We start from the raw sequence: 120,317 nt of genomic DNA, 5'->3' as shown, positions 1-120,317 counted from the left end.
TTGTGCTATGCTATGGGCTTATTTTCCACAGTTTTCACCTTCTTCTCTCCCCCATCTTCAAGTTTTTTGAGTTCGGAATTAAAAATATCACTTTTTACCTCTAAAATATATAAAGAGCTGCTCAATTTTTGTTTTAATCAAAAGGGACAATTTATTAGTGAGATAGCGAGACATAACAACATGTTTAGTGAATCCGTAAAATAGACTCAAAATATAAAATTTGTTGATGAATTCGCATTTCACTATATACATAAATATTTATAACATACTTGGTAAATTAGTAAATTTAATGAGACTAGTAAGTAGTAAAATAATGAATTTAAATCTTATATTAGTATACTAGCATGATTCACATGCCAAAAAGTTGAATAAACTCAAATTCGAATATTTCTGTTTTTTCATTTACTTCTAAGTCATATAATTCTGTTTTGTCTCTTTGATGAATATGGGATCATATTATGATCCTTATGTCTGGATGGTTGTCACTTGCCAAATAACACACGGCCCACACCTTTAATCAAATCCAACTTTTTATCCTAAAGTATGCTATAATTAAATGGATCACCTAATTAAAGCAATTTATATTAGCCAATACTTTAACAAGTTAGTGAGGACTGAGGACCCTCTTTCATTTATAATTTCTTTTTTAAAAATTTAAAAAGAGATTCAATAATTAGTTTGAATCCTACCTGGCTACATATTGCCTTGTATTGATCCAAGTGAATGGGAGGAAAGTACATATTAAAATAATTGAATAATAAAAGAAAGAAAGAAATTGTTTTTTTAATTTTATATATCTTTTTATATACCATGGTGCACGATTCCATAAAGAGGTTTCATTCGAAATTGTGATGGAGGACATACCTTAATGTCATCGACTTTAAATTTTAATCATGCCACTGGACATTTAATTAGGACATTGCACTATGATCCCAACAATTATGAGTTATTTTTGTTCTAATATCTTTTGATTCGGGTTAATCTCGTCTTCTTGAAGAAATTTTTATTTCTGAACATAAGAGATTTGAAAAGATTATTTTCTTTTGTTTAAATGGTAAGAAAACAAAATATCTCATTTCTTCAAAAATCAAAAGGATAATAAAAATAATCCATGTGTTACACATTTGTATGAAGACCAATCTTCTGCCACAATATCTTCTGCCAACGTTACATTTACCAATCTTTTTTCATGTTGTATCCCCTCCCCTCCCCCCCCCCCCCCCCCCCCAATCTCGAATAAATATTTTGCTCTTTAAATAATCAACGCATTACATTAGTTTTTTTTTTTGTATATTTTGTGTGTGTATTTTTCTTTTTTTCATAATTTTCTTTTATTGTTTAGACCCAGTCCAATAACAATAGGTCCAACTGATCAAGCCCAACCATTATATTGAGAGTTCTTCCTAATGTCTTGGGTTAGTTCTGTTACAGTTTATACAATTTTCATATGGATTCAGCATATTGAAAATAATATTATTTTTCCTGACGACTTAAATTTTTAGATGAGATAGTCGTTACATATTTTGTTATCAAATTAATTAGAATGTGGGCGAGGGAGGAGTATCTCATTATGATTCAAGCCATGTTGAAGGTAATAGATAAGTAAATAAAATGTGTTATTTGTAACTTAAATTTTAATATGAGATAGTCACTTACTTCAACACAACATCGTCTCCTGCTCAACTCTACAAGACAAATTAAGAAGCCAATTTATCTCCTACTATTTCAACATTAGGCATCCACACTTTGTTACTAATTCTATTTTTGGCTTGTGTCTAATTATTATCCATGTGAAATAGACAAATATATAATTGATTTAAATCATAAAGCATCGAGAAAATTAAAAGGAATCTATCATAATCACTAATCAGAAATCAACTTTATATTAGTCTGATTTGCTTTATTACAGATTTAATAAACCGACAGACGTAGAATTGATGTGATTTTTTAAAAAGCAAAAGTCGTCTGAAACCTAGCAATACGAGGACAGACAATTGTTGGATCTTTCATTTTCAATAGGCCGGTGGACTGGATTAATTGCAAAGTGGAAATTAAAGTTCCAAAATTTGGCTAATTCAACTAATCAAAAGTTGTATAATTTGAAAAAAAGATTGATTATTTAGTCCACTGACTCCTTAACCTAATCATACTCCAACGCTAAGCTTTTCTCTAAATTACTACTCCCTCCGTTTAAAAAAGAATAACCTAGTTTGACTTGAAACGAAGTTTAAGAAAAGAAAGAAGATTTTTTAATTTTGTGGTTCTAAATTAAAGTTATGTCAAATGTACCAAAATATCCTTTAATTTTGTGGTCTTAAACATGTCACGTGGAAAGTTGAAGTTAAAGTGTTGCCAAAAAAAGAAAGAGATCATTCTTTTTGAAACAAACTAAAAAGGAAACTAGGTTTATTCTTTTTGAAACGGAGGGTAATAAGTATCAAGTACTCCCTCTGTCCCTAAATACTTGTCCACTTTTCTTTTTATAGTTGTCCCTAATTACTTGTCCATTTTGACAAATCAAGAAATGACATTTTTTTTTATCCATTATACCAAGAATTAAATGACTAATTACTTTTAAAAATGTAGAACTTTTCATCCACTTCATAATTAATAAGGGTAAAAGGGTAAACTCACTATGTCATTAATTGTTTTCTTAATAGGTATGTCAATTCAAAAGTGAACAAGTAATTAGAGACAGAGGGAATATTTGTTACTTTAGTAAAATGTCACCTAATTAATAGAGTGTTCCTTTTTTATTTAGGCGATAACATTTTCTTCTCTCTTAAATTTCGTGTTCAAACAAATACCTCCACACTAATTGGGAATGTTGACTGCTGAGCGTCTGTAACACGCCTAGAGCAGGGGCAGATTTAAGAAGGCCACTTCGTTGAAAAAAATAATATACTAAATAGGTATAAGTATATACAAATAATTAAGAAGTAGAAGCAAATGTAGAGTGTATATTCTTTAAGTGAAACTTGTAACCAAAGTTGTACGTAGCTTGGTTGGGTAAGGATTGGAAGTAATACATTTCGAAAAAAGAAAATTCATCGAGAAAAAATTATAATATTTTTTTATGTTTTAGAAAAGGTATAGTAATATACTGCTTTTTTATTTTAAAAGGTAACGCTGCTTATAAAAAATGTTGTGTACGTCACTGACCTCAACCCTCAATCTACTTTTTTGTCCTCTATAATTTTTCTAAACAATATTATACCCATATGAAAGTTTTAAGCTTTTACACAATTGATTCTATTGCCGGGTCAAATACTTTATTGATGAAATGAATATGTATACGAAATTCTGAAACGGAGAAAAATAATGTTACGTTGTTGCTTGAACTATTGGTCAATGAACCAAAAATTTCAAATAAAGTTTCTTTCGAAATATGGCAACTCCATTCACTTTGCTATGTAATATTTTCAAACATATGACTATGCAGTGTGAAACTGCACACTATGATCAAGACTAACGGCTTTTGTATTGTCTGTTCTAGAAATGGTCCTTTTCCAAATCTAGAAATTGCATCAATTTTAGGTTCCAGCGTGTGATAATATAAATATATTTACATCATCAATTACTACTATTTAAAATATACTCACTACATTCCATGATAGCTTTTGAGTTTTTCGAGATTTAAACCAGTTAAGTTTTTTTTACCGTAACTTTTTCATATATCTTTTAAATATTTTCAATTGTCAATTACTATAATACTACCTCTAGTCCATTTTAATTGTCTTGCATACTAAAAATAGTTGGTTAAATCATTTTTGAAAATTATAGTAATATTAAACATTTGTTGTCATTTTCATCATTGCTCAATAAATGTGGAGGGAGATTAATTCATATGGTGGAAAAAAAAGTAATTTTGAATTGATGAGATAAAAAAGTAAAAAAGATAATTTAGACAATTTAGTTTTCTCTTTAATATATTTTCAAAAGACGTACAAAGAAAAATATAACAGATAAAAATGGATCGAAAGGAGAACATGATTTATTAAAATTGTTGGCGTCAAAGTACTCTACGTACAAAATGCCGTGCATGTACGTAATTTACGACAATATATAGTCAATGAGCCATTATTGTGGATTTTAAAGTTTTCTAAAGTAAAAGACATTTAATAGCATTTCGTATTTTGAAACGCAATACGTATACAAATGCGACCACTAAATCCAAGTATAGAGTAAAAAAAGGGACAACAATGAATGGACCATACTGAGACATGTACCCAGGAAATTAAATTGTTAGAATATTTCACTTTTGTTTTATAAAAAAATAATAAAAATAAATAGTTCTCATGTGTTGAGATCGAGATTGTATTGTCATTTTCTTATTTAGTCATCAAAATCTTTTAACCTCATGGCCTACTTTTATTATTTGAAGTCAAAAAAGTATTCTTCTTAACATGATATCAATGACGGTAGACACAAAGCTTTTGTTGTGTTTCTAATGTGGACTTCACATATTAAGTTATTCACATTACATATGTCCAAATATTTATTATGTCATAGAGTTGTTAGAGTGCTCCTCGTTAATTGAGGGAATGAATTGTTATCGCCTTAAATAAGTTATAACTTTTGCGACTAATTAAGTCTATTAGTATCAGTTCTTTTACATATGGGAATATACATGTAATTTTTTTAAATATACTATCATGTTAAAGTTAGAAATGTCTTTTGTGTTAGAAAGTTAAAATATATAATGCTTGTCTGGAATATATTGTAAAGTTTTTCTCATCAAACATATACAAATTAAAATGCAAATTGAGATGGTGGGAGTAGTTAAGCGTATATATGTATCACAACGAGGTTCGTATAAAATATGAAATTTCATTAGACTATAAATCAAATTGTTGGTTTTCAAAGAAACGAGTCAATTAAATTGAACAAATTAAATCGGGAGGTAGGCTAGCTAATTGCAATTTTCAACCCTCAATCAACGTTACATTTATAATTTTGTTGACCTTAATTTGAGAATAGTTATGTTACGCACGTAGTTACGTTGCAAAAGTTTTTGCAAAGGGTTTTACTCAATTAGCAATTAGGATTCAATCATGTCACTTTAGTCAGGGATGACGTTTGGGCCATTAGATGTGTTAGAATTCTGAGCTTGAAGCTCTTCTAGACAGAGATGAACAGAGAATTAGAAAGAGAGAAGAAGAGAGAGTTTTCTATTGATCTGTATAATGGTCTATTTTCAATGTGAAGCATTCTCAATGCTTTTATACACACAGATTACAAAATTGTAGAAGCATCTAGAAGGTTCTTAACTAACACACCTAATGCATGTGTCAGCCTAACAACCTAACAACTTGTAACAAACTTTTCTGTTAACTATCTGTTTCTGTTAACTAACTTTGTGACACCACATTCTGTCCACATTTTGTATCATCTGATCATTTTAACACACCCCCTCAAGCTGAAGGGTGCAAAACATTAAGCACACCAAGCTTGCCCAAGAGATAAGAATGCTGAGCTTGACTGAGCCCCTTTGTCAATAAGTCTGCAAGTTGTTGTCGAGTAGGAACATATATAGTGTCCACCACCCCTGCTTTGATTTTATCCCGGATGAAGTGACAGTCTATCTCGATGTGTTTGGTCCTCTCATGGAAGACCGGATTTGCTGCTAATTGGATGGCTGATTTGCTGTCACTGAGAATGTTGATAGGACTTTGTATTGGAACTCCCAATTCAGTGAACAATCCAAGCAACCAAGTGACTTCAGATACAGCTGAAGCCATGCTTCTGTATTCAGCCTCAGCTGAGCTTCTGGAAACAGTGTGTTGTTTCTTAGACTTCCAAGACACTAATGACTCATCAAACTTGACCACATAGCCTGTAATGGACCTTCTAGTGTTAGGGCATGCAGCCCAATCAGAATCACACCAACAGGTAGGAGTAGTGGTAGGTTTGGCTTGCAACCATACACCTTGACCTATTGTGCCTTTTAAGTATCTAACCACCCTAAGTGCTGACTCCCAATGTGACTTTTTTGGGGACTGCATAAACTGACTGAGGGTTTGAATTGCATAGCAAATGTCTGGTCTTGTAATAGTTGCATAGAGAAGCTTACCAACCAGTCTTTGGTAAGAAGTAATATCTAGTAGAAGAGCTTCTCCAGTAAGACCATTTACCACATCATGATCAACTGAGGTAAGTTTCAAATTGGTCTCAAGAGGAGTGGAAGCAGGCTTGGCACCAGTGAGGCCTACATCAGCAATGAGTTCCAAAACATACTTTCTCTGATTGAGAATAACACATTTAGGAGATCTGAGGACTTCAATGCCCAAGAAAATCCTGAGCTCACCTAAATCCTTGAGTTTGAACTTATGATGTAGACTGTCTTTAACTTTAATGATCATTTTCTCACTAGTGCCTGTGATGAGTAAATCATCAACATAGACAAGAATAACCACTATATCTGCTCCTCTGGTCAAAGTGAATAATGAGTAGTCATGAACACTTTGAGTGAAACTAGAGTCCAATAAAGCAGTAGTAAGTTTCGAATTCCACTGTCTAGATGCCTGTTTAAGGCCATACAAAGACTTGAGTAACCTGCATACTTTGTTCTCCCCTGGCTTCTTAAAACCTTCTGGCATGTCCATGTAGACTTCTTCATCCAAGTCACCTTGAAGAAATGCATTATAAACATCCATTTGGTATAAACTCCAGCCTCTAGAGACAGCTAAAGCAATCACACATCTGACTGTCACCATCTTGGCCACAGGTGAGAATGTATCATGATAGTCTAATCCTTCTTGTTGGCTGTACCCTTTAGCAACTAGTCTGGCCTTAAATATCTCCACTTCACCAGTTGCCTTGTATTTAACCTTGTACACCCATTTAGAACCAACAATATGCATGCCTTCAGGTAAGTCAACTACCTGCCAAGTCTTATTGTCTTCAAGGGCCTAAATCTCCTGTTGCATGGCAAGAATCCACCTGTCATCCTTGGCTGCCTGTTTGAAGTTCTTAGGCTCCACATAGTCAGACATTTTACACAAATAACTCCTATAACAGGAGGTTAACTTCTCATAGCTAAGAAAGTTGGCCAATGGATGTCTAGTACTGGTTTGCTTCCTGCCAGTAGTGACGTAGTCTTGCAACCAGGTTGGTGCTTTAGTGGGCCTGGAGGTCTTTCTGATAGAAGGTTCCATAGGTGTATGCATGACAGGAGGGGAAGAAGATATATCAGGTCTGATGTCTGTAGAACTATTAGTTGAAAGCTGGGAATCATCATTACATATAATCTTAGTAGCCTCAGCATTGTCAGTAACATCACCACTAGCCTCAACATCAATATTTTCAGTTGCATCATCATGGTCAGGGTGAGTAACAACTTGAAATAAAGGGGAACCAACAGAGCTAGTAAACAACTTAGTCTGTGGTAATGTTGTAGTAAAAGGAAACACATCCTCTTCAAAATGCACATCTCTACTCACAGATAACTTGTTTGATCTTAGATCCAACATTATATACCCTTTCTGCAGTTCAGAATAACCTATGAGAATAGCAGGAACAGCTCTTTCTCCAAACTTGTCACTTTTAGGCAATACAATGACATAACCAAGGCATCCTATTACCCTTAGTTGAGATAGAGATGGGGATTTTGAATAAAACATCTCATAAGGACTCACATTATCCAGGGCAGAAGAAAGTAATCTATTCAGCAAATACACTGCAGCTTTGATACAGAATCCCTAAAACCTAATGGGCAAATGTGACTGAAATCTGATAGCTCTAGCAATATTCAGAATGTGTGTATGCTTTCTTTCTACTACACCATTTTGTTGTGGTCTGTGGGGGCAACTACTTTGATGCAAGATGCCTAAATCATGAAATAAAGTTGTACATTGAGAGTTAAAAAACTCAGTACCATTATCTGACCTGACCACTTTCACATGAGAATCAAATTGTGTGTTAACCATTTTGAGGAAAATTTTGATAGCAACAACAGTCTCAGATTTCAATTGTAACAGATAAACCCATACAAATCTGCTATAGTCATCTACAATGGTTAAGAAGTAATGTTTCTTATCTATAATAGGAGTCTTATAAGGACCCCAGAGGTCCATGTGTACAATATCAAATCTCATACAGGCTCTAGAAGTACTGACAGGAAAGTAAGTCTAGTTTGCTTAGCCAATGGACAAACTGAACACTGAGTGTCACTATGATTTTTTTGGAACTAAATTCAAAAAACTTAAAATTTGAGAAGAAGGATGTCCAAGCCTTTTATGCCATAGGTGAACATCCTGTATTATTGCTCCTGCAGTCACTAGTGGAGGACCAGAGATGGATTTCTGTCTGTGTACTATTGTAGTGTCTCCCTTGAAAACATATAACCCTCCTTCTTCTTTACCAATCCCCTTGACCTTGCCACTGTAGAGGTCCTGGAAGACACAAAAGTTAGGGTAAAAAGATACAAAACAAGATAGCTCCCTTGTGATCTGTGAAACTGACAGGAGGTTGAACTTGAAGTTTGGTACACAGAGGACATTTTTAACACTGTTGTTGTCAAAAAACAATGCCTCACCAACATGACTAATATCTACTTTGTCCCATGTTGGTAGATGAACCTGATTCTGTTGTGTCTTATCTATGCTATAACTCTTAGTTAATAAGTGTCTGTTTGCTGTAATATGATGAGAGGCACCTGAATCCACTATCCAATTTTGTGTAAAGCCAGTTGACATTAGACAAGTAGTAGCAATACCTGCCGTGTTGACTTGCTTAGGTTCCTTCACATATTTGTTTAGCATCTCCATGATTTGTTTATACTCCTGGTCGGTGAATGCATGTCCCTAGTGTAAAGTTTTATCCTCATCAAAGCTGGTTGAAGCCTCCTGTGAATGGAAAATACCAGCAGCATGGTTTGCTGAATGTTGTCCTGCATAGTGTGAGGATCCTGCAGAATTTTTTACATTGTTAGCTGGAAACTGCTTACCACCATCACCACAGTAAGAGGCCCCTGATGCATTCCTCAGATTATTAGACTTCCTTCTATTCTTCTAGTCATCAGGATAACCTATCAGCTTGTAACAATTCTCCTTGGTATGACCAGTAAAGTGACAAAACTCACACTTTCTTCCTTTGTAATATTCCTTTCCTTGATTCTTATGCACATTCATAGCCATTGGATCAGGTTTTTGAATGACATTTGCTACATAGTTTGAATGTTGAATCTCATCTTCTATGATCATAACATAAGCTTGATTTATGGTAGGTGTGGCTCCTTTGAGCAGGATCTGCTTACGAGCTTGGTCATAAGACTCATTCAAACCACTCAAAAATTGTATCAATCACAACTGTTGTATATGATCAACATAATCCTTTGACTGAGGACATGTACAACCAGGACTGGGAACTACATCATCATATTCATTCCAAAGAGTCTTCAGTTTTGTAAAGTAAAGAGATACTGAATCTGTACCTTGAGTCAGAGTAGTGATTTCTCTATGTAGCTGGTATATTCTCATGCAATTCACCTTATCAAACCTTTCGTTCAGATCAACCCAAACTTAGAAAGCATTTGTGGCATATACAATTCCACTTAAGAGATCTTCATTAACTGTATTCATTATCCAAGATAACACGATTGCATTACAAGTTTCCCACTGCTCATGTAATTCATCTTTGTACAGAGCTCTGGTGCAAGCTCCTGTAACAAAACCATACTTCCTCTTCCCTAACAAAGCAATCCTCATTGACCTACTCCAGATCCCATAGTTTTCTGATCCTGTCAACTTGATGGGAATCAAAACAACTCCTGAAGCATCTGACTGGCCAATGTACAGAGGATCATTTTGATCTATCTTTGGAATCGGCATTGCTACAATCTTCAACTACTTCAACTACCTTGCTGAAGTATCTCTAATCTGAGTAATAATACTGCTCCTAATTAGCTAGGATCGAGTGCTTTGATACCATGTTAGAATTCTGAGCTTGAAGCTCTTCTAGACAGAGATGAACAGAGAATTAGAAAGAGAGAAGAAGAGAGAGTTTTCTATTGATCTGTATAATGGTCTATTTTCAATGTGAAGCATTCTCAATGCTTTTATACACACAGATTACAAAATTGTAGAAGCATCTAGAAGGTTCTTAACTAACACACCTAATGCATGTGTCAGCCTAACAACCTAACAACTTGTAACAAACTTTTCTGTTAACTATCTGTTTCTGTTAACTAACTTTGTGACACCACATTCTGTCCACATTTTGTATCATCTGATCATTTTAACAAGATGTATGATAGCAAAGAAACTACTACCTTTATTTAACCTTTAACTCGGAAAATATCCCAAATACAATCATCAATTAAAACAAAACTGAATCCGATACAATGTAGTATGGTTACATCGTAGTACATCTATAAACTATATGAATCTCAAAACATACTTAAATGGTCCAATTTAATGAAAAATGGCAAAGGCAATTGCGGATAGACTGAGCACAAAGCTGGCCAATACGGTCGTTAAGGACGAAGGCGGAGGAGGAGGAGGAACGACACCACCGAGAACGGAACCTGTAGGTCCATCAACAGATGGTGTAGGTGGGTTGGTACCTGGAGTACTAGTGCTGTCGTCGAAAACTGAAATTTCTAATTTCTGTCCACCTTGGCAGTGTGTGCCAATAGTACAAATGAAATAGTGATCATCAGTAGAATTAAGAGTTATATTTGTTGGTCCTGTCATTATGGCAGCGCCTATTGCATTCTGCGAATTGCATCCATCGAACGAAGTTTCTTCTACTTGTTGCATGTCATGTCGATCAGTCGCAAAATTGAACACTGTCAAAATTAAAATAAGAAACATGAATTTGTTTAATTTGAAGGATATAATCTAATGAAAATTAATAAATTAATTAAATGTATATACCTAGAATATCGCCAACTCTGAATGTTTTTCCAGCAGCCCAATTTGTGTAAGCAACTGCGCCATTGCTTGGTACGGTCCAACCCATGTTGTCCCCTACCACATGCACCGTTTGTGCGAATTTTTGACCAAAATAAGCCATTATTAAAATCAATTCACCAAAATAGTATATTTTTTTAAATTTTTACGAAACTAGTATAAACGTGGTTCACAGTAACGTTTTAGGCTTTATTTTATTAAATAAAATTAATGGGAAAAAGGACGGACGAATAACGCCGTTTAATAATAACACGTTATTGGAGATAACGTTTTAAACATAAAATGTTATCCTGAATAACGATTATAGCCCGTGTGTACTACAGCCCATTCATTCTTATCAATTGAACAAAACCCATCAACTAAACAAAACCTCATTCACTCCAGCGACTATTGTGAAAAAACCCTCACCTCTCACCACTTAATTCCTAACCCACCTGCAAAAAATCCAGCCGCTTACAAAATTGACGCACTAACTACACTGGATTTGAAATCCTTTTGTTCAACTGTTGAAGATTTGACACACTACAAGAGATTTATATAGGGGTGAAACTTTCAAAATTTTGAAGGAGGTTGGCAATTTTACTGGCAAAAATCGGTCAAATAGCTTTGAAAGAGAAGTATCTTTTTGTGATTGAGGTAATTTTGTCACACACTAATACATTTGATCTAAAATTTGATGTATATTTTTTTTCTTTTTTGTGAATGAAGCTAACGTTTTATGTATATGTTGCTGGTGAAGTATTTGTGCAAGGTTTTGGTCATTATTTTAAAAACATTCTTTTGTGTGTAGGTATTTCTTTTATGGCTAGTAATAATACATACCAACTGGATCCCGGTCCACTTGATCCGTCTGTATTAACCGAACAGCTCACTCATAGGTCACGAGATATATGGATAGGAAATGATAATATGATTTTGAACACAAGGAAGTGTGATGGAAAGTTTTGGGACCTCGTAAATGAACATCCCATCCATCCACGAGTCTTAGATGTAATTAGATTATCCGGATTGTACGGTGTTTATAGATCTCACCGGTCTGTTGTAGATCGTAGTTTAATCACTTCACTAGTTGAGAGATGGCGTCCTGAGACTCATACTTTCCACTTTAAAACAGGTGAGGCCACAATCACCTTACAGGACGTGGAGATATTGTATGGCTTACCCGTGAAAGGTAATCCAGTACTTGGATATGAACCACAGAGGACCATAGCGGATTGGCAAAATATTTGTCAAAGACTATTAGGTTTTACTCCACATACTCACGACTTTAAACATAGTAGTCTTAAGGTCTCCGCGCTTAATGCACACTTGCGACTTCAACCACAACTGTCTGATTTGGCAACACAAGATATGGTCAACGAGAAGGCTAGGTGTTATATGTTTTGGATGATTGCTGGTTTAATGTTGGCAGACACATCTGGCGGTCTTTTAAAGCTTATGTACTTGCCTATGCTCGAAGACATCACTGCAGTAGGGTCTTACAGTTAGGGTAGCGCAACCTTAGCATTCTTATATCGCTTTCTTTGTAAAGCCTCCCAAAGTACCTAGAATGAGATTGCTGGATTTCTACCACTACTTCAGGTATACCTAATAATGATACTAATTATTTATTGAAATTTCTTCTAGTTTATAAATATTTCTCGATATATATTATGTTAGATTTGGGCATGGGAGAGAGTTACTGTCCTCAGGCCTCAGATAGTAGCACAAAGGGACACGAGAAATATTTTTCCTGTTGGTTCACCTAGGGGTCCACATGCTGCTAGATGGTTTGCACATTTTAGTTGGACCAACACTACCAAGCATGTGCTAAGAGTTTTTAGGGATGCGCTTGATTCAATGACCGAAGATCAGGTAGGATGTTGTATTAGTTTTCCCTTAACTTTCATGTATATTATAATTGTGAACTCTTTTTGTCTCATGTAGTTTATTTGGGAACCATATTCTGTTGACTTGATTGAGAGTCTTCCCGACTATTGCCGCGTTGGAAGAGATATATGGCGTGCTAGAGTTCCAATTTTTTGTTGGGATGTCGTGGAGGTTCATTTGCCTGATCGAGTTATGAGGCAATTTGGATTGGTTCAGGAGATACCATCTCCATTTCCATTTGATGCTACTCATTTTCACCACGATTGTCGAGGAAGGCCAAACACTAATTGGGAGTTGGAGCATGCACAATGGTTACCTTTTTGGAACCATATTGACCAATATGTTTGTAATGCACCAATCATTCATGGATCACTTAGGTATGATGATCCCTACCTTATTTGGTTCAGACGTATTACTCGTTTTGTCATTGGTAATCCTGCTTCGCGTCCTCAACAACTACAAGGTTATGTTCCTAATGCGACTGCATATGAAACAATGGTAAGTTCAATACTTGGTTTTTCTTTTAAAGCTCATTAATGAGTTCTGGAAATCCCAGATGCGTCATCGCCCTTCTCTAATCATTGTTATGTAATGTGATTGGTTCATGGAGCTGATAGATTAATGTGAGTTTGTTTAGTTTAATTGAACTATATTATTTTAGTTCGAATTATGTAATGTGATTGGTTAAGGCAAAATTCTATTATACAAGAACACCTCTAAGTGACTGAAAATATTGAGGAGAAGAGGAAGTGATAAGAATTGACTTTTATTTCCATTCTATGTCACAAATGATTCATTTTTTCTTAATTATCTAGTGACTCTAAGTGACTATAGAAAATTAGGATGTCTGACTGCAATAATTTTATAGTGAAAGATTTTGACTGCAACAATTTTATTTCATTTTCATTCCCCTGCTATGCTGAATCTAAGTTGAAAATGATACAGTTTGGTTGCATTTAAGTGCTGGCATGTCATTCTTTAAACAATGTGCTTAATCAAAGTTAGATCTTGTTTATTCATTGGACATGGAATGTCATTCTGTTCATAATGGATTAATAAGAATTATTCTTCTCATATAATTAATTTATTTTGCACAGGCGCGTCATATTCATTTGATGGTTAATAAAGCAATATCACTCGGTGATAACCCATCAATGGAGGAATTTTACATATTTCGTGCAATGGTGCGGGATGAAGGATCTAACTGCTTAACGTATGTTCAAGAGGCAGATAGGATTAATGTACAAGCCAATTATAGAAGAGACGAGGTACAGTCTGATCATTTGCATCCCCCTATTCGTAAGCGAGGAAAAGGTGGTGTTGCGGGGAGAAGGGTACGTGCTGTTGAGAGAGGTCGAGCGCTTATTGAAATGGGTGATGAGGATCAAGCCACACAAGATGTCCAAGCAGCACCGGAATATGAACCAACAAATACTGAGATTGTTCCATACATGACACCACAAACTCCACAAATATCAAGAGATCCAAGTATTTCATCACATGAGAATGTCTTTGGTAGTTATCGACCTCAACATTTTGAGAATGCTCCAAACTTTACTTCATCGCCTGTAGAAGGTAATGAGTTGAATAATTCCAACAATGAACTGAATGATGATGAGACGGAGGATGCAAGCCAAGGTGGTGAACCTTCGGTGAAGAAGAAGCGTATAATTTTTCCTAAGATTTGTGGGACAGGTACTTTTAAATCTTTACGTTATATCTTTGACATAAATGCTCATTTTTTAATTGAATAATTGAATTTTCTTTTACTTGCCAGGGAGTCACCATCTTAACGAGCACGGCCAAAAGAAAAAAACAAAAGGTAATAAAGCCTCTGTAGTAACAAAGAAGAAAAACAAAGGATAAATCATGAGGCGAAGACTTTCGAGTAAGGTTTTACCATCATCTCGCAAATTTGTTTTCCTACCATTAGCTTCAATTGTTAACAATTCAAAATTTCTATTGTAGAGTTTTTGTGAGGAAGAAAAGAAGACAGCTTGGAGCATGACCATAGAGAGAACTTCCCTTCTGTATAGCTTCAGTTCATTAGCTATAAAATGATAAATTTGCTTCAATTCATAAACTATTTGTCTTCTTTCATGAAATTTGTTTATAAGTTTGTTTATAACTTCCCTTATGTATAAAATTTTGTTTATAAGTTTAATAGAAGACTCATTGGTATTGTATAGAATTTTGATTGTGCCAATATTATTTTTTTTGGTGTTGTTCAATTCAACATGATCACCGAGTGTTGTTCAATTTAGGTGCCAATATACTTTCTTTTAAAGCACTGTGTGCTGTTAATACACTTTGTAAAATTTATTACACTAGTAGTTATCATTGCTTGATGTTCACTGATGTATAAAGTTAACCTCTTTGGCAGCAATATAACAAAAATGACTACCTGCTTAATTGATATAAAAGATTGAATATTATTTAGGGAATTACATCACAGTAGCTTGGGAATTAACACAACTAGACATCCATCCACAACTAAAAATTAATACAATTGCACTAATAAAAGACTACTCACTTAAATTAATTACGATCTGGACATCGACGCCTATCATGTCCGGTTTGCCTACATAATCCACAAGCTCGCTCATAAATGGCAGGACCACAATCCATCTCATTAGGAATTCTAGTTGTCCTTGATCGATTGGGACGAAGATAGAATTCATTACTTCTCATTCTAAAACTAGGAGATGGCCAATACGCCTCGTGGCCAATTGGTGAGAATGACCCAGAATATGTTGCAACATAATTATCTATTGTGAAATGCCCGCTAACAAAATTTCTAGCTAGCTCTCCCATTCTATCAATGACCTTCATGACATGTGAACACGGGAAATGCAAATTAGCCCATTTTCCACAATCACATTTTCTTTCATTTAATGAAACACAATGAGGATTACCACCGGTACCATCAACCTCTATAGATCTAACCTCATATACCCCTGTGGGTATATTCCAATCAAAAACAAAGTGCCTCTTTGAACTTTCATAGTTCTTCTCCCACTTTATCTTAAACCTCCCGGTCCATAGCTCATTTTGTTATTGAAGTTGTTGCGCTATTTGAGACCTACGAGTATATCGTTCAATAGTTTGCTCCAATGAAAGTTTAACCATAGCAGTGACAGGCAAGCCTCGTGCCTTTTTCAACACTCCATTAAACGACTCTGAAAGATTTGTTGTCAACACTCCCCATCTTTTTCCGTCATCATAGCTAACAGTCCATTTTTCCAAGGGAATCTCCATGAGATATTCATATGCCTCTACATTTTCTTCTTTAATTTGCCACATCAAGGATTCAAACTTCCTTACTTGATGGGCTGAAGCAGCCCTCCACATTAACCTACTAAGGTCCCTGTTTGGAAATCGAGATTGAAAATTACTCTTAAGATGCCTTATGCAAAATCGATGGAAGACTTGAGGCTCCTGAAATCGCCGCAACTCCTGCAAACTAGTCAAGATTCCTTTTGCTCTATCAGAGATAACACAAATACCCTCTCTATTCTTTATCACATGTGCACTCAAATTTCTAAAAAACCACTTTCATGCCTCTTTCGATTCTTTGTCTACAATAGCAAACGCTAGAGAAATTTAAACAGGGCGACATGTTTGGAATCCATCAATGCATGGCTTGAAAGCCCAAAATACAAATTTAAAAGTTTTTACCTCCAATGAACTCATAGACTCTTCATGTTTCCATTCCACAATTGTTCCATGATTAAAGTGTTGAAAAGCTGCAAAAAATTTGGGTAAGTCACTAAATGATTTCTCAAAGTTACCATACACCAATTCAAATGCACGTTGACGTCCAAGCCACGCCTTTCTGTATGTAACTTGATGGCCAAATTTTTCGTGAACCTTCGAAATGACATCTACCACCAAAACTTTAGGATTATGTTTAATTTGATTTAGAATCAAGGATGCAATCAAATTGGTATTTAGGTTGGCGTGACCTCTAGAAAGCCCTTCAGTTTCACATCTATGATTTTCAATATATTTTCCCATTTTCCAAAGATTATCTCCAACCTTTCGTCCTCGAAGAAACCACAAGCAGCCCAATAAAGTATAAAACTTGCATCTCACAACCCATAGACTCTTGTTTGATGTTACCACCTTGAACTTTTTATTTTTTTTCAAACTCCAAATCGCCACAGCCCGTTTTAGTTTTTCTTTACTACTAAAACACATACCTTTTTTCAACTCTTTTTTGGCATCCTCAGACCAAACTGAACAATGTTCCATCTCAGATTCACATGTAGACATGAAAATGTCTTCCTCATTCTCCAAGGTCCTGAAATAGGGTACATCATGATTTTGCATTTCAGGCACATCCTGTTCACATCGATTAGAATGATTTATACCAATATCATTTTGAGAAAAATCTCTAATATCAACTATATCTTCATCAGGTTCACTTTCATCATCATCTTTTGAAGGTTCATCTTCCTCCGAACTTTCATCACTAATTTCAGCATTTACATCATTATGTAAATCAATGTCGGTCTCATTTTCTCTGTGAAAAAAATATTAGTTAAATTCTAACAAAGTTGTGAAACTAATTAAATAATAAACTACTCAACAAGTTATGTTCACAAATTGTTACACTAAAATTAAGTAAAATATAAACTTGTTACTTTACCTGGCCTCATATTCCATGTGATTACTATCAAAATGTCTTTGGCTACTTGAGCCTTCACCAAATGGTCGATGGTCATGCATAGACAATTGTTGGAATGATGGTGGAATAATCGGTTCTGTAAAATGAGGTTGACTGATCGTGGCAAATCCATAATTTTGAGCCAATAGATTCATGTGAAAACCATGTTGACCACTAATTTGAAATACATCATTTTGATTTCTTGATTTGGTCATTACATACATCTCCAAAACATTTATATCAATTTTATCCGCAAATTTTTGAGGTATGAGAAAAAATTGTTGCAAGGATTGATCATTCTCAATTTTAAACTCAATAAACCTTGCATTGCTACCTTGAATTGAACATGGATATTTTCCAGTAATATTCATTTCAATATTTTCACTATTTGTTTCCATCTTCTCATGCAATAATCCAACCAATTCAACATAATTTGTTGAAGTAGACATACTAATAATCATTCTAGCACATTCATTATACCTAAATCCATTCATTTCAGTAATTATTTCGCCACCCCAATATAAAGCAACCATCACATTATGCTCAAAATTTGCCATTTTGATTCCTACACATAAAAATAAGACATTTTATAATCAATAAACCAGAAAAATATTTATAAAACTGTGATAAAATAATAACATAATATGATATACTAACTTGACTTATTTTATTCATACCTATGAACTTTTGTGAAAATTGTTTCAATAATGGGCTACACAAGAAAAAACTTGGCTGAATGTTGAAATGTGTTGAACATTTATTTGTTTAAACAAGGTTTATATAAAAAATCACGTGGTCAGTTTGAAAAATGAAAAAGTATAACTTTAGCTGAGTGTCGTACTTGCTAGTCACGTTTTAAAGTTAAAACGTGACTAGCAGTAACGTTTTGTAATCTGCAAGATTCTGCATTGCCAGGATTGATTCTTAATTTGCAGGCCCGTGATTGAATTCTAAAGAAATGTTACGTAGAGTACCGTTTTACACCTAAAACGTGGTTGAGAGTAACGAAACATAAAACGTACTTTTGAGTAACATTTTAAGTGTGAAACGTTACTTCCAGTTACGTCTTACACTTTGCAAGATTTTCGCAGGATTCGATTCCTAATTTGCAGTGCCCGTGATTAGATTCTCAATAAATGTTACTGTGAGTGACGTTTTAGCCATAAAACGTGACTCAGAGTAACGAAATATGAAATGTCACTCATGTATAGCTGTAAAACGTGTATAGCTGTAAAACGTGTTTGTCAGTAACGAAGTCTAAAACGTTATTGACAGTCACGTTTTATTGCCGTCAGCTTTTTGCCGTTTTGTACCGTTTTGTCCTTGAATAAAATAAAGCCTAAAACGTTATTGTGAACCACGTTTATACTAGTTTCGTAAAAAAAATTAAAAATGTACTATTTTTGTGAATTGATTTTAATAATGGCTTATTTTGGTCAAAGATTCCCGTTTGTGCTGCCGTGTCTTGCACCATATTTGCGATTACTAAAGCACTAAAGACGATCATGTACAACATTTTGTCCATGTCTTAATTTTTTGGTAACGTTATTTTTTGCACTTTATTGGTAATTGCTAGTTTGATAGGGAATTAAGGATGAGATGTCTATATATAGCTAGCACAATATGATTCTCTATATATAAGAGAAGGGATTTTGAATTGGTCTAAACTTTCAACTTGCGTGGTGCTTGGTTATGACTTATGACTTTCTATTATAGCAAGAGTGGTGGGAAATCAAAGTAGGAATTTAATGTTGGTTGGACCATCAAGAAAAAAATGAGCAGGAAATTAGATCTCGAAGGAGAAAAGTAGAAGGCGGGCTAATTCAACTCCCTAAGTAATAAAAAATAGTATATAATTAATGAAAGTCAATACACACTTGACTTGAACCTTTCATATTACGGTACATGAGACTTATAGCTATTTTTCTTTACAACAATTACGAAATTGATTTACAGCTGATAGTTATGCTAAGTTTCTCTACTAAATTAAGAATTACCAATTAATTAAGGGCTAATATTTTAGTTTAGATTAGTTAATGGCAAGGGAACTTACCAGATAATATGATAATGATAAATATAAAGATATGAATGCATCCAAAGAACATTTATAGAATTAAACTATTTCGGATTGTTTTTAAAGGCAAATTTAGATAAATAGCGGGATAACTTATCCGAAATGGTAGATAAAAACATATCCTGAGAAGTAAATGTTTTAATGAGGTGATCAAAACCAACACTAATGGAAGTTTCTTAAAGGACATAGGAAGAGCAGGTAAACTGCCGTATTAGTGGTGTGGTAAGGAATGGGATTTTTTTTACCAAAGTAACTTTTTTTAAATTTTTTTTACAAAATTAATATAAACATTTTTAATAACATTTTAGGTTATATTTTATTAAAAAAATTTAATGACAAAAAGAAAAAAAGATTGAGTAGTAACGTTAAGATTCACTCCAAGTAACGTTACTTCATCATATCTTTGTCTCTTTGTCATTGAATATTTTTAAAAAAATTTAACCTAAAACTTTACTGAGAAATATGTTCATAGTTGTTTTGTAAAATTCTAAGGAATGATAATGGCGATGTAAGTTATGCATTCTCTGTTGCAGTAGCAACACTGAGGCCGAGGCAAAAACAACAATGTATGGAGCCAATTGGCAAACATTTGGATGGAATTAGACTCTCTGATCATTGTCGACATGATAAAGAATAGATTCACCAACAATTTGAAACTCTATATGATCATAGAGAGCACTATACAGAGTCTAAATCAAGCAACGATACCATCTCGCTTTGGTGAATATTGACTTCTGAAAAATAAAGTGAATACAAGTTAAACGGTTAGTTCATCGAAACAGGGGAACAATTGGAATCGTTTTAATATCGTACTAGCTAGAAATGTATCGCAGTGTTAAGGAGAGTAAAATATATTTATTTTTTTGTTCATATATGATCACTTTGAGATTTAAAATAATTTCTTTCGTTTTCTAAGAAAATGGATTAACTAATATGCGACATATTAAACCTAAGTACCCCTGATGATCGTTATGTTAATAATCTTCTTGGACTTTGTTTAAAGCTGTTTTCCTTGATATGTTCTTTCTCCTTGAGATGAGGGAGATAAAAATACTTGAATTTATCAACTTTCGTCAAAAAAATATGAGTATGAAGCAGTATGCTTTGAAGTTCACTCAATTGGCTAAGTATGCTCAAATGGTTGCAGGGACTCTAGAACAAGAATAATTAGTAAGTTTGTTTTAGAGACAATGTGGGGATTATCTTTCGACAACCTAGACCTTTTCCATTGAATGGACTTGAATGTTACATCATGAATTTACTGTCAGTGTGATTTGTGAAACACCAACTTTAGAGGCTTTAAAGCATGGAAATTTAAATTGGGTCTGTGGGACTTATACGTATATCACCCAGGTTTCAACTTAATCAAAGATAAATTTATTTATTTATTTATTTTGTATCACTGGAGATGGTAAAACTATCATCTTTACATGCTTGGTATGAATTACTGCAGAATTATTCACCATCATTATTTATATTGGATCAACAAATATTGGTATGATAAAATACACCATAACTGTTACTTATAGATTGTTTATTCGATACTACAAGGGGACATGCCTACTGTACCAAAATAATTTGCACTGATGATGATCGTAAAAACAATACAACAATTTTACTGCCACTCACAAAACAAAACTCAATCCAATAATTAAAAAAAAATCCATCACATTATTATTACGTATAAACTAGGAAGCTCAACACCTCCTTAATTTGCCCAATTTAAAGTAAAGTGGCCAAGGCAATGGTGGACAGACTGAGTACAAAACTGGCCAACACGGTCGTTGAGGACGAAGGCGTAGGAGGAGGAGGAGGAGGAGGACGACCACCTGGAACAGAATTTGAAGGTCCTGCAGCAGAGGGTGTAGGTGCACAAGCTTCTGGTTGTCGCACAACAGGAGTTGTTGGATTGCTTGGGTTAGGCGGGTTGGCTTCTGGAGTACCGGTGCCGCTGGAAACTGTAATAGCTAATTTCTGGCCATTTAGGCAGTGCATACCAAAAGTGCAAATATAGTAGTGTTCTCCAGTAGAGTCTAGAGTCATATTTGCTGGTCCTGTCATTATGGCATTCCCTATGGCATTCTGTGAATTGCAACCATCGAACGATGTTTTTTCTACTTGCAGCACGTCATGTCGGTCGGTCATGAAATTGAATACTGTATAAAATACGAAAAGTAACATAATCAGACACCGGAGGTGTGCTAATACAAAATAAGCTGAAAGATATCAGAAAATGGAAATTGATTAATTACACATACCTAGTGTGTCACCAACGCTGAAGGTTTTCCCAGCAGCCCAAGTTGTATAAGCTGCCGCGCCATTGCTTGGTATGATCCAACCCATATCGTCCCCAACCACATGCACCGTTTGGGCTGTTGCGTCTTGCATCATACTTGCAACGGCTAAAACACCAAAGACCATCATGCACAACATTTTGTCCATATCTTAAGTTTTTGGTAACTAATTTCTTAATTCTTTTCAAAAGACGTTTTTTGGAAGTCACTAGTGAGGAAATTGATGATTACTACGTACTCTTGTCTTGTTAGGGTAGGATGAGATGACTAGATAGACAAAATGGTTCTGTATATATAAGGGAAGGGATTTTTGAATTGGTCTAAACTCTTAAATTGCGTGGTGCTGGGTCTTGAGTTTCTATTATAGCAAGAGCGGTGAGGAATTTAATGTTGATTGAAACATTAACAGGGAAATGAGGTAGAAAGAAGAACCCGAAAGAGATGTTGGAAAATGGGGCTAATTCAACTCCCAAAATAATCAAATGGAGCAATTAGTAAATGAACACTTGACTTGGAAGTTGAACCTTTCTTTTTACGATACCTGGACTTGCACAGTTTTGCAATACGATAGACGAAAATGATTTGCAACTGTAAAGTAAGGTTCCTCCTTTGATTATCAGAAAAATTATTGCTTCTTACATACCTCCTCACCCTTTAAAAAACTACTGTACATATTTTTGATAGCTTTAATCCTTCCTGTGAGAATTTTTGTTTAAACTACTACACTTTGTTACTATAAAAACAAGGCATAATACATATATTGACCCCTAAACTTGGCTTCAAATTTTAACTTTGACCTCCAATTTTCATAATGCACAAATAGGCACTTTAACTATCCTACCTTTAAATAAATAAACACGCGATTTTTGGAGCCAAAAGCGTGAAATGCACACGCTGCCACGTGTATTAGTGACCCACTCAATGGCTGCCAACTATTCAATGCATATGGGCCCGTTTTCCTGTCTATTTGACACCTTTTCAAATAATTTCTCTTTATTTTTGCCTCACAACTTCTTCCTTCACTTTCATTTTGTGATAAATTAATATTTGAAAATGTCAATTATTCAATTTATAATTTATTTGTCTTATTTCTTTTTTTAATTTATGTGTATTCATAGATTACATTTAAGATACTATAAATTATTAGACTTAATATTTAAAAAAATTTATTACAAATTTAAAAATTACGTAATATACACTATTAATTACAATAATTACTAATTTAAAATATTTTTTCAATCTAATAAGAGCCTACAAACACACTATACGTTATATTTAAAAGTACTATAAATCATAATTAAAATATATTTTTTTTAGAAAATTTCATGTTGACTCTTGAAATTCTATTGGTGACACATGAATTTGAATAGATGGAACAATATATATTATTGAAAGTTAACAATACTATAAGTTATTCGAAAATGACGTTAATGATTTTTATAAATTATAACAAATTAGCAACTAAAATATTTTTGAAAAAACATACAAAAAATTAGTTGATGAATCAGCCACCACACCGTGGACATGTATGCTTTTTGTGATTAAAATTGAGTTTAAGGGTTATTTTGGTCATTTAAGGATTTTTCTTTAAACTTCAAGCTTTATTAATAGTGATGTATTCATTTTAGAGTTAACATGAACATTTACTACCATATAAATATATATAATTTATTCAAATTTAAAATTTAAAACTATTTATTTAACGTCAATTAAAAATTAACTTTTAAATTAATTATTAGCACGGGCTCTTCATCACTAGTATATAATATAATAAGCGGGAATAGAGAGGACATTGGGGTCGACACGTGTTCCTTTTTCCTTCTGGACAAAAAAAGACTATACAGACAGGAGGTCAACCTGTAAAAAAAAAAGGGGGACGCATATTTTACTATTGAAGGATGCGTGTTTCTTTTAAATTTCTTTTACCATACTAAATAATTGTATAAAATATTATAAATCACGATAATTAATTACTTAAATATTTAAAAGATATAAAAATATATAAAAGATCTGATTGACTCTTCAAATTTTACCGGTGAGGCATAAATTCGGACAAATGAAATAATATATATTATTTGAAAATTTCTTAGAAAGTACTATAAATTACAGTAATTAACAGCTAGAAATATTTCAAAGACAAAAAAAATTGATTGAATCTCAAAAAAAAAATTTAGTACTACACGTGTTCCTTTTTCCTTCTTGCCAAAAAAAAACTTCATTATAATTTTTTTTCGTAATAACAAAAAAATTTATTAAATGTCACTTGCATTTTGCAGTAAACAACAAATAATGCAAAAAAGAGGGGAAAATTGTTGAAAAAAATATAAAAAGGGTTTAATTGTCCTTTCAATTCTTTTTTTACTGTTGACCCCCTGAATTTTTACATCTGACGCGCCTAATTTGAGTGTATTTCACGCATTTTGCCAGGTAGGATTCGAGTGTTTTTTTGTTTAAGTTTTGGATAGTTAAAGTGCCTATTTGTGCACTTACAAAGTTAAAGGTCAAAGTTAAAATTTGAAGCCAAGTTTAGGAGTCAATATATGTATTATGCCTAAAAACAATCATGAATCCATGATACAAAATTGCAATCGACTTTCTCTTAATTAGCTAGAATTTCAATCTCCAAGTTTACACCGTCTTACTCTTACTTAGCTGTGAGTTCTAACCATCTGAACTCGAGACACCGTTATTTCTTAAGACATTTTTTAAGTTATATATTGAATTTCAGGCGTACCAATAAACAAGAAAGATCACAATGAACAAGTTGACATTTATTTATGTTAGTAAGATACTAGAAGACCACAATATATCACAAAGTACAGATCACAGAAAGATCAGGAAAGTTGATCTCTAAAACGCTAATTCCTAAACTACTAAGCAAACTATTATAATCGTCCTAGTACGGATTAAACATGCACTGGGCGAAGGCCTAATTTATTTTAGATGCTACACTCAACAACTAATGGTAGCAGCAGATTGATGTTGTGGGGTATGTGCTCGCTCTGGCTGGTTAATCTGGCCATTATCCATAACCAGGCCAGCCCTGTTCTTATTTTTCTCCTCCTCCACCGAACTAGGCTCTTCACGGAAACCACTAGCTTCTCCATAACACGTCTCTCCTCCTGCGACATTTCTTTCTGGTGTACCCTTATCTGGAATGTCGTGATTCATGTTATCTGCTCCACTAATGTCTATATCAATCTGGGACTCAATATTTTCCCCGTATCCTGGTTTCTCCCCGACTTCTATTCCTGCTTCAGCACCATTTGTTTCTCCAAATGCAGCATTTGCAAACACTCCCTTCAAATAGTCCTTGTCCATGGAATCATTCCAGAAGTCGGCATCAATTGCTATAGTCTCCTCTGTAACATTTTCAGCCATTTTATCTCCATCCTCAAACTGAATGTCATTGCTGGCCTCAGTTTTCCTATCTGAAACCTCTGTACCAGCCATTTCCTCTTCTTTTTTATGCTCTGTGTTTTCCTTATTAGCGCCCATCTCATCCCCCTTGTCCTCCATTTCAACTTCTACTATAGTCTCCTCTATGCCATTTTGAGCCAGTTTGCCTCCATCCTTGGCTGGAACGTCATTACTGGCTTCATATTTCTGCCTCTGCAAGACATCTCCACCAGACAATTCCTCTTCTTTCTTGTGCTCTGTGTCCACCATTTCATCTTCTACTACATTCTCCTCCTTCTCCAAGCCTTCCTTTTCTTCTATGGCAGATTCCATGTTTTCCTTCTCTATATCTGCGATATCCATTTCCTCTTCTTTTTTTGTAGCATAAGACGTACGCTGTCGCTTCTTTGCCGGCTCAAGCACTGCTGGAAGTGGCATTGCCTTAACCTTCTGACTGATCCGTGCTGATCTCCTCGGAGCCTCACCAGTAGTCCAATCAAATTCTGACATACCAGGATTTCCATTGTGTGTTTTCAGGTACTTCTCCAACTGCCTCTTATTCCTTATCTCCTCTCCTGTTGGAGCAACAAATACAACCTCATTCTTCTTTGCTCTAACACCCTTTTTCGGCATGAGCTGCAAATAAACAGATAAGAGGAAAATATATAAGGTGTCCAACTATGCCTCACAAGAAATACTTAACTATCCCTTGTTGAAGGATACAATCCAGGGAACTTTCAAATACTGATTTCTCAAACAAGCTAAGTAGGACACCATACAGAATTCTTCACTCATCAATAACGATATCACGAACATGGATACGGATATCTAGCTCGTGAAGAGAATAATTAAAGACAGAAGAAAACAGACACCGAAAAGAAAGAGAACTATTAATTACTTCCCATTTGGTACCTCACAATTCCCTCCGAACTTTTGAGATGGCGCAAGTCATGGTGGTTGTCAAGTGTTGAACCATATAAGCTTATTTAGATTTCAAGCATAATGAACAGAAACAGTAGTATTATTCATATTGTAATTTTTGTATGGTTGGTTTACTAGTTATTTCTAAATGAAATTTACACTCACATTCCACTATATTGTCATCCACAGTTCATGTTTAACTTGTAGTGACTAGAAAATAGAAATTTCTTCAAGAAGCTCAGAAGAAACTCCAGCCTTTGCAACAACAAAAATCAGCTTCTGTTACATAACCAAAAACTAAACTTTGTTACCTTAATCTAGCTTGTTAAACAGATCACCAACTCTTTCTCTCTCTCCCAAAGTCAACTCTTCAATCAACAACAGGAACAAACAAGAGAAAATCACTTAAATCTGGTATTCCATATCTGATCAGACTGAAGTAAGAAATAAATCGAGGCTACAAAGTGAAGAATATACTCAACTACTAACTGAAATAAGGGAAAATAAATAGAATTAATAACTGAAAGCCATATGAAACAATTTGAGTGGAACTATAGCATACTCAAAACAACCAAAAGAGTAGTAACATACATAGCCTTGTAGAGCAGAAGAACAAACAACACTAGAAATATTGGTAAAAAATTACCAGTTTCTTCCAAGACAGAGGCGCCGCAGGAAGCTCCACAGGCGAAAGATCCATATTGTTACTTGCCATTATTGTCTTCTCCAAATATCAAAACTCAAAAACTTGCATCAGTAAAACCATTTATGAAGCTTGCTTGACATATACTTAAAAGACGTACGAAACCGCCTCAAACACGCAACAAATTTATCACACGTCGCACAAGTGGACGGATAGGATTTGTTGAATAAAAGCTATTATGGTATAGGGTGACTATTCTCTTTTTCTGTGATTTATGAGGTTAGACACGTGGTGTCTGCTGGCTCAATCAAACGACGTGCTCCATTTTTGGATTAGTTCATGCCTTACTTTTTTTTGTTTTCCAGTGGATAACGTTCCCCAAAACTCTATTAACTGAATTTAAATATTGGATTTTGGATCCGGTAGCGCAAGTCATGTTTCTTACGCAATCTCCTTTTATTACTACTACTACTACTAAACCAGAGGCGAAAACAAAAGGACTGTTAAATCAACCTTGGGAGTTTACTGTTACAAACATTTAGCATATTTTTGGATAGGTTTGAAATTAAGTAGATTGCTCGCAAATAGTTTAAGTAAACAAATTGTTGTTACGATATCAAACTTTGAAAATGACCTTTTATTTCTGCATTATTTAATAGTGTATTTTAAAGATATATATGTGTTCACGTGAACATAAAAAATAATGCATAATTATAAATAGTAATGTGTCCACATGTAAATCTTTAAAATATATTATTAAATAGTTCAGGGGGTAAAAAATACATTATTAAATAGTTCAGGGGTAAAAGTCCTCCATAAAATTTGGTATCGTAACAGCAATTTCGACCAAAGTTAAAGTATTTTTCAGACCTTTTTCCCTTCAAATTATTTTGTTTGAAAATAAATAAAAAATCTCTCTCTCCCCCTTTTTTCTTGGACTATATCTTTTGTTGTTTTGATATTTTATTACTAGTATTATCTTTTGATGTTTTGATAGATCTTTATTATTATTTTATAACAGAAACATATATATCAGTAAATATTTTTTAATCCTCTCAATTATTTACCTGACAAGAAAATAGAATAAGGAAATAATTCTGATAATTAACAGTTTATTCAAATATCACTTCATCATTATTCAGTTGAATTGAACACTTCTGAGAATCTTCCAACACACTCCGCAATATGGTGGTAGCCCAAGTCTATATTGGACTAGTTCAAGCATGGATTAACATGAAATACAAGCCCAAGAAAATGGCCCAATCTAAAAGAGCAAACAAATCGATGAACTTTGATACATGCTAATGAGAGGTAGCAAGTATTCAATCAAATATTTAAAGGTACCGGGTAAGATGCCCCAACACTACCTTTATAAAAATAATAATCTGGAGTTGCATACTACAGCAAGAACACCTGGAACTTGTGTTTTATGGAAAATGGTGAGTTTTAAGCAAACTACAAAACAACTCACTTTATGCATTATTATTTGAGAAACAACGCGAAGTATACAAATTATAATACTCGGTTATCACTTATCAGACATCACAAAATAAAAATTAGTTAGAGCTTGTAAAAGAGACGGAAGGAAAACTCTTCATAGTCGAGAGCAATCTATTTCATAGCTACTTATATACTAGCAGTACTTATTAGTTATCTAAACCATGTGCTCAAGAGTCTGATAAACATGGGAAGAGAGGCTGTGAAACTAAGAAGCAGCAGTCAAGGGAGGTCGATGAGACGGTGCACCAAAGAAGTTCTGGGCTGGTGCTGAATTCTCATGTTGTATACCAAATTGCCTACTCAGTTCATCGTCCTCACCCTCATTCTCATATTCTTCACCAGCATCCCACATGAATCGAGCATAAGAGCCCAGTACGTAGCTGCAATAATACCCGTTCGTCACGTTAGGAGTCAAAATAAAACATGTCATCCTAAGGTTAGCAGGGTCAATCTGTTGAAATATGTGACCTTCGCTATTAGACAGATGTTATTTTTATTTATTTAGTTATGTCTTTCAACACACCCCTCACAAGTGGCATGTTCTTTTCATGAACCAAACATGTGAAAATTCTTTTTGATAATGGATGAGACTCGATTTCCAGAGCTCTTGCTTGCTTTGATATCATGCTGATTAGGTTCAAAGTCCAAATCTTTTAATATGATATCAAAGCATGCAAAAGTCTTGAGATCAAATTTCACCATCACTTACACGTGTTTGGCCATGAATAACAAATCAAACCCACACGGAAGGGACGTGCTAAAAATATAATTAAGTAAATAAAAGTATGGGCAAATGGACCACCAAGATATTTTTGAGAGAGAGGACAAATAGCTCCAAAAAAAGTGGCCCATCTGGTAGAGAGCCCATTCATTCAGGCTGGAATCAATTGGAGGTTCCATCAATCATAAACATGATAACAATGCCCAGAAAGTGACATATATAACAATCTTTATCCCACTGAATATTTCAAATCTTATAAAGGAAATGCAAAGCATATGCATACCAGTCATTAGGGTCAGATTTCACAGCTCGATCAAAGTAAGTGTGGGCACGAGCAGCGTCTTTCTGAGTTTGCCATATCAGTTCAGCGTACAGAGACAACGCATTACCATCATTCGGGTTTGCTAAAATCGCTCTTCCGCAGTATTCCTCAGCTTTTTCTAAATCAGCTTTAACCTGTTTGCATCAATAATTGGCATCCCACGAATCAATAAATCAGTGTAGTAGTAAAAAATGAATCAATTAAACAACTCAAAACAAAATTAGGCGGATGGAGCTGTTTTGAACCTATCAAGTCAAAATTCTGGATCTGACTTTATAAAAGGCAGAGGAAATTTCATCTAGAATTTTTTTACCTCTTTCAAGAATCTGGCGTAATTGGCCAGAAGGAGACCATTTCCTGGGTGGGCTTCGATCATTTTCTGGTAATAGGCATCTATACTATCAGGTCCATGCCAACTATTTGAATCATGAGAATCAGACCCATCTCCTCCATGCGACCCTCCGCCACCGCAAACTTTACCTCCTCCTCCTCCTCCACCTACACCACCCGCCACCAGAGACTGCAACACCCTCCCTTTCTCCTCAACCGCCACACTAGCCTCCTCCTCCGCATTCCCCAAACCAGAATTCGACAACAACCTCCTCACCTCCGTCGAACCCACTTCGTTATTCTTTAGCTTCAGAGTCTTCGCCTCTCTTTTTGTTCCGTTTTTGTTCTTTTTCGGAACAGCTGGATCTCGTGGGTCCAACTCGCACATACACCTATTAGGTGCATGTTTTGTCGGAGACGTATGTTTCGCCGGAGTTTCATCCGGACCAAACGACGTCGACATTAACACAGATCGTGTCCTGTTCAATTGCTGGGTCGTTATGGGTAATAAATCGGATTCCGGCGACGACCCACATGATTTCGGTTTCCATGAATTAAGTAAAGGGGTTGATGAGCTTCTCAATAACATCTTATTCGTCGGATCAATTTGCAGATCGGTCTATCTGATTCAGAAGCAAAAGGCGAGTAACCTCCGCTGCCCTCCTTTGGGGGAGAGAGTGTGAAGTTGTTGGCACAATGGATTGAATGGTTTTATAGAAGCAAAATAATCGCTGATAAGAGTAAATCTAAAACCGTTGATTGGACAAATAAAGTGGAAACGACTTAAAGTCTAGATTAATACTATAAATCTGCATGTTGAATATTTTAAGACGTGTAAATCAACGGTTCTAAATAAGCTCCCTAAGCCAACCATACTGCCGTGGGCCAAGTTCCAAATATGATTGAGCCTCTACGTGGTGACCCCACGATGGAAACTTACATAAATCTATCTTTTCTAGGTTATTCATCGACATGATTGAAACATTCCTTTGTTTTATTACTCCCTCCGTCCCATTTTATGTGACACCATTTCCTTTTTGATCAATCCAAAAAAAAAAGTATCAATTTTCCTAATATGGTAAGTATTTAAAGTACAATTCATCTTTTATCCTTGTTGATCTCATTTAATTTTAAAATAATACTTCAATACATTTATGAGGAGAGAGAAAAGTGAGTCTACTTTTTAAAGGCTAATTTGGTAAACATTTCAAAGTCTTTATTTATTTCTTAAATTCCGTGTCCGATCAAATGTTGCCACATAAAATGGGACGGAGGGAATATTAAAAATAGTTATCTCATATTAATTTGTCCATTATATTAAATAAAAATATATGCATATACTATTTAGACACTTAAGCACTATATGTTATACACATAATCAGATAGTCCAAATATATTGGTCAATTATTTTCACTCCCACGATCACTTGACAGTAGACTATGTAAAAATTAGCATTCGTTTTCACTCTCAAGATCACTTGATTAGTAAAAATTAGCCCGAATGGTCAATTTTGGGACCGGTTTAAAATGTAATCGTGAGATATAAACTTCTTAAGGAAAAAATAATACTATATGAATAAGAAAACTGTCCCTAACTTAAACACTAACAACTTCATAAAACTTTGATAGAGTTTAAATTCTATTTATGGGTTCAGTTCAGACTTTTTTCAAATTAATAGAGTTTAAATTCTATTTATGGGTTCAGTTCAGACTTTGATAGAGTTTAAATTAATGGATCGTGTTTAATCTTTCACACTTGAAGGGCAAAAATTTGTATAATTTCAAATTTCATGGCATTCAAATTTTTGGAACTAAGTTCTACAAATTTGTTGTCCTTAAGCTTCATGAATGATTCATATTGTTCAAAATCTTTTTTAGTCAAATTTCAAAGATACATGGAATTCAAACTTCACAATTAAATTGTGAAAGTTAGTTGGGAGTTCTAAACCAAACTTTTATCAATTCAAAGTTGAAACTCCAGGTTCATGGGAATTCAAGGTAATAAATGTTCAAAAACTCAAATAACGTTTCCCTATAGTTTTCCCGCGTTTAAACTTGACGTATTTTTGCCATTAGTATCCTCACGTTAAAAAGTAGTTAAGATACTGAATTATTTTCCAACACTTCCACAAAAAAGGACTTTCAAAAATGGTGTTCACTATTGAGAATCTACGGCCCAGAAAGGTCGATAATTGAATAACATATGCAATTGCTCCATCTTTATATTACACACTCGGGACTAACTAGTTGTAGTAACCTTTTTTTTGGTACAAGAAATTGTAACTATTCCATTGCAATTTAAGTTTCTAAACACACATCTGTGTAGGTTGGGTTATCAGTTACTAATGAGAAATGTTCATACTGTTAAATAACACACCAAATCAAAAGGAAGTCGACGAGAGATATTTTGGGACAGTGTGGCTCCACCTTTCTCAAATGATTGAATCTTCCTAGCAGCTGGAACATAATTGCAAATTGACACAGATTATTTTTGCATGTTGAAAACGAGTTGAACAAACAGTTTCTCCTCATTTCCTTCTTTAAGTTTCCACATACCGACGTCGAAACACTTCAAATCCATGGAATTTTACACAGGTTGAACATTTCAAAGACTCAGGATCCCTCAACTATTCTACCAAAGATTCCATCTGAATATAACTGAGGACTATTTTGGGGTTTGATGGCACATCTAATGCACGAATAACACGATACTAAAGTGAAGTTAAAAGAGGTCCTTGTTGACAATGATTCAACATAACCATTAACCAAACACGTTATAATAGAGACAATCAAAAGTGTTATTACCAGACTTCTAGTCGGTTCGTTCCTATGTTTGCTAGCCAGTCAACAATAATGCAATGGAATGCCAGATAAAGGGGGACCAGCTGCCCTGTCTTTAACTGCAAGGATAAATATACCAATCTCCTCTTTTCTGGTACCAGAGGAAGATGGTCCTGCTTTTAACGTATAGATACAAGTTTTAAGCAACTTCCAGCATTGCGAGTTTCCAGTTCCATTCATACCCCCATAGCGAGAGTTCAAATGAATATGCTCAAGATGAAAGTAGGCAAATTATGCTCTTTCACGAGCAAATCTACAATCTAATACAGTAGTAGAAGGAACACAAATGAACTGTCTATCACTTGATAGATGCCCTTGAAATAAACCACAATTACCGCTTTCTCACAAAACTATGTTTTTCAATACTGTCATAGTTCCAACCCCAAAGCTATTTATGCCATAGCCCGAGGACTCTAGTCTGAACTTAAAAACACATATTATGCTTAGCTCATCAAGTTTTTCTTAAATTTCCATTCACTCACATAAGGAAAAGCAACAGAAAAGAGAACAACTATTATTGATGCATAGAGTTATTTATTATTTCATTTATAATAACTGGCATAGAGATATTAACCAGCCGTAATGAAAAGTTTCAAAGCAACTCCGGGACATCTTGCATCCCAGCTGATTTTCTTGTTTGTTGGTATTTATGATCTTGTTAAGCAAGACTTATTTGAATACGAGTACTAAACCACGTTACTCATAAACAAGGAAGATATGCAAATCTTCAATCAACAGTTCAGGTAGAACAAAAATAGCTCCCGCGAGAATAGAAATTACACACCACATTCACCAACGAAAAGACACTATTAGTTGCTTCAGCTCATTAAATCTCAATTGCTCCAATTTCTTCTTTCACAAATAAAACAATATGTTCTACCCAAAGATATGCGGTACAAATCTACATTTCCCTTCACAAGGATGAAAGCCACTACCACATGATTTTCCAATCTCATACCATGCAGATACACTGAAGGTATTAATCTTGACTTACTTGATCAGCATCAAGTTTAAGAAGGCAAGGAAAGAGAACGAAGCTTGTGATCTTCAGAAATTCAGATACATGAGTATTTGTAGAACTGATACTTTCAAAACTTCCCCAAGGGAACTACTTTAAAACATGTTAAGTCCAATAGCTCTGGTATTAGATAGCAATAACGTACTAATTATTTAGGTTTTCTTTTTCAATTCACAACACACACCACGAGGGGGAGAGAGAGAGAGAAGAAAAGAGCACTGCATTTCCCAAGATGAGAGAATATAAGGAGCACTGCAATAGACTCTAATCCCATATAATTGTACAGAAGTTTTTACTCTTAAGGCTCTAAAAGAGTAAGATCACAGCATGAATGAACTAATGCTAGCTGGGCTAACAAGGAGCTCTAAACTACCTTTAAGTGAAGTATACAGAAGAATCTCCATTCTTTCAGTAACTCTAAACAACTTTAGACACTAAATTTCTCCTCTTTTTCCTTTTTCCCTTTTGCTCCCCATGCTTTACACTGTCGCGTACGACAGCATCAGGAGTTAATTGTACAGGACAACATAAAACTTCTTACAATTTTATCTTCTAAATCGAGAACCCTTCTTCAGTCTGCCATCGTTCTTCCCATCCCACACAGAATACCAGAAGAAAAGTGACATCCAAAATAAGACAGCAAAAAATATCCGCAAGGTGTCTTGTGCTTTGGAAAAAGATGGCATGATACCTGGTTAAGAAATTTAAACATTTGTCAGGGATCCTAAACAATATGAGCACTGTTACCGCATATGCTCTAGGAAAAAGACTTTCATAAGTTTGAGAAGAAGAGTAAACAATGTCAAAGTTACTGACATGCTCAATCAACATAACTTCCCAGATTATCACTAAAGTCTGATGCATCTTGACCATCAGCATCTCATATTATCAATTATAAATAATGCAAGAGGGGAATACCTTTAGTACAGAAATAGAGCACAAACCAGCTCCATCATCAGACCAAAAATAATAGCACAGCAAACAAGGTATGCTAAGCCATTAAATTAATAACAGAATGAAATTTCAGGCGAACATGAAACTTAACTATTTTTTCTCTGGCAATTGCTAATCCTGAAGAATTCTCATCATGGGAACATGTCCTTACCGTGGATAAAACAGCTGCCTGATATCTTTACCTGAATCTCCACCCCCACCCCACACACAAAAAAAAGGAGGAAGAAGAAGAAGAAGAAGAAGAAAAGAAGAACAATAAAAGGATGTAAAAATATTTGATTCAGGTTATCGAGCAAGTGACCCAAATCATTTATTGGACAATTACTGAATTTATACGCTGCGAATGAAACATTATAACTATATGGTGGTGGTTGTTTGGCCTCTCAATGCCTAAACTCTGTTAATAATGCCAACTGATCATTTCACAAACGGTTAAAGGGAATCCAAAAATAAAAGTGCACTGGCCATAATTTATTAATCACAATAGTACTCAACTCATTCCCACCAATAACCTCCAAGTTATGATGTATGTATTGTCTTTGTCATCCACATTTTTAGTTTTCTCTGATGGTTAGCCTCCAAATATCCATGTAGTTTGCAGACCAAACATTTGGTTATCCATTTCGCAGATCATTTGCTATACTGTATCCAGGAATGCCTTAGAGCTATGTTAAATGGACATGGGTGGGAATGATTTATCACTTAACACTTAGGGTTAGGGGCACGGAAAGAAGTACGGGGGTGCTGGATACGGCAATCAAACATACAAAAATTAATTGAAAAGACATTGAACCAAAATAAGTATATCCAAATTCTATAAACACCTAGTATTTTATTCCATAAGCATATCTCAGACAAAAGAAGAATATTCTAATACTTATGCAATTATGTATGTATATATAGAGTATGTAAGTTTGTTTTTACACAACTGAAACCAAAATCCCAAGCAACATATGCTTCTTAGTTCCTGAGCACTCAACACACCCTACGTGAATTGATCAAATCAGGTATATATCAATAGCCACATCCAGAGGGAATCATATAACTATAATACCCTAAGCCAAGGTGCATCAGACTCGAACACACTTTTCAGGCTTGTTCCACAGACTCAATCTGAGACTCAAACACACTTTTCAAACTTGTCTGGCCAAATCAGTTGAAACTGATGGTAGTTTTATCTATGAAAAACTTTTCGAAGTGAACAAAGATGCTTACAACTAAAGCAAATCATCGATATACAATTTAAGCTTGTTCATGAAAGTTAATGTTAAAATTGTTTATCTCAATTCCGGATAAATTGCTCCAAATTTTGAGCTTAGCATAATCTCCCTTTGTTCTTTCATAAGTGATTTCGAATAACTTCAAAGTTAGATATTACACACTTTTACAAGGCATTGGTAATAAATCAATCTAATTGCTAACAGATATAACATGATAACAAAAAGTGAGCTATGAATACCTGGAGACGATGATGAGTCTTCTTCATTATTAGGTGGTTCGGTCTGTGGAGGTGAAGGTGGACCAGCACTGGTAGCCCGGCAGCGAGCGGATGACGTATTAGGATAAGAATACGAGTAGGTTATTGAGCTTTGTAGATTTAGCATAAAAGAAGAGAACCGAAGGATAGAGGAGGAGGAGGTGGTAGCGGTGGAGGGCGAATACCGGCGCGGCGGCGTTACGGAATTAGCGGCGGAGGTGGAAAAATTTAGCGGTGAACGGTGAATGTTACGGAGAGAGAGCCACGATTTCATTTTAGTGATTTTGTTAGAGGAATTTTGAAAAGGAAAAATCATTTGCAATCAAAAGTAGGCAATCGGACTAATTTATGACACGTCTTCTTAATTTTTCCCGACTGTGACTAATTTTCCTTTTTCATTTATTTCTTTTTGTTGTTTCTCTTTTTATCTATGTTTGTTTTTTTATTAAAATTTTTTTTTGTTACATATCTAGATTTTGGAAATTCTCGAAACCTCTTGAATTTGACATCATTTATTAGGTGCATATTTGAATTAGTATTATTTTTAGTTCTTAATTACTCAAAAAACGCTTGGTAGTTCTTTTTGATGAAAAATATATATATATATTTGACCAAAAGAAAAAAAAAAAATACATATAGTAATTGTACATCTCTCCTCTCTCTCTCTTTCTACTGCACCGACGTTCTGCTTCTTCTTCTTCTTCTTCACTGATCAGCGCCGGTCAGCGAACAGCCGCGAAAACCAGCCGGCAACCGGGCGCCGCCTCCGATCCGTGCTCCTAGCCAGCAAGCGAAGGCTGCGCCGGCCAGAAGCATCGCGAGGACCAGCTCCGACCGGCGAGCTCCTTTCTCTGTGCTCCGTTGTTCCGGCGAGGACGAAAACAACAAACAGGACCTCCAGCTGCTCTGAGCAGCGAGCGGCGAGCACCTAACTCCGGCGAAGGCAAGGCATTCACCGGCGAGACCGACCAGATCTGGCCGGAAAAATCCCAAAGACCACCGAAGCCTCCATCGCCACCGACCAGGTGCTATCTATCCCGTCTCCCTTTCTTTCTTGCTCTGAACCTATTTTCTGGGCCATTTGCAGATTTTGTGATCTTGTCTTCTACATTGAAACCCTTCTTGTTAGGTAAATCACTCGTGCTTGGTAGGTAATCACACCCTACTTGCGATAATTTGAAGAGCATAGGAGTAGATTTTTTTAAGGCTATCTGATTGTGCTTTGTGCAATATAATCTGATTATTTGGAGTGTTTTAAATTATTTTTTGGCTGTTTCTGATAGCATTTTAGCTCAGATCAGGGCTCCATCTTACATATTGCAGATCAGTACTCTCTCGTTTTCTTCTATAGTTCAGATCAGTGATTCAGCTTATAATATAGTTGTGCTTTCGTGTCTTTTGGAGAATACACTATACTTGATCGATTAGTTTAGTTGTTGCTATCTGGCTTTTAGAGTAGTCACCTGTTGCAGAATTGTTTTGAAGTGTACTCTTGTGTAGATTCTACATTAGATTCAACATCTTTCTAGTGGATTTGATAACTGATGGTGGTTTGGAGTCATGTCTTCGGTTGAGGCCGAGGACGAGGGAAAATAGAGGTAAATGGGTTACGGGTTCCCATAAATTGAGGGTAGGATCTTGGAACATAGGTTCGCTGACGGGGAAATCCATAGAGCTAGTGAAAATTCTCAAGAAGAGAAAGATAAATATAGCTTGTGTCCAAGAGACTAGATGGGTAGGTTCCAAAGCTCGGGATGTCGACGGGTTTAAGTTGTGGTACTCAGGAGGTTCTAGAGATAGAAATGGAGTGGGTATTTTAGTAGACGGGGATTTGAGGGAGCAAGTGGTGGAGGTTAGGAGGATCAATGATAGGTTGATGTTGATTAAGCTAGTCGTTGGAGGCTGTACTTTGAGTGTTATTAGTGTGTATGCACCTCAAGTGGGCTTGGGCGAGGAGGCCAAAAAGCTCTTTTATGAGGATTTGGATGAGGTAGTTAGAGGTATACCGATCACCAAGAAAATTGTCATTGGTGGAGATTTTAATGGTCATATCGGGGCAACTTCTAATGGCTTTGATGATGTTCATGGAGGCTTTGGTTTTGGGGAGAGAAATGGGGGTGGAACTTCGCTTCTGGATTTCGCTAAGGCATTTGAGTTGGTGATTTCTAACTCATGCTTTCCGAAGAAGGAGAACCACATGGTTACCTTTCGTAGCTCGGTAGCTAAGACTCAGATAGATTACTTACTCCTTATGAAGGGTGATAGAGGCCTCTTTAAGGACTGCAAGGTTATCCCAAGTGAAAATCTTACTACCCAACACAAGCTTTTGGTGATGGACCTGGCAATTAAGAGGGATATGAGGAAGAAGATTGTATCTGATCGACCGAGGATTAAGTGGGGTGGCTTGACCCCTGACCTTTCTCGGGAGATGGGTGAGAAGTTGAGTGAGATGGGGGCTTGGAGTGGTAGTGGGGATGCGGACACCATGTGGAATAAAATAGCTAGTTGCATTAGAGAAGTTGCTTCAAAGGTGTTGGGGGTATCAAGGGGTAAAGGTGGAGGCCATAAAGGAGATTGGTGGTGGAATGAGGAAGTCCAAGGCAAAGTGGAAGCGAAGAAGGCCGCATACACAAAGTTGGTGGAGCGCGTAGACGAGGAAGAGAAGCGGACGCTTAAGAAAGTTTATAAGACGACAAAGACAGAAGCTAAGTTAGCAGTTACGAAGGCTAAGATGGCAGCTTTCGAACGCTTGTATGTCGAGCTGGGGGACAAAAGGGGGGAGAAGAAATTGTATAGGCTCGCAAAAGCAAGAGAGATGAAGGCTCGCGACTTGGACCAGGTGAAGTGTTCAAGGATGAGGAAGGCAAAGTATTGGTAGATGAGACCTCTATCAAGCAAAGATGGCGAAGATACTTTCACAAATTTTTAAATGAAAAAAGGGGCGGAGACATTGTGTTGGGTGATTTGGCGCACTCTGAAAGTCTTCGGGACTATAGGTACTGCAGGTGTTTTAGGATCGAGGAGGTTATACGTGCTATGAGTAGGATGAGTAGGGGAAAAGCAACCGGACCCGATGAGATTCCGGTGGATTTTTGGAAGAACACGGACAAGGCAGGTATAGAGTGGTTGACTGGGCTGTTTAATGTTATTTTCAAGACAGCAAAGATGCCTGATGAATGGAGGTGGAGTACAATGGTTCCGTTGTATAAAAACAAGGGTGATATCCAGGACTGTAACAACTACAGGGTATCAAATTACTAAGCCATACTATGAAGATTTGGGAGAGAGTGGTGGAGATGAGGGTGAGAAGAGGGGTATCCATTTCTGAGAATCAGTTTGGATTCATGCCGGGACGGTCGACTACCAAAGCCATTCATCTTATGCGAAGACTGGTAGAAAAATATAGAGAAAGGAAGAGAGACCTACATATGGTGTTCATTGACCTTGAAAAGGCCTATGACAAAGTACCGAGGAATGTCCTCTGGAGGTGCTTGGAGGCTAAAGGTGTCCCGATGATTTATATTAGGGCGATAAAGGACATGTACGGTGGAGCCAAGACTCGGGTTAGAACGGTTGGAGGTGACTCGGAACATTTCCCAGTTGAGATGGGGCTGCACCAAGGATCAGTCCTTAGCCCATTTCTATTTGCTTTAGTGATGGATGAGTTGACGCGGTCTATTCAGGAGAGGGTCCCATGGTGTATGTTATTTGCGGATGACATAGTACTGATTGATAAGACGCGGGACAGAGTTAGTGCGAGGTTGGAGGTGTGGAGACAAACGCTGGAGTCCAAAGGGTTCAGGTTGAGTAGGACCAAAACAGAATATTTGGGGTGCAAATTCAGTGATGCGTTAGATGAGGCAGATGTGGATGTGAGACTAGCCACACAGATCATCCCCAAGAAAGAAAAGTTTAAGTATCTTGGGTCTGTAATTCAAGGGAGTGGCGACATCGATGATGATGTCACACATCGCATTGGGGTTGCTTGGATGAAATGGAGGCTTGCCTCTGGAGTCTTGTGTGATAAGAAAATTCCACCTAGACTTAAAGGTAAGTTTTACAGAATGGTAGTTAGACCGGCCTTGTTGTATGGAGCGGAGTGTTGGCCAGTCAAGAACTCACATGTCCAGAAAATTCATGTTGCGGAGATGAGGATGTTGAGATGGATGTGTGGGCACACTAGGAGTGATAAGATTATAAATGAAGTTATCCGGGAGAAGGTAGGAGTGGCCTCTGTGGTGGACAAGCTGAGGGAAGCGAGATTGAAATGGTTTGGACATGTGAAGAGACGATGCGCAGACGCCCCAGTGAGGAGGTGTGAGGGGCTGGTTGTAGATAGTACGCGGAGGGGTAGATGTAGGCCTAAGAAGTATTGGGGAGAGGTGATTAGACAAGACTTGGCTCAGCTTCGCATTACCGAAGACATGACTCTAGATAGAAAGGAGTGGAGGTCGCGTATTAAGGTTGAAGGTTAGTAGGGCTAGCGTGTTGTCCTCCCTTGAGAGGGTATGGGTTGTTAGTGTTTGTAGTAGTCCTAGCCTTGCACTTGCAGGTCCTGTCTGTGTTACCTACAACCTTTTGTTGTTTACTGCGTTTCACTTATCGCATTGTTCTTTGGATGTTACTGTCTCCTTTGTTGATTATATACTTTCTTTCTTATTGGATTTTATGTTTTATACATTGTTTTCCTCGCCTTTTACTTGGATTTGATGTACTTGAGCTGAGGGTCTCTCGGAAACAGCCTCTCTACCTCTACGAGGTAGTGGCAATGTCTGCGTACACTCTACCCTCCCCAGACCCCACCTAGTGGGATTTCACTGGGTATGTTGTTGTTGTTGTATTTTTAGCCAAATCTAATACGTAAAACACTTGACTAACTTTATTATTTTTCAATTTTCATGTTGATGTTGTATTTAAATATATTTAAATATGAATATATATATATTTTTTAAATCTTACAAAAAATATAATCAAACAATATTTAAATATGAAAATTATTTCGCCTCGGATGATGACCCAAAAATCTTAATATGAATTTGGAGGGGCAATTCAATAACTAACTTTGTTTCTAACTATTATTTGTAGTCGGACTTAAATATTGGAGTGAAGTGTTAACAATATACTTAAACTATTTTATTTTTGTACGTATTGGCATGTCAAATAGACCTTCCTTAATATATATTTAGCATCCAGTACAAAATGAGCGTTTAATTAAAATTTCTCCTATATAGATATTAGTACTAATAAAATTATTCCTTAATTAAATTAGAGAGTGGAGGATATATCGAGGTTGAAAGAGGTGATCTCTACATGTGCATTTCCAAGAAAGAAGATAATAGTTATCATCAGCTTCTCTTTTAGATGCATCTCTATTCTTCTGAGTCACTAGACTTGCCTTGCATGGCTCACAATTCATGCACTTGTTTACACACCCTGGTGGCCTTGAACCTATCATCTGCCTACCTATATTCACTGTACAACACACAAGTTCAAATATAATACTTATCAGTAACAACACGTAGAAAATAAAGTTGTTTCTAATAGACTCTGAATTCGAGGAAAACAAAAGCATAAGAGGTAACAAGTAGTAATAGAGAAATACGTCAATAATAAAAAAAAAATTACTATACTTCTAATAGGAATACTATACTTCACTGTACAACGCACAAGACTTGAAACTATTTATTAATATGTTTGAATAGTTGAATACTATGGATTAAATTAAATGGTAAATTTTCATCATCTCTTATGAATTTAAATTTTTTCCCTATACATATAATAGAAACAAGAAACAAGTTTTACCATAGAGAAGAAGAAAAATTAAACAAAGTAGTTCACCTGATTGGGAAGGATGCAATGCTAGAGATAGTAAAAGAGCCAATGTAAGTCCAAGTGAGCAGTTCCAGCTTGATAGAGCCATGATAGGTATAATGAACTTTATATTGTCTCTGAATGACAGTAGAAAAAAAAGTTAGCTTAATATTGCAATAGAAGGGATAATGAAAGGGTGGTATTTATGGTGAGACAAGATGGAGAACTGTTTACATAAGAAGGGACAATACTCTGATGCTCAAAAGCTTATGCACCAATCACTTGACATTTCACTTTGAAATTATGCTCATACTCCTAATTTTCAGCATCTTTCTTGGAAATGGTATATGACTATTTGAGCATCCTCTTACACTCAAACTAACTGCTCCACCACTATCTAACTACTACCTCTTTCATTTCCTCTTTTTATCTTGTTATTTTTTCTTGGGAAAAGGGTCTGATATACTCCTCAATTTTGTCATTTGATGTTGATATGCCCCTCGTTATGAAAGTGCCTCATATATATTCTTACTGTTATACAAATGGCTTACATATACCCCATCGTTACAAAATGAGCTCATATATACCCTTCATTTAACGGAAGTGAAAAAATTAGTTTTAAATTTATATTTTTGATTTTAATTTTTCTTAAAAATTATTTAGGGGTATATATGATTCTTCTAGCAAAGTTCAAGATATATTTTAATCTTTTTCATACATAAATTATTTTTTGACTTCTTTTATTATAATTATTTGAGTTTCTTATTCTTATTTTATTTTTTTCTTTCATTCATTGGTGTAAAGAAAAAAATTTAAAACTATTTTTTGTGGCTATATTATAATTTAAAACTATTTTTTTTGTCTATATTGTAATTTAATTTTTGTATTTGAAGAAAAAGATTTGGTCATCTATAATAAGTTTTACAAGAATATTAGTGAAACATAAATAAATTTGACCATCAAAATATAAATCTAAATTACTCATTGAAACAAAAAAAAAGTCAAAAAAAAATATATGTTTGAGGAGGATTAAATATAGTCATATGGGATTATATATATATATATCATACTCTTTTCAGACATTAAATATGTTGGTGGTGGTGGTTAAAACCAAAATTAATAATTAATTATATTTTGATTTTCTAAAATACTTTTTCCATTTTCATTTTTACTTGTCCAGTATCGATTTGATATTCTTAAGTTGCAATAAATAAAATAATAATTCTATAATATTATGAATATAATAAATTTAATATTTTTTGAGAAATGTATTTGAAAATAATTATAGTTAATAATAAAAGTAATTTTAGGAACTAATTGATAAAATTTGTCTTGATTTTCAAACTTGACAAATAAAAATGGATATCTATTTTTAATATAGTAAACAAACAAAAGTGCACGGAGAGGGGTTGAAGAATGAAAAAAGTCCCAAATCAACGATTAATGAGACAGATAGTGTCCTTATAAGACTTGAGCAATCCTTCTCCTTTGGAGCTAACTTTTGGAATTGAGTTAAGCTCATATTTCATATTTTTACGTTTAGCACTAGTTTCACCCGATATTGGACAATCCTCCTCTTTTTGAACTCAATGCCATATATTTAAAGGGAGTAGTATGATGCGTTCTATCAGACCTCGTAACTTAATCCCTTGTCGATTCAATGGGTAGATTTTACTACTTCCTAGATTTACAACCAATCTTTGACTATAGACTGTTTAATTAGTTAGTTATTAATCCTTGAACTCATGGACCTATCCCATTGTGCTCAGATACTAGTAATAAATATAGTAAAATTAACTTCATTGTTGATTTCCATTTCTTGTCCATTTACCTCCTAATCCGAAATGAAGAAGTATAAATGTGAAAAGCTGGCAAGGTTTGATGACCTTTACTTTTAATAGGCGTTCGCCATAGAATCTCAAATTCCAATTTAAAGTTTTGATCTTAAATTAGTGTTACGCATAAGTTCACATACTATATTTGCAACCAAAAAAAAAAAAGTTAAAGAGATTATCCTTATCATATGTGAAGATTATATAAGAATAGCTAGTTACTAAATTTATAATATCATGTTTTCGTAAGTTTATTTATAATAAAAAATGAAGATATATGATTTATTTATTTAACTTCTTAAGATATTTTGACACTTATTAAAAACTCAAGCTACATGTTCAAATAAAATTATAACTTCAAATCAACCTAGTTTTAAATCACTAATTCGAAATCATGTTCAGATTTCCCCTTAGTATCGTTATTAAATAGCAACTATTTCACATACAAGACTATACGAGCAGACTTAAAGGACAATTATTAACTGTATTAGCTTTTTTCTGGAAAAGGTTGTGTCATTTTACACCATGAAAGATTCTAAAGGACATATATCTGTTGATTTTGTTGTACAGCAAAGTTTTCACTCAGAAAAACTCAAATATCAAATAGTATGTATAAACATATTCAAACACAATCTCAACTTGCAAATATTTTCTTTAAAATATCAATTAATTCATGTCTAAACACGCCTTTATCAGTACAAAATGTTTCAATTGGCCAGAAGTTAATTAAATTTCATTAGAGAAACTCCATTAGTAACCTCCTACCTTCCCAGTCACGAAGCAAATCAAATTTACATCAGCCTATCTAAGTGTCTGTCACTACTTGACTGTTCATCATTCATCGATAAAATAATCCCTTACTTACAAACATGTCAATCGTACAGTCCTTCCAGCTCCCAAAAATCCATTAGGAAATCTACCATTTCGTGCCATTTTTACATGAGCATTCTTAGTGTCATTCAAACAGAAATATGAGGAGCATTGACTTCTTTAAACTCTCATGCATACTTACAGCAAGCGGGATAGACATGGGCAACAGCTTGTTGCTCCCAAACAAACTATCATATGTAGCATTCCAACTGCAAAGACAAAATTCCTTAGAGGAAGTAAAGACAAAGGATCCATTAACAATCTTAGGCACATAACAGAACATCTAAAATAGCTCGGTTCTCAAAATCTGTTTCGGTGGGAGCAAATGACACCAGGATTTAGAACAATCGGCAAATTCCCACTTATGGCATAAGGTAAGATATGTCTAATTAATGCGAATCTCAGATGCAATTTTCTTTCAAACAAATGTCTGTTAGGGACGGACAGTGGAAATGGACAGCTATTATATTGGTGTAGAAATTTGTGGCCATTAATAGCACAAGGCTCCTGATTAAGTTACAGACCAGAAGGCTCTCCCCCACTTCAATATCAGCTATTTCTCCCCCTTTGGATTCTTCATCCAATTATATACATGTCATCTCTCCCTACACTTCACCCATAGAGCATTTAGTTCTAGCCATGCAAACAGTAAGAACACAGAGATTAATGAAAGGCTCATTCACACTTTTTTTTTACCCCCCCTCAGGAGCTCCCCTGTTTTGCTCCATTGGTGGCTCAAACCCACAACCTTAGGGTTGGAGGTGGAAGGTGCTTACAACTCGAGCTATCCCCCCTCCCTCCCCCCTCCCCTTTGTCAAGGCTCATTCACTCTTGTTTATCATAATATAGAAATATTGGGAGCAAAAAGAACAGTTTCCGATGCAACTCTTGAATTACATATATTCCCTCCACTCAATGTTTTATGGCAAGCAGTCTTACACACACTAAGGCTAATATTTTCCCTTGAAAATTAAGGTATATATCTCAATTGGAAATAAAACAGAAACATAATTACAAAAGTAACACTCTGTGATTGTTAATGACAACAATTTTTTACTGACTGATGTAAAAATGAGGCTGATTGAACTCAAAAATAAAATGGGGAGGACATCCTATTAAGCAAGCTAGAAGATTGGTGAGTGTAATAAAACCTAAAACACAGTTGTCATCAGAAAGATCATGACAACACAAAATTACTTATCTAGTTCCTAAATCCAGTTAAAAGAGTAATCTCAATGCACAAGCAAAACCACATATACATTCCACATTTTCCTTATTTTTCTTTCGGTATGATCATCCTTGAAAAGCTTTATACTTTCAAGCTAAAAATTGGTCACTCTACATGGAAATATTTCAGCTAAGGTCATATGTGCCTTAGATGTGAGTCCTTTGGAATGTGGCATATTACATGCCCACATGGGATTTTGACAAGTTCTAAAAGTATTCTTTACACAGTTTCTGCAGAATAAGATATCGAGGCCGAAGATAGATTGATTAAAGAATATAAATTTCGCTCCTCCATGTACCATTTGCAAAGTTGAAATCAATTCTATACACACAAGTTGGTTGGCCTGTTGCAAAGATCTTATTTCTTTGAAGAGAAAGAGAATATATAACAACATGCTCTACAATTTAGTGATCCAGAGTTGGTCTATGCCTTCAAAAGGGACAACGTTAAAGGCTGGATATGGGCTATCGCAAAATGTGAAGCATTATTTACTATCTGGATCAATAAGGTCGTGAAATCTTTGAATCCTTCCTCAATGGGCAACTTAGCTATTTCTCTTTTTCTTTTTTACCCCTCCCTAGAAGCTCCCACCTTTTTTGATCCCTCGTTAGAGGTGGAGGGTGCTTACACTTGAGCAACCCCATCTTGTCATGGGCAACTTATATGACAAGACCTATGTCGACCCTAAGAAAAGAGGTTAAGTTTAGCAAATTATATAAAAAAAACTGCTCTATGTGCTGTCATGCCAGCAGGTTAGAACACCAAATGGTGAAGATCAGAAACTTCAGTACTTAACACCACCAAATCACCGATACCCAAAACTTACACCTAATCCAAAGAATTTTTCAGATTCCAACCTTTGCATGCATGCCTATCACCTATATTTTATGCCTCTATATCTTCTTTTTTTCGGTCTATAGGTATATGTTATGCCTCTATATCAAAGAGAACGAAAGATTCACAAGAATATAATGCCTCATTTATTCAGTAAGAAGCAAAGCTATTCAATGTCATTTTAAGCCATTCTTTTGAGGTAGTGCAGGGATCTAAGACAAACATCTCACTTTAATTTAGGTTCACGGAGCTGTTGTGGTTGGTTGACAAGCTTCTTGTGTCCTATCCACTGCTCTCTGCTTTGGTTCCAGAGGAATAGTCCTGGCAGAAAATTTGTATATAAAATAATTGTTCATTAGACCTTTAAAAGATGATGATAGGAAACAATCATGTTAAGCCAAATGCCTAAACAGTGTATTGAGTCTAAATAGAACTTATTAGAGATGGGCCTATTATCTTTTATCACTCTCAACGGTGTGACAGAATTTAATCTGGAACATCAACATCACTATGGTTCGGATATTTGAAAATGTAAGTAGTACTTATTCTTGTTCATATCATAGGTTTCTTGAAAAATTCAGGAAAAATACCACACCAGCCCCACCCACCCCAAAAAAATGACTAGAAGAATAAATTTATCAGTAAAACCATATTATTGGTTTCACCATCTAAGATCAAATATCACAAACTTCAATTACTTATATATATGACATGCATTTAACCATTTGTATAAACTAGCAAGTATATTTTCCACAAAAGACCAAGGTACGTCTTAACAACAAAGTTAAGACAAGAAAAAACATGGATGCAAAATGGAGAGTCAAATTTACCATGATTTACAAATTCAGCAGGGTTGTTTGGATTTGCAGTCACATGACCATCATATGTTAGGAGTTGATTACCTGAGACTTACCTACACTTTTGTCCATGCCACACGTGCTGGCTGTTCAAAAGTCCTCCAATAGTTTAGCTTTATGAATCACCTGATATTGATGCTTCTGATCTTTCACTGCTTCGTGAAGAGGACCTTAATTTGGGATTATTATAGCATTCCGAACAACCACTGTTCTGTTGCAAATGATATTTGTTTCTATTAGAATCAACCAAGAACGAAAAAATAAAATAAATAGGGAAAATATTATCTTTAGTTGGACAAAGATAAAAATAATATTAGGTAAACAACTAGCCCACCAAAGCAAGATTGCCTTTGATGTTGTTCATCACATTTACAATTATCAATGATGTTAATGAAGTTCAACTTTCTCTGTAATATTAGACTGTTACCTGCTACACTTGGAAACCATGCAGTGCTATCATTGACTGCTTCTAATCGGACTTGGACTTTAACACATGTATTAAATGCCCCCACCCACTTAGAGCATACGATAGAGGAAAGTGGAACCAAGTGAAATACAAAGACTGGTTCTCACCTTGCATAACGTAATTGTCTGTCAACCTCCTTCTCCGGCAACTCCAACCTAATTTGTATCGATCATCAATCTCTCCAATAATTTTCCATGGCATTTCTGATGCTATACTCTGGTTAAAGATTTCTTCTCTTTCTTTCTTCAGCTTAGTCTCTTTGTTTCCATTCCTTTATTCTATCAAACAGTTTTTTCAGTCCTTATCCACATAACTTCTTGCCTATTTCATACTTTGCTTTTATTAGTTCTATAACAATCATGGAGTAACTTAAGCCTAGAGTAACAACAGTGAGAAAGGTGGTGATAGTGGCAAGGTAAATAAGGCATCATGGTGAGAAGTGCTGCTTCTTTTTTTGGCGGGAGACAAATTCTTCAAAATCAAGGAAATTGCTGATAATTGGTATGAGCTCATACAGAGGAACAATAACTTTATTTCATAAATTCTGCTGACAGATTCAACATTATTGTTTTTTTGCAAATGCTTGAGACTAGCGCTTCAGAAGGTACTGGGAAAATCTGTAGGAGATAGAGGAACTTTGATCAGCTATACTCATACTTCGTCTTCCAAAATTTTAACGCTTATGGTAGATGTAGCAGTATTTTATAAGTGGGGATGATCCCCAAAATTGGGGAAGATGATGGCATTTGTGGGAGGAAGGAGTCTGTCCATTGGAGGTACCAACTCAGAATCAGAAGAAATGGAGTTACTTGCAGGTAGAAGTAATCAAGAGCCAGCTCTTAAGAGACCAGTAATAAATCATATGGAACTCGTCATAAAATATATTTTCATTTTTCAGAGAGATAGGTGATAGATTTGGTGGATTTGTATAACTTGATGAAGAGACCAGTAATAAATCACACATGTGATAGGCAAGAACGTGTGTTCTCTTCACCGGAGTTACAATTCCAAACACCAAGTGTCCTTTAATTTGCAAAGTGTCTCTTAAGGTCCATAACTCGATTCTGTAAACCAGAACTTGTACGTATATTCTCAATTGTTTCTACATCCATTCGTACTTTCTGCCTGAACTAAAATATGTGCCTAGAGATGTTACATGCTCAGTGCTGTACTTAGTTACAGAGAAGACCAGTTAGCATATATGGAACTTCCACTTGGAAAATACATCAGAACTAGAGGTTTCATCTAAAGAGGAATACACTGGCCAAATAACTATTCCAGTGACTAGAACCTCTCTATCAATCACAATGTTCAATTTCTTCATAAGGAAACTAAAAGCATACACAACCTGAAGTTTTTTTCTTGCTTCTAGAAATCCAGATACCAGATTTGTAAACAAACAAGTGATCTAGGTCATCCGTTCTAAGTATACAAGTTTTACCACAAATACTAAATAATTGATTCCTCCGAATAGCGTTCGCCTCAAATGCCTCTCACTAATTCAAAATTGTAAGAAATCGGCACACATTGAGAAACCCTAATTGAGTGAAAAAAAGTAACTAGAAAGCTAAAAGCTGAAGTAATGGAGATAAGATGGAGGAATTACCTGAGATAGAAGAAAGCCACAGCAATCTCTCTCCCAACGTCGATCGCTCCGACACTGCCTTTTGATCGAAACTTTTAGATTGCCTTTTTCACGCTTCACCTGCCGGTTAATATTTTTCTCTTTTCAACTTCATTTTAACTTTCTTTTCGCGCCGGCATTGTTAAATAATTTCATTTTGCTTTTCCGGGTTCGCGCCTAACTTCCTTTCTTTGGCAACTAAAAAATATTCACTTCTTTTTCTTTTTTTTGAAAAAAATCAGCCATTTGATTATAAAAAATTCAAATACAGATTATATTTGGAATTTAAAAAATAGATAAAGCCTTATTTCACTCGTATTATTCGTAAAATTATAACCAAATAAAATTCTAACTTCAAAAAAATTAAATAAATAAATCATTTCTATCACCAAATGCATACCTAAATTATGCCTCGAAATGACTAATGAGAACTGATTTTCCCTTATAAACAATTAACATATGTGAATAAGAAATTTGTAATTAATGCAATTATAATTCTCATGAATTATTGATTCGAGCTCAAGGTGAATGTTGGCATTAACTTTGGACAAATCAGTATTAAATAGCTTGTACAAGAACCTGTCCTTGGCACCAATATGAATTGGGATAAATTGATTGCTATTTCTTCCCTCTTAATCAAAGTGATTTGAGACTTGAAAATGAAAAAAATAAATTGTTGGAAGTGTTGTTACCATTAACCACAAAAGTAAGTTCCAAAATACGCATGATCCAAATTTTATCGAATTTTAATACAGATACCCAACCCAACGTTGGGCCTAAAAATAAACAAACGGAGATTCCAGAAAAATATACTACTAAAGGAGTTCGTAATTTCATGTAAAGAAAACCATTTACAGAAAATATGTTCAGACACAACTATTTACAAATTACAGTGAGGCCTTTAAAGTTTCTTTGGCCTAATTCCTCTGTTTTTTGTTTTGCAAGAAGATGAAGAGGAATTAACCAAAACGAAAATACAAATTGATCAATGGGAGAATCCCATTCTTTGAACCCGATCCTTGAGAATCCCAGTGTACAAAGCCATCCTATTTCCTGGAATCCCCACAATCTCATTCCCACAAGATTTAATTCGACTTTCTGTGAATTTCCTCATTTGTTTTCTTCTGTACTCCTCGCCATTTTTGCTCGAACTTTTCACATCAGCTGCAAATTGAACTTTCTTCTTTTTCTTTCTTGTTTTGTCCTTGTTCTTCCCAGCTAAAAAAACGTGAGATTAAATTAATCCATAAAACCAAGATCAAAAGAATCAGCTCCTGTTTGACCATAAATATGTACCTGAAGATAAACAGGACTTGAGAATCTGCTTATGATCATGTGGGTAGTCGGAAAGATGGGTCGCCGGGAAGTACTTGACCCGGAAAAGATCGAGTAAAATCACGGTGCCGGCAGAGACCGCCATGGCTGTCGCCAATACGAAGCCTTGTGAACCCAACATACTTGACATAGTATAATTGGTTGGTGAGAAATTTTTAGAGCTAGCTAGGAATATTGATTGACTGGTGTAGAATATACTCCAAGAAAAAGTTGACTGATCGAAAAGAATGGCGTCTCAATATTTTATACTATTATAATAAGAAGAAATTAGTGGGTGGGTTAAGGAGTAGTTAGTTAAAGTAATCCCACAGCATAAAGGATTTTGGAGTTGGTGCAACAGATTTTTCAAGTAATTTGAGGTATATATAAAATAATAATAATACTCCACTCTCGATTTCTTTTTATTTAAACTTTCGTAGAAGAGAAGAGAAGAGAAGAGAAGAGAAAAAAGAAGAAAAGATAAAATAATGTAACGGTATTTCTCCAAGTGTTTGATGTAGAATTAAATGAGCTTTTGCTTTCAGCAATGCACTGCACTGCACGTACGGCAGAGAAGTAAAGAAAGACAAAGTTGTGTTCAAAATGAAATTGTGATGGATTTATGGTGTGTAACAGTGTCCCTACAAAGTGTTTAACTTGGATAAAATCAGTGGCAAAACTAAAAAAAAAATTAATAAAAGAAGCTTCAAAATTTGAAGAAGTAGATACACCAATAGTTTGAATGAGGTTCGACATTTATTTTATATAAATAATAATATTTTATGCCAAAAAAATTGGATGAACCCCTAGCCGTATGCCGGCTCCGTCCGTAGATGAAACAAAGAATGTAGTCTAAAATCTAAAAAGAAGTGGGGAAAAGTTGGAGACGTGCAAGTTCTCTCTACTATTTTGCACTTCAAGTTTTGACACAAGTGCTTTATTGTAGGCTGTAGCAGTGGCTAGATGTCAAGCCAGAAAAGAATTATGTACCTTACCTGTCATGACCAGAGCTAACCACTTGTGTCGTCGAAATAGATTTATTAGTTGAATATTAATTTCATAATATTTTGACGAATAAAATTATATTTGAATAAATACATTTTATTTCAGAAAATATCGAAATTTAGGGAGGGGTAAGTTTTTATTTTACTTATATAAATAAATAAAGGTAGTTAGAATTCAATTTCAAATTAGAGTGAAAAATTGACAACGATTTTGAAATAAAAAAAGGAGCAAAAAGTCCAAACGGGCTAGTATTGGATTTCATCAAAAAAATATCAATTTTTCTTGGCCAAAGTATTACTTAGAGGTAATAAGGCATAAGTGATCGAAAATCAAATTGAGTTGAAGTTAAAATTTTATTTGGCATATAATTTAAACTTTTTAAATTATATTGTCTCTAATAAAAGTGAAAATCTCACGAGTTGAATTTCTTATGACCGGATTCAAGCTATATATAGTGTTGAACCTAGAGTTCTTTTGTTCTATCACAATTCACAGCTTAGGGAATATGAAAGAGAAAAAAATCTTTTATTAGCAAGATATTTTAAGTTAGAGCTCAGGGATGAAGTTATTTTTTAAGAGGACCTCTTTAGTAATAATTCGTGGTGTAAATCGAATAATGAATAATAGGTTGTTACTAAAAGAAAAATCAAAATCAGAACGTTCGGTTCATTTAAGGTTAGAATCGGACAAAGATTGATACTTTTAGATTAGTGTGCACCTTTCGTTGCACGTGATTTGATATTTTAAGAAGAAAAAAAGGAACTTGAAAGAAATTAGTTTCTCATTTTTTGTGGATAACATTTGTCTGTTCTTTTGTACCTCTTAAGTGTATTCGAAAGTAACAGAGAACTGTATTAAGACAGTTGTAGGCCCTGTCCCGTGATATGAAAAGGATAAACATGAATCAAAATAATACTAACACTAGTTCACTTAATATGAATCTTTTACTAGCATTGCGGTCTTAATGAAAATTCGAGTTTGAATCTTAAGTATGAAGAAAATTATGTAGGGAGCATGATCATTTTGAGCTTTGCAATGCGTGATTCAAATTTAGTCGAATTTCAATGCTCGGAAGAAACCAACAAAAAATCTTCCAGTTTTTACAACCTATGTGACACGTGTCGAATTGTGGATGATTTGAATCCAAATGTCACGGTTGATTGGATTAGGCAAAAGTAGAGTTAGGTATTGACAAATAATAAGGACCAATAGACACGTTTCAGTCTAATTACTTCAAAACAATAATGAAAATTGAGGATGGTCCAAAAATCACCCAAGTGGACAAATTGCAAATGGAATCTTTGATATTTGGGATTTTCCCACTTGTCTGATTAGTTTCAACACCATTTCATTGCATGCAACTTCATATCTCTGCATCTCATACATGTCACATACTTTCAAGAAACTTTGCTCGACCTATTCGAGGAATTAGGTGGACTGTTTCGACTATAAATATTAGGGCAGAAAAAACTTAAATGTACACCTTAATAACTTTAATTACACCAATATAGCAATACTTTTTTTTTCAATGATATAGCAATATTTTTTTTCAAAACTGGAATTTTTATTTTTTTTTAAAAACATTTACCAAGTCAGCCACAATTATCACGTATCCCTTAAATTTCTCCTTTTTGTTATATATTATCTCCCATGAAGAGAGATTTCATACAAAAATAAAACTCCCCTTCCCTACTAAGATCGACGATCCAAAATGCTTACCAATAATTTTTCAATTTTAATTCAACACAGCGGCGATGGGACACATCAGGTAATTGAATAAAAAACAGTTCATATGGTGTTTTTTTACGTGGTTGTATTTGATTTTTCATAACATATCGATTTTAATCTTTTTTGAAGTTATTCGTTTGGTTTATTTTGTCAATTTTGGTGGAATATAAATTCATATGATTTGGTTGATGTTCTGGAGCGTCGGTATGTTGGTTTATTTTGTCGATTTTGGTGGAATATAAATTCATATGATTTGATTGATGTTCTGGAGCGTCGGTATGTTGGTTTAATTATTAAATAATTATTAAAATTTAGCAATTGTTTGTGGAATAATATTGGGTTTTTTCAGAGCATCTGGTTTTTTTATTATTTTTGGTATTGATTCGTTGTTTTATATTAACGATTTTGGTGTAATTACAACAACTTCATAAGATTTTGGTTGTAATCTGATGTGTCGAATAGGTTTTTTTTTTTTGAAAGTTTTAGGTTTAATTGATTAATGCACCAACTAATATAAAACCATTAATTATGTGATTTAATTGGTATGTTGCATGCCCTATGTTAACAAATTGTATCAATAGTTTCTTTTGGTATGTGATATGGTGTACACATACAGGGGCGGCTCTAATAAATCGGTGGCCTAAAGCCAAATTCGAATGGAGGCCTTAAATTTGAATATATATTTTTTATGAAGTTTATTATAGTCAATTATTTAATCTTTTCTTGTGGCATAGTATTCATAATTTGTCAAACGTCTATTACTTCTTTGCTCTTTTATAAAAAGTTTTTATTTTCTACAAATAATACTTTATATTTTTTTTAAAAAAATACTTATAACCTATTTTTTTTAAAAAAAAATGAGGCCCCTCAAATTTTGGGGCCTAAGGCAATTGCTTTTTTTGCAAAGTTGTAGAGCCGCCCCTGTACACATATCAACTTCAAGTTAAATTTCAGGTACATGTATTTGTGTGTTTTGTTGTATTATTTGGTATATAAAATACAATTATAAAATAAATATTTTGGTACATTTTTGGTGTATTTTAATTATCTGAATTGGTGTAGATAATAATTTGAAAAATTGGTCATATGTTGATTGGTTGTATCCTGAAAAAAAAAAACAAATTAAAAATTTGTTTTTGGTATGTGATCTGGTACTTATGCTGGAATAGTTGTTTCTATGAATTGGTGGCAAATTAATATTCAGATCTATTTGTTGGTGTATTTTTTGATCTAAATTAGAATACCTTAAATGTCAAAATACTTATGGTACAGATTGGTATAATAAATTATTTGGTATCACTGTTTGTGTGAATTACCACAAGTATGCCAATTTATTATTAGTACAGTTGGTGAAAAAATTGGTCAATTACTAGAGTATATCAAAAACTTAGTTGTTTACCATCTATTACCAATGTAACTACCAAGCTATTAAAATGGATGGATGTAGTAAATTCATTCTGCAAAATTTAGCAAATTATTAAGAATTTGTATTTTATACAAGTAATTACGTGGATTACCTGAGTATTTGTAATTTCAACTCATATGATGATTTTGAGCATATGATGGCCGGACTATCAACACCATTACTTGTTTATTAAGCCTAGGGCTCTTATCCATTGGTGGAGGGTTAGAAATCTGATCAGAGATGAACTATGGTTAATTTGGCTGTGAAAAGATGAACTGCTTTAGTGAATTTTGTTCTTCAAACGATAAGAACAAAGAAAGATGGAGGGTTAGAAATCTGATCAGAAGAAGATGGATGGTTAAGGCGTTGGAAATAAGGTTTTTACTTGTAACTATGAATCACCTAGATAAGTAGACCATCTTTATTGATAACATGAAAGGTTTTATCAAAAAGGAAGCAAATAATTAAGATTCCAATAAAAAAGTCATTAACCGCATGGAAAGTAAATATCATAAACAAATAAACGTGTATACATGAGACTGTATTAGGAGAGATAATATTGATAAATAGGTATGTGGGGACAATGGGATCAACAAGAAAATAACAGTGTTAGAATTCAATACTAGTATCCTTTCAGAACACGTATAAAATCTGGAAAAAAAAAGTTGTAACAAAAAACAACGACGACTTAGCTAGGAATTTATTATCTTGTTAACATAACAAGTCTACAAGTTTTATTTAACTTAGGTAGTGAGGATAGGAGGAAGGAGGTCAGATTTAGTACCAACAACCTTAGCCTTAGTGTCAGGGAAGTACTCATTTCCATTTCCAGGCAGATCTGTGATCTCACCGTCGTTAGTAAGTCCGATGGGGTATCGAAGCAAGTGACCAGGAAGATCAGTTTCTAGACTCTCACTTGTGTACAGATCCCAGTATTTATCAGCTATTTCATTCACCTTCCTCACACAATCTTCGCTCTCTGGATGTTGGAACGTGTCATCGAGCATGCCCATATGCTCGTACCACAATGCCATTCGGAACCCATGAACTTGACCCCTTGCTGGTTGCCTACTCGTCGTTAAATTATGAGGCTGGTATGCTCCAATTGCTATCTCTGAGTCTCTTGCACCATCCATTGACCTCTGGTTAATGTTGGCTGATCCAACTATAATGTACTCATCATCCACTATTAAGAAATCAAAGTTAGTAACAAACAATGCTAGAGTATTTCTATAATGTATTACTTGCCAAATATTATAAGATAGAAAAGGAAATTGCTAACTACAACTTTACCAATCATCATTTTGGAATGAACATAGATCATGAAACGACGAGCTTCCTGAGCTCGTTCATAATCAGTATCAGATTCAGGCTTGTCTGAAGGTTCATATTCTCCACTCTTCTTCACCTCTCGATTACCAATACAGAAAAAAGTCAAATAATTCCTTGGGTGATCGTCGAGACCTTGATCTCTGATAGCCTGAAATATATGTTTATACATCATCTCCATTGTCCTCCTTTGCCAATCTAATATTGCTTGTACAGATGCACTGTCAGGAAGTCCTTCTGGCCACATTGGAACCAGAACATATACAGTAAACCTTTCTCCAGCTTCAATTTTACTAACGATCTTCAATGTAAGTTCTTTTGGAATGAGATGCAAAGCACCTACCTCCTCCACTTTCACATCATCACACTCCCAATCGTAACAGCTTCCGAGAAAATACTGATTTTCAATGTAGATGAAATTCTTTGCCCGACGAATAGCAGTAATGTAAGCATCTTGGATACTTCTATCGACTATGTTATTCTTCCCGCTCACTAGACCAGCCTTTACTGACTCTTCTGGTGTATCAGGAAAGCCGAAAGCTGCCCCACCATCAATCGATCTGAATAATTGAACATTCCATGATTCAGGATCATCAGGGTACATAACTGAAGATGGTGGAATGATAACATTGTCAAGCTCTCTTAAGTCCACTAGAATGTCTTTTCCGCCCTGTTTTCTCCATCTCTGCTCAAAATTATACAATACATCCCAAGCAATTGGTCCTTCAACTCGAGAATGAATGTCGTGCCAGGGCTCTCTAGGCCCTCCTTTATCAATCGAAGCTTCAGCAAAATTAGGTTGGTGGAAATCATCATGATGTGCTGTATCCAGTGTTCTAAAAAGTGAATGGAAAGGAGTATCATATCTCCCATCACAAAGATCAAGGCCACCAACGAAGCTCATAAGCCTCCTCGTCTCTGACTCTCCATTGGGCATGTCAGTATCCACTATTACGATTTTCTGGTGATGAGTAAACATTGCAGAAGTCTGTAAATCTTTAACTATGCTTCCACCATCATCAGGATCCCTAGGGCAAAGGACACAGTGCACATCAGTATCTTTAAAGTACTCTTCAGTTTCTTCGTCATGAGTGGCCATGAGACCGTCTTTCTTCAGCAGACGTACAGATGTTCTGTCATCCCATACAAGCATAAGGACTTTAACACCTTCCTTCGCCTTCTTCTTGAGCAGCTCTCCGACTGTGTCGTCTCCTCCAGGCTTTTCCCTCCTGGAGTCTCTCAACAAGGTTATTTCAGTATATACAGACCAACCAGTAATGTAAATCATGTGCTTTGCATTAGTAATAGCATCAAAGATATCTTCCCAACATCGATGTGGTTCATAATATTTACCCCCTGATAGAGGGATTTTCGGAATAAACTTATCAGGGATATGTGCATCTTGATACAAAGAAACGCGACATCCTGTTCTCTGAGGGAAGAAAGTATAAGGGACACCAGGATATTTAGAACTACCTATTCCACGTCCCCAATTACGATCACGACTGATTTCAAAATACTGTAGTGTCACATGGATTTTAGAACCTGCTTCAATGGGATTCTCGTCTTCATCCAGTATCTCAATCCACTCATCAACCTCTTCCCCTTCCAAAAGGTCATTAACTGGTAAATAAGCTCTTCCAATTAACGTTGCACCAATGGAATTGTTATCTTTGACAGTAAATATAACATTTTTAGCCATATGGGCACAGTAGATGTGAAAAGACTCATACCACCTAGGATTGTTTGGTTCATTTTCAATAACTCTTGTTCTTCCAACCCTTGCCTTTTCCAAATCAACTGTGGCATAAATTCTAGAAGCTCCTTTGCCCATACCTACCGTCTCCTCGACAGAATCTTTAATCTGCAATTATGAGATTTCAATCCATCAGATCATAACAATTATGAGAATATAAGTACATTTAACAGAATATGTATGTATAACCTTGCTAAAGAAGTTGCGACCGTGCTTCCCGTGCAGCCTATCGACCTCGTGTATCGTGACATGCAGAGTACCATGAAGCAGAATCGGAGCCATGTTTCACCTTCAAACAAAGGATTACAATATAATTAGTAGCAAATTAAATGGTGCTACAAACACAAAAATCATTGTTTAAGTTGAACTTACGTCAAATTTGGGAAAATAATCAGTGCATGCAAAATAAAAGAAAGATTAGTGCATTTAGACCTGAAATGTCACTCCAACAAAAGGAAAATTAAAGAGAGAATATGATCCGATGTTTGCTGTAAAAAGGAGTGATGTGGCGATTCGATAGGCGATAAAGCTGTGCGGTTAAAGAAATTGCCCCGTTGACATAGCAGAATGTTAAAAGGTTGACTGAGTAAACAGAGGTTACTAAACTCTAATTTAATTTGGCTTTATGAGAACCTGATTTTTATGTGCAAATTAATTAAATCAGATCCGTAATTGGATAAGGGTAAAAATAAGCAAATATTTATATATAGTGAATAACTAAAAACATATAGTAGTAAATATTTTAAGTAATATAGAATAAATAAATCAAAATCTCACAGTGCCCGCATTTTAGAATAATACTTTCAGATCAAAAGTAGTTCTCTATTCAAGAATATTGATTTATTACGTATACCATCTTAAATGGGATGATTTTTAATTTTTATCCTTTAATTAATACTTTAAGTAACAAAAAGTGGACGAAGATACATTTGATATAAATCAAACAATAAGAAAATCTCAAGATAAAATTCACTAAGCACAAGTTATGACTTATGTAATACAAGGTAATTAAGTTAAACAAAAGTCGCGAAGGCACAAGTTAGTTCCTACAAAATTTATGTTGATAGAAACTTAAGTTCAATTTTAGAACTCACAAAATTATTTCTTAAGAGACTTAACCTATTCTTACATATATGTCCACCAAAAGTTTAATCTTGCGCAATTAGAGCATAAATAAGGGTACTCTAACCCAAAAATTTTCATTAAATGAAAAAAAATTGCAAAATTAAAAACCGCTAATCCTTGAAAAAACTTGTCTGAAACGGGCAATAGCAAAAATTGGGCCTGCAATATGAATATGTACAAGATATATGACTTATAATTTATGCATGTCCCTTAAAGGCTTAAACGACATTTGTTGTATCTAATTCACACCGTGTGAATTTTTTTTTCTAGAAATAGATTTTTGTTTTTCACATGATGTCTAGTATCTGTATTGAGCTTCAATTAAATTAAGGTACACACATTGTAAGACCCGCAACTCCCAATGTGCTTTTCTTCACATCTTTAGTTTAAAGTGAAGAAATCTCAATCATTCCATCATAATCCATATTGAGTAAAAGTAGAGTTGCTTATGGCAGTAAGTTTGCTTTTTCTAAGTAAGCTTGTTATAAGTTCAGGTATGAAGGAAAATATTTTTGGTGTATGTTTACCTTATATCGTAAATAGTTCTCCAATTTAAATAATATTCACCAAAATGGAAAAAATTGACGATTTTCTCTTACTGTGAGTCATTTTTGTGGGTGAAGTTAATTATTTTCTTTCACAAGCATTACAACTTCAATTGTGCATGTCCCTTGCTTAAAATGATACTTGGACATTATTTTAAATCTTTATAACCTAAGAATATTGTCAAAATACATTTAGAATTAAAAAGGGCCAAGGAACCCAATCCATGACTTGATCATACCTTTAGAATTTTTTTTCCATAATTTATTTTTAGTATACAGAGAAATCATTTACCATATTTCATCTTCTTTTAAAACATAAATAAGAATTGGAAAATGAACCATAAACTGATATTTCTTGGCAAAACATTTATTTTTTTGCGAAAAAATAACTCAGAAGTACTGTAGTTAGTAGTTACTAGTTTCAACTATCATTAGTCATTTAATTAAGAGGAGAACTAGGGGGAGCAAATCCAACTAGAAAAATTCACATTGGGCTTAGGGATAATCAGGTTCGAACTGATGACTTTCACCACGTCAAGGTGACACTCTACCGCTGAGTTATATCCCTTCCCCACCCCGGGTGGACAATTAGCTAGAACAGCGGGTGCGTTGGTCAACCAATTAATGTGGCTTGTGAGGTACAACAATTATAAGGAAATAATCGAGTTAGGAGGGTCGAGTAGTTTCTTGGTCCTCAACTGGTACTTTTTGCTGCTCAAACCGTAGCTTGATCCTCTTCCCCAGAGATATCAGATGAGGGAACCCTGGGAGAGCCGCCGACCCAAAAGTTATGGAACTTGGGTGTGGGTCTTTTGTCGAAATGGAATCGTTTTTTCTTTTTATCTTTTTATTTATCGTGAATGGGGGAATCATTACACATAGTATACCAGATCGGCGTATTTTTTTGTTTTACGCCCCGTAACTCTTCCTTAGCGTCCAAGATCAGAACGAGCTTGCCGGTGGACCACTGTCGTCCCATTCTTGAGTGAGTTGGAGCGCATCCATCTTATCCACTGAACTAGCTAGAAGCTATCGCTTCGGGTCGGCAGCCCAAGCAAGACTTTATAATATATCCATATGAATTATGTCCCCTATCTCTATAAATATAAGGGAAGTGTTCCATTATTCCTCACTAATAATAGTGGAATCAACGGCGCAGAGTAAAAAAGAATGAAGACTATTAATAAACCAATCCAATAAATTCGCTCATTTTATAAGACTTGATGAAGAAGGGGGTATTAATTATTGAACCTATTCGGTTGTCTGTAAAACATAATGAACAATTTATTATGTATCAAACCATAGGTATTTCATTGGTTCATAAAAAGCCTAAGGGCATATCGGTTGAAGTAGATTCTTGTTTTGATCAATCAACACCCCTTCCCAAACTATACGCAGTCCCACCCTATAGAATGAATAAGGAGAGGCTTATCGATGACCTCACCCCCTCGCCACTGAAGTCTTAAAGGGAAAGCCAGAGAATATTTTTTAGAAATTATTTCGGATATTGAATGAGTTTTACGCCTACGGTAGATGGAATAATTAAGGTCACTGTTTTAGGGGGCAGTCCTGTGTAAATATTCCTAAAATGCGAATTTAAGTTTTATACTAATGTAAAGTTTTTTACAATAATATAATGTAGTTTAACTTATTTTCCAAATTTGTTACTCCTTTTATTTTATGAATTATCAACAACATAACAATAATAAGTATTTTATATAAAAATCTACATATAGCTGTCCATAAATTGTCTAATCATTCAGTACCATGTTTTTCACAACATTTTATATAAAATTCAAACTCAAATACTTATGGTAGTCTCTCCTAAGACCATTATTTTGATATATTTTTGAGTGATTTGATTTGAGAAGAACAATTGCGCCAAGCTGCCAGTATCGATATCTGGAGCAGCATGAACTATTTAATTTAGAGGTCCAATATCAGGTGAGATGGATTATACTCTGATATAATGTAAAATTTATTTTTGCACCTAACTCACCCTCAAAAGTTAGCTTAAAGAAAAGAGAATTGTCGAAACCTTATAAGTTATTCAAGGAAACCACCATTCTCATTAATGGTCAATGTGGACTCTTTTCATCTCCTCTACTCTTTAGACAAGTCCTTGATAAAAATATCAAGTAATTCATTTGAACGAAACATCCAACCCGCTAAGTGTTTTTTGGGAATGTCATCAATTAAGTATAATAGTAAATTGCCCAATAAGCATTTTTTAGACTCAATAAAATTTAATCAATCTTATTTTATATTTTACTTTCGTTACAAAATATAACGAAGTTTAATTCGACACTGCAAACAAACAATAAAAATGATAATAAAAAAAATTAAAGACATACCTTATGACTAATTATATTAAGGAAAAATCCTTTTGGCCAGAATGGTAAAAAGACTCATTCACACTATAAACTAGTTTCTTTTTAAATATTTTTACCCTTTTAACTTAAAAATTAAATATATTCTTGGGATCTCTATATTCTTCCATCATTTTTCCAACATATTAAAAATAATTAATGACATTAATTATTGAGAATTCCATAGTCAATTATGGAAAAGACTACAAATTCTACCAAAGAGAACATTGATCATTAAGTAGATTGGATGTCATCCAATCTGTAAAAAAAAAAAAAATTGTTTTCAAATTATGTTTTAAAAATAATAATTGTAACGTCAATAGTAAAAACAATATTTTTTGAATCACATTACATTCTTGTTGGTTGTATTATAATAAAAAAAAAAAATCTAATATTACAGCAGATTAAGGCCAAAATATTAGTGTTAACTGAATTTACTTAACACTAAATTTTTTTATTCAAACATAATAATTAAAAAAATACTTAATTGGAATTTGGAGGTTATTTTAGTAACAAATATAAGTAATGATTCATAATTTATCAAATCGACGTAATATAGGGGATAAAACTTGTATGATTAATAACATTAATATTTTATTCTCTTTGGTTCGACATATATGAACTATACACATGATTTCTATAACTGTTTACCGGGTCTAATGTATTTTGAGTTGTCATTATCTCAATATTTTACAAATTACATTTAAAAATTATTTAAATATATAGTTTAATTTTATTTAAATATAATAATTAAAAAAATTACTTAATTGGAGGTCATTTTAGTAACAAATATAAGTAATGATTTACAATTTATCAAATCTACGTAATAGAGGAGATAAAACTTGTATGATCAATACTATTAATGTCTGACTCTCTTTGGTTCGACAAGTATGAGCTATACGCATGATTTCTATAACTATTGACAATTACCAGATCTAATGTGTTTTGAGTTGTCATTATCCCAATATTTTACAAATTACATTTTAAAAATATTTATTTATATAGCTTAATTTTATTGAAACTTAATAATTAAACAAATTACATAGTTGGAGGTCAGTTTAGTAACAAGCATAAGTAATGATTCATAATTTATTAAACTGAGGTAATATAGGAGATAAAACTTATATGATTAATACTATCAATGTCTGCCTCTCTTTGGTTCGACACATATGAACTATATGCATGATTTCTATAACTATTGATATTTACCAAGTCTAATGTGTTTTGAGTTGTCCTTATCTCAATATTTTATAAATTACATTTTAAAATGATTAAATAATATAGTTTAATTTTATTTAAACATAATAATTTAAAAAAATTACTTAATTGGAGGTCATTTCAGTAACAAATATAAGTGATGATTCACAACTTATCAAATCAACGTAATATAGGAGAAAAAACTTGTATGATTAATACTATCAATGTCTGACTCTCTTTGGTTCGACACATATGAACTTTATGCATGGTTTCTATAATTATCTATATTTACCAGGTTTAATGTATTTTGAGATGTTTTCATCTCAATATTTTACAAACTACATTTAAAATTATTTAAATATATACTTTTATTTTATTTAAACATAATAATTAAAAAAAATTACTTAATTGGAGGTCATTCTGATAACAAATATAAGTAATGATTCACAATTTATCAAATCGACGTAATATAGGGGATACGACTTGTACGATAAATGCTATTAATGTCTGACTCTCTTGGTTCGGCATATATGAACTATACATGATTTATATGACTATCACCATTATCATGTCTAATGTGTTTTGAATTATCGTTATCCCAATATTTTATAAATTACATTTAAAATTATTTAATTATATAGTTTAATTTTATTTAAACATAATAATTAAAAAAATCCTTAATTGGAGGTCATTTTAGTAACAAATATAAGTGATGATTCACAACTTATCAAATCGACGTAATATAGGAGAAAAGACTTATATGATTAATACTATCAATGTCTGACTCTCTTTGGTTCAACACATATGAACTTTATGCATGATTTCTATAGTTATCTACATTTACCAGATTTAATGTATTTTGAGATGTCTTCATCTCAATATTTTACAAACTAGATTTAAAATTATTTAAATATATACTTTAATTTTATTTATACATAATAATTAAAAAAATTACTTAATTGGAGGTCATTTTGGTAACAAATATAAGTAATGATTCACAATTTATCAAATTGATATAATACAGGGGATAAGACTTATACGATAAATACTATTAATATCTGACTCTCTTTGGTTCAACATATATGAACTATACACGATTTATATGACTATCAACATTATCAGGTCTAATGTGTTTTGAATTGTCGTTATCCCAATATTTTATAAATTACATTTAAAATTATTTAATTATATAGTTTAATTTTATTTAAACATAATAATTAAAAAAAATTACTTAATTGGAGGTCATTTTAGTAACAATTATAAGTAATGATTCACAATTTATTAAATCGACGTAATATATAGGATAATAAGTGATTGAACGCTTTAGTTCTTCACGTAAGTGTTCTCAATTTATACTACGAAATCAAATGATAATATCAAGAATAAGAGTATGAAGTAAAAAGCAAAATATTTTAGAACATACATCTAAAAATAAGTTAAATGATCAGATTAAATAGGTTAAAATCAATGAGAACTCAAAATAACAAAAGGACCATCTTTAATAACCGGAAAACAAAATTAACCTTTAAGATGAATCAATATATCACGGTAGCTTTAATACAATCTTAACGTATTTTAGAACATACATCTAAAAATAAGAAAACTCGCTGATTTAAACATGAGTTGTCAAAATATATCATAAACAGTTAATTAATTCACTAAATCCACAAGATAGGAATACTTCAGCAGGAACAACTCCTCCTTAAATTCAGTTGAATTTATATTTTTATTGGAGAGGAAGTGATCGAGTAGAGAAGAAAAGGAAAAAGAATTAGCTGATTCCCTCAGCAATAATGCTACGTAAGAATAAGAGTGCTAGCGTTGGAATGAAGAAAAAATAGTGTCCCAATGTATAAGACTTTTGATATTCTAAGTCTTGGAATATGTGTTCTAATTGAATTGTAATTTTAGGGAATAACAAACACTTTAATATCCTTTAATTAAAAAATGAAAAAAAATCAATTTATTTTAGAATAGAAAGATTAATATAGTCTTTGTAAATTTCTGGCCAAATTTTAATCACATTTTTCTGACTGTTTAGCACTTCCCTCATATTAATTAGATTAATTGCTTCACCATATATACTACTCCATCTTTTTTCCTTTTGTGATAGTTACGGAACAGAATCCTAAAAAGGTAATGCATTTAATAATAATATTACTTACTCCCTCCGTCCACAATTGTTTGGCAGGTATACTAAAAATAGATGTCCAAGATTAATTGTCAATTTAAACAATCAAGAAATAATTAGTCACTTTTTTCCAATTCTGCCCTTAATAATAATGTAGTTCAATTGAAAAGTTATGGGGACTTTTGGTATTCTTGGTATAGTAGGGTTATATTAGTCAAATTACACCTTATATTAAATTTTCCTTGAGGGGTGTGCATGACCTTATCCTGACAAACAATTGTGGACGGAGGGAGTACTACTTAAATCCTCAATAATTCAAAAAAAGTGGCAACATTTTACGTGCTACGTCTAGTAGCAGCATTTATTTCATACAATTATTCAGTTACTTACTGGAAGCCATAGATGTGATTGAAGATGTGGAAATATCATTGTTTGTTGCAATTACTGATCAATCAGGTAGGTACGTACTACTCATTTCTTTTCATATATTCAGGCACTACTCTTTTATTTTTCTTCTCAATTTAATTCATTTGTTATCATCTAATAAATACCAACTGCCTTTAGTTCCTTAATTCTTAGGCCAGACTAAAAATTTAATCTTCTATTTTTAAGGAACTTGTTTTCGTAGAAAAAACGATTATAAAGTTTTTTAACCAATCAACTGAATATAGAAAAATAAAATAAAAAAATATTTTTTTCCCTCCATACGAAACACACCCTAAACTACTCCCTCAGTTTGTTTTTACTTGTTCACATCAGATTTTGCATCCCACGAAAAAAATAATAAATGAAGTGCATAAGTTTTACCATAATACCAATGGTTATTAGTATAGTAAATATGTTAAGAGCAAAGTATGGAAGGACAAAAAATATCGCATTTCTCTCTTGATATGTTATAGTGATAAGTAAAAATAATTTATTTTTTTATTGTAGTGGCTAAGTAAAGTGAAAAAAGAATATTTAGAATTCAATAATATCAATGTAGTCTTATAAATCAAATCTTTTCAAACACTTAGTACTTACATAAACATTAAATATCCTAAGTACTATTTAAAATTCAATAATGCTAATGCAATCTAAAAAAAATATCTTTTTAAAATATGAAGCTGCACTCTAAAAGATAAGGATCAGTACAAATGAAACAATATTGCTTTTTGCTCTTTTGTAAATTGTATTTATAGCTAATTTCATCATTACTACTCACATTATTTTGTTCATATTGATTAGAGTACTAGGACGCTTACTATATACTGAACAATCACTGATTTTTTCATTCATAATTTAAACTATTTTCAGCTACAAATAGTAGTATGTACCTCATGGAATTAAATGTCTTTAGATTTAATTATCAAACTATAACAATAGAACAATTATTACAGTGAAAGTCACTTTTTGGGTACATTTTTATACAATAATAGGGAGTCTCCAATATTAGGTTACAAAACTGAGCAACACAGAATTTTCAGCTAGTACAAATAATTTCCTCAAGTCATATATATAGATAGGGTAAAAACAAATATTTTTAATTTGTATTGTATTTTTCTTCATATTGTCATTGTATTTTAATTTACTAATCCTGCTTTTCAAGAACAATTAGTCATACAAGTCATACTTATCTTTTTATACCTCTAAAGATATACAATGTATACTAGGGGTGTGCATTCGTTTTTTTGGTTTGATTTTATACTATTCAGTTTGAGTTTTCGGTTTTTGGTTTTGAAGAAGTGTAACCCAATCCGAACCAAAATAAATTTGGTTTGGTTTGGTTTTTCTCTTTTTTGGTTTGGGTTTTTTCAGTTTGGTTAATCGGTTATGTCAATAATTAAAAACATAAAAAAGTTATATTTGCAATTTGGAAAAAATAATATATATATACTAAATTTCTTAAATATACTTTTTAATATAAATCACAAGTAAAACGTAAAACACAATACTTAAAAGTATATCAATTATAGATGTCCAAACATAAAATGTAACTAAAAAGGGACAAAAGTGGTTAACTCCAACTTAATTCTATATATATAATTCGGTTTTTTCGGTTTTTATTTTTCTAAATTCGAAACCAAACAAAAAAACCAAATAAAGTAAATTATAAATCCAAAACCAAACCAAAAATCTAAAAAACCAATCCAAATTAGAATTCGGTTTGATTTGGTTTGGTTTTTCGATTTAATCCAAATAGTGCACACCCCTAATGTATACTCCCTCAAATTCAAAATAAATGCATTTTTGGTACGTGACACGTTTAAAGACATTAATTAAACAATAATTTGTCAATTATTCCTTGTAATTGTGCAATTCATATTGAAAATACTCATAGGAAAATATAAAATAGTTGAAAACTCCATTAAAAGGGTAATTTTGAAAAAACAATTAATTTTGAACCATAAGAATGTACTAGAAATTCATTTCTATCGAAATGAAGAGAGTACAATTTAAATATTTTTGTAGGCTCCGTGCTTGATAAAATTATCTTTTTACTGTGGACCAAGAGCGGAGCTAAAAGAGTTTATATAAGTTTGATCAAACTCAAACCCAATAGCTTTAACTTAACCAAACGAAAACCTTAAAATTGTATAAATAATCTACTAAATTTTAAAACTCAATTACTAACATCTAATATAACCATAAAGAAATAGATCATGTCCATAACTCAATTTCAAAAGTTGACTTATGAAACAAGAATTATCTAAATCATATTAAAGAAACCATTCATTTACCATACTTTAAAAAATCTATATGAAAATCATGATCAACCCTACCTAGAAATTAGAATTTATAAGTTGATCATCGTAGCTCCGTCTCCGTCGTAGAGTAATAGGCCTATCACTTAATTTCATTCAAGCCAGCCAATAACCATCAAAAGTAGTCTACTCAGCACATGCTGCCAATCCAAAATATGGTAGTACTAAAAGAGAATTAAAGAAGAGATATTACTGCATGAATAGTGTGGACTTGTCTATAGTGGTAGCCTACTGGACTTTCAGTAGTAATTGAACTACTACAAATAAATCACTAATAATATTCTTACCAACCACTCATCTTCTTTTTCTTCAATGCTACCTCCTCACTATATTTCTAGCTAACACAACCTTCTTACTAAATTTAATACTATTAACTTAAATAGTATAATAATATGCCAGTAATACCACTGTCCTTGTAATCAATCCTTATATGTATCCATCTTTTATAAACTATTTCTCACACCTTCAACTGTACAAATTCTCTCTCCCTTGCTGCTCTTCTCCCTATCACTATCTCTCTGACAATTTTTTGCCCACATTCAAGTATGGTACAGGCAAAGAAGTTCAGAGGTGTCAGACAACGTCATTGGGGTTCTTGGGTTGCTGAAATTCGTCATCCTTTGCTGTACTTTACTATGCACACTCCACTCCATCTCTTTACTTTATTTTTAATTTCATATCGCTCTATATATTGATTGATCATCAGATGAATTTTGAATTTAAATTTGATGATTTTTATTTATATTATTATTTATTGAATAGTTATTATTTTTTGCTCGTAGGAAGAGGAGAGTGTGGCTAGGAACTTTTGAAACTGCGGAGGAAGCTGCCCGAGCGTATGATGAGGCTGCTGTTTTAATGAGCGGACGTAACGCCAAAACAAATTTCCCAGTGCAGGCTACTGATGAAAATAAAAAAGACAACTCTAAATCTAATAATTCGGCTTTATCGGCCGGATCATCATCATCATCACTCTCTGCTATACTTAGCGCCAAACTTCGGAAGAGCTGTAAATCGCCTTCGCCGTCGCTCACTTGCCTCAGGCTTGATACGGAGAGTTCCAACATTGGGGTGTGGCAGAAACGGGCAGGAGCCCGGCCTGATTCTAGCTGGGTCATGACCGTTGAATTTGGAAAAAAGAAGATCATTAATGATAACGAGCAGATGATTATTCCAGACGAAAACGTAACTTCTTCAAGTACGTTTTCGTCTCAGGAGAATTCGATCGAGATCAAAGAAGGCAAAGAATGTGGTGTGATGAAGGAAGAAGAACGAATGGCGCTTCAAATGATTGAGGAACTCCTCAACAGGAATTAATTAATCATAGTACCGTTAAATTTATTAGGTAAAATATGTTTGGTCTTTTACTATTACACGTAAAAAAGTGAAAAGCCTCAGCCCTCAGATATTTTTCCTACTAGTATTAAGGTACAATCTCTAATGTATTACTCTCTCCATCTCAATTTTATGTTATACTATTTGGATTTCGAGATTCAAATAAGTCCTTCTTTGGCCTAGTTTTTTCATATAATTTTGAATTATCGTGACTGACTTAGTTTTTAAACAAATAAATTATATTTCAGTTTTCTTTAAATTAGATGTTATGCCTAAATTTACCGTCAAAATTAAGTTTTTTTTTTTAATCAATTACCCAGATAGGGTGTATTGTATTAGCAAAAAGGATTAGAGGGGGATAGACCTGACCTTAATACAACATTGATCCATCACAAAAAAACTAGAAGGCTTACAAAAACTACTATAGAGCCTTCTGTAAATTTATGAAGAAGAAAGTAATTAGCTTACAAAGAAATTTGCTCTATCATATTTGCTCTGAATACTAGGCAATTGCCATTTGTCCAGTAGAAAGAGACCTTTAGCTTGTCTAGGGAGATTGGAATAGAGTTGAGTGATGAGCGTCTGGTGAGAAGAAGAGGCCAGTTTTGCTAAACAATCTGCAACTTGGTTTTCCTCTCTGAAACAATGTTTAATTTGCATTTGCACCCTTTTTTTGATGACATTGATGGAGTCAATGACTTGTTCAGCTTCATATTTGTAACTATATCGTTGGCGAGCATATTGACTATATTCATGGAGTCAAGTTCTAGAATAAAATTAGTGTACCCATGTTGATTACACCATTTTACACCGAACTCAACTGCCATGGCCTCAACCATGTTGCTATTTTTGCACTCAACGGGGAAAGAGAATGCCATGATCAAGTCTCTATAACTATTCCTTATGATTCCCCCAATGCCTGCCCTTCCAGTCTCATGTACATAGCTACCATCAATATTGATTTTTATGATGCCGTTTTGAGGATAACTCAAAATTAAGTTTTTTGACTCTCAAATTTGAACTATACCACGTGAATTGAAACATGAAAGGTATTACTAATATTTTCCTGCAGTCATTGTCATTGCTGAGTGTTATGTTTGTCCAATGTTGTGCAGCAATGTTTTTAAATTTAATTTGATAAAGAAGACATAAATGTTACTACTTACTCCCTTGGGATTGAATTAAGTATTGAAACGGCTTTCCAAAGAAGTAACATATGGATGCCGACTTTTTATATTGTGTTTTCAGCAATGTTTAGTTAAGCTAAGTGGGGCTAGCTGTGCAACTAAGATACGTCTGTATAATTGTATATAAGCAGCATCTGCATCATAGTGGGGCATAGAAAGTAAATGAGATGGGTTTCAATTTACGTATAGATCATCCTCTCTTTGATTGACAATTGTCTTTTAGTGTACTGTCTGTACATTAAGTATATATCAAGTCCTACACAAATTAAAGGCATTAATAAACTTATAAATTAGTTATCGGAGTTCTAATATTTGGCTAGTCATTTTTTGGGTTTTTAGTTGAGAAAATTTCAGAAATAACAAAGTTAATAGATATAACAAGGCTTTATAACTATAGTGATAAAAGTTTTGAAGCACCACACTCTTTGTCCAAGATTTCAGTTCCGTTTTCAAGGTTTTGCATAAGATCTCAGATTATTTCATATTGTTGGCTGAGGCCGGGGAGGGTGTTCAGTGTTCACCCAACCCCACTCAATTTTTTATTTACATGTCAATCTTTTACTCCATCCGTTTTAAAAAGAATGACCTGCTTTGACTTAGAGTGAAATTTAAGAAAATAAAAAGGATTTTTTAATATTGTGGTTCTAAATTAAAGTTATGTCAAATGTATCAAAATGTCCTTTAATTTTGTGGTCTTAAACATGCCACGTGAAAAGTTAAAATTAAAGTGTTGCCAAAAAAAGAAAGGGGTCATTCTTTTTTAAACAAACTTAAAAGGAAGAGAGAGTGAGAGTATATGTTTATATATATATATATATATATATGTAAATTTTGAATATTCTGAACAATTTGCAAAATGTTTGTTTTGTGGTCTAGGATCTAGGGCATTCAAAATGCATTCCAATATTTGATTCTCAAGAACTGCATTAGTTTTTATATTTTTTATTTTTTGAATTTCTTGAGTAAAAATTTTGGAACCACCTATGGAATTGTATATATACTAATTTTCTGGAAATATTATAAACGACGCGATGAGGAACTGATTTGTCATGTTCATAGATTGGAGGATGGTCAGATGATCAACACCCTTCATCAGGAAGTTATATTACATATCTCATTATTTATATATCTTCTTTTCTATTGTTGTGGTCGTTAGTTTAAGTAGAAGGTTGCTAAATCAGATGTTTATTATTCGTTGCACTTAACTTTTATATATATCTCATTATTTATATATCTCCTTTTTAATTATCATCGTCGTCGATCTAAGCAAAAAGATAGCTAAGTCAGAGGTCTATTGTTCGTCGCACCCAACTTCTATATCTCATATTTATAGATCTCTTTTTCTATCATTGTCGCCGCTAATCTAAGTAAAAGGTAGCTAAATCAGATATGTTATATTCGTCGCACCTGACTTCTATATCCCATTATTTATAAGGACAAAGGACAAATATACCTTCGAACTATCGTAAATGGTATGCAGATATATATCCTCCGTCATACTTCTGCGACATTAATGCCTCAGCCGTCCAAAATCTAGAGCAATCTTATCCGTGGGTCGGTAGATAAGATTATGCTGACATGTGTATGTCCGTCAGTATAAAGGGTATATATGCTCTAATTTTTGGACGGCAGGGGCATCAATGTCCCAAAAATATGACAAAGGATATTTGTATACCATTTACGATAGTTCAAGGGTATGTTTGTCCCTTTTCCCTTATTTATATATAGATCTTCTTTTCTATCATTGCCACCACCGATCAAGCAGAAGGTTTCAGAATTCAGATACCTAATGAACACATTAGAATGAGTAAAGGTCTAGTACAAAAATAAATACCGTGTATCAGGTCAAATTAAAAATGTATACCTTTTATAGATGTACTAATACCCTATATACATCAATCTTTAACACCTTAACGAAATTCCTAATTTTATCACCTCATTATCTAAGTCTCCAACTTGTTCATTTTTGTTCCTAATCTTTCAGGTTACGTCTTTTGAAAAGGTCACACAAGTATATCTATGTATGTTCATAGCATATAGTTTCTCACGATCCCGATCGAGTTTAAATTAAATATATATATTTTAAATATATTTTGTATTTGTAATAATAAAATGAATTAGAAGAAAACCAGGTTGTTGATAGCCTGGCAAGAGTTAGTCCATCCGTTCCTATTTACATTTCCCCATTTTAAGATTTTAAAGTCAAGTTTTCAATCAATGAACATGAATAATTTATTTATTTACTTAGTTTTTCTATGTCGGTGAAACGAATATTTTCAAGGCTGATAACTTTCAAGGGTAAAATAGTAAGAATATTGTCATTTCTGCATTTATTTTGTGAAATGACAAATATTAAGTACCATCTAATTTAGTAAGGACGACATATAAATAGTAACGGAAGGAATAATATATATGCTACAGATGGAACACGAAGTTCTGTATTTTAATTTGAATCCTTTCCCCTTTTGGTCAGGAGAAATCTGTATTAGGCCTTTTTAAGGGATAAATTTCACTGGAATATCCCTAATTGTACTTTAATAGAGTAAGTACATAATTTCTAGTTGACAAGTGATTGTCAATTAATAATTAGTATAAGTGGCAATTATGATGTTAATCGTGTATGTGATGTCGATTGGTTCACAAAGAGCAGAACATTTACCAATTTTGGAATTAAACATGAAGAGACACTAATAATTGGCACCAAATATATATATAGACGACGTTTACTTTATATTATTAATTTAGTTAATATAGTTGTGACTTGTGAGCAAACCCTAAAACAGTTTTCAAATAAATGTCTTAACTCTTGTCAAATTGTTAGCAAGAAATATTTTTTTTTATTGGGTGTCCGATATCCACAATAAACCATGCAAAATCTATTAAAGGAGAAATCACTCTTTAACATAATTTTTTTTATATCTATGATTCGAATACGAGGGATAAATAAGGGTGGACAGATCCTAAATATCATCACCGCATTTTTTATGGTGTACTATAAATTTAAGTTTTAACGTTGTTTGAGTTGGTTAATTATATGTGATGTGAAACAACATAGATTATTCTCCAAGTAGGAGAATTTTGTATCTATATGCAGATGGTAATTGATGTTTATTGTTTGGGAAAATGAAACTTCGATGCGGACAATTAATTTGCTATCGCCAATTAGGCAGACGACGCACCGTTACTCCCTTTGAAAGGAATAGGAGTACACTATATTACTTAGAGTCTGTTTGGAAAGGGAGTACACTATATTACTTAGAGTCTGTTTGGACCAACTTAACAGTTGATCAAACATATTTTAAAGTTATTTTTAATTTTTGAGAGTGTTTAATAAAGTTAAAAAATAACTTAAAATAAGTTTAAAATAATTTCGAAAGAAGTTAAAAATCAAAAGCAGGACTCTTCTTACTTTGTATTTTTGACTTAAAAATCATTTTGACCTTTTTATTTTTTGACTTAAAAGTTACTTTTCTAAGTCAATCCAAACGGGCTCTTACTCCCTTTCATTTCAATTTATGTAACTTATTCTTTATTTATTTAGAAAAAAAAATAGGGAAAAGGGTCTGAAAAATACTCCAACTTTGACCGAAATTGCTTGTTACGATATCAAACTTTGTGGAGGACCTTTTACCCATGCACTATTTAATAGTGTATTTTAAAGGTATACATGTGCCCATGTGGATACATTACTATTTATAATGATGTAATATTTATGATGTCCACGTGAGCACATATATAATCTTTAAAATACACTATTAAATAGTGCAGGAGGATAAAAGGTCATTTCCAAAGTTCGGTATTGTTACAACAATTTCGATCAAAGTTCGGATATATTTCAAACCTTTTTCCCAAAAAAAATACTACTCTTTTCTAAATTTCAAAATAATTTTATTTAGATCATTTGTTTTACTTTAAAGAGAAAATTAGTCTTTTGCAATGGACCAAAAGTTTTTAAAAAAAAATAATATTATTTAGTCTTTTTCAATGGACCAAAAGAAAATTAAGTTGCATCAAACAAGAAGCTAGTCATTTTCTCTTATATTTATAACAAAAGAAGAAATATTAAAGAGAAATTTATTAGATAATTAAGTGATATAACATAAGTGGTCACGGAAATAAAAAGGAAAGGGACCATATTGTTGAAGACTTGTCTAGAAAGTGGGTAAACACGGTGGAATTGGTATATGGAGCTTTCAAAGTTTGTTATAAATTACTTAAGTAAGGAATAAACAAGAATGTGGTGTAGATTCATTAAGGTCATAGCTTAGTCTTTTCTCTTTTTTTAACGTACGTAACGTTGATAATTATACTAATTTCATAATGACAACTAGTGGGGACAGTGTGAATTGTAGGTGGATAATCAATTTGTCAATTCTACTTATAATCATCAGTACCTTTCTAGTCTCTCTTTAACACAACACCATTAGCTGTTTTAACTATTTGATTCTCAACCCTAGTTTCTAGTAATTAAGATGGGAAAGTTGTAGTAATTGTTTTGTTTGTGGATCTGACTGCAGGATTGTAGGGGCTGCTCCTGCATGCGATGGAAAACAACATGGCTTAGCTTGGAGCACGTCTAGATATTCTACGATTAGATTTTTTTTTTCATAGTCTATATAAACATGATTTTTATTGGTGAATTTTTATTATTGCTTTCATTAGTCGTTATCACATGACAATAATAATGTACTAGCGCGTGACTTTGTGATATAATTAATTATTAACAGGGGCGTAGCCATGTGCATGTGAGGGTGTCAAAAAAAAAATCGTATATATTAGTAAAATGATACACAAAGTGATTAAATAATATATTCTGAACTTCTTTAACATAATAGGTTATCGTAGCCCAGTGATGAATTCCAAACTCCTTGAATGAAGTGTTTTGTTGTGTCAGGAGAGGCAAAAATTATACTATCTATGGAGCAACAGGAATTTGGTTACTTAAAAAATCATTTTTTTTTACTAGGCAAAAACTGTTCACTAAAAGCAAGGTGGGGCCTTCATTTTAATTTGTCTTATTCGACTGTAAACTATCGTAAGCGTTCGATTATTATGCTTCATCGATTAGACGTCACGATCTAATTTTTTATTATTATTTATTTTCGCTTTGTCAACAATTATTCCTACGCCTCAAAGCGAACCGGCCGAATCATCCATTTAAGTTTATTTCACTCTATTGGTATACGTGTGTGTATCGTATATGAAAGATGCATTAATCTATTTGTTCAGTATTATTATTCGTGATGGAAAAAAAATAGGATAAATTACAGAAATCACATATTTTAAAGGTCAAATTATAATTTATCCCTTAAAAATTTATAATTACAAAAATTCCTCATTTTCGCGCATCAAATTAGTGTATCAGCGCTTATATTATTGTATCTCGTTCATCAGGTTAATGTATCAACACTTATATTATTGTATCTAGCGCATCATATTAATGTATCAATGCTTATATTATTGTATCTCGCGCACGTATCATCAATTGTATAGCTCTGATACATTAATCTGATGCGCGAGATACAATAATATAAGCGTTGATACATTAATTTGATGCGCGAAATACAATAATATAAGCGCTGATACATTAATATGATGAGCGAAAATGAGGAATTTTGGAAATTTGTAAAATTTATAGGGAATAATGGTAATAAGTAAACTAAAATGTGTGATTTCTGTAATTTTTTCAAAAAAATATTGTGCCTGACTAGTGCTACCCATTATTCATCGCCTGTCAATTAACATCGAGTGCTCCTCTCGCGTGTAGCAAAATGCTTCAAAGAATAAAATTCTCGAATAATCACCTTTTAGTTTTTGAAATTAAGAACTTATCCAGGAGTTTGAGAATTCCACAAATAAAACTTCAAAATATTATTATGAAATTTCAATTGTACATTTTAAGCTTTGTGACAATAGCATTTCTTTTTTTTAGAAATTACAACACTAAAAAGTGGCTAGCTCACGCCGTTAAACCCCTACACTGATGGATCAACCAGTGTTGCAAGCTCATAAGAAATTTAGTTGAGGGGCGGCTCCCGTTTCAACAACTTATGTTGGGAGATTTTGCACAAATGGCTTTATTGAGGCTATTATTTAAATTTTGTTCCTGCTAGCACAATTGGCTAAATTTTATCTTTAATTAGAAACAATTATCTAATTAATTGTGAAGGCAAATTTGAATCCACTAGGATAATGTGAGGAGAATTTAAAGAGTGGCCTAAGAAAAGATCCTTTTGGTGCAAATAATCCAATTATTTGATACGTTCCAAAATTTCGAATTTACATGATATAAATAAATCTTATTAAAGAATGAAAGTATCAGAATTGACGATCTAAAATCCATCTATATTTATTGGTCAAACTAGTAGGTCTAATTGGTTGAATGGACATGTGGTTACAATATCAAAGGATTACGTTCCTGAAGAGCCTTATCATTACTCTAATTCGAGAGATGATGAACAAAAAAATATTTCTCTTTTCTAATGGTTTTTATTTTAATAATAACAGGAGCAACAAATGAAAATTATTCTAGAAAATCAATATACAGTCTCTATTCTATCTCTAATAAGTAAGATTCCATTAATTTGAACAAAAATGAAAACTTGATAATAATTTGATATGTAAATGAATAGAGCTAAGTGTAATATGAAATACTAATAGATACTTCTAGACTCCTTCTATGAGATCACTCTCCAGTTTTGAGTGTTATGGTCTTATGGACCACATCCATCATTTATGGAAGAGTCGTTTTAATGAGTAAGGGCTAAGCAAAACTCTTTGAATTAAAACTAAATAAAGTTCATTTTTTCAGAAGTTTGGACCAAAATAAGCCATTGTTTAAATCAATTCACCAAAATAGTATGTTTTAATTTTTTTTTACAAAACTAGTATAAACGTGGTTCACAGTAACGTTTTATACTTTATTTTATTTTAAAAAAATTAATGGGAAAAAGGCAAAAGTTCACGGAGCAAACATAAATAAAACGTTATTGGCAATAACGTTTTATACTTCTTTATCTTGAATCACGTTTTAGAGCTAAAACATTACTCAAAGTAACGTTTTATATTTTGTTACTGTAGATCACGTTTTACAACTAAAGTGAGAGTCACGGGCTCTGCAATTAAAGAATCGAATCTTGCAAATTTTACAGATTATAAAACGTGACTGTTAGTAACGTTTTATGTAGATTTAATCATGGGTCATCGAATTCTGCAAATTAAGAATCAAATCCTACTATGTTGGAATCTTTCAGATCATAAAACGTTACTGTAGATCACGTTTTTACATTAAATCGTGACTATCAATTACGACACTATGTTAAAGTCAATTTTTTCATTTTTTAAACTGACCACACATATGATTATAAAATAAACCTTGTTGTAACTGAACACATTCCAACAATATTCAACCAAGCTTTTGTTTGTGTAGCCCAATTTTGAAACAATATTCACAAAATGTATGAATTAAATAAGTCAAGTCAATATATCATATTATGTTATTATTTTACCATAGCTTTCAAATTATTTTTCTGATTTATTAATTAAAAAGATGACTTATTTTTATGTGTAGGAATAAAAATGGCGAATTGTGAACATAATGTGATGGTTGCTTTGTATTGGGGTGGCGAAATAATTACTGAAATGAACGGATTCAGGTATACTGAGTGTGCTAGAATGATTATTAGCATGTATACTTCAATGAAGTATGTTGAATTGGTTGAATTATTGCATGAGAAAATGGGTACGACTAGTGAAAATATTCAAATGGATATTTCGGGAAAATATCTGTCACGCCCCGAGCCTACACCCTGGGCGGGACCGGCACCCGGAGACCATTTCTGGCCCCAAGCGAACCCTTGGCCTGGCTTTCTTAACTCAGCGGAAACCTAACCCAACAAAATAACTCAATGCAATGCAATATTACAAAACAACTTAACTTATAAAATATGACCATAAAGGCAACTCGAATCTCAAAATAGAATATTTACATATATACATAGATGAGAGACTCAAAACTAATTGACTGACTGTCTATCTATGAAGCCTCTAAAATACTGAGATGGATGTTGGGACAGACCCCGCAACATCCTAATAAAACAAAAACTAAGAACATAAAATAATTGAGTCCTCCGGAATGCAAGGAGGCTCACCACTGACTCTGGAGTGCTCATGTCACGACCCGAGAGTACCCCCTAGTCGTAACATGGCGTATTCGACCCCGAAGGGGTCTTATACGAGCCACATAGTCATTCATTACATTCAATAATGAGAATAGTGCGGAATAATAAAAAAAAACTTATTTACATCCACACATTTAAACTTCATCAAAACAACTTTAAAAACACACAGCGGAAGTCTAAGTCTCACATGGCCATCTTAGACACAGTCACAAAACATAAGTAGGGACACGACCCTTTACAATCAAAAGAAGTCTATTAAGTCTATTACATGAACAAAAGAACTTAAAAGTCTTATCCTCGAATCCATGAGGACATACCAAGTCTTGGAGGAAAGCAATCCAACACTTCAAACTAGCTAGGAGGGATCACTTGCCGGAACCTACACTTATAGTAAAAATATGAAGAATATGGGTTAGTACACAAAATGTACTAAGTATGATGACCATGCAAGACATGCTTTAAAAGGGACATTTTGGTTAGAAACCATGCATTATGCCACTTTTTGAAGTACCATGAATAGTTGCATAAAAGACATACAATACAAGCATAAACATCAAGTAAGTCATAATATTACCTTTAAACAATTTCAACATGAAAACCTTTACCTTGGACCTTCACCTCAAGAAACCCTTATGCTATACCTCGTGCAATGTATGGATGGCGTCCCATACCACCATCCATACTAAGGCACCACATTAAGGTCACTTAAGGTAACTTATCATTCCTTTCTTTCACCTTTGCACAATATTCATACATAAGAGGTATATCATTACTTAAGACGTGACAAGGGAAAATAACTCGTAATATAACCCAAGTATAACATGCATCTCATAATAAGCATTTGAGAGCCAACATTCTTTAATAACCTCATTTAGGCCACAATTGTATCACATACATTAGGATTTAGAGAAACTCACTATGACCCTCTCCAAGCCTACTCGTGCAATGTATAGGTAGCATCCCATACTACTACCTACACTTTGTAGAACCTATCAAGAAACCATAATGAAATCTCGCATGATGGGAAGTAAGCGTTTAACCGACATAGACCATGAAAGCTTGTCATGGAATCCGGTGTCATAAGTCCCCACACCGTAAAGAGGTGGTCTACTTGCCTAAGGAAGACCGGTATATAGCTTAATGGATCCACTAGCTACCTATGCGGGCACATAGTTTATGGGATAAGGTAGACGATCATTGAAACTCATGCCTAACTATTGGGGGAGTTTCCATCTAACCAAATCCACTCGGTGCTTAGCCTACATTCCCATAAAATAGTTTGTTACCTTGACATTATCACATATGAGAGGTGCCATTGGCCTACCAACTCCAAATTACATTTATTAACATGTGAAAGGGTGCTTTAAGCCTACCGTTTCAAGGTTCATTTAGGAAAGCTCATTAACTCCTCTTGAAAGGGTGTCATGGGCCTACCGGTTCAAGTCTCATCATTAACATTCATGGAAAGGTGCCATAGGCCTACCGATTCCAAGGTTCATTATAAGCTCGTGTGGAAGGGTGCCACTAGCCTACCGATCCGAGGATTCAACAATCAACAATATAATCATTTATACAAGAAAATGATGCATAAGCCCTACCAATTCAAGGTATACTTTATATTGAAAAATCCTTCATATTCTATCATCAACATTCATGAGTGTCAAATTGAGAAATAATCTTTCAATAGCAACACCTTTACGTTCATAACATGATCACATTATCTTCATTGAATTCTCATTCATATAATGTCATGATAACACTCCAATTTCTCATACTATGCCTTTAAGGCCATGGTCACAATACATTCCATAATTAAACACCTCCACCATAAGTGGATCAAACTAAGCAAGAACATTTTTTATCCATAATATGAGATTAAGCCAATTTACCATCCTCCAAAGCCATAATAACCATTACTCAATTCCCAACAATTCTACCACCACAAGGTGATTCACCCATAATTTGCCCATAAGGCCACAATCCTCAATTCATCCATATACCAACAATTCATCATAAATAGATATACAAAACCATATAAATCAACAATACAATCCGATCTAAACACAATTTCATCAACATTAAATCATAGGCATTAAACCCATTTCATAAGCAAATTCGAGGCTTTTAATGAAAATATGGGTTCTTGAAGAAGTTTCATATAAAATCATCTTAAAATCATAAATACAACTTCAATTCACCAATATAATGACTTTGAAAACATTTTACCCATGAACCCATACCTAGAATGGAAAATAGAAGTTTTGTTCTTTGAAGACTTTTGAAACCCTTTTTAATGGACTCCTTGAAGGAAAGATAATCAAGGATCAAGGGTCACCATACCTTTGCTATGATCTCCCATGAAATTTGATGAAGAAAGCCTTGAATCCAAAGCCCTAACTCCCACTTCTTCTTCTTCTTAATGGAGGATTGTAGAGAGGGAAATGTTTTAGGGATGAGAATTGAACTAATGGTATCTAGGAAATAATATATGTCCTTTGGAAGAATGGTCCAACACTTAGAAAAAAAATGAGGCGGGTGAACAGTAACCACGCCTACGGGAAATTGCCTTTTCCTGCCGAACAGATTTTACGAAAATGGGCATAACTTCTTCGTCCGAACTCCGAATGAGATGAAACGAAGTGCGTTAGGTATCTAACTCAAAGGGATTTCCATGGATATATTATTGGCCACCCAAATAATTTGTGTGCTAGGAGATATGACCCTCCAAAGTAGACCCTCGAAAAAGGCTTCACTTGGAAATTTCGGATTTTGATACGGTTGCTCTAAAATTTGGGTTAGACCCATTTCCCACTCAATTTGACCCCCTAAACAAGAATATGAAGTCGGATTTTCGAAAAATGAAAACGAATCTTTTTATATACAGCTAAACAAGTTTCCGGTAACTTCCGAAGCACATTTTTAAGAACTTTTTGGGTCAAATTCAAATATAATCATTTCATTAAGTTCTCGACTCCAAAATCACATGTGAGGCTCTAGTTTCACTCTATCATTTTCCGGATCGTTACAGCTCAGTTGGATCAACGACATGCAGGATGCTGATCCGGGGTACCTGTATCTGCATCATAAGACGATGCAGGCCAACTGGCATCAGTACATGGAATGTACGAGTATGCGAGCTGGAAAACTAAACAACATAGGCTAGAAGGAAATTTGGAAGAAACTGAAAAGTTTACCTTGCTCAACTCAACTCAACCTGACTGACTTCTTTTAATATAAGGCAATTTAAAACAAGTACGATATAAAGAAAGACTGTTTAAAACATGTTATAAACTCTGTGTGTATACAAGGATACAATAAGTCTGAGATGTATATAGAAATACAATTGAACTAATGTATATAAAATACAATAATTTCTGTGTATAAAAATACAATAACTGTTGTGGGAGTTTCTCTAACCGACAACCATCACATAAGAGCTATAGTGATGATACAACGATCGACCTCACGCTGCCAAAACACCTTATACCCGGCCAAAGGTATAAGACCTGAACTGCCTAATGGATCCACTAGTCTAATCTGAAAATGATTCATCTAAAAAGTATGATCCTTTTCTAGCCATGGTGGCTAACATGGTTCTATGGGAGCTGTGGGTTCTTTGAACACTCCCCCAATTCGGTGCTTGATACTACTCCCAAAAATGTACTGGCTTTTATGATTTTAAAACATATTTATTCCTGCTGATATGAGATAATTACTCAAAAACTAGCCCAAAGGCTCTTTGGAAATCTCAGTTTCCAACCTTGTTCAAATGTAAAGACATTTCTTTAAAACTTCTTTGGGAATACATAGTTCCCTAATAACTTTGAGAAATGAACTCAACTTTAAACTCTTTACTTTACTTGTACTCTTGGCTTGATGTGAAACTCTTAACTTAACATGAAACTCTTAACTTTTGACTTGACTTGAAACTCAATACTTTTGACTTGACTTGAAACTCGAGTCTTAAAAAATGAAGCTAAAACATTCGCTAAAGAATCTTGAACAACTTTGAAAACTTGCTTTGACTTACTTCACTTCTAAGCTTAACTCTTAACATCACTTGACTTTTAACTTTACTTGACTTGGAACTAACTCTCCTTGAATTGGATTATGAATTAAAGGGTAATGATTTGTGTTTGGAAGGACCCCATGATGATTAAGAATAATTTAGGACAGCTAAACTTAAGAAGAATTTCGAAATTAAATTCTGAAAACAGATCAGATTTTGTTCACAGAGGAAACACAGCTGCAACACAGACTTGTTTCCTGAAAGCAGCCTAACTTTTCTCTTTCATGTTGCCAACTCTAAACCCTCTTAACTTCAAAGGTTTTTCAAACACTTGGGGTCATAAACCCCTCAACATACAGTGGATTCCACTAAAAAACACAACCAAAACCTGTCCCAAATCAGCAAGAACTCAAACAACACAACCAACAACTTCAACAACCATTTTCTTGGAATTAAAAACGAGTTGGTGTGAGGGGGTATGAACCAACCAACACTAAGGATCATAAAATCCCTCAACATACAAGAGATTCAACTCAAGAACACAACCAAATCATGTCCCACAACCAACAATAACTTCCACAACACAACTAACAACATCAACAACAACTAACAACTTCAACAACAAATCCAATATTTTCTCAAATCATAAAATGAGCTTGGTGTGTGGGGGAAAGGATCAACCCACACAAAGAACTCACATACCTATTAGGGATCACCCCCGACGATTTCCACGACGATCTTTGACGGAAACTCTTTGATCTCCTCTTCTTCTTCTGTTCTTCTCTCAAAAACCCTAACTCTTACTCTTTTAAAATGGAACAAAAATGATCCACAATCAGCCTAACACAACAATATAACCTCAAAAAAATGATTTGTGAAAAGACCAAAATGCCCTTAAATTTTCGGACGGACTCCCTGCCAACTGCCCAACTTTCAAAGGGAATAACTCGCTCATACGAACTTGGAATCGAGCAAATTCGGTGGCGTTAAAAAGATCGTTCCAAGGGCTTTCCATACATAACTGGAACTACCACTGGCTCATCCTGAGCTAGGAGTTATAACTGCTCAAAGTTGGCTAAAAACTCACTGATTTCCACACTTGGCCAAATTTCCAGATTTTGAGCTTAGCCAAATTTCCAGATTCTGGACTTAGCCAAATTTTCCAGATTCTGAACTTTTTCCAAAATTGACTACTTCCAATTTCAAGCTTCTTCATATTCATTTTAAATTGTCGGATGTTACAATATCCTTGTTCGATTCAAGGTAACCATACAAGGTTCATTGAGTTTAAAGTTGAGGATGATCAATCTTTGCTACAATTTTTTTTATACCTCAAAACTTTGCGGATAAGATTGACATAAATGTTTTGGAAATGTATGTAAAGACCAAATCAACAAATCAAAATAATATATTTAAAATGAGTGGTCAACATGGTTATCACATGAATTTATTGGCTTAAAATCATAGATTTGCCACGGTTAGTCAACCTCATTATCCAAAACCGATTGCTTAACCACAATTCCAACAATTGTTAATGTGTGACCAACGATCATTTGGTGAAGGTTCAAGTAGCCAAAGACATGTTGACAATAGCCCGAGGGAATATGAGGACAGGTAAAACAACAAATTTATGTTTTTACTGAATTTTAATATAATTAGTTGATAACATAATTTTACACATTATAAATATACATACATAGATAGATAGTGATATTTTTTGTGATTAATTACCTTAATTTTTTTTAAGAATTAACCTTTTAGAGTATAAATTACTGATTTTAAAACAAGCTTCTAGAATTTTTTTTAGTTCAATATTTGTTGGAATTGATGTCTCATAATTTTTCTAGAATTTAATTAAATTTCTTTTTCCACAGAGAAAATGAGACCAACGTTGATTCATATAGTGATGTAAATGCTGAAATTAGTGAAGAATGTTCGGAGGAAGATGAACCTTCAAAAGATGATGGTGAAAGTGAATTTGATGAAGATATCAATGATGCTAGAGATTTTTCTCAAAATGACTTTGGTATAAATCTTCCTAATCAATTTGAACGAGATGTGTTTGAAGTGCAAAATCATGATGTACCCTATTTTAGAACATTGGATAATGAGGAAGGCGTTTTCATGTCTACATGTGAATCTGAGATGGAGTATTGTTCGGTCTGGTCTGAAGATGCCACAAAAGATTTGAAAAAAGGCATGTTTTTTAGTAGTAAAGAAAAATTAAAATGAGCTGTGACAATTTGGAGTTTGAAAAAAAATAAAGAGTTCAAGGTGGTGACATCAAACAAGAGTTTATGGGTTGTAAGATGCAAGTTTCATACTTTATTGGGTTGCTTGTGGTTTCTCCGAGGACGAAAGGTTGGATATAACCTTTGGAAAATAGGAAAATATATTGAAAATCATAGATGTGAGGCTGAGGGGCTTTCTAGAGGTCATGCCAACCTAAATACCAATTTAATTGCATATTTGATTCTAAATCAAATTCAAAAAAATCTTAAGGTTTTAGTGGTAGATGTCATTTCCAAGGTTCATGAAAAATTTGGTCATCAAATAACATACAGAAAAGCGTGGCTTGGACGTCAACGCGCGTTTGAATTGGTGTATATATGGTGACTTTAAGAAATCGTTTAGTGACCTACTCAAATTTTTGGCAGCTTTTCAACACTTTAACCATAGAACCGTTGTGGAATGGAAACACGAAGAGTCTATTAGTTCATTAGAGGTAAAAACTTTTAAATTTGTGTTTTGGGCTTACAAGTCATACATTGATGGATTTCGAGCATGTCGTCCTGTTATTTTAGTAGATGGAACTCATATGTATGGAAAATATGAAATCAAATTATTGATTGTTGTTGGAATTGATGGAAATGATAACATTCTTCCTCTAGCGTTTGCTATTGTAGACAAAGAATCGAAAGAGGCATGGAAATGGTTTTTTAGGAATTTGAGTGCACATGTGATAAAAGATAGAGAAGATATTTGTGTTATATCTGATAGGGCAAAAGGAATTTTGACTAGGTTGCAGGAGTTACGCCGATTTCAGGAGCCTCGAGTCTTCCATCGATATTATATAAGACATCTTAAGAGCAACTTTCAATCTCGATTTCCAAACAAAGATCTTAGTAGGCTAATGTGGAGGGCTGCTTCAGCCCATCAAGTAAGAAAATTTGAATCCTTGATTTGGCAAATTAGAGAAGAAAATGAAGAAGCATATGAATATCTCATGGAAATCCCCTTGGACAAAGGGATTGTTAGTCATGATGGTGGAAAATGATGGGGAGTGTTGCCAACAAATCTTTCAGAGTCGTTCAATGGAGTGTTGAAAAAATCACAAGGCTTGCCAGTCACTGCTATGGTTAGACTTTCATTAGAGCAAACTGTTAAATGATACACTCGTAAGTCTCAAAAAGCGCAACAACTTTTAGAACAAGATGAATTGTGGACCGAAAGGTTCAAAATGAAGTGGGAAAAGAACTATGAAAGTTCAAAAAGGCACTTTGTTTTTTATTGGAATATACCCACAGGGGTATATGATGTTAGATCTATACAGGTTGATGGTAATGGTGGTAATCCTCATTGTGTTTCACTTAATGAAAGAAAATGTGATTGTGGAAAATGGGTTAATTTGCATTTTCCATGTTCACATGCCATGAAAGTTACTGATAGAATGGGAGGGCTAGCAAGAAACTTTGTTAGTGAACATTTCACTGTAGAGAATTATGTTGCAACATATTCTGGGTCCTTCTCACCAATTGGCCATGAGGCGTATTGGCCATCTCCTAATTTTAGAATGGAAGTAATGAATTCTATCGTCGTCTCAATCGGTCAAGGACAACTAGAATACCTAATGAGATGGATCGTGGTGCTGCAGTATATGAGCGAGCTTGTGGATTATGTAGACAAACCGTACATGATAGGCGTCGATGTCCAAATCGTAATTAAGTTTAAGTAGATAGTTTTTTATTAGTGTAATTGTGTTAATTCCAATTGTGGATCAATGTCTAGTTATGATAATTTTCTTTGAGTTAGCTACTGTAACGTATTTCAAATAATAATTAATTTTTTATATCTATCTTTCTATTATATTGCTACAATACTTAACACCATAAAAATGAAGTGAAAAAAGATTAACCACCAAAATGAAGTTCTTTGCTGGAATTTCAAAAACTAGAGTTAATTTTTACATAAGAAGAACGAAAATGAGCAAAAATGTAAATATCCATATAAGAAGAATGAAAAATGAGGTCCAAGTTATCTTCTTTTTCTTCCTATATCCAATCTGCAATAGGAATTTCAAACTGTTAAATATTGAAGCTAATGAAAGAAAAACCTTTCAGCCATTACCATTATGAGATTAACATAATGCATCTCAAAAGAAAAATAACAATTTTTTTACCATGTTGATTAGAGCTTTAACTGGTGTTACTTCAATATTGAATTAACTATATGTTTCAGTCCCATTTATGGAGAAAATTGTCCCAACGTGTTGGATACAAAAGGACCAATAGATATAAACATAAACATAAACATAAACATAACATATAGCAGGTCAATTGTTCAACATAACATCCATTTAAAGTCCATTCACTTACATGACCTCCAAAGGTCAATCCATTTAGAACGAGTTTATAAAGAATCCGATACGGATGCAACAATTGAAAGACTAAGAATTATAAGCTTACTTGGAACCACATGATTCATCCTTTGCCTTTTTTCTTTGTTAACACAGAAACTTTGTTATCTTTTGTTTTTTTCTTTTGGCCGTGCTGATTAAGATGATGACTCCCTGAAAAGTAAGAACAATTTTTCAATTATTCAACTAAAAAGGAACACTTATGTCAAAGAATAATGTGAAGATTTTAAAGTACCAGTCCCACAAAGCTTAGGAAAAATTTTACGCTTATTCTTCATTGATGGTTCACCACCTTGGCTTGCACCTTCATTTGCATCCTCCAACTCATCACCATCCACTTCATTGTTCAAATCATTCAACTCATTACCTTCTACAGGCGATGAGGAAAAGTTTGGGGCGTTGTCAAAATGTTAAGGTTGATTACTACAAAATACATTTTCAAGTGATGTAAGACTTGGATCCCTTGAAATTTGTGGAGTCTGTGGTGTCATGTATTTCACAATCTCAGTGTTTGTTGGTTCATAATTCGAGGCTGCTTGGAAATCTTGTGTGGCTTGATCATCTTCACTCATTTCAATAGGCGTTCAACCTCTCTCAACAGCACGTACCTTCCTACCCGCAACACCACCTTTTCCTCGCCGACGAATAGGGGGATGCAAATGGTCAGACATTTGCTCATCTCTTCTATAGTTGGCTTGCATATGAATCCTATCTGCCTCTTGCACATATGCCAAACAATTAGATCCTTCATTCCGCACCATTGCACGAAACCCGTAAAATTCCTCCATTGATGGGTTATCACCTAGTGATATTGCTTTATTAACCATCAAATGAATATGACGTACCTGGCCAAAATAATTAATTCTATGAGGGAATCGAGTACTGAAAAGATTAAGAAACATGCTAGCCAAGTTGACCAAGTTTGTAAACCACGCAAAATTAATGAGGGAATCAGATTTTTAACATATTGAGTCAATTTTCATAAAAAATATGGTAGACCAGTAAAGTAGGACACCATGGAGAGAATGAAATCATATCCACAAATCACAAATATGAAGTACAAGTAGAACAGATGAGGAAAACTTTGATATATATGCTAACTGGACAAATCATATCCACAAATCCACAAATATGATGTACAAACTTTGATAGAATGCTAATGAACCAGATTCTACTAATTCAATATGCTAACTGGACAAGTTACAGGAAAGAAAAATTAAGTTATCAAACTTACCATTGTTTTGTATGCCGTCGCATTAGGCACATAACCTTGTTGTTGTTGAGGACTCGAAATTGGATTACTAATGATAAAACGAGTAATACGTCTAAACCAAATAAGGTAGGGATCATCATACTGAAGTGATCCATGAAGGATTGGTGCATTACATACATATTGGTCAATATGGTTCCAAAAATGCAACCATTGTGCATGCTCTAACTCTCAATTTGTGTTTGGTCTTCCTCGACGATCATGGTGAAAATGCGTAGCGTCAAATGGAAATGGAGATGGTATCGCCTGTACCAATCCAAATTGCCTCATAACTCGATCGGGTAAATGAACCTCCACAACATCCCAACAAAAAATTGGAACTCTAGCACGCCTTATATCTCTTCCAAATCGGCAATATTCGGGAAGACTCTCAATTATGTCAGAAGAATATGGCTCCCAAATAAACTATAACAAAAAGAAGTGTTCACAATTACAATATATATGAAAGTTAAGAGAAAACTAATACAACATCTTACTTGATCATCTGTAATGGAATCAAGCGCATTCCTGAAAACTTTTAACACATGTTTGGTAGTGTCGGTCCAACTAAAATGTGCAAACCATCTAGCAGCATGTGGACCCCTAGGTAAACCAACAGGGAAAATATTCCTCGTGTCTCTTTGTGCTACAATCTGAGGCCTAAGAACGGTAACTCTCTCCCATGCCCAAATCTAAACATAATAGATAATTATAAACTAGATAAAATTTGAATAAATAATAAGTGTAATTATTGGGCATACCTGAAGTAGTGGTAGGAATTCAGCAATCTCATTTTGGGTACTTTGGGAGGCTTTACAAAGAAAGCGATACAAGTATGCTAGGGTTGCACTACCCCAGCTGTAAGACCCTATTGCAGTGATATCTTCCAGCATAGGCAAGTACATAAGCTTTAAAAGACCGCCAGATGTGTCTGCCAACATTAAACCAACAATCATCCAAAACATATAACACCTAGCCTTCTCGTTGACCATATCCTGTGTTGCCAAGTCAGGCAACCGTGGCTGAAGTCGCAAGTGTGCATTAAGCGCAAAGACCTTGAGACTACTATGTTTAAAGTCTTGAGGGTGTGGAGTAAAACCTAATAATCTTTGACAAATATTTTGCCAATTTACTACGGACCTATGTGGCTCATACCCAACTACTGGATTACCTTTCACGGGTAAGCCATACAATATCTCCACATCTTGTAAAGTGATCGTAGCCTCACCCGTCCTAAAAATGGAATGTATGAGTCTCAGGACAACATTTTTCAACTAGTGCAGTGATTAAACTACGATCTATAACAGGCTTATGAGATCTATAAACACCATATAATCCGGATAATTTAATCACATCTAGAACTTGTGGATGGATAGGATGTTCATTTACTAGGTCCCAAAACTTCCCATCACATTTCCTTGTGTTCAAAATCATATTATCATTTCCTATCCATATATCTCGTGACCTACGAGTGAGCTGTTCAGTTAATACACACGGATCAAGTGGATCGGGATCCAATTGGTATGCATTATTAGCATCCATAAAAGAAATACCTATACATAAGTAATTATTTTTAAAATAATGAACCAAACTAACAAAGAAAATCAAACTCAAGTGTAACGTAACTTAGAAACTTTCCTCAAATGCTTCACCATGAACATTTTCAATCATATCAATTAAAATATAAGCTTTTCTATAAGAGTCGCAACTGTTGAGGAAATTGAATATCATCACTCAAAAAGTTTCAAGTACATATAATTTCTTATTCTCATAAAAAGGAAAAAACAGAAACTAAAATGTCATTTTTTAACAAAAAGGTAAACAACAAATTCATCAACTATAAGATAAACTATATCAATGTATCACAAAATTACCTCAATCAAAAAAAAAATTCTTCCTTTTCAAAGGTTTTTGACCCTTTTTTAAGCAAATCTACAGACGTCCTTCAAATTTTTGAAAGTTTCACCTCTAATCTCTTGTAGTGTGTCTAATCTTCAGTAGTCGAACAAAACTCTCAAATCTCTTGTATAGAACAAAAGGGTTTCAAATCGAGTAAAGATTAGCGTCGATTCTGTAAGAGCAAGAAGATGTGTTTTTGTTTATCGCCATAATTGCAACCTGAAGGTGGGTTAGGAGAAAGAAGACCGTTTTTTTTGGGTCTTTCGTGAATCTCTCTTTCTTTTCTTCTGTAATTAGTACAACTAAATTGGGGTTTTTTTTTAATTCTAGTTTAGGATTAAAAGATATATGCTTAAAACGTTATTCCCAATAACGTATTAGAGTTAAAACGTGATTCCTAGTTACGTATTATTATTTAATGCCGTTAGCAGTCCGTCTTTTTCTCATTAAATTTTTAAAAATAAAATAAAGCATAAAACGTTACTGTGGACTACGTTTATACTAGTTTCGTAAAAAAATTTAAAAACATACTATTTTGGTGAATTAATTTAAACAATGGCTTATTTTGGTCAAAAATTCATTTTTTCAACATATAAAAATATAAATCAAATAGAATAAATGACTTATATATATATTACCAATCCATATAGATGTATATAATTTAGGTAGCCAAAGACAAAAAGAATGTGGTAAAAAGATGATTACCATAAATCCAAAACATATTAAGGGCCCGTTTGGCCATGCGATATAGAATTATGATATGATCCATCATAATATGGAATCATGAGATGAAGTTGAAGTTTTGTTTGGACATGCAATATGAAATTTTTGTGTTGTATATTTTCTAAAAACATAAGAATCTCATAAGTTGTAAAACTATTAAAATAAACTCAATTGTTTATTCAATCTTATCAAATAAACAAAAAATTATAAAATCGCCTAATAAAGTATTATAAAGCTATCTGTTTTCCACTTAATTAATTGTTTTATCTAACTTTAATTCAATAAAAAAAATTGAACATAAATTGTAATGTACTAGTCTTTAATATAATCCTCCCACATAATACGAACAATTTTCTCACGTTGAACTTGCATTTCTCTATCATATGACCGAGAAGGCAAACCAACATTGTTACTTTGAGCCATTTGTTGGTCAATATCATTCGCAATTATATTTTCATGCTCATAGACCATAAATATTTCATCGTCCCTTTGGTATTATCGCAAATAATTATGTAACATTGTACAAGTTATGACAACTTTTACTTGTGTGTCAATATCATATGTTCATGTCTTGTTTCACTTGTGTGCAATTGCACATTTTCAGTGCGTTAATTTCGTGCTAAACTCAAACATATTGGAAGTAGTGATTATCAAACATACATCACCAATTTTGTCCTTTGTCATATTAAATTGCTTTAAACATTTTCATATGTAGGCGAAAGAAAAGTTTTTTTTATTATGAAAAACCAAAAAAGTATTACTCCCTCTTTTTGTATTTGTATTCACCAAATCAATTCTTACTTTATCATTTATATTCACCAAATTGAAATCAATAATAAATTTTATGTTGGTGAGAATAATAAATTTTAAAAAGTAATGATGTGATTATTAATTTTATTTACATATGAAATAAATGTTTAGTAAATATAATGTGGGTTGTTTTAACAAAATATAAACTTGTTGGTCAATTTTTGTATTTAAAAAATCCCCAATCATGATATGAAATTGTCATATCATGAAATCATGAGATGAAATCAGCGTAAAATCGCATATCTAAATGCTGATTCCATCTCACGATTTCACATTGTGATATGATATCGCATGATCAAACGTCTACTAAGTGTATACAACTTTTGAAGGTTTTAATGAGAGTTGATTTTTTTCAGTAACGAGAGTTCTCTCGTTACTGAAAAAATAAATAAATGAAATTACAAGAAGATAAATTTTTATTTTATTTTTGACTCAATAAGAAAAGAAACAGAAAAGACAAAGAAATAGTTAGTATTGGGTGGGTAAGACAGAGGTCAAAATAGAATTAGCAGTCAAAATTCTTCAACGCCTGAAAACGCGATTTGTGATCCGAGTTTTCCGATCAGTGATCAGATCAGCAGACAATCGCATTTGAATAAGGATTTGAAAATGCTTCTGGCGGTCTTATTTTCCAACTCAGAGGGCAACATCCTCGTCGAACGGTAACATACTGATTTTTTTTCCGTAAACGATTACTTGAGAATTTCCTGTTTGAATCGATGCTTTGTCTATTAGATTTATTTATTGCTTATGGTATCTGTTACATAGATCCGCTAATTTGTGTTTAGTTTCTAGTTTTATTGTTTTTTGGGGGGCTGTGTTCTGTTTGATTGGAAATCATTGCTCAATTTTGCATTCCATTAAATGGATGCTTCTCCATATTGCATATTACCCCGAGTTCCTTTTTATTTTTATAGCCGGGGTGTCTTGGGACCGATTTCCACTGGATGCCTCCCTCTCCTAGGCACCTCGACTAATTCCACTGGATGCTCGCTCTCCAACCACCATCAGGTAACAGGTTACTCAATCCAAGGCTAAGACATATGAGAAGAAATCACCTAGTATTTTTGCAATTGCAAAACCTGCGATAGCTAGGCCACATCCTTAGGTGCATTATCCTGAGTCCCTCTTAGCACACCACAAGTGGAGGAAGAACGAGGAAAGCATTTAATGAAGAGAACAAAGAAAGAGCAAAAGAAATCTTCTGTATTCAATTTGCTCTGTGTGTGTGTTGAAGTCGATTTCCTCCAAACTCTAGAATTTTTATGACTTGAGGGGTGGCTTTTGATCAACACCTATAATTATTAGTCTACTACAATGCGACTTGATTCTAAGCTAGTTGAATTGTAGTTGGTTATAGAGATCCTGAATATCCATTTTCTCCTTTTTGACTTGTAACATCCAATACTCCACAAGTTAGACTTCTTCAACACTATATTCTCTTCATTCTCTACTGACTAAATTAAGTCCCAGAAAACACTGGAACTAATAAATGGAGTTTCTGTTATTGTCTATAAGAATCATTTCAGACATTTTTCTCAATGTAATTTTAGGTATACTCTATGCCCTTTAAACACCTTCCTTTTTATGGTATGCTACCTAACGACTCATACATATGGAGGTCTTCATATGGCATGACCAGACCAATCTAAGGAACCATTTATCATCATCTCCTATGTGTGCTATTTGTCCTTCTATTGGCGCTGATCATTCTAATACTGTCTAATTTTCTATAATCGTCATCCATCTTATAGTCGCATTCTATGTTCATCTTGTGTAAGGCCCAATATTCATTCTCATACAAAATCACTAGTCTTACAGCCATTTTTAAAAGCTATCCATCACTTTGATGTTTATCATCCTATTTCATAGTACTAATACTAATTTACATTCTCTAAAAAAATTTAAAATACTAATGTTGCACTCGTCTATTTCGACTATTCGTTATTGACTCTGTGTATTAAATATTCATTTATTGTGTCATTTTCCTGAAACTAAGTGAGCCTAAAAAATTGAAACATTAGATCATGGACTTAAAATCTGAAGACTTCCATTATCTTTTTTCAATTTGTATCGCACTAGGAGTTAATGACATCAATATACATATGGGACAGTGCCTTTTCTTCTTTGTTTTTTATGGATACATCCCACCAATAAGATAACTATTCTATTGTTCCTTCAATCAAAGTTTCTCCAGAGGGAAAGGGGCTTTTATTTTTCATACAGAAAACAATTTTTTTACCTTTTCTTTTCCAGGCAGAAATGACCTCTTTTAATCTTTTCACTTGCAGTTTTAATGGAGTACCAGCAGAGGAGCGTCTGCATTGGAGGTCTTTCCTAGTTAAGCTGGGTGCGGAGAACCTTAGAGGGATTAAGAATGAAGAACTCCTAGTGGCTTGCCACAAGTATGTAAATTTGTTTTTGTGGTTACTTGGACAAATATTCCTGACCAATGGTAATAACATAATAAATAAAAAACAACTGTTGGTTAGAGAGGTGAGGAGGGAGGTGACACTGAGAGGAACTTTGTGCTGATGGGCAAGATTGATCGCTTCCAAGTTTCCCCCTTTGTAGTGTTTGGAATTGAATTTATGTCAATTGGCTGCTTGCTTCTGGAAAGCACTCTCCTCTCAGCTGAACCTTAATAAAAAGTTATTGTAGTTTAGGGTGGTTTGCTAATAATTAGGAGTTAGGACTGTTTCTATCTATAGTCTTCTCACAAACTTTTCATCTGCAGGTCTGTTTACATTGTATACACAGTACTTGGAGATGTCAACATCTATGTTGTAGGAAAGGATGCATATGATGAACTTGCGTGTAAGTGTATCACATACACTTTAAGTCATTAACCTTTATGTTTAAACGAAAAAAATAAAGCTTTCCTGATGCATGGTACAATTTTTAAGGCCTCATTAGCAATTAATTTATGTTGAAAAGATACTGTAAATTGTGTTGTCTTCGTCTCATATGTATAAGCTTTATTTAGATATGCTGTTTATGCCGTCTTCATGTAGCTTAAAGCATGCTTTTGGCAATTAATTTAGGTGGTTGAGTTGAAGAAGGCAAACCAGTTCTGATCTTAATTATGTGAACACCAATGCCCTTGCAAACTTTGAAGTTTCTGAATGTTCCAAACTAAGATGATTTCATGATTTGAGATGTTGCCATTTTGTCTTTAAGTAAATCATCCTTTCTTTTGTGTGCATTAAAAGAAATCTCTAAATATAAGTCAACTTACCAAGTACCTAAAGGTGTATTTAGCGGTCAATGAAGAGGGATTAATACTGTCGAAGATTAGGTTCAAATTTAGCGAGTCAAAAATTAGGTGGTTTGTTTCATCTGCCTGTGCCTTGGCAGGCAAAGTTTTCTAAGTTGCAGGTATCTGATGGAATAGTCGAGGTGTGGACATGTTGTCCGGATATCGCCGTGATAAAAAATAAAGTCAACTTACTAATTAATAGTTTTCCTGCCATTGTTTTGACTCTATTAAATATTGGAGTTATTATTCAAGATCTACTCTAGAAGAGTGTGTATACCTAAATATAAATGATTGAGTTATCTGCGATTAAAACGTAATGTGCAGCTTACTTTTAGGTTGTCTACCTAATTGCATCATTGTGTTCATTCCATGAAAAATAGATTTTCTATGTGAAGCTTATTTGATGTCCTTCGATATTTTAGTGTAGATTACATAATTGAGCTTATTTTTCTTATACTTGAGGTGTGTTATTCTCTAGAGGGGGAAGGCAACCACTAATGCTACCACATTAGCTTAGATGACAAATCCCATTGTAGCTTCCATTATGGGAACCACAAAATCTACATGTCTGCTGATGTTGTTATGGCAACCTCCATCAGTGAGGTTATGTTGTGTGGTCTCTTGTCAGCGGGGATTACCTGGATAGCTTTTCCATATATTTGGGATGTCTGTTTTACACTTGTATGTGGCATCATCAAACTTGTCTTTTCCATTCTTTTATATAGACTTATTGGCTTTATTTGCAGTGTCTGAAGCAATCTTTGTTATAACATCTGCTATCAAGGATGTATGTGGAAAACCTCCAACAGAGAGACTTTTCTTGGATAAGTATGGAAAGATTTGCTTGTGCCTGGATGAAATTGTGTGGACGGTAAGATAAAATGTCTCTGTGTTGTAACATAAATAATTTCACAAGCTTGAAACTCTCATCTTCTCAAGTATTACAGTATGTTTCTAGTTGGAGAAGCATACAGTGGTTATGAAATTCTTAAAGCTATAATTAACTTGCTGCTGTCTGGCTAATGATATTATTCCGCTTTTGTATTTTGAAGGGGTTGCTTGAAAACATTGACAAAGATAGAATCAAGAGACTTGTTAGGTTGAAGCCACCAACAGAGTTCTGATGAAGATTTTTCCCAGTCTCTTGTTTATGCAAAGCTTCTGGGACTCAAGCTGTACTCTGTACGTCAAGTGTAGTTTTAATGCATGTTTTGTATCTTTTTTTGGATTATGGACTATCTGTTAGTAATTTTATTAGCAGGTTTTAGCTCTTTAATTTGATTTATTTACTTGGCCAGATAAGAAAAATCACTCCCCATACTGCTTTCTAATTATGGAGGACCATAACCTTTGAAAAGTGGAGAAAGGGATGAATGGATTCCTTTTCCTTCTCCACATTATTCGACTTGTTTGAGTTGGTTATTTGAGGATTGTATCTTTATATTACCCTTTCAATTGAACGGAATATGGTTTCCGACCTCTGAATTTGTGTGTGTTCATTAATGGTCTTTAACTATGTAACTTCTCTTTCTTAAACTTAGTAGTTTTGCCTTGGCTTGTGTGTCAATGTCCAGTAATGAACCACTGTGGGTGCGTGCTACTTCCCTCTCTCACCAGCCTCCCCTAATAAAATCATATTCAACACCAAAATGCTATGGATTTTACCCTAACTTCTTACATCTACACAAAAAAAAATTAAAAGTTATGCTAGCCACAATAATACATTATCTTGTTCTGAAATTTTAATATATCATCAATTTTGAGTCTAACCAGAAATTTCTGAAAGAACATGCTTGAAGTCTAAACCAGGAAGTAGAGTTCAGATAAGGACTATTTGTGTATTTATTTTCAACAGTTAAGATTGACATAAGGAACCGCAGCTCCAGCTACCAAACAAACCATCCCTATCAGATACTTAAAACACATCCGAATTTTTTTTATTGGATTTGACGAGAATGTCCATATACTTGCTCACTAAGATACATAGCGCCACGAATAAGCCAATACTGTGTCCAGACTCTAAAAGATAGTCTACTACTCTTCCTTGCCCTGCGGTAAAAATTTATTCGTGAAATTTCACAAGTAAAGTTTGGAAAAGATAAGTGTATACAGAATTTTTTCCTTTATATATTTTGCATATTTATACCTCATTCGTAAGGTATATTGTCAGTTTTATTTCCAGATGCTTAAATTTAAATATTTTTTGCATGCCAAACACGTTTGTACTATTTGTAGCACCAGCCATCCGTTTTACCTGCCACCTGATACCTTCTGTCTACGCTCATTAGACGCGGAATGACAAATATACCCTCTCTCCAAGCATTAGTCGTGTACCGTTCCAAGTTTCGCCACAAATTAGTAAACGCCGATTGCCATATCATATTCCAAAAACTGGTTAACAAGTCTTCCTAACAGAGGGTTCTCGATGTCACCAGCCATGACCAGCCGGCCGGCGATGCTCTTTCTTCTCGTTATCACCGTCGCTTCCATAACTTCCGGTGTCCAAGCATCAAGATCCATCGTGTTCTTGCCCCAGCCTTTATCATCCCTCGACATAATCAACACCACTCTGCACCAGGTACGATTCAGTCATTTCTTCTTCTTTTTTTTTTGTTCCGCAATATCAAGTTCAGAAAATTTGATATATTCAATTAATTAACCAAACAATTTGTTTTGAGCACCGATTAATCTGAATATTCTAGGGACAAAATGCACGCTGTTCATTTACGGTAAGCATAAGGACAAGCTGCTCATCTCCAACTTACACCAGAGACCAAATTAGTCTAGCCTTTGGCGATGCTTATGGAAATCAGGTAACAAATACCGATTCTCATACAGCTTTAAGCTCCAATTTGTTTTAATTTTACTGTTCAATTGTCCAATACGGATCGGAATACCATTTTTTCCCCCAGGTTTATGCACCGCGGATAGATGACCCAGCAAGCAGGGCTTTTGAGCGGTGTTCGAAGGATACGTATACGGTATACGGTCCATGTACGTATCAGATCTGTTATGTGTACCTGTACAGGAGCGGATACGATGGATGGATACCGTATGATGTTACCATCTACGGCTACAACTCGAAAGCCGTCACCTTCATCTACAATGTTGCCATCCCCGGAAACACTTGGTACGGCCACAATTACTGCCGTTCACGTGCTGTGAAATCTGCCGGAAACTTGGGCTGGAGTTTGCTTTCTGTTGGTTCCACTATGTTGTATACAGTTGCTGGGCTATTTCGTGGTTAGAGTTTATGGGCCTTTTGGTTGTTTCTTTCTAAATTGGGCCTTGAATGGAAAGCCTGCCTAGTCCAATGGGATTTGTGGGATGGCTTGAACAATTTCTTTTTGGGTTATTCATGTCTTGTTGTAATAAATAAAGTGAATGTTAATGCCACTTAAGTATGGTAAAGTTAGTTACTTTGGTCTATTTTACATTGTTAAAATGCAAGACAAATTTTCGATATTCGTAGGTTTAGCAAGATGTGCTATCCTTAGGGATGTATTGGAAGAAGTTAGATATCTCAATGACGATCATTGATGAAGATATTATGATTAAATAAAAGTGTGTTTTCAATTTAGTTTAAATTTACAAATGAAATTTCCACACATGGTGTAAATTAGTATCAGATAGCATTATCAAAACGTGATCGTATCAAATTGACTGTGACATGACATAAGACTTTTCTTTGTTATTCAAAGATAGATTTAACGATGCGATGTAATATAACTCAAAGTAACAATTAACGACACAATACAATAAGCAACAAGTCAATAACCATCCAAACAAGCTAAAAGACTCAATCACGAGATACAACGAATCTCAGATTTTTTCCATTAAAAAATTGGTTATCAATACCGTTAGACTGAAGTAGCAAGCAGATCTACTTTAGGAAATAATTCTTGTTAGTTCTTTAATTCCTGCTAAAATAATCTTTGTAGTCCAACTCCAATGTAAAGTCAAATTTCTAGTACTTTTAAATAAGGCTGCTAATTTATAACTACTGTATTATTATTAGTATACCAAATTATAATAACTGAATAAAATCAAATAATTCTACCTGCCTTAGCCTTATGCCAAACTTTTCCTATATATGTATCCAACGTTGTTGAATTTATTTTTTGTAAGCAGGAAAACTTGGTGAAATTTGAACCAAATGGAATTACAACATGTAGGTTGAAATATCAATCTAGTAGCTAGATAATATAGGTTAATCATTATTGTTGGTATTTATAATTCTATTTATTTTTGGTTGCTTGCCTTTCGACTGAAGTGATAAAGGAGGCTCGATCAATCGTACCACTATTTAAATTAATATTAATAAGTTTCCTCGAATTTATATAGTACGTACGATAAGCATTTTCTTTTCTTTTGTAGACTTTGAACGCAACTAAAAAGTCCAAATAATACTACTTGCGTAATTCGTATTGCAAGAAGTTAGATATTCTTTCTATTATTTGCTTCGATAGGCGAGAAAAAGTGAGAGATCCAAGAGGGTTAAGCAACTTGATCTTTAAAAAAAAAAAACGTTAGTCAAATATATGTATTTAGTTTATATGAAAAAATGATACTGGCAAATGGTGGACGAATTTTATATTTCATAATTTCCGCCTTTTTATGTGACACTAATATTATTAGCTATTTGGAGAGTCTAATGATTTTTTCATTAATCGTTTTCAATTTCTTTAAATATGTAAATTTACGTTGAAAATTAGTTGGTTTAATTTTCGTACTCTTAATTGTGTTGCGTAAAATGGAATGGATGGCGTAGTTGTTTTGATACGAAAATGTATGCTAGTTATTGTGATTTGTTACTTACATCTTAAGTAGTGGAGGGAATCATGGCTTTTAATTAGTCTATGCTTTATTTATATAATAAGTAGAAGATTTAGACATTCTTACTATGCATGATTCTTGTACTACCTAGATCATGATGATTAGTAATTCGCAGTTTTACTTGGTAACTTTCTTGGTTTTGTTGTGCATGGTTTCTTCTGTATGGAGTGCTGATATTAAATCTTTCAATGTCATCGATTTTGGGGCTGTCGGAGATGGAAGAACTGATGATCTCCCGGTACATAAAAATTTATTTTTATTTTATTTATCTTTCGAGTAGCAAGCTACTCTGGACCTTCCTCTTAAAAAAAATGAGTTAATATCGTGTGAGTCAATGGCCCACATAAACTCATACTATACTTGATCTTAGCCAAAAGGCAAAGATAAAGGTATACACAAACATTAATTTCTTAAAAATTATCTCGTATTTTTTTAATCATATAGGTGAGAATTTGTAAACATTTGATCATGTATCATAATATGCAGGCTTTCCTCAAGGCATGGGAAGCTGTGTGTCAATCGGAATCCAGTCGTGTAATTCTTGTTATACCAAAAAGAAAGAAATTCTTACTTAAGCCTTCAGAATTTGATGGTCCTTGCAAGCCCTCCAGTATACATATTCAGGTCATGATGCCCTTCACCTACAATTTCCATTGGAATTTTGCTCGTTAGAAAAGTAATCGTTTTAGATTTCTGATAAAAATGTCTGTCAGAAATTCTCCAGTGTTTTAGTAGTAATATAACTAGGATTCTTGTTGTTTGTCTGTCTTATATTCGAGTTTATAACTAGTTCCTCATTTCCACTTAATATAAACAGTTATATGTAATCATTCTGATAGTGTAGATTTTCTTTTATCCTGTTGCAGGTATCTGGAAATATAATTGCACCTAACTCAAAATCGGCATGGGATGGAGCTGCAACCAATGCATGGCTCACTTTTGCAAATATTAACCATCTTACTGTAAATGGCAATGGAGTTTTTGATGGCCAAGGCCATATATGGTGGTCAAATGCTTGCACGAATGATAACACATCCCAAGTAAGCTTAAAATCTTAGTATTTTCAAAGTTTTTCATGAAGAAAATCGTAACGCTAGAAGCCTTTAAATTTCTAGCTTATTTCTTACCTATGGAATTATTATTTTTTTACCAGGAAACACAATGCAAAGGACCAACTGTAAGTATAAAGTATACACAATCGTTTTCAAATTTCCTGTGTATAACGTATATATACTAAAGTAATGTGATGATCATCCAATATTTTTTATATATATAGGCATTGATTTTCAGAAGATGTGATCAGCTTCGAGTTAGGGGAGTAACGATTATTAGAAGCGCTAGAAGTCATATCATATTGACTGCTTGCAATGAAGTTAGCATTGCTAATATTCGTATTATGTCCCCTGGTGATAGTCTCAACACCGATGGGATTGACGTTTCCGGTAGCACTAATGTACGAATACACAACTCTCTCATCGCAACAGGTACATTTTCACTATCGATGAATTTAACTTATACACATTGATAATTTTCACAGTAGTTGCTCATGAGTCATGATAAGTTAAACTATTAACCTGAAAAATAAAACAAGTGACTAGGCTATAAAAGTTTGAATTAAAAGCTTTTACACTAAATAGAGTCAGTCCGATGCACGAATATCCCACTTTCATGCAGGATGCGGAGAAGAATTGCACCTTAAGATTAAAAATGTGGTGTAGACAACTTACCCTGATGCAAGTACCAATGGTTGATTCCACAATTCAAACCAGTGAGCTATAGGTCATATAGAGACAATTTTCATTGTTGTCCCACGACTTCCCTTCATAAAAGTTTTTACACTATCAGGGTATATAAGTTAAATCCCTACTATTATTACCAAGGGCAGAGTTAGAGTTGAGCTCATGGGTCCGATAGAAAAGAACTACAATCCCAAACTCATAAACTTCAAATCCTGGCTCAACCTCTAACTATAACTCCATTTTGATTTATCCATGAACTTACACTACTTCAGGAGTGCAAAATCTGGATTAATTTATTCTTATTATAACGGGTTTACTCCACATGTTTTGGGCAATGAATTATGATAGGTGACGACTGTATTGCAATAGGAGGAGGATCGTCCAACGTTAGTATTAGCGGCATAACATGTGGACCTGGCCATGGTATTAGGTAATTGTTGGGTTTTCAGATTCTAGTTCACAAGAATGTTATAAATTGCAAACAAGACCTTTGAAAATTTTTTAATGGCTGTAGTATTGGATCCTTGGGAGAAGGAGGATTTGAAGTAGTGGAAGATGTGAACGTAAGAAATTGCACGATGAAAGACACCTTAGCAGGAGTAAGGATTAAGACCTGGCAGGTAATGTGCACTTAATTTTTTATCAGCTTGGAAGTGCTCAGATAATATTCGTCATTTACACTTGACAAATACTGCAGTAACTGTTACAACCATAACTAGCTAACATATTTCGAATGGAACAGGGAGGCGAAGGGTATGCAAGGAGGATTGCTTTCGAAGGAATTGTATTTGTTGCAGTCAACAATCCCATCATCATCGACCAGTTTTACTGTCCCAGCCGAGTCAATTGCAAAACTGATGTGAGAAAACAACCAAAAGATATATAGACTGGAAACTAGGGACTGATTGTTGAATTTCATTACTAATTGGTTGTTTTGACTAATTTAATGCAGACATCTGCAGTTGCATTGAGCGACATAACATTCAGAGGAATACTAGGGACTTCCCTGATGGACGAGGTGATAAATCTGAGCTGCAGCATGACTGTTGGCTGCAAAAACATACTTCTTGATCGAGTGTATTTATCATCTGTTAACGGTAACCCTGTTCATGCCAAGTGCATCAATGCTCATGGAAGATACACTCATACTAGCCCTGCTGTGAAATGTCTGCTGCCGCCATAGTTTTAATTTCACAATGCTTTCTTGTTCAACAAAGACTAATAAAGGAGTAGGTAGGGAGAAGGAGAGACATGTACCATTGTTCTTAACTATTATAGGCTTATTATATAACTATTTCGTTATTTAGGAAATTATTATATTCAAGGCATATGGATACAGTTTCTGTAATGAATAACCACTCAGAAGTCAAAAGCCACTATATATTTTTTCTTCATCTTGAAACCGGTAACTTTCTTTTCTTGATTTGTTCATTAGCCACAATAATGTTTTTGTGCAAAACACTCTATTCAACTGTTACAATTTTACATCTATGTCCTTATTTTAGGCAATTATTAGATTCAAGTCTTATGGATGCATATTCTTTAATTGAATAACTAATCAGAGCCACAATTTTCCTTTTTAGATAGCTGGAATATCTCTGTACACAGAACATTCTATTCAAATTAGAGGGAAAAAGAAATCGTAGAGCATTTCATTAGAGTTGGAACTTATGTATAAACCACAAGTTACTAGTATAACAGATATAACTAATTGACAGAATAGGACATTGGATAAAAAGTATGAACTTCAATAGAGAAACAATTGATAAGATTGTTTGTTTTTTCTTTCTCTATTCTGTAACCAGTCATAACACCAGAACCATACAACAAGAAGAATCAAGTTTAGATGCTAAATATGCAGACAACAGCAAGTCATAATAAACTATATCAAATTATGTTCTATACAAAAGAGTATTCTACTTGCACGAGAGAAGAAGTACCAGTTTCTGTTTGGTGTATAATCACATGAACTGGAGCAGCCAAAGGGTGCTTAGAGTCTCCATTTATATCTCACATGATTCGGAGCGGCCAAAGAGTGCATAACGGTTATTGGCAACATTATCATATGCAAAGTCTCGAATGAATCTGCTAAAATGAGGAAAAAACTAAGCACCACAAGTGAAGCAAATTCCTACATCCACCATGATTGGGATAAGAACAGTGAAACTTACAGAGGCACAAACTGTAAGAAGAAGGCTAGCTGAGGGAAAGGCAAGTTAATGTACTCCATAATCTTCAGAACAGCTTCGGATTTCACATAAGACCTGAAATGAAAACAGTGATCACTAGTTACTCCTGCTATGATTGCTACAACATTAGTATCGTCTGGACAACATTTGAATTGAAGTTGAAAAGTAAATTGAAGCCGAAGTTGGAAAAAATGTGTACTCCAATATGTAAAAGTCAGGCTCCTTACTTCCCTCCTTCTCCCCCCATCCCCCTTTTTTTTCTGGGGAACATACAGCATACCTATCTTTTTCAACAAGCACAACACTTGAAATGTCATCAGGAGCTCTGCCAGATCTCCTCAACAGGTTCTTCCCTGCTTCACTTTGTAAAGCTTCATACCTAATTCTCCTGGATGTCAACAGAATGAGGAATTAAAGAAAAAACTGTCTTGAAGAAAACCAGAAAACCACAGAACAGAAATTGCTGATGACAACAGTAAGAAGTCTGACTGCTAAGAGTCAATAACATTTCCTTGATTAACTGAGCTAAGACAATTTCTGTTAGCAGAGTCATCTTCTGAAAAAAAAACTATGTGAGGCTCTCTTTGCATCAAATTTATATAAAAACTATGTGACATCTGGGTTTACAATATCAAATTTCCATTTATACAATATCTCTGACATAGAAGTAACCAGATATAATTAGTGAGAATGACTGCAGCAGACAAGCTCTACAGAGCTCTCAAGCATTTGCCAAGACAACAGAGTACAATAGAACAAATGTTAAGAGTGAGACATAAGGTCAATCTCTGAAAGCAGACCTAGTACATAACTCCGGTCACAACTTATAACTTGGTGAACCAGGTAGAAGATCTGAACAAGAATTATCAGACTCTGCTCTCCTGTCAAAGGTACTTAACAACTTTGTAACCTTTTACATATGGAAAGAAGTTTGAATCTATATCCTTTCAGCCAAACACAAAAGAAGAGGGAAAACACAAACCTTTTATTATCATTATCACGGACAAACTTTACTCCTCCATTACACAGGTTGCACACACCTAGAAAACATGCAAAACATTTCTCAGTTTCACGCATAATGTTATCTGAAACCACTAAAACAGTATGCTAGCTAGCCTTTTCAGATCAATTAATTTAAGTTCTAAACTTGTACTTCAAGATATTACAAAGAAAGTTATGTCACTCGGGAGGGTTGTGGTCAAAACTAAAAAAATTATTTCAACTAGACTACAACAGACCACATAAAAATGATGACAAAGTTATGCTTGAGAAACGCCTAATTCTCTTTTTGCTACAACTGAGGAAAAAGGCTGAACTTTTAGGCATTAAGGAAATTTAAGTTTTGCGATAATGAGCCACCAAAAACATCTAAATTCAATTTCTTCTTAATTATCAATAAATTCAGTTAATTTAAACCAAATACAGCATTCAAAAATCCTTCATTGTTTCAACAATTTCTAAAAATGTAAAATCTAATCCAATTAAATTAAATTAAAAAGAAAAATGACGCAAGGAATCAAAGGTTATACCGTCAAATAACATTATAGGGCGATTATCAAGCTTAAAGAAACTAGCAGTTTCCTCCACCCAATCCACTGCCGCTTGACGGCTGCTACTGCTGGTGTTCGGTGGCGTTGATAGAGTTGCCAACGGAGTGAATTGCCGGCGAAACCTAGCATGAAACGGCCGCGTTACAGTCAATCCCGCATAGTTAGCGGGTAAAGTGATCGCCATGTTCATTGGAACCAACTTCAAAAATCGGTTGTTCTATTGTTGATAAAAATGGTGGTTAAAAATTAAAATTAGCCCTTGCCTCTGCTATTAGTAGTCCCAGAGAAAACGTTCATATTATGGCCACGTGGAATTACCAATACCTCTAATCAATATTTGCCAAATTGTTTTTGAAAAGTATTACTTCTAAATATAAATATAAATATTAATTTTAAAATTACTTTTCAAAAATAATTTTTTTGGGGGGAAGTAGTACTCTTCTGAGAAATTTAACCAAACAATTCTATACTAATGAAATGACAATAATGAAAGTAATTGTATCCATTGTCAAATACTATAAATCAATTCTCTAAATACATAACGAATGCATTTTATAGGCTATATACAAAAGCGGTTTACCAAAAATGTTCAATCAAGTTGTTGTACAATTGTAGCTGAGAATTAGATTGGACTAATTATATTCTCAACTAAATTTTGTGTGACACAAATTTTTTTTAACTTAGTAAAATAAATAAAAGGGCATAATTAGACCAAACATATATGGCGACTTTGACCCACTTTAATGACATTTTAGATTAAATACACACATAAAATATGATTTTCGAATTTCATATCTAAACTATTAGATATGTAAATTTTCTATTTAAGCTATCACTAATTATTTTTAGAGAAACACATTAACTATATGAGTTTTTCATTTTTCTATCTCAACAATGATGATATTTCAAATAAAAAAAATGAACAACTAATAATTAGATAAGCAGAGTTCAAAAAATCGGAAAACTTGTTTTTGACCTTAAAACTTTTTGAAATTTAATCATTTCGACCGGATGCACCGAATTTATACACACCCGCCCGCCCAAGTGAGAGAAAAAAAAACCGTCTTTGAGGTTTGAGACACTGTTGAAGTTCTCTGGGGTTTTGAGACACTCAGATTTTGAAACAGTAGCAGCCTCTTGGAGTTGAGAGACAGTGAAGTTCCCAAAACCGCATAAATCAATCTTGTTTCATCTGTTTCTCCTGGACTGAGCTTTCATCCAGGAGATGACACCAAGTTTACCATTTTCTAATTCATATGTCTAAAACCCTTCTCTCCCGCATTAGACCCCTCCACAACCCAAAACCAAAACCCCCTTCTTCTTCTTCCAACTTCCCGTTAACACGCCGTATCAAAGAACTCGTTAACGAGGTCTGTCAAATCCTCCAAACCCAACAACAATGGGAAAACGCTGTCGAAATCCGTCTTTCACAGGAAGAAATTGTCCCTTCCGACATTGCACACCTTGTGTTCGACAAACTTAAGGATGCTCATGTGGGTCTCAAGTTCTTTGATTGGGTCTCTCAAAGACCCTATGGTTGTCCCCTTGATCGTTTTGCTTGTTCTTCTCTTTTGAAACTCTTGTCTAAGTTTAGAGTTTTCCCTGAAATTGAAAGTTTGTTGTCCAGCTTGACTACTTGTGAAGATAAGTTTCCTACTCTTGAAGCGTTGGATGCTGTAATTAAAGCTTATTCTGATTCTAATTTGGTTGATAAAGCTGTTGAATTGTATTATTTTGTATTGAGAACGTATGATTTGGTTCCACATGTAGTTACTGTGAATTCTTTACTTCATGGTCTTGTAAAACATGGTAAGATTAAAGCTGCTAGAAGACTTTATGATGAACTCGTTGAGAGAAGTAGCAGTGTTGAGGATACATTTTTGGATAATTTTAGCACTTGTATTATTGTGACAGGGTTGAGTAAAGAGGGGTATGTTGAAGAAGGCAGGAAATTGATTGAGGATAGGTGGGGTAAAGGTTGTGTACCAAATGTTGTTTTTTACAATATATTGATTGATGGCTACTGCAAGAAGGGTGACATTAGAAGTGCGTACAGACTTTTCAATGAGTTGAAATTGAAGAGCTTTTTAACCACAGTGGAGACTTATGGGGCACTGATAAATGGGTTTTGTAAAGATGGGAATTTTGAGAAAGTTGATATGCTTGTGCAGGAGATGGTTGAGAGGGGTGTGATTGTCAATGCCCGAGTGTATAACACTATCATTGATGCTAGGTGTAGGCATGGTTTTACTATGGAAGCAATAGACACTGTAAAGAAAATGGTTGAAGCTGGCACTAAGCCAGATATCGTGACATATAACATATTGGTCTCTTATTCATGCAAGGATGAGAAAATTCAGGAAGCTGAAAAGTTTCTAGAGCAGGTTAAGAATATGAGGTTGGTGCCGACCAAGTTTACTTATACTCCTCTGATACATGCCTACTGCAAATTTGGTGATTTTGAAAGGGCATTAAGTTTGCTTGCTGAGATGACAGAGTATGGTGAAAAGCCTGATGTGTCAACTTACGGAGCACTTGTCCATGGATTGGTGGTCTCTGGTGAAGTTGATGTTGCATTAGTCATTCGAGACACGATGATTGAAAGGGGAGTATCACCTGATGCTGGAATATATAATGTTTTGATGAGTGGGCTCTGCAAAAAATTGAAGCTTCCCGCTGCCAGGCATCTCCTTGATGAGATGCTTGGCCATGGTATATTACCTGATGTTTATGTTTATGCCACTTTAGTCGATGGATGTGTAAGAAATGGGGAATTTCAGGAAGCGAAGAAGCTCTTTGAGCAGACAATTGAGATGGGTATGGATCCTGGGCTTGTGGGGTACAATGCCATGATCAAAGGATACTGTAAGTTTGGATTGATGAAAGATGCAGTTGCTTGCATCAGTAGAATGAAAAAGTCAAAAATTTCTCCAGATGCCTTTACTTATTCAACTGTAATTGATGGGTATGTAAAGCAACATGATTTGCGCCAAGCATTAACGATACTCCCTCACATGGTAAAGCGCAATTGTATGCCAAATGTGGTAACATACACCTCTCTAATTTATGGCTTTTGTCAGAATGGAGATCTTGTGAGAGCTGAAAATTTGTTCAATGGAATGCAATCAAATGGTATGATGCCTAATGTGATAACTTATAGTATACTAATTGGTAGCTTTTGTAAAGTGGGAAAACTTGCAAAAGCAGCTTCTATTTTTGAACAAATGCTCATGCACAAGTGCTATCCAACTGATGTCACATTCAATTATTTGGTCAATGGCTTTTCCCATTGCACATCTACTATTTTCTCAAAAGAGAAAAATGATCCTCAGGATGAGATGAACTCTAAGTTTATGGCAACTTTTAAAAGAATGATATCAGATGGTTGGCACCCGAGAAATGCTGCATACAACTCCATTATCACCAGCCTCTGTTTGCATAAAATGCTCAAAACTGCATTGCAACTACGTGACAAGATGATTAGTAAAGGCTACTCTACAGATTCAGTTACCTTTGCTGCCTTATTGCATGGAATTTGCTTGGATGGAAAAGCCAAAGAATGGAAAAGTATTATTTCCTGCAGCTTAAGTGCGACAGAACTGTCTTTCGCTTTAAAGTATTCTTTGATATTTGACCAGTACATGAGTCATGGATTCGACTCTGAGGCTTCAGTGATTTTGCATACCTTGGGTAAAGACAATGTCTCATAATCAAGATGAAACTGATGTTAAGTTTTTGGTAAGCTTGGACTGGCAGAAGACTGAAGGTCTGCGTAATTGCTGTTTTATCGAGAGAGTATATGTATTATAGGAGTAGGCTGGATCTTCTATAAGATGGATGGAGCTCTCTGATTGTTGCTTTATCTGATCTTCTGTGCAGATTGATGGTTTTGCAGCCAACTGGCATCTAATTTTGGGTGCAGTTCTGCCACAGCTCATCTAGGTGTTCTGTCTTGGTGGCAGTGCAACTAAAACCAAGGTGGGAAAACTTGCCTTTTCCCTGTCATGATTTTTTGACTTTGTAACAAGAAATATAAAACTGCCATTGATAGCGATATATCTGTTTCATGCAGGTGATTTTCATTGGAAAATGAACATATGAGATGCTTAAAGGTTGACTCTCTTCTATTGTGACTGACGCAATGAACTCAATATTTCTTTGTAGTATGTATTCTATGTCTTTTGTTCGATGATTTTTTTTTGTTTTTTGCCTTCTGCTTCAATGCTGCTGTCAAATATGGAGCCCTTGTTTCTCATTACCGCTCGTCGATTTTACATTCAATGCTTGATTGAATGATTTAATGACTCTTTGCTGACGAAGAATGTTATGGTAGCTTGACCCCAAAAAACCCTGTAACTTATTGTGTACTTACATACAGGAGCAAGCTCTTTGGAGAAAGTGTCATCCCTGTAAGACGACGTGATTAAAGGATTCTATTTTCTCAAGGAGCATTTGCTTTGAGCTTCGAAAAATGTGCCCAAATCCATCTTTGGTTTGATGCATGGTGCAGGGATTTAGCACTGAAAGAAGAATTTCCAACTTAATCTTGACCAAAACTTATAAAGAGGCCACATTACACGAGTGGTTAAGGAGCTATGGAGGTCAGGTATTGTTATCTCTTGGTCAGGAGGCCCGTCCAAGATTCGGAATGTAATGAGATGTGCAATTTGATTCAAGTGCAATTCAGAGAGGACAGATTTGGGCAGGCTGAACCTCAAATATATTACAATCCCTTATCTAGGAGAGGTGTCTTCAGGCCCATATGTAAGCTGGTATGGTGGATTAAGGCAGCAAAAAAAGTAAGTTATACAAACTGTTGGTGGTATTTGCACAAAGGATCAGAGCCAGTTTTGATCACTTGTACTACATTGCAATTTCACTGTGGAGTTATGGTCTTACTCCATTTAAAGTTTTAAACCGTCATGGGATTTACCTAGTGGGAGAATGAGAAGGCTGGATGCTTGAAAGGAATTTGTGGAAATTAGAACTCGTTTGTCTGGTTATACTTGGCGCAAAAGGAGATCTATATTGGAAAAATGATTGATTTTTCTTTTTGGAGCTTTGCTTTTAACCCTTTACAATTTGTAAGGAAAACCCAAACTTGGTTTGGTATTGATGAAATTCTTTCAAGTGTGTATATCAATTTTTAGATGCCTAAAGTGTCTTCTTAGGTGAACTCATCACCATAGTGAACTTGTAAAGCCATTCTCATAGGGAACAAATTTCTGTATAGCACCAAACTTAAGCCATTAGTTCAACTCATATGACAAAGGAACCATGGTAGACAACCTCCACAATACCAAATTCCATCAACTGGAAAAAGAATTCTATTATTGTGGAGAAGAGGAAATAAAAGGAGGAAAAGGAGGCACATACAAGAGAGTAAAGGCCAAAGGAAAAGGCACCACTTGAAAGAAGAAATGAATGCAAATTATCAAATGCTACATGTGGTGTTCCATAAGCTACATACACTTTAAATACATAAATCAAATGTCTCTCTCCCACATAAATTTGTGAATGACGCCTACATCAAACACGACATCTTTTCGAATAAGTTGCTCCGGGTATATAACCAAAACATCAAGTAACAAATAAATTGAAGAGGAAAACATAAGTTCATAGATTGAATTCACAAAAACAGTCAGGTAAGGCAGATCCTCTACCCATTATAAAATCATCTCTATGAACCTTCCAAAGGGCTCCTGTTAGTTCCTTCCCTTTAAACCCCTGAGAGGTAAACAATGCAAAGGCTTTCCTGTTCAAGAAAATTGTCTTATACAACCCCGTGAAAGCTCGCATTGCTGCAACCATCTTATCCATGTTCCCAAAATAAGTAGCCATGTAAGAATCGCTGTTAATAGACACGTAATAATCCAGTGCAGCTTTTGTATTCCCATGCATGGTTGTGAAGTCCTCTCCGCTAAGAAGACTAGATTTGGTAACAACATTGGTATACACAGATGTAAGTCCCTCAAGTTCCATCAGGCCATCACCAGCTGCCAAATAAATTGTCGTATTGGTGGGTATGGCTAAAGCTTTAAGTATGAATGCAGTTTCATTGGGGGTAAGTGGACACTTTCCACGGTTTCTCCAAATACGAGCTGTTTCCCCAGTCCAAGGTTTCCTGTCAACCCGTGCAGCTTCTATGGCTTTTGCAGAAGCAAGAGAAATACCAGAGTACTCGCATTGACTATAAGCTACCATGTCAGGTTCAAACCGAAGGTGAAGCGATAAGAAGGGCTTTGGTATAGCTTGTAGAAGCTCAAGCGCTTTCTTCTCCAATGTGTTTGTAAGGCGCAACGCACTATAACAAGCCTGGCAAAGTGCAGCTTTTGCATAAAGAGGGTACCTAAGATGAGTAAATATGGTTATAAGGATGAATAAAAAACTTAATCCTTTTAAAGCCGCCTGTAGAAATGATTGGTTAAGAGTTCTCAGCTTAATTCAAAATACAAAATATATGTACCTATCCCTTCTTTGACTCATTGCAGGGGTGATTGAGATATATCCATGCTTCAGTAGGGAAGGAAGAACACTCTCAACATAGTCAAATTGGCCTTTGCGTTTGCTGCAATCAACTCTAACAGGATCTTTTGATGCAATCTCAATTGGAAGCTCTTTCACCACATTAACAAATCCCTTCATTTGTTGGATGAAGAAGTCTACATCAAATACATCTTCAAAACCACTGAAATATAAGGCAAAAATTCATTCATAGGCATGAAAAGAAAGAACAGGCAACCATTATAAAGAAAACCTCCAACAAAATCATAAGACAGATCTTGACCGTGTAAAACTACAGAGTTGTCTGCTAATTAGGCGTAGCAATGAATGAATGACTAAAGAAGTTATAAAGTACCTAAAACCTACAAGATTATGTAGGTTAGAAAAGGAAGATGAAACAAATTATAAGTCATAACAAAAGCATACCTCGACTCATTCCAGTATGCAGCTACTTCAAACTTTGGCAAAACAAGAGTAGCATTCAGCAAACGAGCTATTCCAACACCATCACACAACTGCAGATCACAAATGACAAGAAACAAATTGAGTGACTTTTCTCATCATAAATATCAATAGGTAGGATATTCAATGTAGGTGCAGCGAATAGCAGTACTCACATCTCTCCTCATCTGATTGAGCCCACCATAGCAATCCACTCGAATATACCCATTAGCCTGAGCAGGAAGAGCTGCAGCATTTCAACAACAAAACCATGTCTGCATTGGAGGCCAGTCAAATGCTCGACTTAGAAAACTTTACAACCCCCCAGAGCAGAAGGTTATATGCACAACTAGAGCTTATATCCTAATTCTTGTTTTACCCACCCCCTAACAATTCCAAGTAGCCATTACCCAAAATAAACTATCCTCGGTATAAATCAGCTCAATCTCCATCAATAGACCACCAGAAATACCAATGGAGCAATATAGTAATGACTGTACAATTATTCAAATCAGCACCAAGTATTGCCAATGTGATTTAACGTTATAGTAGCTATCTAGTTGGTTAAAATTATGCAGATATAAGTTATGCAGGTATTAGCTCTTCCATCTTCTACCCCGCATAACACAATACACCAATTTCCTCATAACTTATACTCTCATGTATTAGTTATCTGGGCTTCCTAAATTACAAACCAAAACACCATATTATTTTATACATGAACAACGTACTTCCTAACTAGCAAACAAACATTGTATAACTTATACATAAATTAATACACAAATAAGTTACGTCTTTACTAGATAAGGGTTCTATTGTGAGGGGTTGGGATGGATGGAGTATCAGCCAAAAACTAACCATTAGTTCGAGGTTGGAGCCACCAATTGCAAGGTCGCCACTCAGCTAATCTTCGTATGCTCCATATCTCGGGTCTTACACGCCTGCAATTACACTCAAATAGCAACATAAGAGAGAAATGCGTTGAAAGGGTAATAGTAAGAGGTCAAAACTTTAAAACGAAAATCAAAAACAATTAAATACAGAACAAAGATTTGGATCTTGTAGTTTACTCCACGAGGGAAGAAACAAAAAATAACGGCATGTCCGTAGATATTAACACGGAAATCAAAGGCAATTAACAAACATAGGTTAAAAAAAGGGGAAAAGAAGCAAAACTTACCGTGAAGAATTGAAGGTAACAGAAGGGTCGGAGAAGAAAGGAAAAGGTGTGAAGAAGAAGAGAAGGAGAAAGAGAGAGAAGGTCAATAGAGTAACGCCAAAAAGGGGCTTTCGCACAGTTGAAGCGATCATTCTATAGAATAATAATGCACCCAATGGGTCTCGTCTCTGTTAAGTTTATCAGCAGTAGAGAAATGGACAATATGAAGAAAGAAGGAAGAAGAAGAAGATACGGAGGAAATGAAGTAGATCTCTTCCTTCAAAATGTGATACAAAGGGCTTACAGTTGTAGATCTACCTTCCCCTTTTCCTTTTCCCCTCTTTTTCTTCTCACCGACTCATCCATCAATTTGTGCTCTTTCTTTTCTCTTTTTTGAAGTGTCAATTACGACTAGGGGTGGGTGTTCGGTTCTTCGATTCGGTTTAATCAAATTTTCGATTCGATTCTTCGGTATTCGGTTTTTAAAAAGTGTGCATCATATTTTAAACCAAACGAGATTGGTTCGGTTTGGTTTTTTCTACTTCGATTCGATTTAGTTCGGTGTTTTTAAATCAGTTTTTCGGTGTCAACAAAAATAAAGAGAGAATATGATAAAGTAACAATTGTTATTCAATTCACACTTCAAACTTCAAAATAACAACTAACCATCTAACAATAGAAGGTAAGAGCATCAATTTGTTGTTCTCACTTCAAAGTAACAACATAAAATCATAAAATCATAAAGTAGAAAGTAGAAACACCAAGTTGCTGCTCAAACTTGAATTAAATTGAGTTTTGTTTAGTTTAGACTTTAGGTCTTTAGGGTTTACTATTTTGTTATTAAGATTTTTGCTATTTAAGTTTAGGATCTAAATATAAAAATTGAAATGGGCCAAGTAAAGTTTAAAATTAAGTAATATAATAAAATTTCGGTTCTTCGGTGCACCGTAGTTTCGAGAACCTTACACCGAACTCCAAACCGAAGAATCGAAGTTCCGAAAAAAAAACCAACACCGAACCGAAACGCCGAAGAACCGAATTTTTTCGGTTCGGTTCGGTTTTTCGATATTTATGCCCACCTTTAATTACGACCGTAGTAATTTCTGCTTCCACCAACCAAGGTTGCATTCAAGTCTGGCTCCAATATGCAAATCGAACGCTAATTAAAAAAATCTGCTTCCACAAAAATGAAAAGAATTACGACCTCTACGTTTGATAATTTGCTTTCCCAATTTAATTTACTATAGTAGGTGTCATTTTTTTTCCAACCAAAAAAAAAACAGGTGGAATTTAAAATTTTTAGTTTCGAGCACATGTTACAAGAACAATAATTGAGCAAAAGCTGAATTCACGTGAAAATTTGCTCACTAGTCATATATGTCTACTTGTTTAATTTTCAACTAAGGTCAAATTAAAGAACATGTTTCTATATTATGATTGTGCCTATTCAAAAACTTTTAACTCCTCGTCCAGCGTCAATTTATAATCAGGAATTAGAAAAAATCAAATTTGAGTAAAACAAGCTCTTCAAGAAATTATGATAGGTTTTGTAATGACAACAATCATAACATAACTTAGGTGGCCTCTCCAAAAAAGGAGGCTAGCCAATGAGCATTCAATCCTCAAGAGATAATGCGGAGCCATCTATCAGTTCCCTACCACGTGTAGTAGCAAACATCAAATTCAACCTGAAGCTTCCATAAAAATGACATATTCTTCAGTACCCTGCTTCTGAATGGCTTCCCAGGTTTCTCAAAACTATTGTTGGAAACACAACTATGGTGAAAACTGGAAGAAGATGATCTACCATCCTACCTTCTGTATGCTTTTTCCATTTTTAACCTTGTATCACCTGTTAGCAGCAGTTTCAGATTGGCAACATGGTGAGTAACTAACTGTATAAACTAGCTTTTTAAGGAACACTCAACATCATACAAGTATCTTCGTATATATCAGAACCAAGAAGGTTAACTGTTTATCACTTCAAAATGACTAACATAGATATATCTTCCACATGCATAAAGGCGTTCAGGGGGGAAAAAATCAACATTATGTGTGATAAAGATAATTTATAGGAATCGAAAAGTTACTTCGCGTCATGAAAAAATTACAGAATATTGGCTTCGTAGTTGACACCTAACCAAAGAGCTAACTAATATCCCACCTTTTTAGGGCTAGGTAGGATGATGGGGAGAAATTAAGAGATACCGGTAGAAAAATGCAAGCAGAATCAGTGAGTAGAAAATTTTTGAAGTTGAGATAATATTTTCATCATCACCTTACCTAGAGAACATGCTCCACAGTCCAATCTAGTGGATTGATCTATCCAACTTAGGTTTCCAAGTGCCAACCTTTACGATTCCTGTGGTCATTTCCAAGGAAAACAACTACTCGACGTCACACCTAGAAGGATCATATGACACAGTTCCGAGTCACATCACCAACTATGTTGGATGTAGTACATTCACAAAGTAGAAATAAGGATAATGGTTACATGTAGAACCCATAACTAAACATATATGGCAGAAACAACAAATCGACAACTTATCCATCTGCATGGCATTTCCAGAAAATGTCTCGCAATTAAATATTTAATCCAGATGTTCCCATTCAAACACAAAAGAATTATGTCCTTAATATGCTCTGGTACAGCCGGAGATTCTTGTATGCCTTAACTAATGCATTCCAGCAGTAATTACCACGTATAACGCATCACTCAACTAGCAAGCAAACCTTGCGACCTTTGTTAACCTTTTTTTCCCTTTCTAATAAAACCTCCTTGTTTACTCTTGAAAGTTGATGGCCCTTCAGCTTGTCCTTTAAGGATGCGAAGAATCCAACACAAAATGTGGACTCCAAGAGATAACTACATGCCTTTCGTTCATTAACCTTGCAAGCCAATTACACCACATCCAAATCTTTACAAGTTAGGATGTCATTTACACATATTGAATGGTAAAGAGCAACTGGACCCACAGGAAAGCCAGACCATAAAAATTAATCTAGGCTTTGCTACGGAAATATACAGATCAAGAAACTCACTTGGACCAAATTGTCACCACTCTTTGACTATAATTTTCCATCACAAGATAATAGGTCGGACCAAGGTTTTGCCTCTGTGGCTATAATTTGTTATCTGAGCCAGAAGTTTCCACTGGGTATAGCCAAGTCAGTACCACTCACTGCTATCAGAAAACAAGGAAATGCAGCATGTACTTGCGAATAAACGACATGCGACAAGAGTAGGTATCACCTTGACCAGGGAATTGAGATGATTCTAGATCATTTCACTCAAAATTTTCATCCGAGTATTCTTCATCATGTTTCAATTTCATACAGGCCTTGTTACCTCTCATTACGCTTGCCAGTTCTTGAATTAAACTAGATGTGCTCCTTTCCATCTTATCTGCAAGTATCTCAGTCTGCTCTGCAAATCCATGACCTATTAGTCTATTTCTCATTTTTTCACACGTCGCTGTATATGGAGGAATGCCTTCATCTATCATCATTTCAAAATATTTACATGCTTCCTCAAGTTTGCCTTTCTTCTGACAGAAACCATGTACCATGACAGCATATGTCGAGACTGAAGGATAAAAGTTCCTGTCTTCCATGCTCTCCCAAACTTTCTCAACTCTATCAAACCTTCCCACCCTAATAAGCATCTTAAGCAACATATTATATGTATGTTTATCTGGTAGGCAGTTGTTTCGTTCCATTCTTGAAACCAGCCTATGTGCCAAGTTAACTTCATTGTGATCACAATGAGAAGCTAGGATTGTATTGTAACTCCAACAATCAGGTCTTACCCCTTCACTAATCATCTCATCTATCAGTTGGTAAGCCTCGTCAACCTTCTTGGTCTTACAAAGCTTTTTGATGATACAATTATATGTAAATACATTAGGCACAAGTTTGTACCTTCTCATCTGGTCAAGGACCCTGAAAACTGAATGAATATCATTCGCCGCGCAATAACCATGAATGAAAATTGAATAACTAAAAGCATCAGGTATCAGTCCAATGGACCTCATCTTCATGAAGAAGTTCAAGGCATCATCCATCTTACCAGCCTTGCATAGTGAGTCCAAAATACTATTATAAGCAAGCAAATCAACTGAACAACCTCTTTCAAGCATTTCATCAAACAGCTTTTGTGCTTCAGCAACTTCCCCTAAATCTCCCCATCCCCTTATCAGAATGCTGTAAGTTTTCACACTCGGCATGAAATCATCCTTCACTTTATCGAAGAACTCCTGCGCTTGCTTGGCATGCTTTCTTTTACACAGCACCAGCAAAAGCTTGTCGAGATCAGCTAAACATGGTTTAATCCCAAAATCTACCATTTTATTAAAAGCCCTAATTGCATCAGCTGGCAAACCAGCTCTACTATAAGCCCTGAAAACAAGCAAGAAAATTTCGGGAGTAATTTCACAAGATCTATTCGTTCTCATCTCAACAAGGAAATCCCATATCAAAGGGAACTGTTTACTACTTCCTAATATATCAACAAGAATGTGAAAGCTTTCTCGACTATGGCAAAAACCTGATAACTTTTGTGCCCATATGAAGAACCTGTGCGCAGAGAATTCAAGATTTTTGCAACGTTTGAGGACTTGTTCAACTACATCGGTTGAAATACTGCCGGAAAATGGATTGAGTGCGGACTCAATGTCGTGGTGAGGGCTTCTGTAGTCACTAAGAATTCGAGAAATCTCATTCACCAGGTCTGGATTTTTTTCAGGTTCCTTTTTTGTTTCTGCATCAGTAAAAGAGGACATGAACAGACAGCCGCGAAAGGCATTGCAGGTGGGAAGATAAGAAGAAAATGAAGAAGAAAGACAATACTGAGTGCTTTTGAGTGGAGAAAGATAGCAATGGAAGAGTGTTCTGGAGAAATAATGTACACTTCTGTAGCGAAGAAATGTCCTAATCGCCATTTTTTTTTCTCGAGAAAGTTCAAATATGTATGTTCACCTAAATTCATTCCATTTTTCAAATCAAACCAGATAGATTCAAAAGAGTATGCGCCAATTTAGTCCACCGGTATCCAGTGTTCAGCAACATGTTTTCTTGGTTTCATTCATGAGTGATGATCCATTTCATTGGGCTCTTTAGGCCCAAAATATGTCATTGGGGCTCAAGTCCATAAGAAAAGCCCGTAAACAATAACAAACTTTTTTGAAAAAATTGTATATAATAGCAAACTATTAATTCAAATTAAATGTTATAACCATAATTTGATTTAATTGTACCCCATAGAAAACTGTTGCTATTTCGCCTCTCTCCCTGGTGAATCTCGCTCGCCACTCTCGTTCTCCCTGGGCAGTCTCGCTCGCCTCTCTCACTTTTATACAAACACAAATGTATAAAATGTGTTTATGTTTGTATAAAGCAAGAGAAAATTGTATGTATATATATATATATATATATTCATTCCCCTCTTCTAGATCTCGCTCGCCACTCTCCCAGATCTTGCTCGCCACTCTCACTCGTCTCTCACACTTTATACAAACATAAATGTATACATTGTGTTTGTGTTTGTAGAAAGCGAGAGAAAATTGTATATACAAATGCATATATTTTCTTCCTATACACTTATGATTATACAAATACGATCTTCCCCTGCCCAGTTTTCTTTTATCTTTCTCTCTTTCTCGCTTTATACAAACACAGATTATACAATTTATTCTTTTGTATAGGTATACCGAAACAGATTATACAATTGCTTCTTTTGTATATATGTATAGCGAAATAGCCATCTTCTTTTGTATATATGTATAGCGAAATAGGCATAGCAAACATAAAGTTTGCTATAGAGCGCAATTATGCAAACTATAGCTATAGCATACAAATATGATTTTTGTGTTTGCTATATGTAAAAGTTTGAGAGGACACTATTTATCGGCCACATTTAAAGCCTATCGGCTATTTGGATTTATTTTTACTTAAAATCGTGGGAACATAACATAAATCTCACTAGTTTAGAATTTAATTATGTGTCTTTCCGTGTGAATTTTTGAAATTACTATTTTTATCAGATTTCGGTCCCCAAATTACACATGTATCTAGAGTGTTAGATTACATTTATATCAAATACATAGGGTCAAAATCAAGTATAATGTGTTTCAGATACACTATATTAAAGTGGATTTACATGTTTTTGGGATAGACTAACTCTCTCGCTAGCCTCTATCCTATATGACTCATATTTCTCCCCATGTAAAATACAAATTCTAGTATCCCAAATATATGTATCAAATGTGATTCACATGTATATGGGATATACTCCCTCAATCCCTAATTACTTGTCCACTTTTCATTTTTTAATTGTCCCTAATTACTTGTCCATTTTGACAAATCAAGAAAGGACAAATTTTTTTTACCTATTATATCTTGAATTAATTACTTTGAAAATGTAGAACTTTTTGAAAATCTTAAGTTTTTAATTCATCCACTTCATAATTAATAGGGATAAAATGGTAAACTCACTATGTC

The 120,317-nt window shown here is 34.3% G+C and overlaps 15 protein-coding genes, 1 non-coding gene and 2 pseudogenes across 19 annotated transcripts; 5 read left to right on the top strand and 13 right to left on the bottom strand.

Moving 5' to 3' along the window:
• Positions 1–10,265: 10,265 nt before the first annotated feature.
• On the bottom strand, positions 10,266–11,022 carry LOC125832445 (cucumber peeling cupredoxin-like; the record flags this gene model as incomplete). The annotated part of the gene is made up of 2 exons (XM_049511598.1): positions 10,266–10,789; positions 10,878–11,022. Coding segments are annotated over 2 exons (522 nt in total), but the record flags the coding sequence as incomplete, so codon positions are not given.
• Positions 11,023–21,160: 10,138 nt separating this feature from the next.
• LOC125832453 (cucumber peeling cupredoxin-like) lies at positions 21,161–22,020 on the bottom strand. The gene is made up of 2 exons (XM_049511605.1): positions 21,784–22,020; positions 21,161–21,681 (listed from the first exon to the last, which is right to left on the bottom strand). The coding sequence occupies exons 1-2, from the start codon at positions 21,965–21,967 to the stop codon at positions 21,248–21,250; spliced, it is 618 nt and encodes a 205-aa protein (XP_049367562.1). The 5' UTR covers positions 21,968–22,020; the 3' UTR covers positions 21,161–21,247.
• A 2,549-nt stretch (positions 22,021–24,569) lies between these two features.
• Positions 24,570–26,888, bottom strand: LOC125832339 (methyl-CpG-binding domain-containing protein 11-like). 2 transcript variants are annotated; one of them, XM_049511481.1, is made up of 2 exons: positions 26,786–26,888; positions 24,570–25,854 (listed from the first exon to the last, which is right to left on the bottom strand). In XM_049511481.1, exons 1-2 carry the CDS (start codon positions 26,852–26,854, stop codon positions 24,772–24,774), a joined length of 1,152 nt encoding a protein of 383 aa, XP_049367438.1. In that variant the 5' UTR covers positions 26,855–26,888; the 3' UTR covers positions 24,570–24,771. The 2 variants fall into 2 exon arrangements, with proteins under 2 accessions (XP_049367438.1, XP_049367437.1); XM_049511480.1 differs by having other exon boundaries at positions 24,570–25,860; positions 26,786–26,882.
• A 1,350-nt stretch (positions 26,889–28,238) lies between these two features.
• Positions 28,239–30,346, bottom strand: LOC125832469 (uncharacterized). The gene is made up of 3 exons (XM_049511620.1): positions 29,639–30,346; positions 29,287–29,459; positions 28,239–28,662 (listed from the first exon to the last, which is right to left on the bottom strand). Exons 1-3 carry the CDS (start codon positions 30,242–30,244, stop codon positions 28,488–28,490), a joined length of 954 nt encoding a protein of 317 aa, XP_049367577.1. The 5' UTR covers positions 30,245–30,346; the 3' UTR covers positions 28,239–28,487.
• A 3,134-nt stretch (positions 30,347–33,480) lies between these two features.
• Positions 33,481–36,260, bottom strand: LOC125832375 (uncharacterized). The gene is made up of 2 exons (XM_049511519.1): positions 35,927–36,260; positions 33,481–34,204 (listed from the first exon to the last, which is right to left on the bottom strand). Exons 1-2 carry the CDS (start codon positions 36,258–36,260, stop codon positions 34,059–34,061), a joined length of 480 nt encoding a protein of 159 aa, XP_049367476.1. The 3' UTR covers positions 33,481–34,058.
• A 14,014-nt stretch (positions 36,261–50,274) lies between these two features.
• LOC125832368 (uncharacterized) lies at positions 50,275–51,050 on the bottom strand. The gene is made up of 2 exons (XM_049511512.1): positions 50,763–51,050; positions 50,275–50,684 (listed from the first exon to the last, which is right to left on the bottom strand). Exons 1-2 carry the CDS (start codon positions 50,929–50,931, stop codon positions 50,452–50,454), a joined length of 402 nt encoding a protein of 133 aa, XP_049367469.1. The 5' UTR covers positions 50,932–51,050; the 3' UTR covers positions 50,275–50,451.
• A 4,560-nt stretch (positions 51,051–55,610) lies between these two features.
• LOC125832563 (phospholipase D alpha 1-like) lies at positions 55,611–58,353 on the bottom strand. The gene is made up of 3 exons (XM_049511743.1): positions 58,193–58,353; positions 56,212–58,111; positions 55,611–56,104 (listed from the first exon to the last, which is right to left on the bottom strand). The coding sequence occupies exons 1-3, from the start codon at positions 58,283–58,285 to the stop codon at positions 55,662–55,664; spliced, it is 2,436 nt and encodes an 811-aa protein (XP_049367700.1). The 5' UTR covers positions 58,286–58,353; the 3' UTR covers positions 55,611–55,661.
• Positions 58,354–60,169: 1,816 nt separating this feature from the next.
• TRNAV-GAC (transfer RNA valine (anticodon GAC)) lies at positions 60,170–60,241 on the bottom strand. Its single transcript has one exon. It is a non-coding gene; the product is annotated as a tRNA-Val (tRNA).
• Positions 60,242–68,527: 8,286 nt separating this feature from the next.
• On the top strand, positions 68,528–69,466 carry LOC125832432 (ethylene-responsive transcription factor WIN1). Its single transcript, XM_049511583.1, has 2 exons — positions 68,528–68,739; positions 68,897–69,466. The coding sequence occupies exons 1-2, from the start codon at positions 68,660–68,662 to the stop codon at positions 69,429–69,431; spliced, it is 615 nt and encodes a 204-aa protein (XP_049367540.1). The 5' UTR covers positions 68,528–68,659; the 3' UTR covers positions 69,432–69,466.
• An 18,059-nt stretch (positions 69,467–87,525) lies between these two features.
• On the bottom strand, positions 87,526–88,132 carry LOC125832050 (uncharacterized; annotated as a pseudogene).
• A 4,497-nt stretch (positions 88,133–92,629) lies between these two features.
• Positions 92,630–96,886, top strand: LOC125832051 (uncharacterized). The gene is made up of 5 exons (XM_049511180.1): positions 92,630–92,804; positions 94,434–94,547; positions 94,880–94,959; positions 96,148–96,272; positions 96,454–96,886. The coding sequence occupies exons 1-5, from the start codon at positions 92,752–92,754 to the stop codon at positions 96,523–96,525; spliced, it is 444 nt and encodes a 147-aa protein (XP_049367137.1). The 5' UTR covers positions 92,630–92,751; the 3' UTR covers positions 96,526–96,886.
• An 835-nt stretch (positions 96,887–97,721) lies between these two features.
• LOC125832047 (embryo-specific protein ATS3B-like) lies at positions 97,722–98,830 on the top strand. The gene is made up of 3 exons (XM_049511176.1): positions 97,722–97,979; positions 98,104–98,214; positions 98,314–98,830. The coding sequence occupies exons 1-3, from the start codon at positions 97,827–97,829 to the stop codon at positions 98,647–98,649; spliced, it is 600 nt and encodes a 199-aa protein (XP_049367133.1). The 5' UTR covers positions 97,722–97,826; the 3' UTR covers positions 98,650–98,830.
• Positions 98,831–100,312: 1,482 nt separating this feature from the next.
• On the top strand, positions 100,313–103,195 carry LOC125832046 (probable polygalacturonase At3g15720). The gene is made up of 9 exons (XM_049511175.1): positions 100,313–100,475; positions 100,724–100,861; positions 101,104–101,277; positions 101,391–101,414; positions 101,514–101,721; positions 102,325–102,406; positions 102,491–102,596; positions 102,719–102,835; positions 102,929–103,195. Exons 1-9 carry the CDS (start codon positions 100,332–100,334, stop codon positions 103,157–103,159), a joined length of 1,224 nt encoding a protein of 407 aa, XP_049367132.1. The 5' UTR covers positions 100,313–100,331; the 3' UTR covers positions 103,160–103,195.
• On the bottom strand, positions 100,471–100,628 carry LOC125832728 (U2 spliceosomal RNA; annotated as a pseudogene).
• A 535-nt stretch (positions 103,196–103,730) lies between the features above and the next one.
• LOC125832049 (DCC family protein At1g52590, chloroplastic) lies at positions 103,731–105,973 on the bottom strand. Of its 2 annotated transcripts, none has more exons than XM_049511178.1 (5): positions 105,695–105,973; positions 105,148–105,205; positions 104,446–104,553; positions 104,148–104,240; positions 103,731–104,064 (listed from the first exon to the last, which is right to left on the bottom strand). In XM_049511178.1, the coding sequence occupies exons 1-5, from the start codon at positions 105,903–105,905 to the stop codon at positions 103,980–103,982; spliced, it is 555 nt and encodes a 184-aa protein (XP_049367135.1). In that variant the 5' UTR covers positions 105,906–105,973; the 3' UTR covers positions 103,731–103,979. The 2 variants fall into 2 exon arrangements, with proteins under 2 accessions (XP_049367135.1, XP_049367136.1); XM_049511179.1 differs by having other exon boundaries at positions 103,731–104,061; positions 105,695–105,960.
• An 810-nt stretch (positions 105,974–106,783) lies between these two features.
• Positions 106,784–109,606, top strand: LOC125832045 (pentatricopeptide repeat-containing protein At1g52620). Its single transcript, XM_049511174.1, has one exon. It carries the CDS (start codon positions 106,972–106,974, stop codon positions 109,423–109,425), a length of 2,454 nt encoding a protein of 817 aa, XP_049367131.1. The 5' UTR covers positions 106,784–106,971; the 3' UTR covers positions 109,426–109,606.
• A 1,517-nt stretch (positions 109,607–111,123) lies between these two features.
• LOC125832475 (O-fucosyltransferase 13) lies at positions 111,124–114,144 on the bottom strand. 2 transcript variants are annotated; one of them, XM_049511627.1, is made up of 6 exons: positions 113,841–114,144; positions 113,519–113,601; positions 112,837–112,907; positions 112,646–112,734; positions 112,182–112,403; positions 111,124–112,064 (listed from the first exon to the last, which is right to left on the bottom strand). In XM_049511627.1, exons 1-6 carry the CDS (start codon positions 113,969–113,971, stop codon positions 111,332–111,334), a joined length of 1,329 nt encoding a protein of 442 aa, XP_049367584.1. In that variant the 5' UTR covers positions 113,972–114,144; the 3' UTR covers positions 111,124–111,331. The 2 variants fall into 2 exon arrangements, with proteins under 2 accessions (XP_049367584.1, XP_049367585.1); XM_049511628.1 differs by having other exon boundaries at positions 112,837–112,935; positions 113,841–113,984.
• A 2,209-nt stretch (positions 114,145–116,353) lies between these two features.
• On the bottom strand, positions 116,354–118,820 carry LOC125832655 (pentatricopeptide repeat-containing protein At1g52640, mitochondrial). The gene has a single exon (XM_049511855.1). The coding sequence runs from the start codon at positions 118,757–118,759 to the stop codon at positions 117,107–117,109; it is 1,653 nt and encodes a 550-aa protein (XP_049367812.1). The 5' UTR covers positions 118,760–118,820; the 3' UTR covers positions 116,354–117,106.
• Between the last annotated feature and the right edge of the window lie 1,497 nt (positions 118,821–120,317).

The sequence above is a fragment of the Solanum verrucosum genome, unplaced genomic scaffold, assembly GCF_900185275.1.
Source record: "Solanum verrucosum unplaced genomic scaffold, falcon-dt-bn FXZP01000009.1, whole genome shotgun sequence".
NCBI lineage: Eukaryota > Viridiplantae > Streptophyta > Magnoliopsida > Solanales > Solanaceae > Solanum > Solanum verrucosum.
Note: the sequence above shows the minus strand (reverse complement) of the source record. Positions and strands in the feature narration are given on the sequence as shown.

Bases quoted from the DNA above. Each gene is read 5' to 3' on its own strand.
- LOC125832046 (XM_049511175.1), top strand. From the start codon at position 100,332: ATGATGATTAGTAATTCGCAGTTTTACTTGGTAACTTTCTTGGTTTTG. The intron at 100,476-100,723 runs GTACATAAAAAT...CATAATATGCAG, and splicing joins GAAGAACTGATGATCTCCCG to GCTTTCCTCAAGGCATGGGA. The intron at 101,415-101,513 runs GTAAGTATAAAG...TTATATATATAG, and splicing joins CACAATGCAAAGGACCAACT to GCATTGATTTTCAGAAGATG.
- LOC125832563 (XM_049511743.1), bottom strand. From the start codon at position 58,285: ATGGCTCCGATTCTGCTTCATGGTACTCTGCATGTCACGATACACGAG. The intron at 58,112-58,192 runs GTTATACATACA...TCATAATTGCAG, and splicing joins GTCGCAACTTCTTTAGCAAG to ATTAAAGATTCTGTCGAGGA. The intron at 56,105-56,211 runs GTAAAGTTGTAG...ATTTCTTAATAG, and splicing joins TCATTCCAAAATGATGATTG to TGGATGATGAGTACATTATA.
- LOC125832655 (XM_049511855.1), bottom strand. From the start codon at position 118,759: ATGGCGATTAGGACATTTCTTCGCTACAGAAGTGTACATTATTTCTCC.
- LOC125832047 (XM_049511176.1), top strand. From the start codon at position 97,827: ATGTCACCAGCCATGACCAGCCGGCCGGCGATGCTCTTTCTTCTCGTT. The intron at 97,980-98,103 runs GTACGATTCAGT...TGAATATTCTAG, and splicing joins TCAACACCACTCTGCACCAG to GGACAAAATGCACGCTGTTC. The intron at 98,215-98,313 runs GTAACAAATACC...TTTTTCCCCCAG, and splicing joins GCGATGCTTATGGAAATCAG to GTTTATGCACCGCGGATAGA.
- LOC125832469 (XM_049511620.1), bottom strand. From the start codon at position 30,244: ATGTTATTGAGAAGCTCATCAACCCCTTTACTTAATTCATGGAAACCG. The intron at 29,460-29,638 runs GTAAAAAAATTC...TGATGCAAACAG, and splicing joins ACGCCAGATTCTTGAAAGAG to GTTAAAGCTGATTTAGAAAA. The intron at 28,663-29,286 runs GTATGCATATGC...GTATTATTGCAG, and splicing joins AAATCTGACCCTAATGACTG to CTACGTACTGGGCTCTTATG.
- LOC125832051 (XM_049511180.1), top strand. From the start codon at position 92,752: ATGCTTCTGGCGGTCTTATTTTCCAACTCAGAGGGCAACATCCTCGTC. The intron at 94,548-94,879 runs GTATGTAAATTT...TTTCATCTGCAG, and splicing joins CTCCTAGTGGCTTGCCACAA to GTCTGTTTACATTGTATACA. The intron at 96,273-96,453 runs GTAAGATAAAAT...TGTATTTTGAAG, and splicing joins TGGATGAAATTGTGTGGACG to GGGTTGCTTGAAAACATTGA.
- LOC125832339 (XM_049511480.1), bottom strand. From the start codon at position 26,854: ATGGCAAGTAACAATATGGATCTTTCGCCTGTGGAGCTTCCTGCGGCG. The intron at 25,861-26,785 runs GTAATTTTTTAC...TTATCTGTTTAT, and splicing joins CTCTGTCTTGGAAGAAACTG to TTGCAGCTCATGCCGAAAAA.
- LOC125832375 (XM_049511519.1), bottom strand. From the start codon at position 36,260: ATGATTTTTCCTTTTCAAAATTCCTCTAACAAAATCACTAAAATGAAA. The intron at 34,205-35,926 runs GTATTCATAGCT...TTTCTTAACCAG, and splicing joins AGACTCATCATCGTCTCCAG to GTATCATGCCATCTTTTTCC.
- LOC125832475 (XM_049511627.1), bottom strand. From the start codon at position 113,971: ATGATCGCTTCAACTGTGCGAAAGCCCCTTTTTGGCGTTACTCTATTG. The intron at 112,908-113,518 runs GTTAGTTTTTGG...GAAATGCTGCAG, and splicing joins GCTCCAACCTCGAACTAATG to CTCTTCCTGCTCAGGCTAAT. The intron at 112,065-112,181 runs GTACATATATTT...TACTCATCTTAG, and splicing joins ATGAGTCAAAGAAGGGATAG to GTACCCTCTTTATGCAAAAG.
- LOC125832432 (XM_049511583.1), top strand. From the start codon at position 68,660: ATGGTACAGGCAAAGAAGTTCAGAGGTGTCAGACAACGTCATTGGGGT. The intron at 68,740-68,896 runs GTACTTTACTAT...TTTTGCTCGTAG, and splicing joins GAAATTCGTCATCCTTTGCT to GAAGAGGAGAGTGTGGCTAG.
- LOC125832368 (XM_049511512.1), bottom strand. From the start codon at position 50,931: ATGTCAAGTATGTTGGGTTCACAAGGCTTCGTATTGGCGACAGCCATG. The intron at 50,685-50,762 runs GTACATATTTAT...ACGTTTTTTTAG, and splicing joins CAAGTCCTGTTTATCTTCAG to CTGGGAAGAACAAGGACAAA.
- LOC125832045 (XM_049511174.1), top strand. From the start codon at position 106,972: ATGTCTAAAACCCTTCTCTCCCGCATTAGACCCCTCCACAACCCAAAA.
- LOC125832049 (XM_049511178.1), bottom strand. From the start codon at position 105,905: ATGAACATGGCGATCACTTTACCCGCTAACTATGCGGGATTGACTGTA. The intron at 105,206-105,694 runs GTATAACCTTTG...CATGTTTTCTAG, and splicing joins CCCTATAATGTTATTTGACG to GTGTGTGCAACCTGTGTAAT. The intron at 104,241-104,445 runs GTATGCTGTATG...TTTTCATTTCAG, and splicing joins GTGCTTGTTGAAAAAGATAG to GTCTTATGTGAAATCCGAAG.
- LOC125832453 (XM_049511605.1), bottom strand. From the start codon at position 21,967: ATGGACAAAATGTTGTGCATGATGGTCTTTGGTGTTTTAGCCGTTGCA. The intron at 21,682-21,783 runs GTATGTGTAATT...TATTTTATACAG, and splicing joins CAGCGTTGGTGACACACTAG to TATTCAATTTCATGACCGAC.